Source organism: Cnephaeus nilssonii (genome assembly GCF_951640355.1).
Source record: "Cnephaeus nilssonii genome assembly, chromosome: 2".
NCBI classification, from domain to species: domain Eukaryota; kingdom Metazoa; phylum Chordata; class Mammalia; order Chiroptera; family Vespertilionidae; genus Cnephaeus; species Cnephaeus nilssonii.
Genome location: NC_137073.1, coordinates 17,233,913 through 17,374,498, shown reverse-complemented (window position 1 = coordinate 17,374,498; position 140,586 = coordinate 17,233,913). Strand labels below are relative to the sequence as shown.

Below are 140,586 nucleotides of genomic sequence, written 5' to 3'. Positions count from 1 at the left end.
TGAGGCAAGAGCAAGCTGGTCCCCACACTGCAGAGAGCAAAGAGGCAAGAAGTCTGAAGCAGACTCAGGTTTGCTTTATTAAAGAACTGATTTTTTTTTTTAAAGGAACAGCAGTGAGTCCTTGATATTTTTCAGTTGCCTTGTCTTTCAGCAGCTTTCATTCTCCTAAGGAATTTTTTTTTTTTTTTTTTTTTTTTTTTTTTACATACATAACTTTCTTCCCATCTAATAGAACTGCTGCTTCCCTGGCCCTTGGCCTGCTGCCAGGGTTGGCACAACCCAGCGCTCTCCATTCTGGGGTCCAGAATCCTAGAGGGAGTCCCTGTTGGTGACCCGGGGTTTTTCGTTGCAGATGTGCTGTACTGCCCAGAAACTGTCCTCTCACTGGTCAGAGTCCTGCAGACACTCTCTGCTTGCCAGAAGGACCGGCAGGCTCCTGACGCCTACATTGCCTTCACCGTCCGCAACCCAGAGACATGCTGGCTGTTCACCACTGAGCTAGGTGAGCCCAGGACAGGCTGAGAGGCTGTCCAACCTGCAGGGGCCACTGTGCTGGCCCCACACAGGACTCCAGTGAGGCAGAAACCAGGGAAGTGAGAGAATGGGGTCCCAGCAACAAACCAGGAGCTGGGCTGGGGCAACAACTCCCGCCCTGAGGTCAGCAGAGGAGGCAGGGGGGAGAGCGGGCTCCGGGGGACAGAGACAGCGCACACCGTGATTCTGGAGGGCTGGGACCAGCAGCCCTGCCATGTGTTTGGGGCAGGTTTCATTGGCTGTAAAGTGGACAGGATGGCAGATGCCAGTGGTGTCAGGGTAAACAAAGTTCAGGCCACATTGCCATCAGGCACAGGCTCTAGAGTTGATTCCAACACCCTCCCTGGTGGAGCTGGGCTGGCACTGCCCTCGGGGCATCTGTACAATGGAAACATCCACCTGAGGTGGAGCAGGGCCTGACTCAGGAACGCCCAGGAAAACGGGAGCTGCTATTACTGGATTAAACGCGCAGTAAATGGAGGAACAAGGGGTGACTTTCAGAAGGGAGAGGAGTCTGCCATTTACAGCCCTGAATTGGCATTGCTGCGGACCAGGCACTGTCCCCAGAGCTGAAATGTGCCAGCCCCTCTAGCAGCTGGAGGGGTGTCATCCTCTGTCGCCCATGGAAACATGGGTGTAGGGAGGCTAAGTAACGGCCTAAGCTGCAAGGACTGGAGCCAGGCAGCCAGCTCCTGCTCTCCACCCCTAATCTCCCACCCCACACCCACTGCCCTACAATTCCCACCACCTACCAGGCCCAACCAGGCCTTCTAACTCTGAACCTGGCAACAGTGCAGGACCCATTTGCCCCAAAACCCGCCCCCAGCAAAGCCCCACCTGCAGCAGCCTCTGCTGACAGACACAGACAAAGACCACCCGAACACCCACCCACATGTGCCCATGTCCCATTGGCAGAGTACTGTGAGCCTCGAAAAGAATGAAGTCCTTTTGGAGATGGGACAAAGTATCTACAGTATATATTTTTTAATATTTTTTTAAATTTACAGTTGACATATTAGTTTTAGGTGTACAACCCCGTGATTAGATGTTTATATAACTTAAAAAGTGATGACTCCAATAAATCTAGTACCCATCTGATACCAGTTATTACAGTATAATTGACTATATCCTCTTTGCTGTATTTTACATCCCCATATCTACCAATGTGTAGTTCTCAATCCCTTCACCTTTTTCCCCCACCCCCCTCCCATCTGGTAACCATCAAAATCTACAATATATTTTAAGTGAAGAAAGCAAAGTGCCAAACAGCATAAATAGTATAAGCCAATTTTTATTTTTAAAAATAATCACCTTTATATTACTATTCACATGGGAAATCTGGAAAAATAGACACTAGTTAACAGTTGTTATACTTGGACAGCAGGATCATAGGTGCTTCTACACTTTTATGTCATTTTCTTTTTAAATATTCATTTTTCATTCACAATAAAGCTGACAAAATGAACCTCACCAATGGCTCTTCAGACATCTGTGCTCCTGAAGAGGACGGCTGCCCCTTCAGATGCGTGTCCAGCCTTTGTGACGAGGCACGCGATGACCAGTCAGGCAGAGCGGGTTCAGATCTTGGCTGCACCTAGTGATGAGGTGTAGGACAGGTGCAGAGCTACAGGGAGCCCAGACAGGCCATGACCTTCTGGGGATGGGTATGGCCGATGTACAGAGACAGCAAATCTGGCTGTCATGAAGTGTTTCAAAACACGATTCCTGGTCCTGCCCCGAGGCTGACTCTAGATGTCTGGATGGGGCTTGAAAATCTGTCTGTACATTCCCCCCCTCCCCACCCCCAGGCCTGTCCTGCAGCCCTGCACTGACAGGCGACATCCTGTCCGCAAACCCCACCATCCTGAGACACATATGCTCTGTTTCCAGGCAAGGCTGGGATCTCATGGGAAGCGGCGCCTCGTCACAACCAGAAGCTATTTCCCTATGAAGAGCACTCAGAGATGGAAATTCTGAAACTCATGCTGTAGGTTTACAAATGTTTGGGAAAATTAAATCACTTGGGAAAGAATTTTTATGTGGGAAAGCCGATAAAACTTTCATTGGACTTAAATGTTTGAAGAGTGTTAAATTCTGAATCAGGAACCACCAACTATGTTCTAATGAAATATAACTGTTCAAGTGTGGGGTGCCCCTTTCTGTCAGCAGTTCTGGTTGTAAGCAAATCCCCATAAATCAGAAATGAAAACTTTGGCTCAGAGATAAGCATTCCACTTGTGCAGGTAAAAACACATATATCGAGTACGTTTTCCTCCATTCTGGACACACATCCTACGGTGCACATGGCACATCTCTGCTCACAGTGTGGGGGCCGCAGTGCCCATGTCAAAGCGGGAATCAAAATATTAGGGACATAACAGCAGATGCTGAGAGGCAGACACCAGGAGACAAAAACAGGGACAAAGAGATGTGGAATAGACCACAGGCTATTAACAGAAAAGTAATAAACTAGAGGAAAGAAAAAAAGGAGAAAAAAGTGACTCAAGGCTGAAGTAGTTTCCTGGGCCACAGATTCCCAGTCATTAGAATAAGTTCATTCCAAGCCGAAGGCTGGCCCTTCCTCAGCTTGTCTGGGAAGCCTGTCTCTGGCTGTTGAGATGTGGCAACTACCACATCCCCTGCTACATGGTTAGCCTCACATGTAGAGCCGTGGAAGCTCCCTCCCGAAGTTTGAGGTGCGAGGGAGACACCTCTTCCCCCGACTTTAGGAAGATGTGGGGCTCATACTCCAGGGCTCTGTAAAGATTTCCTTATTACAAATCCTCTCCCCTTAACTGTCCCAATCATCCAAACCCTTTTACCCTTCATAACGAATGAAGATCAATGAAATGGTCTCTGACATTGGGAACTAGCACTTCACTGGGTAGACAACCTTCTCCATCTTATTGAAAATTTCATTGGTGGCCCTTAGGTTTGGGATTTCTCCTCCATTTCTGATGTGTTAATGTTGTTGACTGTGACAGCCCAATGCACACAACACTCTGAGCACAGGCCCACAGCCTGGCTGTCTGGAGGTATTTAAATCATTCTCAAAGAAAACAGGAAGCGAGGAGACTTCCAGCAGATTCTGTGTGGAGTGGACCTCCCAAAACTGGAGCAGCCAGCGTGAGAAAAACACATCACCCCCGTCATCGAGGTGCAACTGAGTATCTCCAGGGATGGGAAGCCATCTATGCCAGCGCCAATTAAATGAAAACTTTCTTGCTGCCCTCACCTCTCTGTCCTGAATTGAGACTGTTTGGCAACTTAGAAATGACATACGATTTTTTTATTGACCAAAGTGGTCATGAAACTGCCAAAATTCGCCTTCTGAATAAAGTTTAAAGGAAAGGGTGGGGGGGATAATTTCATCCTATGCGTGGCACCTGCTGCTATCCTTTCAACTGCCATCCTCTGGGAGGCGCTGCTCTACACAGTTTGTGCAGGGAACGGACAGCAGCTGGAAGAGGCCGGAGGAGGGACATGGAGCACGGTTCTGGTGGGAAGGCTATGAGAGCAGGGAGGGGTTTGCATGAACCTCAGGGTCTTCCTCTTTGTGACATCCAACACCAGGACATGCTCAGGGGGGTTCAGTCTTTGGCCCAAGGGGTCATGTGTCCACAAGCAAAGGGAGAACTGTCTGTTTCCAGCTCTCGTCCCAACGAAGCTGCTCGGACTCCCGAAGATTCTTCCGGAACTGGTTCAGTTTGCCATCAGGATCAGGAAACTTTGAGAAAAGCATCTAGAAGAAAAATGACAAAAACTTCCCTCATCACCGTTTCCCGCCACCCCCACCCCCGTTCCCAGCAGCCTGGACCTCTGCCTCACCTCAAACACAGCTGCACCCCAAACACAGCTGTCCGGCCAGTGATTCAGAAACCCTCCCTCCGTGGCCACACTACCACCACCAGTGGCTGGGAGCCTCCAGTGGCCTCCCTGCACCAGCCTGCCCAGTTTCCACACAGCGTGGGGAACTGGTCTCAAACATCTCTGAACCTGACCTCCCTGGCCTACCAGCCCCTCCCTCACTGGGCTTACTGGACCCCTCACCCCAGCCATGTTCCATTTCCTACTCGACAGCTCGGCCAAGCTGCAGTGCTCGCCATCCACACACGGACCGGCAGTAGCCCCCAGCCTCTGCCATGCTGTTCCTTCCTCCAAGAGCACCCGCCCCTCAGCCTCTGCCCAGCACCATCCAGCCCATGGCTGGGAACAAGACAATGTCTGTGTTCTTCCCAGTTTCACTAAGTCAAGTGTCTGCAAACTGTAGTCTGTGGGCTGAATTGGACCTTCCACTTGTCTTTGTAAATAAAGCTTTATTGAAACACAGTCACACCAGATTTTTCTAGCTGGGCCTTGCAAGAAAGTTTGCCACCCATGTCTCAACTATCAAAAATGATGATATATGACTTTTTGTAATAACAAATAAGTATCCTTTGAAGACTCCCGCCCATCTTGCAAGGCTGGTCTAGGAAGCTCCCTTCACTCCTCACTCTCCCTCCTGATATCCAGTCGCTCCCTAAGTGACACACAGTCCACCTGTGCATCATCTGCGTGGTATAAGCTCCATAAACCCAGCAGCAGGTGGGGTGTGCCTTAATTCCCCTGGGCCCACTGAGGCCCAACCTCTGGGACCGCTGCTGCCTCCTGCTGCCTTTCACCCAGACCCAGCACAGGCCCAAGGAGTGCAGGGGCATGGCCCAGTGCCAGCCTGAAGCCCTGCAAGCCCTGCATGGGGGCAGACACGCTACCTGCAGCTGAGCAGCCAGTTCCTCTGCGTCATCAAAGACCAGGCCATTTTCCTCATGTTTCACAAGCTCGTGTAAGCTGCAGAGAGAATCGAGGGAGGCCTGAGAGCTCCCTGGAGAAGACACCAGAACTCCACGGTGCCCACCCGGACCCCCACGCCACCACTCCCCACCCACAGGCTAAGCTAGGGGTCAGGAACCAGTCAGTCTGGTTCCAATGAATCTGGTCTTAGATTTGACATCTGAATAGAAAATAGACCTGGGAAGGAATATATCAAAAATCCAAACCAATGAACAGGGACCTGAGCCTTTTCTGCTCTATGCTCTTTGCAGTGAGAACACGCTCAGTGGGTTCTGCTTGTTTTTTAACCACACAGCAGAGTAACAAAGGTAAAAGGCAACCCCATTGGAGGTAGGCTCAGCACATTATGGGTGACTTTTCTGGGTAACCCCAGAGTGCAGCGCTCAGCTCACACAAGGGTCTAACATCCTGATTTCCGTCCAGAGGCTGGCTCCTGAGCCCATGGGAGAGCAGTTTCTAGAGCCTCTTCTCACACTGTCATCTTTACAGGAAGAGCGGAGACAGAATTACACTCATTTGACTAATTTGAATAAGAGTAAATGAGCTCAGACAAAAGGGAGGAGAAATAAAATCATGTAAATTGTGCAGGCGATTCCAGCCACCACTTTTTCCTTTGAGCACAAGATCCAAGTTGAGTACTGAGGACAGGTAGTTCTCCTTCAACATGAGCTCTAAGTGGAGCCAACTCCTGCAGTAGGACTCAGCCCATCCGAGGACTCCCACTCCCCAGGGCCACCCGGCTGAGCTGCACAGATCGGGAGGTGGAGCCTTTCTCGGGGGCAGCTCTGACCACACTGGTTCCCTCAGCTGCTGATCTGAGAACCTAACTCCCAGAAGATCCAGTTTCCGCTCCTACCACCGGAAGTTCACGGCACACACGGGCAGGCAGCATCCAAACATGTCCACCACCTTCATGGGCAGGTCCAGGCCGCTGGAGGACTTGTGCAGGCAGACGCCCAGGTCTGCTGACCCTGCAGGGGGAGGGGCCGTCAGAGCACTGACCATGCTCCCTTGGACCACACATGCTGCAAGGACTGTGGACCGACGCCTCTGTTGGGGAGTGGGAAGTTGGAAACACTCCCAACCCCACATAGAACTGGCTGGAGCCGGCCAAGCATCCTGGTGCAGGGTGGGGACACAGCAGTGTCCAATCCTGGCCACTCAGCCTTATCTGAACACTACCTGTCTATCACTAACATTTTAATTTAAACAGACTCCCTTTTCCTACTTAACCACCATTTATTTTAAAAGAACCCACAGCAATTATGCTGAATGGGTTCAGAGTGTCTGCTTGGGGTGATGAGGCTGTTTTGGAAACAGACAGTGATGATGATTGCACAACACTGTGAACATAATTCATGCCTCTGAGTTGTATGTACACGTAAAATGGGAAAATGGTTCAAATGGCAAACTTTGTTATATATTTATATATTTTTTTATCATAATAATTAGAAAAATTTTGAACCCACATGAGACTCAACAGAAAACCAGCTGTCACTGTGAAAATAAAGCCAAATAAACAAGCTCACATCACTAAGTACTGGCTGGAAATGCCTGCCTACATAGGCTCTCTGCCTGGACTGCTCATTGGCTGCTGGAAGATGAGCCTTGGAGACGCATCAGTACCAAGCCAACTCTGCCCTCCCCAGAGTAATGAAGACGGGAAGAGAAGGGGGGGGGGGGGCATTCTCGAAGGGAAAGTCAATACTGCCGAACCTTCATCTCTTCACTGCCCTCCGGCACTTGGGGAACAGTGGGCCCCAACCCAAGCCAGCTCAGCCCTCTTGCCTGGACGGAAGAGCAGGACTGAATTGAGGGCGTGGAGGCTAAGAGGACATAACCCTCTTACAATCCCTGGCAAACAGCACCTGAACCCACGGGCAGGGAGGAGCTGGCACACCAGGAAACAGCCTCCCTTCCTGGAGTTCAGTCAGCAGCTCCTCTGACAGGTTCCTGGCAAGCAGCATCTCTGTCCCAGGTGGCCCCTGGAGCAGGGCCCAAGGCAAGGCCCAACCCAGCCTGAGGCCGATGTGTGTATGACCCTTGAGCTGAGAATGTCTTTTAATTTTTAAAGGGTTGCAAAAACAAATGTGCAACAGAGGCCAGTAAAATATTTACAATCTTGTCATTTTCAGAAAAAGTCTGTCCCCCAGCCCTAAAGTATTCCCTCTTAAACCTCAGCCCCGCTCCTCTCCCCGCCTCCCTCAGGCCTCCTGCCAGGCGTCCTTACCTAGAAGCAGGGGGTAATCCTCAGCCTCCAGCCATGGGGTACAGACCTGGATGTGCTGGAGATGCTTCTGGCCAATGAGGTGGCTGTAATGCTCCTTCAGAGGCCCTTTGCCTTGCAGAGAAAATCGGAGTTACTGCACTGGCCCACCTCTGGCTCCACTCATGGCCCAGACCTGAGAAGCCCCTGCCAAGGTGTGAGCAGGAAGCCGACACTCCCCAGCTCCAATCAAATTCCCATCTGGCCCCTTCCAGAAACAACCCTCCAGGGGTGTGCACCCTGACCACTAAGCCACGGCAACCTATGCCCAGGAGACTGTGAGCGTGGCCAGGATAAACTCTGGCCTGGCGCCAGAGTGCCAATTAGACACCGATTCTCACATGGACTGCCCTGTGCCTCGCCAAGAGTCCCAGGTGGCATGGCATGTGCAGTGGGCTCCTGCAACCCTGGGAGCCCAGGGGCCAGGAGGAGGGAAGTGCACAAGGTGGGACACCTGGCCCAGGACCCTCCTCCTCTGACCACAGCTCTGCTTCTCTTCCCACTGGGCTACTTTGGAAGCAATTTTATGTCAGACAGTGGCCTCTTTAAAAAAATTAATAAAATAAAAAATTTAAAAAAAAACCTGAAAACCACTGCAGAAGTGAAAAGCTCAGATTCAAATCCAGGCTCCATGCCCTGCTGTGAGGCCCCTCTGAGCCTGCTCCCCCTGCTGTCAAATAGGTGTAGAAAAACCTACGTCAGAGAGCCGCCATGAGGATTAAGGAAACAAGGAGCATTACGTGCCTGACGTAGGAAAGGCACACCAGAAAGGCAGATGCCTTCCCCCCTCCTTGCCCCAAGCCAAATACAGGAACATGGAGGGTCCCAGGCAGTACCTGTTATCACACAGACCAAAGAAGGCAAGCTTTCTCCATTCAGGATCAGGTGTTCAAACTCTGTGTTTAAGAAAATACATAATGATGACCAGGATCATCTACTCAGGTGAGGGACGGGTGGGGGAGGGGAATGCGGAGGGACAATTCCAAACACAAGGTCACTCTCCCAGAGATGGCTCTTCAGTTCTGGGCCTGGTTACTCCATGACCCAAATGGGGACTCAGTGCCACCAGCTCCACCACCCAAGTGCCCAGGCTGCCCACCCTGCAGCCCTGGGGGGAGGGACACTCTGCAGAGGACACCACGCAAGGCTCAGTGAGCACCTCACAGCTCAACAGCCCCTGACAAGCCCAGCTCCTGATCACAGCCACACACCTACTTTCTAACGCTGCCAGCAAGATGGAGAAGTCTTCATCCTCTACAAGAAGAGAGAGACAGAATCACACTGGTTTCTAAATGTTTCCCCTGGCGCCCATCCCACCCAGCTCAATGCCCTCCCCTTTCTCATTAGGGCCTCAGAGCACCCCAAATATATGTGGGGGGGTACAGGCCTGGCAGAAAGGAGAATGCCAGCTCAGACAGGTGCTCGTACAAGACCCCAAGTGCACCGGGGGATCCTGAGACCTGTCCAGCTCGTGCTGCTGACCAACAGGGCCGGCCGCCCACGAAGACGTGTCACCATCCCGCTGTTAGCATCCCGCTCCGTGAAAGCCGACCTCTCCGTGGCTGGGTCCAAGGGATCTGAGCTGAAGGAGCAGAGACAGAGCCTGTAAGATGCCACAGAGCAGGCCCACAGGCCCCAGGATGGCCATCTCCTACCAGAGAAGGCCCAGAAGCTCCCGAAGGTCAGGGTATGGCCATGTCAGAGACACCGAGCCAACCCTACAACCCTAGGCCGGGGCACAGACATGTGCCTTGCTTTCTGTATCAATATTTACTTGTTGCTAGGTGCTGAGGTCACAACAGCAGACAAGACCAACTCAGCCCCAGCCTTCACCAGCTTCCTGTTCTTATCATTCCCTCAACTTAGGATGAAGATGCTGTGACCTCCCACCTGGCTCCCAGGTTACTGAAAGGAGTGAACAACTGGTGTGTGAACTGCTGCTCAAAGGGCCTTTCCTGAGCCCTGGGAGACACCCCACAGATCACACAGGTCCACAGACGCTGCCATGGGGTCAGAAACCTGCAGGCAGGAGGGTAAGATGCCCACAGCCTTGAGCAGGACGAATATTTCCTTAAATGGCCAGAGAATAAACACTTCAAGCTTTTATTTGATCTCTTTTGTAACAGGTCCCTTGTTGTAGTGTGAAAGCAGCCGTGGACAATGCATAAATGAATGAATGTGCTGCATTCCAATAAAACTTTATTTATGAACCGGCAGTGGGCCTGGAGCCATAGTTAGCCAACCCATGGATTTAGTGGATTCCCAAGTCTGCAGCAAAGAGACGGGGGAGAAGCCAGGACAGCAGTGAACACAAGAGAAGATGGAAGACAGGAGACCTACCTGGCCCTGAGTGCAGAGTAGGTGCGGCCCAGCTTCATAAAGAGCCGGTGTTGCAGGTCCAAGGGTGTCTCTTTAAAGAAAGATGCTGGCTTGTCGTAGACAGTCACAGCTCTGCAAAGAGATCAGTGGGAGGCTCTAGGAGTCAAGAGATCAGTGGGAGGTTCTAGGAGTCAACAAGCTATGAATTACTTGGGGCATCAGAAAGAGAAGTTCTAACAAAACTGCCTGGGCCAGTCCAGCTGGTGGGCTCAGCAATTGAGCATCAACCTATGAACCAGAGGTCACAGTTCGATTCCCAGCATATGCCTGGGTTGCAGGCTTGATCCCCAGTGGGGAACATGCAGGAGGCAGCCAATCAATGATTCTCTCTCATCACTGATGTTTCTATCTCTCCCTCTTTTTTCCTCTCTGAAATCAATCAACCGATATCCTATCTAATAAAGAGGGAATATGCTAACTGACCCTCATGCCATCACAAAGATGGTGGTGCCCACAGCCAATAAGGAGGGAATATGCTAATTGACTGTCCCGCCCTCAAAGATGGCAGCACCCACAGCCAATAAGGAGGGGATATGCTAATTGACTGACACGCCCTCAAAGATGGCGGCGCCCACAGCCACAAGATGGCAGCGCCCAGTACCCTCAGCCCCGCCAGGGCAACAGGACTGCCTCTGGAGTCCCCCAGTCCTCTCAGCCCCCCAGCCACCCAGAGCTGGCCTGAGGCACAGGCAAGCCTTGGATGGCAGCTGCCCAGCCGCCCAGGGCCACCCAAGGCTCAGGTAACCAGGGCCGGCCAAGGCTTGCGCTGCAGGCAGTGGCAGCAGTAGAGGTATGATGGGGGCGTCGCCTTCCCCTGATCGCCGGGTTGCCTCCTGCCCCTGAGGGCTCCCGGACTGTGAGAAGAGTTAGGCCGGGCTGAGGGAGCCCCCTCCAGTGCATGAATTTTCATGCTCCAGGCCTCTAGTGTGTGTGTGTGTGCATATGTATATGAATATGAATATATATATATATATATATTTGAAAACTGCCTGGACCATCTGGCTGGCTGGGAAAGAAACTCCAACCTCCTCCTCCCTCACTCTTCTTCCCTCAGCTTCCCAAGACAATAACCATCTCCCAGGCCCCTAGATATTTCCAGATGCCTTGCCAACATGACACAGCAGGCACTGCAGCTGGGACCAACTGAGCTGGGGCCCCTTGCCCCACCCCAAGTCCCTACTTGATGCCCCAGTTCTCTGCCAGGTCTTCCCGCATCTCACTGGTCACACACAGGTTCAGGTGGGAGAGGCGTCCGCAAAGCTTCTCATACCTGAAAAGACACAGTGATGCTCAGCCCGGAGCCCTGGCCAGGCCCCACGACCATAACCACCATGTGATTGGAAACCTTCCCATACAGAAGAGGCTGCAGAGCTGGGGTCTCCCAAATCGGGTCACTGGCAAGGTAACTTCCCAGAATTTGTACTGAGTTCCACCTGTGCTATTATTTCCTTCACATCTTTCTTTACATCATATCGCTTTTCAGCTTAAATACAATTACTTTCAAAGGAAACAATATATGCTGCCGAAGGGAAAACCCAGTCTCTCTTGCCATAAGAAGAAATACAATAAAGTCCCTGTTATTAAATTTTAGCTACCCTGCACTCTTCCCTACAAAAGCTGTGGGGCTGAGGATGCTCCCCATGTGTTACAGAGGAGTTTAGCAAATGATAGAGAGGCGTTAACAACAGATTTGCTCCAAGAGGAAGCTTGCAACTTGATGATAGGGCAGAACTGAAAGAGAACCGGAAAGGGGGAATGAGACTCAGGTGCTGTTAGTGTATCAGGGCTTGTTGCTAACACAGGATGTAGAGAGCTCTGTAATTGGACAGCCTGGACCTGAATTTTGGTCCACACACTTGTTAGCTGTGAGACAAGAGACATAATGGTTCTCAGCCTTGATTTCCCAGCCTGTAAAAGGGGGTCAGTGTAGTCTGAATGGGATAAAGGACTTGGACTGAGCCTGGCATGCAGCAAGTGCTCAATAATTACTGCTGCCGCCACTGCTGTTACCACCATCAAAGACTGACCCATCAGGGGAGGCTGCAAGTCCCCACTGAGGCAGGAGTTGTATACTGGGGCTCAGAACAGACCAACTCTTCCTGCCCCTGGTCAAACCTGCTACCACAGGCCCTTCTTCCCTCTCATCAGCCACAGCAAACTGTGGCCTGTGTCCCTGTCTTCCGGCAGCAGCCCGTTTTTATTTGGGAATCTGGTCTGGGCACACCTGGGATCCCAGCTCTCCCAGTGGAGCACTTGCGCCAAGCCTTAGGCAATGGGGTGCTACAGCTCCTGGCCTCAGTGGGAGGTCACAGGATGGCAGGTGCCAATCAGAGGCTCACTCTCTGCAGAGCCTGACAGGGTGCGGTTGACAGCAAGGGGAGCTCCCAGAACCTGAGAAATACCTTCCAGAGGGAGTGTGGAAAGAGAGATGAAAGGGGTCCTGATAACACCCTTTTTGAGTTCAAGTCAGCCATTTCTCTGGACTTTTCTGTTTTGTGAGCCATCAAATGCTGTCCTTTGCTTAGGCCTGTTTCCATCACTTTTAACCAGCATCCGCCCAATTCCCCAGCCTAGCCCTTACCCACAGAGTATACAGGGAAGCAGCTTCACTGAGTCTCCACCCAGGCCCTTCTTCCTACCACAGTTTAGGGAAGGTATCTGCACCATCCTTCCAGACCCTCACCACTTGGCCAGCAGAACGAGGAAGTGGCTGGGGCCATGTACCAGACCCATAATGGAGTAGCCATAGTTGTGCCAGTCGATGACGAGCTTGGTCCCACAGAGGCAGGCCACAAACCAGCAGACAGCTATGGCAGGCAAGCCGGGGGGGTTCTGGGAAAAAGAGAGACTTGGATGAAGAGGAGGAAAGCAGACCATCATTGACAATAAACTGAGTGCAACGTACATGATCGATAGCCAGAAGACCCTCTTCTTCACTAAAAAAAGGTATAAAAAGTCATAAAAGAAACAAACTGACCAACCTGAAAAGTCCAAGGTCATCGAATCAAGGAAGTACATTTAGTTAGGTGGAAATTGTGTGGGGGAAGAGGCATCCCCTTGGGTGAGGGATAAATTGGCCCAGCCTTACTCTAGGACTATCCAGTAGCACACCACAGCATTTTAAAGTGCATCAGTTTTGACCAAGCACTTCCACTCCTATGAATTTATCCCAAGAAAGAGATCAGACTCGTGCAAAAAACATATATTCATTGATACTCTTTTACCATAAAATAAAACTAAATAAATAATCAGGGTACATCAGCCAAGTAAATGAAGGTGCTTCTACCCAGCCGGTATGGCTCAGTGGTTGAGTGTTGACCTGTGCACCAGGAGGTCACCGGTTCGATTCCTGGTCTAGGCACATGTCTAGGTTGTGGGCTCAATCCCCAGCAGGGGGGCGTGTAGGAGGCAGCCGATTGATGTTGATGTTTCTCTCTCATTGGTGTTTCTATCCCTCTCCCTTCCTTTCTCTCTAAAATCAATTTTTAAATTTTTTTTTAAATAACAAAGGTTTCTATATGCTAAAAAGTGAAGGGAAGAGGTTAAGAGCATAACTCCAGAGCCAGACTGACTACCTAGTTCAAATTCTGCCTCTAGTCCTAGTCGGTCTGGTTCAGTGGATAGAGCATCAACCCACAGACTGAAGGGTCACAGGTTCGATTCCAGTCAAGGGCACATACCTCTGATGCAGGCTCAATCCCCAGCCCCAGGTCAGGGCCCATGTGGGAGGCAACCAATCGCTGTTTCTTTCTCTCTCTCTCTCTCCCCCCCTTCCACTCTCTCCAAAACTTAATAGAAAAAATACCCTTGGGTGAAGATTGACAAAACAAAAAATTCTGCCTCCAGCACTTTCTAGCTGTGTAACAATGGGCTACTTACTGAACTTCTCTGGATCTAGGTCTCCTCATCTCTAAAATGTAATATAAGAACCTATTTCTTAGAATTGTTGTCAGTGATTAAATGAGTTAACCTTTTGCACTCGTATGTCGAGTGTGACTCGACACGGTTAGCATCGGTAGCAGCTCGTATGTCGAGCCACACTCGACACGTACTTTCACCGCGGGGGGGAAGGAGGATTTTTGTCTATTTTTCCAGTAGCTTTTCTTGTTTTCATTAGCATGAAAGGACAAGTAAAATGTAAATGCCGTCTCAACTGATGCCACCACATAAGCTTCACCAATGGCATCTTCAAAGGCTATTTGTTTCTAAGACACATCAGTCATGTGAAAAAGGTTAGACCAGTACACTAACTTCCAGGGGTAGATTATTATCCACTAACTTAGAGCAACGTTTAGATGGAAAGCTCCATATAATCACACCTCACCCTAACAAAAAACACAAAGATTGTGTTGTTTGTTCTAACAGAAAAATCAAAGGAGGAAGAAGAGAGACGATTTATATTTGCGAAACATGTAAATGTAAACCAGGTCTTCATGTGGGTGAATGTTTCAAAAGATATCACACCATGAAAAATTATAGAGATTAAAATTACTCTTTGAATGTATCAATAATTTGAAATATAAAAAAATCCAAATAAATAAGTTTGTATGAAAAGAAACTCCAGTTTCTTATTCTACTGCCGCGCTTTGTAAAATCTGGGGTATTTAAAAAATTAAATCCCAAGTAGAATAAAGGAATCGAGAAAAAAGCAAGCGAGTGCAAAGGGTTAATACATGTAAAACACTTAGATGTGTAATAAGTACAATATAAGCCTTTTCTGTAATGACATCCTATATAATAAAAGGCTAATATGCAAATCGACCATCCTATATAAAATAAGGCTAATATGCAAATCGACCAAAAGGCAGAACTACCGGTCCCTATGACACTCACTGACCACCAGAGGGCAGGCACTCAATGCAGGAGCTGCACCCTGGTGGTCAGTGCATTCCCACAGGGGGAGCACCGCTCAGCCAGAAGCTGGGCTCATGGCTGGTGAGTGCAGCGGCAGTGACGGGAGCCTCTCCTGCCTCCGTGGCAGTGCTAAGGATGTCTGACTGATGGCTTAGGCCCACTCCCTTAAGCCATCAGTTGGACATCCCCCAAGGGCTCCCACACTGCAAGAGGTCACAGGCCAGGCTGAGGGACACCCCCAACCCAGTGCACGAATTTCATGCACCGGGCCTCTAATACAAAAATAAACTGGATGGGTACCATAAATACAATGGACACATACTCTAGTCTCCTATTCATATTCTTAAAATTTTATACACACAGACATGCAATTTATTTACCAACCTGTGCATTTTTAAAGGCTGGAAAGTAAGGAGAACTGTTAACAGTGATTCTCACAGAAAGAAGCAGGGCTGACATATACCTGGAGAAAGATGTAGGCTGCTGGCTCACTGCACATCAACTTCCACAGCAAGTGCACCGCCTGAAATACAACTTTGACTCCATACTGAAGAATGTGTGGCCCAACTGCAAGTCAGAAAATAGCTGTCACTACCACAGGAGTTCTTGGCAATTTAGACACCACCACCCCACCCGCGCCACACACACAGACACACACACACACACAGAGTCAGAGAAATCTGGAGTGGGCTGCACCCTACCTGCAAGTCTCTGAAGTTCTGTCAAAGGCACAATCCGAATTCTGTCACTCTGCAAGAGCTCATCGTGGGGTTTGGAGTCTGAAAAGAATGTTCCCTTTAATGAACCAGACAGGACAATCGAATTTAAAATCTATTTTGCCAGCTCAGGCAAAATAGCGGAGAGTATCTTGGAAAATAGGACTTTTCCAAACAATTCACTGTTCCTCAATTGCCAGAAGAGAGAATGAGGCCAATTCTTGTCCAGATTCCACTAGACTGCCCACAGAGGAAGGGCCCGAATCTTATTCACCTTAAGGCAACACAATACTTGGCACATAGTAGCCCCTCAAACTGATCTAGATTCCCTGGATGGTGGAATTATCCCATCACAGTGAGGCTCCTATGAAGTCCCACTCCAGCCCCTCACCCTCGGAGAGCAGACTCTAAACAGAGACCAAAGGCAACCAGTGCTCTTATTACTGCTTTGCACTGATATAGAATGAGCTGCCCTTTAAAGATGTCAACATGGAGGAGGATGGAGGAACAGACACGCGTGACGCTGCACATTGAGGGGAAAAGTGGACATGCTGTGCAAATGAAAAACATTTGTCTGCAGAGCTCTGCAAAGAGGAATGCTGAGGAGACAAGCTGCCTGTCTCCTCAGACGCAGCCTGACAAGAGTAGCCGCAGAGATGCGGTTACCAATACTGGCTCTGGGGTCACACGCACCTGGGTTCCAGTCCGTCTTTCCACTAACGAGGAGGATTAAGTGAGAACTGTGCAATGAGTTCATTTAGCTTAGCACTGTCCTGGCATATGGCAGGCGCTCGTTTACAGCTCGATTAGACTGTTCATGCAGACCCACCCAGCAGAGCCTGAGCAGAAACCTGGCAACAGCTGTCCAGGACAATAGTGGGCTCGTCCATCTCGGAGAGCTGCCCAAGGGAGGAGAGAGAAAAGGAGCATCCTCGCTCCGGCCCCTCTGAGGTGATCAAGCTGAGAGAGCTGCCTCCTTCCCAGATCCCCGGCACTCACTGCAGAACCCCAGGAGGGTCACGGAGAAACCACACTTGGCCAATGACAGCGCGTGGTACTGCATTCGGGGGCTGCGGCCCACGTCGCCCAGCACCACGACGACCGCGTGCCGGGCCGTGCGCCCCCGCCGCCAGCGCTTCCACGCGATCAGCAGCAGCGGCGGCAACAATAGGGACAGCGTTAGCACAGCCACGCAGGAGGCAGCCATCTTGGCCGAACGGCCGCAGTCACGTGACCGCGCTCCCTCCGGCGGGCGTGCTGTGCGCAGCCGTACCGCGAGCCCCCAAGGTGGGCGGAGAGAAGGCCCGGGAGGGCGTGGTTCCCTAAGAGGCGGCCCGCGGCGCCCACGAAGAGTCCCTGAGATCCAAGAATTAGTTGAATGAAGGTAAAGTTTTTACCATGTGGGGATCTAGGAACATTTTATTTCAAAAGTTGGAAGACAACAATTTGGATGAATCTCTAAACATAATATTGAGAAAAGAGGCCAGACGCCAAAGAGTAAATGCTAACCGGTTCCATTTATATAAAATGAGAATTAATCTTTTAGCTTTCAGTCAGACTCGCCGGAGATTCTTCTGAAAGTAACATCATGATGATTTCCCAAGGAGAACCCCAGGTTCCGTTGTAACTTGTGTTGGTTGGTGATGATGGGACTGGGAAAACTCCATTGGTGAAACTCATCTGGTGAGTTTGAGATGTAGCCACCTTGGGTGTTGAAGTCCATCCCCTCCTGTTTCACACCAACAGAGGGCCTATTAAGTTCCATGTGTGGGGTACTCGGGGCCAGGAGAAGTTCAGCGGACTGAGACAGCTATTACATCCAAGCCCAGGGTGCAATTATAATGTCTGATATAACTTCGAGAGTTACTTAAAAGAAGGTGCCTAACTGGCATAGAGATCTGGTACAAGTGTGTGTGAAAACATCCCCATCATGTTGTGTGGCTACAAAGTGGCTATTAAGCCTAGGAAAGTTAAGGCAAAATCAGTTGTCTTCCACCAAAAGAAGAACTTCTGTACTATGGTATTTCTGCTCAAAGTAACTACCACTTTGAAAAGCCCTTCCTCTGGCTTGCTAGAAAACTAATTGGAGAACCGAACTGGGAGTTTGCCGCCATGCCTGCTCTTGCCCCACCAGAGGTTGTCGGGGACCCAGCGCTGGCAGCACATTATGAGCATGACCCGGAGGTTGCCCAGACCACTGCTCTCCCGGAGGAGGAGGATGACCTGGGAGGAAGGGAAGCTGGAGCCCAATGTCAGGAGTCTAGTTTTATAGTCACCTGTCCTGTGATGTCAGAGTTTGCCCCTTTATTATGGAGCTAAGCGGAGCCTATGCTTGACCTTTAGGATGCTGAAGGAGATGAATGGGCTTCGGAATGAATGTGGCAGTTTAAAAATACTTTCATTTTTTGGACCTGCACATTTAGCTGTTGGAATGCAGTTGTTTCCTTACTGAGCTTCAAATATAAAAGTGCTGCAGTCACATCACAATATTCAGTGGCAAAGCCTTGTATATTACTGTCATTCCCATTCATTTTCGTTTAGAATCAGAATTAAATTGTATTTCAAGTATCTAAAAAAAAAAATAGTCTTTGCTGTCAGAAGTCAGGGGAATGACCTCTTTGGAGAGTCAGGAAGTGAGTGGGAAGGGGTCAATAAGAAGGTGGGGTGTGGGGCAATCATGTTCTGTTTCTTGGTCTGGGTGCTCCTAATGTAGTGTGTTCCACTTGGGAAAATTCATCCAACATCACACTTATTCGTTTTTCAGGATATGTGTTGTACTTGAATAAAACATTTAAAATATAAAGAGAAAAGGACAAAGAAGAAAGTAAAAGCCATAATGATTTTAAGTATCCATAGTATTGAGGGAAAATTTCCCCCCTGACCCTCCAAAGTCACCACCCAAAATAGTCACACCGAAGAGTTTAGTGTGTGTCCATGTGACAGCCTTTTGACTTTGAAAGGGGTCCCCTCGCTGAGGAACATCGAGAACATGTTGGTGAAGCCACCCCCAGTGCCCCTACCTTGGGAGCTGCCCCAGAACCTGCAGAGCACCCAGCACAGTCGCCACTCACCTTCAGACCTGCCTCACCCAGTTACGCATTCCATAAAGAAACCTCCTCCCGGGATGAGAGCCTGGGCAGGTTCGTGCCCCCTGGACAGTGCAGCACGCGCTGATGTGCTTCCCCGGTGACCCTAGCTCATGACTTAGCACATTTCTTATTTGGTTCTCACAATAGCCCTATGATTCCCCTTTTTACATATAAGGACACTGAAGGTCACACCATAATGAATATGTGGCAAAGGCAGGGCTTGAAACCTGATCTGAGAGGGGAAGGAAGGGCGAGTAAATGCGTACAGATGGGAGGGGTGGGCAGACTCCGTGGGCAGCCTCATTCCCTCATTTACCAGTGAAGCTCCTGCCTTTAGTTGCATGTGCCCTGCCCATTCTGTCCACCCTCTGTGGTGGAGTGGGGCTGGGATCTGGGGACCTCAGCCTCATGGGTTCTTTGATCTTGAGCAAGTTACTTTAGATCAATTAGCTTTCCTGACCTGTAAATTAAGGGAGGGAACTTCACATCTCAGAGAGCCCCTCTTACTCTGATGATCTAAGACGGGTGGGGAATGTCCGGCCCGGAGGCCGTATAAGGCCCTGGAAATCATTTGGTCTGGCCCTGCCAAGGCAACTGCAGATGCGACTTGAAGGTCAACAAATCTAGGAGCTTTTTTTTTTCATAACAACACAAATTTATATTAGGCGAGTGACATTATAAATATCCAAATGGCCGTTGGCAGAAAAAAGGTTCCCCAACCCTGATCTAAAAGGAGGAGGACCAAACTGAGAGTAAATGCCTCTCTATGGAAGATGAAACCCCAATTGGAAAAGAAGTTGAGAACATTTCTCTAGGGAGAGAGGAGTAGGGTGCCTCGCCAGCCAGCCCTGCTTACCCTCCTTGTCCCATTGATATTCACACATGAGATTCAGTCCTTCCAAAGGTCAGGAGGGTATTGTTTCCCCTTCCAGAGACCGGAGGTGAACCCTGGCAGGATTTCCTGATGCCAAGTTGTCGACTCAGGAACTGGCATGAAAGAAACACCTGATACTAGGTATGAGACTGTGGGTCACAGTAAGTCACTTACCCCCCTCAGAGCCAAATGTTTTAAAAGGGAATAAGAATAGTTCCCCGGGGGAGGAACCAAGATGGCGGCATGGTTAAACAACTAATCTGCTGCCTCGAACAACAATTTCAAAAATACAACTAAAAGACAAAACGTCTACCACCCAGAACCACGGGAAAGCTGGCTGAGTGGAAGATTTACAACTAAGGAGAGAAAGGAGCACAAACGCTGAAAAGCTGAGGTACGGAGGCGCGCGAATCAGGCTGGCGGCGGGCGACTGGGCGCGCGGTTTTTCTTCAACCCGCAGGGAGACAAGCTCCCGATCACTCTGAAACCCAGTTTCTGGGGACTCGCGGGGGACCCAGACACCTACGGGGAAAAGCTGGACTCTCGGCCATCGGGTCAGAAAGTGAGAGTGACTTTTTTGCAGAGGTGCGCCCAGCAATCATTGTTTTACTGCGCTGGAACGCGGGGCGCAGGGACTTGGAAACGTGGAAAGGCAGAGACGGCTGACGCCAGCCATTGCCGTTGGCCACGCCCCAGCCTAGGGACGCCCTGAGATCCCGCCCCGCCCTGAGGCCCGCCCCGCACATTCTACAAACCTGCCCAGGCTCCACACAGCGGCTTTTGCATATAAATGGCCTGTTCTGTGGCAGCTTAACCAAATAAACTGCAGCTCCAGTCAGACTGCTCCAAAACCGCCCAAGCAAAGGAGGAGAAAACTAGTTCTTGCTGTAGCTCCTGCTGGGGGGCACACAGTACACAAGGGTACACCAAGAGTGTCCACCTCAAGTAACTGAGAGGCTGACCCATTGAACCAATAGGACATCTAGTACACAAAGCTACCCTACCAATTCAGGGAAGCAGCGAAATGAGGAGGCAAGGAAACAGATCACAAACCAAAGAAATGGAGGAGAACAAGCGACTGGACATAGAGTTCAAAACCACGGTTATAAGGTTTTTCAAGAATTTCATGGAAAAGGCCGATAAATTCAATGAGACCCTCGAAGATATGAAAAAGGACCAACTAGAAATTAAACATACACTGACTGAGATAAAAAATATTATACAGAGACCCAACAGCAGACTAGAGGATCGCAAGAATCAACTCAAAGATTTGGAATACAAAGAGGCTAAGGACACTGCTCCAGAGAAGTATGAAGAGAAGAGAATTCAGAAAGTTGAAGATAGTGTAAGAAGCCTCTGGGACAACTTCAAGCGAACCAACATCAGAATTATGGGGGTGCCAGAAGAAGAGAGAGAGCAAGATGCTGAAAACCTATTTGAAGAAATAATGAATGAAAACTTCCCCCACCTGATGAAAGAAATAGACTTACAAGTCCAGGAAGCACACAGAACCCCAAACAAGAGGAATCCAAAGAGGACCACACCAAGACACATCATAATTAAAATGCCAAGGGCAAAAGACAAAGAGAGAATCTTACAAGCAGCAAGAGAAAAGCAGTTAGTTACCTACAAGGGAGCTCCCATACGATTATCAGCTAATTTCTCAACAGAAACCATGCAGGCCAGACGGGAGTGGCAAGAAATATTCAAAGTGATGAATAGCAGGAACCTACAACCAAGACTACTCTACCCAGCAAAGCTATCATTCAGAATTGAAGGGCAGATAAAGAGCTTCACAGATAAGAAAAAGCTAAAGGAGTTCATAACCACCAAACCAGTATTATATGAAATGCTGAAAGGTATTCTTTAAAAAGAGGAAAAAGAAGAAGAAAGATAAAAATTATGAACAACAAATACATATCTATCAACAAGTGAATCTAAAAGTCAAGTGAATTAAAAATCTGAGGAACAGAATAAACTGGTGAACTTAATAGAATCAGAGGCATAGAATGGGAATGGATTGATAATTCTCAGGGGGAAAGGGGTGTCTGTGTGGGGGGTATGGGAAGAGACTGGACAAAAATCATACACCTATGGATAAGGACAGTGGGGGGGAGGTAAGGGCAGAGGGGGGTGGGAACTGGGTGGTGGGAGATATGGGGGGAAAAAGGAGAAACAATTGTAATCTGAACAATAAAGATTCATTAAAAAAATAAATAAATAAATAAATAAAAATAAAAAAATAAATAAAATAAAATAAAATAAAAAAATAGTTCCCACTTCAAGGTCTCTGTAAGGACTAACAGAAGTGACGACAGCACCAAGCTTCACCTGGAACTTCCATTCTCAATGGCACACTCAAGAGGGCAAAAAACGGTTCTTGGGAAGCAAAGGAAAACTACTGTTTTATGTATAAAGCCTAGATGCATACAGTGCATAAACAAATATATAGTATTAAGATTTCACTGGAGTTCGCACAAAAATGTGTGCACGAAGAGCCCTCATACATTGCTGGCGGAAATGTAAAATGGTGCAGCCACTGGGGAAAATAGTTTGACAGTTCCTCACTAATTATACATAAAACATACCACATGACCCAGCAATTGCATCCTAGGTATCTACCCAAGAGAATTGAAGACAGGTTTCAAACAAAAATGTGTAAATGAGTGTTTATATCAGCATTATTCACAATAGCAGGATGGTGGAAACAACTCAAGTGTCCATCAACAATGAGTGGATGAAGTGTGACTCATCCACACGATGGAATACTATTCAACCAAAAAAAGGAATGAAGTATTGATTCATGCTGCGGCGTAGATGAACCTTGAAAACGTTATGCTGACAATATCTCAAGCTCTTTCTTTCTAATGTGGGCCCGGCATAATGGCTCCCTCAAAACAGGGTAGCGAGAAGAAGAGGCCACTCGGCCATCAATGAGGTAGTGACCAGAGAATACACCATCAACGTTCACAAGCGCATCCATGGAGTGGGTTTCAAGAAGCATGCCCCTCAGACACTCAGAGAGATCCGGAAATCTGCCATGAAGGAGATGGGAGCTCCAGAAGTGCACATTGACACCAGGCTCAACAAAGTGGTCTGGGCCAAAGGAACAAGGAATGTCCCATACCATATCCCGTGCGGTTGTCCATAGCACGTAATGAGGATGCAGATTGACCAAACAAGTTCTATACATTGGTTACCTACACACCTGTCACCACTTCCATAAAGCTGCAAACAGTTTATGTGGATGAAAACTAACTGCTGATTGTCAAATAAGGTTATAAAACTGCCGCCCAAAAAGAAAATGTTGTGCTACATGAAGGAAGTCAGACACAAAAAGTCACATATTGTATGATTGTTTTATAAAATGTCCAGAATAGGCCAACCTATAGAAATGGAAAGTAGATCAGTGGCCACCAGGGGGTGGAGGGCTGAGGGGGTGGAAGGAGTGGGAAGTGACTGCTAATGGGTATGGGGTTTCCTTTTGGGTGATGAAAATATTCAAGAATAAGACAGTAGTGGTGGGCAGGGGCACATGCCCAGTTGCAGGCTCCATCCCCAGTAGGGGGCGTGCAGCAGGCGACCAATCGATGATTCCCTCTCATCATTGATGTTTTTGTCTCTCCCTTCCTATCTGAAATTAAAAATGTAAAAAAAAATACAATAAAATAAAAAGACAGCAGTGGTGGTTGCACAGCTTTGTGAATAGACTTTAAAAGAGACTGCCTAGCCCTGACCTGTTTGGCTCAGTGGAGATAGCGTTGGCCTTCGGACTCAAGGGTCCCAGGTTCGATTCCGGTTAAGGGCATGTACCTTGATTGCGGGCACGTGCCCAGTAGGGAGTGTGCAGGAGGCAGCTGATTGATGTTTCTAGCTCTCTATCCCACTTTGTAAAAAATCAATAAAATATATATTTTTTAAAAAGAGAGACTGCCTGTATTTGATAGTATATGAATTATATCTCAATAAATCTGTTTATCTTTTTTTATTTCAGAGAGGAAGACAGAGAGAGAGACATAGAAACATCAATGATGAGAGAGAATCATCAATCGGCTGCCCCCTGTACACCCCTCTTACTGGGGATCGAGCCCACAACCTGGGCATGTGCCCTGACTGGGTATCATATCGTCGCTCAACCACTGAGCCACACCAGCAGGGCAAATCTGTTATCTATAATAATAAAAGCATAATATGCAAATCGACCAAACGGCCAAACAGCAGAACGACCGACCGTCTGGAGGACCTTCCGGACGAAGCCAGGGCTGCAAGGCTCTACTCTTGCATGAATTTCGTGCATCGGGCCTCTAGTTCTTAAATGTTCAGGGGGAAATGTCTAAAAAGGCCAGGAGTCAGAGATGTGGGGAAAGGCAAGAATGAAATTAAAAGGTTGAGAAACCCTGACCTGTGGGCAGGCTGTAGCCCACAGGAGCATCAGATGCACTTTTGTGTGCTGGTATTTTTATTATTTTTACAGATCTGTAGTCTCTTAGCTGAAGCCTTGAGGCCAGGTATGCTTCTGAAATCAGAATCTTTTTAGTTTGGGAAAGGTAATATGGCGTGCATACACGTGACAGTCAGGCAAGGTTTGGGAACAGCATGGAATTGAAATTTCCTCAGGGAAACACGTTCTTTCACATTGAGTGAGCTACCTGAGGGCTCTGCGTCCTCGCCTCCTCACCGTCCAGTACAGAAGCACATGGGGCTATTGGCTCTTGAAATGTGGCTAGCCGAGTTGACGTGTGCCCTGAGTATGAACACTCGCCCAGATTTCAAAGACTTCATACAAGAAAAATAATATTTTAAAAAGAAGGTAGCCCTGGCTGGTTTGCTCAGTAGTTAGAGCATTGTCCCACAGTCCCAAGGGTTGCAGTTTTGATTCCCAGTCAAGAGCATGTACCTGTGTTGTGGGTTTGCTCCCCACCCTCTGTTAGGGCACATGCAAGAGGCAACCAGTCGATGTGTCTCTCTCACATCAATGTTTTTTTCTCTCTCTCTCTTCCCCTCCTCTCTCCTTCCTACTCTCTCTAAAAATCAATAGAAAAAATATCCTCGGGTGAGGATTTTAACCCTTTGCACTCGCTTGCTTTTTTCTCGAGCTGCTACCAATGCTAACCATGTCGAGTCACACTCGACATCCGAGTGCAAAGGGTTAAAAAATCCCTGACCTGGAGTTCATCATCATCCACACAATTCTTTTTTTAAAAAAAATGTAAAATTTAATCATTTTTATATTGATTAAGTTGAAAAGGTAATATTTTGGAACTACTGGATTAAATAAAATAGGTTGTTAAAATTCATTTCACCTGCTTCTCAGCTTTTTTTTTTTTTTTTAATGTGGCTACTAGAAAATTTGTAAGTGACCATGTGGCTTGTCTTTGTGGCTTGTATTCTGTTGCTACCAGACAGGTGCCCTTCCAAGGAATCCTCAGTCAGTTTGGGGCAGATGTGCCCTCAGATGAGTTTATTCCAAATGTATTTTTAAAAACGACAGCTTTGCATTTCAGTGTTTGGGGATTTCTGCACTGTAATTGCAGTTGCCAGATCAAACATGTAGCTTGTGGGCCTGGAGTCTCCGGTGAGAATGAAAGGATGGGAGCTCCTCTCCCCAGCCTTTGGCCAGTTGGCTCCACACCCAGTCCTGGCCTCACTGGTGTCCCTCCAGAGCCCTCTGCCCAGGCTACCCCAGCTGCTGGGTCAGCCCTGCCCAGCCACTTGTCTGCAGCTCTGCAGGGGGAGAAGGGGGAGGAGGCAGGAAGAGGGCGTGGGGGCGGGCTGGCCTGGGCTGCAGCGCTCCACAAGCCTCAAGCAGAAGCCAGCCATGTCCAGCCTGGGACTCCTGCTCCTGCTCCTGCTCTTGCTTCTGGCACGGCCGCTGTCACCCTCCTCGTTGCCACCGCTGGACACCCCAGAGGGCAAGGCCACCATTGCCAGCCTCATCCTCTCGGCACTGGAGAGAGCCACCTCCTTCTTGGAGAAGAGGCTGCCTGAAATCAACCTGGACGGCGTGGTGGGGTTCCGGGTGCTGGAAGGTGGGTGTGCTCTCGTTCCCCTGGACTGGCCACCAGGAAAACCAGTTCTCAGCCTGTCACCTGCCTGCTCTGTGCCCCTGGCTTAATAACTAGGAAAGGGGGGACTTGCTTCTTTGGGGTGTCTGGGGGCCCTGCTGTTATCAGATATTTTAGAAGCAGGGAGGATTCGAAGGCCACAAGAGAAAAGATTATGGAAAGTATTATTTTCCTGGGAAGAAATGATCCACTTGACAGTCCCTCCTGATATGCCATGAACAAGGTAGGCAGAGGGAGTGTGCCTTCTGAAGGGGTATTTATGAGAGGGTGGCCATGGACAAAACCGTGGACCCCCCAGTAGGTCCCAGCCCCAGCACCCCCCACTTCCAGCCAAAGCCACCAGGAGGCTCTGAGAAAAGAGCCAAGTGTTTGTTCAGCTTTGAGAAACATAAGATCCCCAAGGAAGGAACTGGAAACAGGCCAAGGCAAACAGGGAGACACCCCCCACACACACACAATGAGTGGCGGTAAGTCCCTCCCCACAGGCCACTCTACGTGACAGAGAGCCAACTGGGTGTCAGCCTGGGGCTCTGGCTGGCCCCTCTCCCAGGTCAGTCCTCTGTGTAAGTAGTCAGTGCAGCTTTCTGCCCACCAGGTCCCAGCGGGAGGAGGGGCTCTGGGATAGACATCTCCTCTCTTTCTGGCCACCACCCTTCTCTCCCACTCCTGTGGGGCCATTGCTAGTCAGCCCAGAGGGCACCTTTGTGAGAAGGAGAAAAAAAGCAACCCCTTCCTCAAGTCACTTGACTGCCATCTGCTGGAAAACTGTCTTAACACAGACACGAACCCATGATGGGACCTGTGTTGTCCTCACGGGTGTACAACTGGCTCAACTGCACATGGTGGTTCTTCGCCCTGCAATCTGAATCCTCCCTCACCTTTCTCTCCTGTACAGCCACCCTGTCTCCCTAATTAACAGGGATAGCTAAACTTTATTAAGCCCTCACTTTACACTATGGACAATGCTAAGTCCTCTCATGCATTAGGTCAGTTAATCCTTATAACCCCCTCCTTCAAGAAGGAAGGACTATCATTATTCCCATTTTACAGATGAAGAAAGTGAAGTGGAGAGAAATTAAATGACTCTCTGGTCACCCAACAAAAAAGCATTCGAGTCAGGATTTGAAGCCAGGCCCACCTCCAGATCTCTCAGCCACCTACAACCTCTGGCTCCACCCCCGTGGCCCAGCTCAGCCCCACACAGGCCTAATTCCCAGTAAGCTCAGCAAAGTGTTTCCCCTCAGTAGCTGGAGGAGGCAGAGACTCAGTAAGCATTACCTCATAGGGTCTTTTCCCTGCCCACACGGCTTGTCAGATGGTGGAATGCGCGCTCTCTGTTCCCTCCCAGTGCAGCTGAAAGGTGTTCAGGAGGAGTGGGCCCAGGACCCCCGGCTGCGGCCGCAGAGCCTGCGAGTGGGGAAGCTGGCACGGGAGCTGGAGCCTCTCCTCCACAGATCCGTTTCCTACCTCAGGCTGAGTGACCCCCAGTACCTAAGAGGTAATGGCACGGGGTGGAGTCCATTTCTTCAGGAGCACAGCCTCTGGGGACATTACTGAGACACCCTGGTGCGGCACCTCTGGTACAAAGGGAGGGTTGAGGACAGCTCGTAACCACTGCGTCCTGTCGTCCTGTCGGCCCAGCGCGCCACAGGCTGGCCCTGGGGACTGTCTGTTCATCCTTGACTTCAGATCGAGACACCCTCTCCCACCCACATAGAGGGGGCGGAAAGTAGGGAACATGTCGCCTCTCGTTTGTTCAGCTTGTGCCCAGGCTTGGGGACCTTCATCCTAGACCAGAGGGGACGGGAGATCGGAATCTAAATGCTAATTCAGCCCTTTGCACAGCAAATATTAGCATCTCGCTGGCATCTGTCTTGTGCCCTATAAAGCTAAGAGTTCCTTCTCCTGGTCAGCGTGGAGTTGCCCTACGAAGGGCCACATCCCATGAGCCTGGCCTGACTGTTTGAGGGGCTATAAAACCAGCCCATCATGCTCCTCTGGCCCTGTCTCCCAGGCCCACAGCTCCTGCCAGGCCCTGCTGCCCGTGACCCCAGCCCAGCCCTGCCCAGCCCTGGCCTCCCACTGCGGTGGAGATCCTCCACCCTCTCCCAGGCCTCGTCCCTGAGACCCTGCCAGCTCATGTCACCCTAGAGAAGCCCCTTGGCTGGGTATTTCTGTGGCAAGAGCTTCACTTTCCCACCGAACTGAAGGAACCAACTAACCCTTTTTATCTGTCTCAAGCTTCCACAGATGCCGTGGATTTATCCAAAGCCAGTCCCAAGATTGTCCTAGTTATTTTTATGGTGTTTGTTTGTTTTTGTTGTTGCTTGTTTGTTTCTTAGAAAAAGAGCCTCCTGAGTGCTTCAAACGCAATGCCCAACCAGCGGTCAAGGCTTAGAGCCTGAGCAGACACCATGTGGTCAGGGCTGCCGGGCGGTTAAGCACCGCACGGCCCACTGCGCCTGGGGCCCTCCCTCCACCCCCTTCTCTCTGCCAGAGTTCCAGCCAACGGTCCAGCCCGGATTTTGGAAGCTCCCACACGTCTGGACACACACCAACACCTCCATGGTGTACCCCACGATCGAGATCCAGGACTCCTTTTCAGAGGAACACAGTGACCTGTGCCTGGTGCAGCTGCTGGGAACCGGGTGAGCCCCCTATACTTGCCCCCTTCCCGAAAACCCAAAAGTGCTCTCTCCCCCAGTCCTCCTGTCCCACTAGCTCTCCAAGTCCCCGGGGGTTTATACCAAACCAGGAGCAGCTTCCCCAGAGCCACCCTGACACCACCCTCTCCCACCCCCAGCACCTGTGAGTTGGCCACACTCCACCCACACTGCCAGCCTGGTCCAGCCACCACCACCGCTGCAGGCCCACCCTCACCTGCTGACTGGTCTCCCACACCAGAGGGATCTTGTCACAAACCTCACTTGAAGCTTCCTGTTGTTCTCAGGACAAAGCCGTACCTCCTACAACCCTTGCAGGTCCCCAGGCCCCTCTGGTCCACCCTGAGAGGCACCCTCCCATTAGAAGCCTGTCCCTTTGCCAAGAACATGCCTCTACGGGGCCTCCTCCCATCCCATCCTCCCCACCCCTGTGCCTAAGTAACTGCTCACAGTTGGGGACCAGCTCCAGAACCTTCCCTGACCCCACTGCGCGTGCTGGCCTGCCATGATGGGCTGCTTCTCCTAACACCACGGGAGCCACAGATGCAATATACATTTGTTTCATGGTTCTGTGTCCCCACCAGGCTGTAAGTCTGGAGAGCGGGACCCCAGCCTAGTTGAGCCCCCCGTTTCGTCCTGCTGAGCCTTGGCTTCAGAGCATATCCCCAGGGCAGCCCTAGACGCAGGCACCATTGGGCAGAGGGGCAGCAGGTGTTCAGGCCCCCATCCTCTCAGCGTCCTTCAAAGAGATGCTTGGGCCAGGCCACAACTGGGCTCACCGAGGGTCTGTGCTCAGCCAGCGAGGGACCCACCCCTTTTGCCCCGTCTCTTTTATGGGGCAGGCCTGGAGGGGGACTGGGCATGCTGGGCTCAGACCCCAAGCTGTCTGGGTTCAGAGTTCCCATGGAGCAATGGGAAGTTTCAGTCCCAGTGGCTCCTCCAACCCAACATTGTTCCAGGTCACCTCCCTCTGCTAGGGACACCGATAAGCCAATCAAAACACAGACACCTGTGTCTTATCCAGCAGCCCCTTGTGCCCAGCTGGGTGCCTGGAACCTACAGGGCTCTAGTAACTAGTGGGGCAATCGGGACCAGGGAAGGCTCCAGGCCTTCGGACTTCCTTTAGGACACCCTCACCAGCCTGGAACCGCCTCTCCCCCAGGACAGACAGCAGCCGGCCCTGCAGGCTCTCAGACTTCTGCAGGACCCTCATGACCAAGCCTGGATGCTCAGGCTACTGCCTGTCCCACCAGCTGCTCTTCTTCCTCGCGGCCAGAATGGTGAGTGCTGAGTAGGCTTGGCCATGCCCCAAGGGGGTGGAGGCTGATGAAAAGGGGCCCGTGGCTATGTGGTCTTGTATGCTACACACTGGGAAAATAAGCAGGTTTTTTGACTTGTGTTTCGGACAACCGGAAGGAGAAGTGAGAGTAGCCTGCCATCCACCAGCTATACAATCTAACCAACCTGGCTGCGGGCGGGGCAGGGGGGCTGTGGATTTGGGATTCTGTTGGACAGAGAGCTTTGCATGCTGAACTGGATCGTAGGGCATCAGAAAAATAAAAACAGTCAAAGAGAAGCAGCAGAAAGAACTCAGTGAATGCCAACAAATGGAAAAGGACTTAGACTGGAATTGATAGTTGCTTCCAGGAGCTGAAATCAAGACCAACTCAGCCCTGCCCCACCTCTCCAGCACCCAAGCTCTTCCAAGCCCAAGAGCTCAAACTCTGCTAAATAATAACAGCGATGATTTTAAAGCATCTATATTTCATTTATATAGAAAGGTAGAGCTCATTATCTCTATTTTTAAAATGTTATTAATTGTCCAGACATTTTATCTGAAAGGGGACTTGCTGGTTTTGTTTAACAGATTCTTTTATTATTATTTATTTGCAAACCGTCACGGACCAGTATTTTTGTAAATATAATAAAAAAACAGATTATGAGGAACATTATTTTGACTTAGATTCGACAGGTAGAAAGTTACCCTGACATTGCCACAGAGGTTTCTAAAGCCAACCTCATCTCCTGTCCCCTCTCAGTAACTGAGGTCCACCCTCTGAGTAGCCCTGAAGCCACCAGCCCCGTCTGGAATCAGAATGTCCTAACAGCAGCCAGTGGCTATAGGGTGCCCCCTAGTGCTGGGCATCCTGTCCGGCACTTTTTAGTATATATCGCCCTCCAAGCGTGAGCGTCCCGCCCCTGCAGCTCCCAGCAGCATTGCCCTTTCCCTGTGAAGACCCTTGAGGCTCTGAAAGGTTAACTTGGAGGACCAAGGTCACACAGCTCCTAAGGGGCAGAGGGCTCAAACCCAGATCTCTCTGAGCCCAGTGACTGAGCCTCCATCAGGCTGGGAGTGTGGGTGGGAAAGAAATTCTGGGAAAAGGGGAAAGACCTGACCCAAAGGTAGCTACTTCAGGACCATCTCAGAACTACAAGTCTTTTCCCCAAACAGATGGCACACCTGTCACCTGTACCACCAACCTCCTTTGTCCCCGCAGAAGGGATGCACGAGGGGGCTGTTCCGCCAGAGCCAGCACTACATGGACCTGTTCTGCGCCAACATGATGGACCTGAACCAGAGGGCCGAAGCCATCGGATACGCCTACCCCGTCCGGGACGTCTTCATGGAAAACAGTGGGCATTCCTCTCTGGGGACAGCGCAACAGGGTGTCCCTGATAACGGGCATACGCACACAGAGTAGGGCTGCCAGGGTTAGCAAATAGAAGTACAGGATGCCCAGGTAAATTTGAACTTCACAAAAACAATGAATAACTTTTAGTATAAATGTATCCCAAACATTGCATGAGCTGTACTTATACTTAAAATTTTTAATTTGTTGTTTACTGGAAACTCAAATTTAACTGGGCCTCCTGTGTTTTATCTGCCACTGTTTTGACTGCTTCCTGCCCCCAAAGGCTGACCCAGTGACCGAGCTCTGGATGGACGGACTGCCTGGCCAACAGTTAGTCAAAGCCTTAGCGATGAGGCCGAAAGAGGTTCCTGGGTGGCCGCTTCTTGGCTTCAGTGTCCAGATCCCTCTCCTGATCCTGACTCTAGACTCGCTTTGAACAAGGCCCTAAGTGGGAGGCAGGACCCAGGCCGGGAGACTCTGCTCCTAATGCAGAGCCTCAGGGCTGCCTCCTGCCGGCCACTGCGTTGAGCGCCCACCTCCTGGCACTGCCTGGCCCTGGTGGGAGGAGGGAGATGGCACTGCAGTGGCCTTGGGGAGTGGGAGGAGGTGGACCTGTGGGGGCAGGGCTGCAGAGGGTCCCCTGTGTTTGCTTCCAGTCATGCTCTGTGGAATCAGCGGCTTCTCCGACTTCTACAAGCTTCGGTGGCTGGAGGCCATTCTCAGCTGGCAGAAGCCGCAGGAAGGATGCTTTGGGAGGCCTGGTGAGCTGCCCTCCGGCCCTGGCTGGGAGCATGTTCTGTGCCAGGTGGGGAAAGGGACACAGTTGTGCAGTTGTGTTAAGGACACAAAGAGAGATCTACAACATCCACATGCGCGCACACACACACACACACACACACACACACACGAGTGGACATGGGCTCGGAACTTGGGAAGCCAAAACCGTGCAGGACAGGAGGCAGTCGTGTTGAAAGATGTTAGCCCCCTACACCTGCATTAACAAACGCATTCCTTCAACGAGTATTCCCTGAGCACCTACTGTGTGCCAGACACTGTGCTAGGCTCCAGATCAACTAGGGCAATGAGAAAATGAGGCAGATCCTACCTAAACAAACCAATAAGTGAAATAATTTGAGTTCTGAAAGGGCTGTGAATGAGAAACAAGCTGAGAAAGAAAAGAACATCATGGAAGGTTCTTTAGGCGGAGTGGTCAGGGGAGATGGCTGGGAGGGGTGACATAGAAGCAAAGGGTGGAGGATGCAATCCCTTTCCAGCTATGTGATACTGGTAAGCTGGTCCTCATTGGAGGAAGTTGCTTTACCTCTCTGAGCCTCAATTTCCCCGTCTGTAAATAAATGGGCATAATTCCTTTCTAAACTGTGAGGAGCAGGTATAATACATGTGAAACCCCCTGAGCTGTCTGGGTACAGAGGAGGCTCCCAATCAATGCTGGTGTCCTAAATGAAACTATTATGATGCTCAAAGAGGCACCGCTTTTGAAATAAGAGAGTCTGGTTTTGAAACAGAGGAGTTCAGGAAATGAAGATTCTCAGGCCCCAGACCTATAGATTCAGCAGGTGGAGCTGGGGCTGTGGAACCTGCATTTTAAAAATAATTTTTCCAATTTATTTTTCAATTGCAGTTGACATACAACATTGTATTAGTTTCATGAACCTGCATTTTTAAAAAAATATTTTTTATTGATTTCAGAGAGGAAGGGAGAGGGAGAGCGAGAGATCGAAACATCAGTGATGAGAGAGAATCATTGATAGGCTGCCTCCTGCACACCCCCGATGATGGGGATCAAGCCCACAACCCGGGCATGTGCCCTGACTGGGAATTGAACCGTGACCTCCAGGTTCATAGATGGACGCTCAACCACTGAACCTGCATTTTTAATGCGCTCCTCTGGCCATTCAGATGTGGGTGGTTGGGGACTACAATTGGAGAAATACCAGTAGATGACAAATTTAGGCCACACGGAATGGTCTGCAGACGGGTGCTCCAGGGAACTTTTGGAAGAGCCTCCAGATCCAAGAGGGGAGCTGAGTGGCTTGAGGTGTTGTAAGGGGAGGCTGTTCAGCAAGTAATGTTTTAAAATCCATCTTGAGAAGTTCATCTTTCGCTCTTCTCCCAGATACTGAAGATGAGGAATTCTCTAACGTCATCCAACACCAACAGCATTCTTCGAGAAGAGTAAAGAGGCGAGAAAAGCTATTTACAGGTACTAAAAGTACCCTAAGGACCTTCTTGGCATGAAACGGAGATGTCCAGAAAGGAGCACACAGATGGCCCTCGGTGGAAGGCAGGCCCAGCATCCCGAAGGGGCTGATCGAAGCGCACTTGTGTTCAGGTGGAGAAGGGTGAGGCTAGGCGTCCCTGACGCCCTCCCCTTGGAACATGGTGAGTCCAGAGATACTGTCTCAGTGAAAGGAGCAGAAAAGCGAAGTTTCCGTGTAATACTGAAAACCACAGAGTTAACCCCTCTCCATCCAAGTCTAACCGGGAGAACAGAATCCACATGTGAACTTCCCCAAGAGGGAATCAAATGTAGGGAACTTTCCGGCTGTTGGTGGGCAAGGCAGCCTGGGAAGTGTAGTGTGAAGAGGTCAGTGCCCTGGGATTTGGAGAAATGAAAGGTAGGGAGGGAACCTGGGAGCCAACACGCGAGTAACCAGCACAATCCCAGGGGCCCCATGTCCTGGCTTACACCAGTTTTTCTGGTGTCATTATGAATAGTGCCCCCTTTCCTCCCCAAAGCGTCCTGGTTGACGTGGTAAGTTATGTGGTTAGCTCACCCATTCAGGGAGACTGAGAATAGGATATAACTATATTGGAAAGGAAAGAAAGGCAAACTATAACCATGGAATAAAGGGGCGGGCGGAGAGAGGTAGAGAGGGAGGGAGAAAGAATAAAGTGAGGACTTGATTTCAATCTTTTTATCTTTTTGTATTTTTTCAAAATATATTTTTATTGATTTCAGAGAGGGAGAGAGAGAGAAGGAGAGACAGAAACATCAATGATGCGAGTGGATCATTGATAGGCTGCCTCCTGCACGCCCCACGCTGGGGATTGAGCCCACAATCCGGGCATGTACCCTGACGGGGAATTGAACCGTGACCTCCTGGTTCATAGGTTGACGCTCAACCACTGAGCCATGCTGGACGGGCTCAATCTTTTAGTTAATAAAAAATAAGTAACTGCAAGGCAAAACCAGGAAGGGAAGTGGATTAGCCAGCTCAGAGTAGATGTCCAGCGTACGCTGGGGGATGATTTCAGTAACTAAGCATCTCACCATCAACCCCACCACGGCCTGGTCACCTACCTGCAGGTAGGCAAGAGCGGGGAGTGGCATCACACATGCAATGGGTCCATTTTACAGCTGCCCCAGGGGTTGGGCAGGGCAAGGGACTCTCTCAGGAAACCCACTCCTCAGGTCCCTGCCCTGGCTAAGCCTTCCTGACAAGGGGGCAGGGGCTGCCTGTGGGAGTGGTAGGGAGCCTGCTGTGCATACCCTGGGAGCTGGCTGCTTCCTAAACACTGAGAGCTGGAGAAATTCAGAAGCCCCGGCCCTAACTTGTGCCCCTGATGGTTGACCAGCAGCCTAGAAAACTTCCCAGGCGGGAGCGACGTGCTCCTTCCTTCATGATGGACACCCGTGGAGGTCAGGAGCACAGGACCCGAAGGCAGGCTGTCTGGGTTTGAATCCGCTTCTGCCTTTATTCACTGTGGGGATCACTCTACCTCTCTGAGCCTCAATTTCCTCTGTAAAATGGGGACCAAACAGTGCGTCCTTCATAGGGCTGTTGGGGTTAATATCAGATCCTTGTGCAAAGCACTCCCCACGGAATTTGGTGTACGGTAGGCCACGGGTAAGTGTGGACTGCCAGGGTGAGTCATTAGGTTCCTTGAAATCTGCATTCTCCCTCCCTCCAAGGGGCCTGGCTGGGGTTCTTCTCTTCTCCAAGTTTGTGAGAGGAGAGTAAAGTCTTCGCTCCTCTCACCTTCCCAGAAACTAAAGGTGAGCGGCCCACTTTGAGTTCATTTGAGTTCAGAGAACTAAAGAATATCTAAGGAGTTCCTGCTTCAGGCAGGTATCACATGGGACCCGCAGGCCCGAGGCAGCAATGAGGGAGGCTGTCGGGGTCAAGAAATGAACTGTGGAATTGCCAGGGCTGGGAGCTCAGCTCTGCTACCTGCGCCTCAGTTTTCCCCGACTGTAAAATGGGGCAATGAGGTGCTAAATGTTTCAGAGGGCCTTAGAGCAGGGGAAACAGGAAGGAGCTGGACGAGGGTGCATGTGGCCTCAGGTCCGATCCCATGGGAGGGGCTCGAGCAGGAATGGCACAGCAGAGTCACACCCCAAGACAGGGGCCTGGCTTTTGGGTCCCTGTATTACTAAGTCATTGGGACGTATAACCTCCCAGATGGCTGAAGACATTTCTCTGGAGGAGGAAGCCATTAGCAGCCAACACGCTCACAGCAGCAGGTGGATGGGTGCCCAACCCCGCTGTGGGCCCCAGGCTGGCTGGGGAGTATCTGCAAAGCACTCCGATGGAACTGTGGCCCCACCCAGCACTCATGGGGGGGACTCTGTCTCTCTCCCCAGATGGCTGCTCCTCCCACAACACAGCCACGGCCGTGGCAGCCCTGGGTGGCTTTCTCTACGCCCTGGCACAATACCCCGCAGCAGACGGAGAGCCGCGGCAAGCCACACTGGCACCACCAACGGCCACTAACGCGGGTGGCTCCGTTCCTGCCGCCCCCAGATGAAGCCCACGTCTTTAGTCCTTCCTTCCTGAAGTCCTGGGCCACACCCTGAGGAGGCAGCTGAGAGCAAAGCACCCCAGCTTTGTCCCCTCAGGGCGCAGGACCAGGGGAGGGGGTCGGGATGGATCCAGGTGTGGCAGCAGGTGAATAAACTCAGAGTGCAGTTGAGTGCGGAGTTGAGCCTTTTTCTCAGCCTCTTGGACAACATCTAGGACCGTGTTCTGAATCTTCAACCCACTCAACACAAATGCTAGAGACCCGTTAACTTGAGTCTTAACGCATTTTTATCAGATGTCAATGGTTGCGTCTTCCCCCTGGGAGAAATAAGGGTCTTGAGAAATAAGTTAAGTCGTGGCCTAGAACTCGAGATAGGAGCACGAAAGGCAGCACATAAAATCTCTACATCCTGTGCAAAGACCTCTGCGACATCAGGTCACATCCTGTCACAGTCACGTGATTTTACCAAAGGCTGTGTGGCACAATGGGAACCGCGTGTTCTGTGCCCTGGCTGCCTGAGTGCAAGGCCCAGTGTCCCTGGGCAGGGTCATTTAGTGTCTCTGTGGCTCCGTGTCCTCACCAGTTGGGATAATTAGTGCACCTACCTCAGTTCTGGCCCCACTGCTGTGAGAGTTAGGTTTGCAGAGGGCTGAGAATGGTGCCTGTGACACAGTAAGTGCCAGGTAAGTATTACCTGCTACCACAACAATGGAGATGTCAGGTGACGTGGGGACTTGTCCCCAAGCCGTGGGAAGGAGCAGCTGACTGGTCAACATTTCTCTTATCCCAGCGTGTGGCTCTGCCCCCCACGCTCTGCCTCCCTGTGAGCAGAGCCACACGTCAGCTAATAATCAAGTGTTTGAGGAAAGACCTTCCAGAGCCTTATTATGGGGCCAGGCCCTGTCTGTGGTGCCAATTTCAGGCTGGCATCAGATGGGTAGAAAAACCAGCTAAAAACCTGGTCCTTGGGCTGGAAGGCTCTGAGTCCATCGTCTTGCTTTGCTTCACAGTGGGAAATCATAGCCCTGGCTGGTGTGGCTCAGGTGGATGAGTGTCCTCCCAGGCACCAGAACGTCACCGGTTCAATTCCCAGTCAGGGCACATGCCTGGGTTGCAGGCTCAATTGATGTTTCTCTCTCACATCGATCTTTCTCTCTATCTCTCTCCCTGCCACTCTCTCTAAAATATAAAAAATAGACAAACAAAGTTGATCACTGCTGATCATCCTTATGTGACCATTTAGTCATTTTTGAGGATCTGAATTAAAATACCCGGGGAGGGGGTGGAGTTCTTCTAAATCTTTCCTTTAGGAGTTAGTCTCCTCTGTCGACTCCTCTTTGCCGCGGTCCCTGGAAGCTTTCCTGAAATTGCTCGGAAGTTGTGCGTCAGGTCCTCACATTGCCTCGAAAACGAAAGTTCACCAAGTCAGGCACACAGCCAGATTGGGGAGAGGCGTGCCTCCCCTCCCCGTCCTTCCTGAAGTGGATGGATTAGTCCCAGGCCTGACACCCACTCTTTTTAGATGGCTTAGTTACCAAACGGGGGGGGGGGGGGGGGGGCGAGGGGAATGCCTTTAGGAGAAACCGGAGCCTACAAGTCACTCTCAAGAGGAGTGACACCTCAGGCAAAATGGGAAAACTCTCCTGAGTTAAGACTTCCTCTGTCGACTCACCTCAGTGTGAATCAGTTTGTGGGAACCAGATCTGAGAGAAGAAGAAAAGGAAAATCACAATTAGCGAGAGCCCAGGTGAGCTCAAGCATCCACTCTTCCCCGTTTTCTCTCTCGGCAATAGTGACTCTATGTCCCCCTCACACACCGCTGGTCAGGGGACTGAATCAGGCAACGTTTCACCGGCACCCTCTGCACTTCCCAGGACTTAACTTATTCCCTTTCTTCCATCTGGATTACCCGTTCTGCTCCCAGCCCCTAACTCAGTTACAATTTTATTTTACCTTTAAAATTCAACTGGAAGGTCACTTGTCATTTTATTCTGGCATTTATTTATGTATGTGCTGATTTGTGGAAGAAAGGGGCCACATGCTAATCTGACAAGCTCAGGGAAGGCCTGCATGGCGGTCTGCAAACTCAGAGACCTAAAGTAACCACAAAGGATGGTCTGAAATTAAACTTTAACTAAAAGCAGTTATGGTGGGTAGTTACATCCTAGGTCGGTATCCTCACTGACAAGGTCAACCTTTACCTTAACTGAGTCTATCTGTCTTTTTGCATCTATAATAACATACCCTTGAAGTGTCTGGGTAACTTGTAACGTCCCTTTTTCTGAACCCCTTGGGGCACAACCTAATATGCTGGGTGCCAGGACAGATACCACAAAGTCCTTCATTATCATGTTAATTGTTCCTGCACCCACCTAACTATGTGTCTATCATTTTATTTTTTATCCAATCCCAGGGGTTTCCCTGCTTTGCTTTCTCCCACCTCTCTAGTCTATCACCAATGGATTTCATGTAACCCACCTAGGTCCCTTCCTTTGATTGCAATGTATAAATACAGATGTAACACGCCATTCTCTGGAGCATTATCTCAATTCGTTGAGGTTCTGTTTCCCGGCATATGTCGACAGTTTGGCTCAAATAAACTCACAAAAATTCTTTACAGGTTTCAATGGTTTTTTTTACTTTAACAGATTCTATCATCAAATTGTAAACTAGGGCATGGACAATATCGTGCTCCTCTTCAGGAGCCCAGCTCCTACTGAACTGCCTGGAACACAGAAGTGTTCAATACATGCTGGTGGAATTAAATGGGCGGGGGGGGGGGGGGGAGGCAGACTCTTTGGATTATGTTCAGGTCTTAGCCAGTGGAAGAGACCTTGGGCTGTGAGCATTATTGAGTCTGATCTGGCCATCTGGCAGCCCCCCAACTCCATGCAGAATGCCGGGGCTCCTAATGTCACCTCCCCACAAGACATGGAGCACATACAACAGAACCTCCTGCCTCTCAAAACCTCGAAGCTGGTTCTAGGACATTGTAAAGGCCCTCGTAGCACTTTATAGAATGGATACAAAACACTACACAACATAAGAAAATGATCTTAGTTTATAATTCTTAAAAAGGTTTTATGAGGAGAAACCAAGATGGCGGCATAGGTAAACACTTGAAATTGCTGCCTCGCACAACCACTTCAAAACTACAACTAAAAGTCAAAACGGACATCATCCAGAACCACAGGAAGGCTGGCTGAGTGGAAATTCTACAACTAGAAGGAAAGAGAAAAGCACACTGAGACTCAGAGGAGCTGCGGAAGTAAAGTTCAGAGGTACGGAGGCGCATGTGTGTGTGGAAAGGGCTGGCAACTGAGTACGCGGCTGTCTTTTTCATTCGGGAGGGAGACACAAGCTCCTGACTACTCTGAACTCCAGTTCCAGGTGAGACTCTGGGGACCCAGACTCATACAGGGAGAAACTGGACTATCTGGCAGCGGGCGAAACTCGAGGGCAGCTTTCTCTCAGAGGTGCTTGCAGCGATTACCAAGGGACACTGAGACCCGGGGGCCTCTTAGGGCAGGGTTGACGGGAAGCCATTGCTGTTTGCTCCGCCCTGAGACCCCGCCCTACCCAAGCTGTGCGCAGAGGCTTTTGCATATGAATGGCCTGGTCCTTTGAAATCTAAAATTACCTAACAAACTGCAGCTGAGTCAGAGAGATCCAGAACATCCAAAAGAAGGCCCAACGCCCTACAGCAGCTTGCATTACTTCACAGCTGGGCCTCATCTGGGCACCTCCAAAACCCAAACAAAGAAGAAGAATCTGCAGATCTCTCCATAGCTCCTGCTGGGTGGCCTCAGGCAGAGGCTAAATTAGCACCTCCTTGGAGATCCAAGAGCCAGTGTACCCAGTGGTCAGAGTGGGACCATCCAGATTACAACTCCTCAGATCCAAAAGGGACACACTCAGGGGGCAGATTCAGTAAGCACCAAAGCCCCACTGAAGCAACTCTTGCCTCATAAGGGTGTCTCCAGCACGTAAGTTCTTCCATCGCAGACACAGCTGATCCTCACAGCCAATTGGCCTGGAGGTCAATTCCTCCCAGTGATACCAACAACAATCAAGGCTTAACTACAACAAGACTGTGCACACAGCCCACAAAGGGGCGCACCAAGAGTGGACACTCAGGTAACTGGGGAGGCTGAGCCACTGGGCCCTATAGGACACCTAGCACACAAAGCCACTCTATCAACTCAGGGAAGCAGCCAAAATGTGGAGACAAAGAAATAGATCACAAATGAAAGAAATGGAGGATATAGAGTTCAAAAACCACAGTTATAAGGTTTTTCAAGAAGTTTCTAGAAACCGCCGATAAATTTAGTGAGACCCTCGAGGATATGAAAAAGGACCAACTAGAAATTAAGCATACACTGACTGAAATAAAGAATAATATATAGAGATCCAACAGCAGACTAGAGGATCGCAAGAATCAAGTCAAAGATTTGAAATACAAAGAAGCAAAAAACACCCAACCGAAAAAGAAAAAAGAATCCAAAAATATGCAGATAGTATAAGGAGCCTCTGGGACAACTTCAAGCATACCAACATCTGAATTATGGGGTGCCAGAAGAAGAGAGAGTTACCTACAAGGGAGTACCCATACGATTGTCAGCTGATTTCTCAACAGAAACTATGCAGGCCAGACAGGAGTGGCAAGAAATATTTAAAGTGATGAATAGCAAGAACCTACAACCAATATTACTCTACTGAGCAAAGCTATCATTCAGAATTGAAGGTCAGATAAAAAGCTTCATAGATAAGATAAAGCTAAAGGAGTTCATCACCGCCAAACCAGTATTATATGAAATGCTGAAAGGTATTCTTTAAGAAGAGGAAGAAGAAGAAAAAGATAAAGAAAATTTATGAACAACAAATACTTATCTATCAACAAGTGAATCTAAAAATCAAGTGAATAAAAAATCCGATGAACAGAATAAACTGGTGAATATAATAGAATCAGGGGCATAGAAAGGAAGTGGACTGACAATCCTCGGGGGGAAAGGGGTGTGGGGGTGTGGGAAGAGACTGGACAAAAATCATACACCTATGGATGAGGACAGTGGAGGGGGTAAGGGCATGGGGTGGGGTGGGAACCGGGTGGAGGGGAGCTATGGGGATAAAAAAGAGGAACAACTGTAATAATCTGAATAAAGATTTATTAAAGAAAAAAAAGGTTTTATGAAAAGCAACCTTGGTTTTCCAGACTCCAAAACAAACATGCATCCCCACCGAGAAGGAAGCTGCTTCTAGGCAGGAGAGCAGAGGGCTACGAGCTCATGCTTCAGAACCAGCTGCCTCATCACAGCTGTGTGACCATGGGCCCGAGCCTGCCCCTCTGTGCCTCCATTTCCTTTTCTGTGTAAAGGACAACTTAATAATACCCACCTACTAGGATCCAGGAGGCATCCAATAAAATGGTGCAGGTTAAGCCCCCTGCACAGTGTCTGGGGTTAGATGAGCTCAAGTGGCTGTCAGCTGAGTTTTCTTATAAAACCAGCATTCACAGCACCTGTGGGTTTTCATCAGTCACCGATTAGACCTAGCAAATGATGTCATACCTATCCATTCATTTAATAAATACTGATGGAGAGCCTGCTGTGTGCCAAGCTGTGCTCTGGGCATGGGAAATGCAGCTGAGAACACAATGACCCTGTTCCCATCCATTTATTCAAGAAATATCGTGAAGTAGCCAAAACCGGTTTGGCTCAGTGGATAGAGCGTTGGTCTGCGGACTGAAAGGTCCCAGGTTCGATTCCAGTCAAGGGCATGTACCTTGGTTGTGGGCACATCCCCAGTGGGGGTTGTGCAGGAGGCAGCTGATCGATGTTTCTCTATCATCGATGTTTCTAACTCTCTATCCCTCTCTCTTCCTCTCTGTGAAAAATCAATAAAATATATTTTTTTTAAAAAAAAAGAAATATCGTGAAGCGCCTACTGTGTGCCAGGCACGTGCTAAGTGCTGGAGGAAAGCAGTGCTCTCTGCCCTCATGGATGTGACAGTCAAGGTGGGAGAGAGACATTAGAAAAGAGTTTCAATCAGGCAGGTGGAGCTTATAGTAGGGAAAGACTGGGTGCATGGCTTAAACATTTTATTCTGTCCCTCAATTCATAATCGAATACCAACGCATAAATGCTGTTCATGTTCTAGGTAAGTGGAGTAAACTCAGATACTTGCTATATTCTACGCTCAGTCAGAAAGCCTGCTACCTGCATGTAAAAGCTCCACAGCAACAGAGGAGGCCTCTTCAGGAAAGGTGTGCCCAGCCCTGAACTGGGATAGGAACTCAGAGGCTGGAGCCCGTGGGCTGAGGGGTCAGGGAGGAGTCCAAAACCCTCAATGCCACCCTGTCAGCCTCAGGATTAACACCCTCCCTTCGGTTAGCAATCACACCGCAGCCCCAGCTCCAGGCAACCACTAATCTGCTTTCTGCCTGCAAATTTGCTTTTTCCAAACATTTAATACAAATAAAACCACTCGAGAAAACTTTGTGGGGAAGGGGTGGTAAAAATGTCCTAAAAGTGCACCGAGGTGATGCTGAGAGATCTCTGTACCTTTCTTATCTTATGGTATGTAAATTATACCTCATTAAATTGTGTGTTGTTGTTTTTTTAAACTTCCAGTGGCTTTCTATTTTGTTTGGGCTAAAATCCAAACTTATTTGCCTCCAGCCCTGCGAGATCTGGCATTGGCCTGGCCCTCCCACCTCAACCCTCCTCTTGCTCTGCTCTCCTTGCTGCCTGATCCTCCTCCTCTTGCTCTGCCCCACCTCCAGGCTCTGCAGTGCCCTCTGCCTGCAAGGCTCTGGCCCTCATCTCACCACAACTGTCCCTCCTTTCCTGTCCTTTATGTCTCCATCTAAATGGGCTCACAGAGGCCTTCCCTGCCAGTGACACTGTTCTCTCTCCTTCCTTCTTCCCAGCTCTCACCATGCTTGCATTGTTAAGTGTCTATTTCACCATTAATATCTAAGATCCTGCCTGGCCAGGCATGGCTTAATGTTTGAGCGTGAACCAGGAGGTCACGGTTTGATTCCTGGTCAGGGCACATGCCTGGGTTGTGGGCTCTATCCCCAGGAGGGGCCATGCAGGAGGCAGCCGATCAATAATTCTCTCTCATTTTTGATATTTCTATCTCTCTCTCCCTCTCCCTCTCTGAAATCAATAAAAACATTTTTTTTTTAAATCTACAATTTAGGAGGGCAGGGCCAGTCTGTCTGTTTCATCAGCATCTAACACATAGGGGAGCTCAATGGGTTGAATCCTCAAATGATGGTGGAACTTGGATGAGGATGCTAAGAAGGGACCAAGGCATTCCAAATGAAGAACAGGTGTGCGCAAAGGAGAACGCCATGAGTCAATTAGAACTGCGGATTTGGGCTTGTTAAAAGATAAACAGAGGCATATTTAAAAATGTAAGAGTTTACTTAAGTGAAAATCGATTCAAATCAGTCAGCACCAACCTGGAAAACTCCTATGGAGAAAGGGGGGAAGCAACAAAAGGAAATTGACTGGCTATAGCTTAAAGCTTAGCTAACTGTTTATGATTGGCTGTTTATGATAGCACTTCCATTTCGTAACCCTGAGGCATTTGCAGGTTTAAGTTTTGGTTTGCTTACTTTGCGGACAGCCATGGCATTAGAACCCCATCCATCTAATGGCCTCCTCACTGAATCATTGTAACAGGCTGCTCAGTTCGAATGGAGAATTTCTGTGGCACTTATGCGCTTAGAACTTGGCAAAGGAGTAACAAACATCAAAGCAGGGAGAAGACAAAAGATCAGAACTCCCCGGAGACTGCCTGCCACTTGCCAGCTCCGAGTTGACATAGGGAAAAGAGGACTTCAGAGGCACGGAAGCTGGCGGCAGGCCTTGGCTTGTCTGCTGATGGTTTTTGGCAGCCTGGACATAAAGAACAGAAAGACCTAATCCTTCCACATCGATATATGTGCGTCAGGGGGGTAATTTAATCCCCAAGAGGAGCGGTCGCTTTGAATGTGGTTAACTGAGGTGAACTAACTTTGGTTCCGCCACGGGCCTCAGAGACGCCCTTGGGGCCCATTTGAGGTCACTGACTGTTAGTTCAGAAATTCAGGTGTCAGCAGGCCTCCAAAGCCTTGCGGGAGAATCTGTCGCGTCCCTCTGTCCTAGTTTCCCGTGGTTGCCAGCAAGCCTGGGCGTTCCTTGGCTTGTAGCTGCCTCACTCCAGCCTCTGCCTGTCTTCACATGGCTGTCTTCCCTCTGTGTATCGCTAGGTGTGTGTCTTTTCTTATAAGGACACAGGTCAGCCTGTTCTTAGGACCCACCCTACTCCAGTATCACCTTATCTTAACTTTATACATCTGCAAGGATCCTGTTTCCAAAGAAGGTCGCATTCTATGGTTTGGGGAAGGATGTGAATTTGGAGGGGACACTATCTAACCCAGTACACTGACCCTGAGTGGCTCTTAGGAGTAGTGGCTCAAACCGTGGCCTGAGTTCAAGCACTAATTGTACTGATCATGGACAGAAAGGGCCGGACCTGGCCCTGAGTACCCATGGCACCAAAGGCCAACCAGACTTCTGCTCTCTCCTAGGTGCACTGGCACCAACAGGTGCCACCTAACCCTGGACACTGCCCTGGGCCAGAGGCCTGAAAAGAAGTATCCTCTCCAAAGAATCCTGAAGTACATCCTACAAAATAACAGGCCAGTTTCGTGGGCTTCCAACTTGTGTAGGTGCACAGGGCCTGTGCACAGAGGAGTTCCACGCTAGCTTTCACGCTCTGCTCTCGACATGTTGAAAGTTTTAATATTTTAACAAGGATCCCTGAAAATTATGCAGCTGACCTGCCTGTCCTCTTCCAAAATGTCAAGCTCAGTTGGTTAGAGCATCATCCCAATACGCCAAGTTGAGGGTTCAATCCCTAGTCAGGGCACACACAAGAAGCAACCAATGAATGCATAAGTAAGTGGAACACAACAAATCGATGTTTCTCTCAGTCTCTCTTTCCTTTTCTCTCTCTCTCTAAAATCAATCCAAAAATTTCATACCTCTGACAGTGTTGCTCAGTGGTTGAACATCGACCCATTAACCAAGAGGTCCCCAGTACAATTCCCGGTCAGGGCACATGCTTGGGTTGCAGGCTCCATCCCCAGTAGGGGGCATGCAGGAGGCAGTCTACCGATGATTCACTCTCATCAATGTTTCTCTCTATCCCTCTCTCTTCCTCTCTCTCTAATAATCAGTATAATTTTTTATTTTTACAAAAACATCATTAAAGACAAAGAAAGGCTGAGGAACTGTTTCAGATTTCAGGAGACCAAAGAGACATGATAATTAAATGCAACTCCTAGATTGGATCCTGGGTGTGGGAAAAATAGCTACAAAGGACTGTTAAAAAATTTAGCTATGTAAATTTGAGGATCTAATTGGTTTTATTAAATGATTCTGAAATCAGGCAGCACCTCATCTAGCAATTAGAAATAAGATCCAAGGAGATGTACAAAATGAAAGGCTTTTATGGACAGAAGAGGGGAAAGTGTGGATTATTTCAGGCAAGATCACCTCCTTCAAGAGACAAAAGGGGTCTATCAGGCAGATGTCAATATAAGAATGTCCAAACCTGTAGAGAATTTTTATAGTAATGTATTTGAGCCAAACAGAGAATATGCCTGTAAGCAAGATCTCAACAGACTGAGGAAAATGCTTCAGAGAATAACAGTTTGCAGTTTCTTTTATGTTTTTGAGATTAAGGAGGGATCACAAGGAAGATTAAATGAAGGTTCGAGAAAGCAAGGCACGGATCAATCAAATTATAGGATACTTAAGATTTGTGCTCTCTTGAAGGGGGGGGCTGAAAGAAGGAATTTCAAACGTGTGTTAACCATGCACAGAAATAGTGGGCATGGCTTGCTTAAGGCAAAGATAAGCCTTTTCCTAGGGGCGTTATATGCCTAGGGCATGACTACCCACCATGACCTGCCCAGTTAAGAATTTGTGATCAGAACCACTTTTTGTCTACACACATTGCCTCTGTAGTGCTGACCAGGAAAATCCAGACTGACAGTTTAAGATTACCTTCCTGAGAGGGGCTGCAATTGCAATTTGGTGATGTGGGACTTAGCACAAGTGACTCTATTTTGGGCCTCTTGTGTCTTTTTAAATGGGACATTATAAGGACAGTTGGCAAAATTCAAATATGAACTGTGGATTAGTTCATAGAATTCTACCAATATGAAATGTCCTGATTTTATTGGTCTGTGGTTACTATGTAAGAAAGAAGACATAGAGGAGATACATGGTGATGGAAAGTAAATAAAGTTTTAAAATATATCCTTGTTGGAGAAGATACATAGTGATTTATTGAGGGGAAGGACCAAGATGTCTGCAACTTGGCTGTAAATGGTCCAGGAAGAAAAAAAAAAAGCATATGAATAAAGTACAAATACTGAAGCAAAAGAGTCAAACATTAACAATTGGTAAAGATAAGTAAAAGTTATAACAAAGTTCTTTCTATTGACCTTGCCGTTTCTGTAGGGTTGAAATTACACCAACATTAAAAGTTCCGCCACCACCCCAACGCCACGTCCCCTACGAAGCACAGCAAATTACCGGACGAGATGCCGCCACACCCCTATGAAGGAAGGTACCAATTCTGTCCGAGCTGACAGCAGCCTCCAGAGGTGGAGAGTAACGTGGGTTGAGCCCACGTGACCGGAGGCCCGCGTCCAACATGGCGGCCTCCATGGGTCGCTGGCTTCTCTTCCTTATGCTGCTCAGCTTCCTCTGGGACGCGTCCGGCGGCTTGGGTTGGGGGTGAGTACAGCTCCCGGAGATCGTGGGAGAGACGCGGTGAGCCAGGTTCGGGGGTACCCCCGCCCGGGCCACAACCCTCCAAGCTCACCCCCCGCCCCTACCCCGCAGGGCCTCCCTGGACGACGACTTGCTGCTGCCCTACTCCCGCGTGCGCGCGCGCTCCGCCCGGGACTGCGCGAGGGTGCGTGTCGGCAGCCGCGAGCACGAGAGCTGGCCGCCCTCCCCAGCGGCCCCTGGCTCCCGCCGCCCCTCGGTGCGCACCTTCGTTTCGCATTTCGCGGGCCGCGCGGTGCCTGGCCACCTGACGCGGGCCGCCGAGCCCCTGCGCACCTTCTCGGTGCTCGAGCCCGGTGGGCCCGGCGGCTGCCCGTCGAGGCGCCGCGCCACCGTGGAAGAGACGGCGCGGCCGGCCGGCTGCAGCGTCGCCCAGAACGGCGGCTTCTTCCGCATGGACACCGGCGAGTGCCTGGGGAACGTGGTGAGCGACGGGCGGCGGGTGAGCAGCGCCGGGGGCCTGCAGAACGCGCAGTTCGGGATCCGCCGCGACGGGACCCTGGTCACTGGGTGAGAAGGCGGGGAAACCCCGTGACTGTCGTGGGTAGAGGGCCTGAGGTTGGGGTTGTGTCCGTACTGCCAAGTTCAGCTCACCTAATCAAGTTGAGCCTCCGTTTCCTCGTCTGCAGAATGGGTGAGGAATACCCTCCTTGCAGGGTTTAGTTGTCATCCACTACCATTGAGCTTGTTTGTATAGGCAGTGTGCTGTGTACTGGGGATGTATGGAGCAGTGAAGAGTACACACAGTCTTTGCCTTCACGGACCTCTCCCATTACTAGGAAAATAAAAGCCAGGAAGATCATTAAGATGAATTCAGATTGTGTATGTGCAGTGAAGCAATGAACATTGTGAACCGATTGTAAATAGAGTGTTCATTTTAGGGAGGGAGATCAGGGAAGGCTTGTTTGAGAAGGTGACCTTTGAGTGGAGGCCTGAAGATTAATCACAAGTCTGCCAGGATCAGACCTGGAGGAAGAACATTGCAGTCAGAAGGAACAGCAAACGCTAAGGCTCAGAGGGGCATAGGGGCTTGGTGTGTATGCGGGACGGAAGGAAGGAGCAGAGTATCAGAGGATGGCAGGACTGACTTTGAGACTAGATTGGAGGGCCATAGTGGAAGCAAGGAGGTCAGTTGAGAGCTGTACAGGCATCGGGTGGTAGCTTGGCCAGGACCACGGCCTGGGAAATTGAAGGTTGTTTCTATTCATTGGCGTGTAGCCTGGGCTGTGTAGACTGTTTATAAGGCTGCTTTTGGGATTAGGACCAGGCAGATTCCTGAGGCAGGAGGAGAAATCAAGCAGTCAGGCTGTTGGGGAGGGGGGTGGGAAAGGAGCCCCAATACCCACAGCTGCCCCTGCTGGTAAGTGAACCTCACACCTTCCCTGTGTCCAGGTACCTGTCTGAAGAGGAGGTGCTGGACACTGAGAATCCATTTGTGCAGCTGCTGAGTGGGGTCGTGTGGCTGATTCGAAATGGAAGCATCTACATCAATGAGAGCCAGGCGACTGAGTGCGATGAGACACAGGAGACAGGTGGGGTGGGGGTGGCAACAGTGCTCCTGAGAACCAGAACCGGAGGGGTCGTGGGGGAAGTCTTTCCATCAGTACTATTCTAGGTACTGGGGGTCAGGGATTAAGACAGATAAGGTGCCTGCTCAGTATATGAGAGAAAATAGATACATCATTTGCTAAAAAGAAGTGGTAAATGCTAAGAGAAAAATAAAGTTGGGAGAATGGGGATAAATGGAGGAAAGGGACTACGGGCAAAAAATGGAGAAGTGCTGCTGAAATGTTCGTGGACCAGCAGCATCTGTGTCACCCAGGAGCTTGTTTTATTTTATTTTTTTAAATATATCTTTATTGACTTTAGAGAGGAAAGGAGAGGGATAGAGAGATAGAAATGTCATGATGAGAATCATTGATCGGCTGCCTCCTGCATGCCCCCTAACGGGGATTGAGCCTGCAACCCGAGCATGTGCACTGACTGGTGAATGGAACTGGGACCTCCTGGTTCATAGGTCAATGCTCAACCACAGAGCCACACTGGCCGGGCCCAGGAACTTGTTTTAAATGCAGAACTTCAGGCCTCCTTCAAACCTACAGGATCAGAATCCCTGGGGGTGAGGCCCAAGCTTGTGTTTTACCAAGCCCCCTGGGTGATTTTGATGGACACTCAAGTTTGAAAACCACTGGAGTGTGGAATGCTGGGGCAGGAAAGGGACCCCATGGCCATAATGTGGAAATGAGCTATTTTAGACTGAGCAGTCAGGGATGGCCTCACCGAGGTGGCATAGATCAGGAGGAGCAAGCTGTGGGAAGAGCTGAGCAGAAGCACAGTCCAGCAGAGGGAACAGAAAGTGGCTGCAGGGTGATGAGAGGGAAGCCCCAGTTGATGTGGTAGGAGAGCAGGCCAGGATGGTCATGCTGGGCCTTGGGACGGTGTTTGGATATTGCTCTAAGAACAATGGAAGCCATGAGAGCTTTTCAGCTGGAGGCTGACATGACTTGATGTACACTTAAAAGTCCTTTGGCTCCTATGTGAGACTGACTGGAATGGGGCAGGGGGAGGCAGGGAAACACTGGATGGCATGGACTGGCAGGAAGTGGCAGACAGAGCCCAGAGGCCTCCCGAAGGGCCAGTGGTCAGCCCAGCTGCTTCTCTTTCAGGTTCCTTCAGCAAATTTGTGAATGTGATATCGGCCAGGACGGCTGTGGGCCATGACCGGAAGGGGCAGCTGGTGCTCTTCCATGCAGACGGGCAGACGGGGCTGCGGGGGTGAGTGTCAGGAACCAGAGCCTCAGGGTCTGGGCTGAGTCCGCTTTGAGGAACTTGCACCCACCAATGGCTGACCTCTGACCAGATGTCACCTGGGGATGTTCACACCCATCTGTCCCCTGCCTTCCTGTGGTCTGTACCACTTCCAAGAACTCATCATCCTCCACACACTTCCTCTCAGTCTCCGCAGTTCACATCTCCCCCCTCCTGAGTCTCAGTTGGGGTGAAAGGAAATGATCACAAAGTTAGCAGGGAGAAGACCCCGATTCCAGTCCAAGCTCAGCTATCTGCTAGCTCTGTGGCCATAGATAAGTCACTCAACCCCTCTGGGCCACAGTTTCGTGCTCTGTAAAGAGAGTGTATTATTGTGCTATTGCTGTGTAAAAAATGAGCACCTGTTTGTTACATCATAGTTCTGTAGGTCAGGAGTCCAGAGGGCTCACTGGGCTCTGTGTTCAGGTCATCCCACAGACAAGAGTCAAGCTGTTGGCCAGGCAGGGCACTTATCTGGAGCTTCTGGGAAAGAACCCTCTTCCCAGCTGATTTAAGTTGTTGGCAGAATGCAGTTCCTTGCAGTTGTAGGACTGAGGTCTATGTGTCCTTGTCGGCTGCCAGCTGGGGCCTCGGCTGGTACACATTTCGCCTCGTGTGTACCCTCCCCATCTTCAAGCAAGCAGAGATGTGTCAAATCCCTCTTATCCCCTCATGTTTCCAATCTCCCACCACTGCTTTTTTTTTTTTTAATCCTCACCAATTGATTTTTAGAGAGAGAGGAAGGGGGAGAGAGAGAGAAAGAGAAACATGAATGTGAGAGAGAAACATTGATCTGTTGCCTCCTGCACACACCCAAACCAGGGAGCAAACCTGTAACCTAGGCATGTGCCCTGACTGGGAATCGAACCCACAACCTTTTGGCATATGGTTCAATGCTCCAACCAACCGAGCCTCCAGCCAGGGGTCTGCTTTTAAGGGCTCTTGTGATTCCATGGGGCCCACCCAGATAATCCAGGACAGGGTTCCCATTTGTTGACAGCTATGCCATGTAGTGTAACAATCTTGGGAGTGATCTCATTATAGTCGCAGCTTCTGGGATTAGGATGGGCGTCCTTGGGGGGCCATTTAGAAATTTGCCTGCCACATGGACATGAAACCATCCACCACAGGAAGTGAGAAGAATTGAGCCGAAATGGTGGTGGGCACTGTCAGCAGTGCTGCTCTTGTGTTGCAGCATTAACCTGTGGGAGATGGCGGAGTTCCTGCTAAAACAGGATGTGGTCAACGCCATCAACCTGGACGGAGGGGGCTCTGCTACCTTCGTGCTCAATGGGACCTTGGCCAGTTACCCGTCAGATCACTGGTAAACACACCAGAGTCCCCCTTCTTAAGGTCTACGTCCAGGCCTGTCCCTGTCTCATTCAACAAATACTGAGTACCAGCTATGTGCCAGGCCCTGGGGATTCAGCAGTGAGCAGGAGGAGCTGAGATCCCTGCCTCTCACTGCATACAGGAAGTACACATAGTGTACCAATACTACCTAAGCTAGTGAAAGGGGGTTGATTGGTCAGGAAAAACCTCTCTGAGTATAATGAAGCATGAGCTGAGATCTAAAGGAAGAGGAGGTGGGTAGATGGGAGGGGGATGGCGGGGGAGGCGGGGAGAAGAGCCTTCTGGGTAAGAGAACAGCATGTGCAAAGGCCCTGGGGTGAGAGGGACTGAGGGTTGGGAACCTATAAAAGTCTCGAGATGGGACAATGGAGAAAGGCAGCACTCGTAGGCTGCAGTAGGGGGTTGGAGGGGTTGGCTGGGGATGGTCAGTACCCCAGCCTCTTCAAACACTGTGTCCCCTTGCAGCCAGGATAACATGTGGCGCTGTCCCCGAAGTGTGTCCACTGTGGTGTGCGTGCACAAGCCCCGCTGCCAGCCGCCTGACTGCAATGGCCATGGGACGTGTGTGGAGGGGCACTGCCAGTGCATGGGGCACTTCTGGCGGGGCTCCGCCTGCGACGAGCTGGACTGTGGCCCCTCCAACTGCAGCCACCGTGGGCTCTGCACAGAGAGTGAGTGGAGGCTCTGGGGAGGCAGCTCTCACCCGGGCTCCCAGCTCTCCCTGCCCAGCTCTGCCTGGGCCCTCACCTGACCTTCTCGGTCTTGTCTTGGCAGCTGGCTGCCGCTGCGAAGCTGGATGGACAGGGTCCAACTGCAGTGAAGGTAAAAGCCACAGGACAGCCCCGCCCCAGCCCCCAGGCACATGGGGAGAGGGTGAGAGCGGCAACTGCCTTCATCCTCACCTCTCGGTCTGCAGTCACTTGCCTCTTGCTCTCACCTCACATGTAAATCACTGCATTGTTGTCCTGGAGCTGCTGCAACAAATTCTACAAACTGGGCAGCTTAAAACAATAGAAATACATTCTCACACTTCCAGAGGCCAGAACTCCAAAATCAAGGTGTCCTCAGAGGCATGCTCCCTCTGAAATGTCTAGTGAAGGATCCTACCTCTTCCAGCTCCTGGTGGCTTCCAGCATTCCTTGGCTTGTGGCCTCATCGCTCCAATCTCTGCCTCCATCTTCACATGGCCTCCTTGTGTATTCAGTCTCCCTCTCTTATTATCTTACCAAGTACCCCTGGTCACTGGATTTAGGGGCCACCCTAAATCTAAAATGATCTCAAGATCCTTAACTTAAGTGTATCTGCAGATACCCTATTTCCAAATAAGTTCCATTTACAAGTTCTAGGAATTAGGATGTATCTTTTAGGGGGACACAATTCAACCCACTACAACTATCTACAGCTTAAACCCTTCGGTGGTTTTCTCTCACACTTAGTGAAAAACCCGAACTGCTCAGTGTGACCTGCCAGGCCCTTGGTGCGCCAGCCCCTCCCGCTCACTGTGCCCTCTGCTCCTCTAAGACTCAGCCTAACGTCATGTCCCCAGGGACCTCCCACCACCACCCCCTCAGTGGTTTGCTGCTGCCAAGAGGTCACAGCCCTGCGGTGCTTGTCCTCACTTGTACTTTGACGTTTACTCTCTAGCTTGCTGGCCACCTGTCCTCCTACACTCAAAGCTCCATGAGGGCACAGTTTCAGGGAGAATATGTGAGCCTAAAGGCCACTCGGGGTGACTGAGGTCCATTTGCCACCTGTTGGCCCATCTGGGAGGGACAGGGCCAGCTTTTGCAAAGACCTCCCTTTCCCCATCCCAGCTTGCAGCAATGGCTCCTTCGGGGAGGACTGTGCCAAGAAGTGTCAGTGCCAGAATGGAGCTGCCTGTGACCCAGTTCAGGGGACCTGCACCTGTCCCCCTGGCTTCACTGGAGACAGCTGCGATCAGGGTAAGCTAGATGGGCCCCTGAGTCAGCCAGGAGGGAGCACCACCCTGGGAATGTGCGTGTAGCGGCTACACCTCTCCTTTCGCCGGGCTCTGTGCACACCTTGGGCCTATCCTGTCGGTTCAGAGAGAGGCCCTGCCACTGGCACCTCCACTTCCATCTTCCTGCCACCTCACTGCAGAGTGTCCCCTCGGCTGGCACGGGCCAGGCTGCCAGAGGCCTTGTGAGTGTGAGCACCAGTGTCCCTGCGACCCCCAGACCGGCAACTGCAACCTCACCCAGGCTCCCAACCTGAGCAGCATTCTCTCCCAAGGTACGGTCCCTCCTGATCCCTCCTCCCTCTCCCCCGTGCCCCGGGGGCAGGAAAGGGCGGGCCCAGACCCTCCCGGACCCTCAGCCTCACCCTGGTGTCTTACAGTGAAGCAGTGCCTCCAGCCATCCCAGGTCATCCTGCAGACAAGAGAATTCTCCCCCCTCACTGGGTAGGTGCTTTGCTGGGACCTGGGGCAGGGGTGGGAGGAGACCCCTCCCTCTACCTCCGAGGGGCTGGGCAAGGCCAGCAGGTGGCAGCTGGGCACTCAAGTGATAGTCCTCCAACGGGAGCACAGGGAGAGTCACAGCGGATGCTCAAAGGGATCTCGTGAGAGGGACCCTGGTCAGCACCCCAGTGGGAATGGAGGGGGCCAGGCATGGGCTTACTGTCCTTGGTCGTGACACGACTTGTTCTCAGCTCCTGGTCCAGAAGCACCAGGCCCCACGGAACTTGAATTATTCCTCAGGCACCTGTGTGTGCTCAGGCCTTGTGTTGAGGCTTTGCTTTCAAGCCTGACCTCAGGGAAGAGGGTGTATCCACCCCCAGAGTTTCTGCCTCAGTCGGTCTGGGGAGGAGCCCGAGCATCTGCATTCCAGGTGATGCCAATCCCGTGGTTCTCACCTCCCACGGCCCCAGCCTGGGTGCTGGCCTGACCCGCCCCACTCAGCCCCCTCTGGGTGTGGAAACAGGTGTGGGTACCAAGGAAGAGCTCCCCAGCCTCGTTCCAGCAGCAGCCCTGGGAGCTCATCAGTAATGCGGATGCTACGTCCCTTCCGGGATCCTGACCCAGCGTGTCTGGGTGTGGTGAGGCCTGGAGAAAACGAAAAATGTGCTTTCAAAGTGCGCCAGGGCAGGGACAGGAGCTCCAGCCCCTGGCCTGAAGCTCAGGCTCCTGAGGGGTGAGACTGAGGGCCCTTCCCCGCCCACACCTAGAACCCATTGGGGAGTCCTGGGGGCTGACGGGCATGGCTGCAGGTCCTGCACCCAGCCATCTACCAGTGTGCGCTTTCACCTTGAGAGCTGCAGCTGAGGATTCATAGGAAGAAAAAAAGAGCCTTATGGGATACCTTAATCAATAAAGTAATTAATAAAAAATAAAATAAAATTTAAAAAAAAAAGAAAAGAAAAAAAAGAGCGTTGAAATACTCTGCCCTGTGCCCGCCCTCCCTGCCCTGGAGGAAGGGGGTCTCCCTGCTCCGTCTGCTCTGAGGGCCTGAGCAGAGTCCGGCCTCTGGTCACCCGGCGTCCCATGGAGCACAGGATGCAGACTGGTGCCTCCCAGGCTGGATCAGGTCATTTGAGTTGGTCTTCACAGTTTTTTAACATTTTTAAAAGATTTATTAACATCTGAAACTCAGTAACATTCATGGAAAACCCCTTTGTTAATGGTTTCTTTTGATATGTCAGATGTGGCAGCCCCAGCTGCATCCCGCACAGCATCTCTCCGCACCGCTCCCTAAACACGTGTCTGGATGAGCCTCAGCCCCACCGGCCCATTTGCTCCTTGACCGTCCCTGTGTGGTCCCTGGAGGCCCGACCCTATGCCCCTGTTGTGGGTGGAAGAGCGAAGTAGGAGGGAGGAGCATCCCTCCAACACTCCCACAGCCCTGAGTCTGCCCCACAGGCCCCACTCAGGATTTCTCTCCTGTCCCCAGGACCGCCTGGCTGGCCCTCACCCTGGCCCTGGTTTTCCTTCTGCTGATCAGCATAGTGGCGAATGTGTCCTTGCTCCTTGGTTCAAGGGCAGAGCGGAGCCGGCACCTGGATGGGTCCTATGTCTACCACCCGCTGCAGGAGATGAACGGGGAGCTCTCGGCTGCCGAGAAGGAACAGCCGGGTGATTCCTGCAACCCCTTCAAGGACTGAAAGCCCCAGCTGCCCACCATGGCCTGTTTGGAGGCTCATTTCAACGCTGTGTGGCTTCTGCAAGGGATTGTCCAAGGCCGCTGACTCGGTGGCCTCAGCCCCAGGGCCAAGCCAAGCTTCTGATAGCAGGTATGCCTCAGCCCCTCACCTGGCCCTCGGCCCTCTCGCCTGGATGTCTGCCATGGCAGGAGCAGCCTGTGCAATACAGTGTTCCCGAGAGACTGCCTCCTTCCCCGCCTGCCTGTGTCTGCTGCCATGAGGCCCGTCCCCCAGGGCCTCCTCCAAAGAGCTTCCATCCTCCTGGGGCCGGCCACCAGTGAATGGAACTCCCCGAGACCAAGTGGGGGCTGCCAGCCAGCCCCCTTGCACTGGGGTGGATTAAAGAGACAACGGCCCTATCACGGGACCCTTTTCTATAGACCTCATCACCGCATTTGCCAACTAGAATTCAGTTTCCTATCACGGAAAACTCCTTAGAAGGGATGGGAGATGAAATCATGTTTACAGGCTTTCGATTTTGTCATCCTACCACCCAGAGGGTTTTTATACCTCTTGAATAAATTTATATAATTGAAGGAGCGCTTAGGCAGTGGCTGAATTCTGAATCATGGACTTCAGAGTGCTCCTGGGTCTTAATAGGCAGGGCTGCTTTACCGAGTCAGGAGCCCAGAGCAGGCAGCCCCCAGCACCTCCAGCTCTCTGATGTATCTGTTTTATTTCATGTGCACCTGAGGCACCTGGAGGCCTTATTAAAATGCAGATTCTGGCCCGGGGCTGAGTGTCTACGTCTAACAAGCTCCCAGGTGGTGCCGATTTGAACGGAAAAGGTTTAGTGCACATTGTATTTTAATAGAATTTAAGTTAATTACCAGTGTTTAAAAGTCAGAGAGAGGGGTAGTGGCCAGGCTGATGCCCTCACGAGGCAACAGCTGGCCAGAGCTGAGAATGTACAGCCCCATCTGGCCCTCCACTCATCGCAGCCCCAGCAGCCAGCTCCCCTCACCTGTGACCTCCAGCCTTGTGAGTTGTGGCCATGAAGGGTCTTCAGGAAGCCTGGCAGCCCCCCCCCCCCCCCCCCCGTCCCATGAATATATGCTTAGCAATTATTCTGGGAGGGGAGATGGAGGGGCCACAGCTTTCAGGAAGTCTTCAGGTAAACCTATGCACGCGATGGACTGCGTGTTTGTGTCGTCGTCCCCCAATTTCTACGTTGAAGCCCTAACCCCAGTGTGGTGGCATTAGGAGGTGGGGCCTTTGGTGTAGGTGGGCTTGTGGGGGTGGTGCCCTCCTGATGGTGAAATGGGAAAATTGAAGTGGAACTCATGGTGTTCCTCTGGGCAGGATGGTTCCCAGATTCTTGTCTGGTGGAATTGAAGAATGAAACCACGGACAAAAGGTGGTATAGTAAAAGGTGGAAATTTATTGAGAAACAACACAGACTTCCATGTGGGGAGGGGAAAAGAGTTCCACTAAGTCCCTTTTTTATTGTGGTTTCTAAAGGCTGCAGTTTTTTGTGCCTTGATATCTCCTCTGACTGGTCACTATCCCCTCTGATTAGGTCAGTGTTGCAACCTCAGAGCTCAAACCTCTTGTGAGGTACCTGAGGTTCCCTCCTCCTTCTCCCTTATTGTTTTCCTATTCCCTTTGGGCTTTCCTCTTCCCTCTCTGAATGAGGTGCTTCCTTCCCTTTATTGTGTAAATGTGTACCTTCTGCAGCTCCCAGCTCCCTTATTCTGTGGAAATGTACCTTCTACTATTCTCAGCTCTCTTATTCTATGGAAATGTACCCTTTGCAGCTCCCAGCTCCCTTATTCTCTGGAAATGTACCTTCTGCAGCTCCCAGCTCCCTTATTCTGTTGAAATGTACCTTCTGCAGCTATCAGCTCCCTTATTCTATGGAAATGTACCTTCTACTATTCTCAGCTCCCTTATTCTATGGAAATGTTCCCTTTGCAGCTCTGAGACCCTGTGCATTTTCCATGGACCCCTTAATTCCTAAAATTTTCTAAACCTGCTTATTTCACCCCTAAAAACTCCTTTTACTGGGAGTGGCACCCATGACAAGCGGAAGAGACCAGAGAGCACCCTCTCCACCTGCTCACACGAAGTAAGATGAAAGCATCTACAAGCCAGCCTGCCAGGAGCCAAATGTGCCAGCACCTCGTTCCTGGACTGCCAGCCTCCCGAACTGTGAGAAATAAGTGTCTGTGGTTTGTAAGCCCCCAGTCTGTGGTATTTATCACGGCAGCCCTAAGACATGGCGTAACTGTAGTAGTTATCTACTGCAGCCTAACCAGTCCAAAACTTGGTGGCTTAAAACAACAACCAGTTACTGCTTATCGTGAAAAATAATTATTTCTCACGATTCTGGGTCAACTGGGTGCTTCTGTTGATCTGGGCCAGAGACAGTGATTTCCCCAGAGCTCACCTGTGAGAGCGGGGGCTGGGCTGGGAGGCTGGAGCTGAGGGAGTCATATTCCAGGTGGTGTCTCGCCCTCCAGGAGGCTGGCCTAGGCTTGGGAATGTGGAGGGAGACAGGGATTGCAGAAGAGAAGCATGCGAGGCCTTTTGAAACCTTGGCTCAGAAGTGGTGTAGCCTCGTTTCCACCACATTCTATCAGATAAAGTCCCCAGGCCTGGATTTCCGGGGAAAGGAGATGGACTCCACCTCTTAATGAGAGGAGCTGCTAAGGCACGGGAAAGCAGCCCATCACTGCGATCGAGTCACTAGAAAGCGGGTCTGTTTCACTTTCGAAAGGAGGAATTCAGAATGGCTGGTGTGGCTCAGTGGTTGAGCGGTTGAGCATCCACCATGAACCCAGTTGATTCCTGGTCAGGGCACATGCCTGGGTTGCAGGCTCAATCCCCAGTAGGGGGAGTGCAGCCTATCAATGATTATCTCTTATCATTGATGTTTCTCTCTCCCGCTGCTTCTTTTCCTCTCTCTGAAATCAATAAAAAAATTTTAAAAAAAAAGAATAGAGAACTGTCATAGGCCAGTTCTCAGCCTCCGAGTCCCCGGAAGGATGTATGTGGGTCAGCGGGTCTGTCTGGCCCCTAAAGATGGGGATAGATAAGTGGGGAGCCACTGTGCCAGCCTGGGACGTTCCCTACAGGGTGCTGCGTTCCGGTCCTCTGGCCAGAGCCATTGACCTTTGGCATGTCAGTCAGGCACCCGGTGAACCCACAGCCCACAGCTCTCCAAGCCACTTGAGGTGCCACCTCCTCACAGCCCCTCACCTGGTCTGTGCCCCAGGTTGGAGGGAAGAAAGGGAAGGCAGCAGGGCATTCTCAGCATGACCGGGAACTTGGGGACAGCCACGTGTTCAAGGAACCAGGTGATGCTGCAAGTTTTAATTCCTCCTGGGAATGTAAGCAAAAATGCATTCCTCTAGGGAGCTTGTTTCAACACCTGGAAGGTTCATTTTGTATTTTGCTTTCTTTATCTACCTAGCAGCCCTGGGCTGCTTTGATGTTCAAGAGTAGGACACAGTGGCAAGAGCTCAAGCCTGTTCCCAGGCACCTTAGGATCATTTCGGCATATCCCTCAGGCACAGTTCCCAAGCCTGGCTGCCGTCACAATGTATCCCCAGGAATGTTCTAGGATTGCAGACTTCTGGAGCCCACCCCAGACCCACTGAGACAGAATGTCAGGAGCAGAGGGCTCCGGGAATCTACAGGGAGCACCCCCAAGGCTCTGAGGCAACGGGCTGTGCAAGGCCTTGTCCTCCAAGCGCCAGCCTCTGCAGGGGGCTTCTCTGTCCGTCCTTGGCTGAGTTGGAAATGACAGTTCTGTGCACAGGCTTGCTGGACTTCAGGCTCGAGGCAGAACCTGAAGAGGGCTTGTCGTGGCGTGCCAGAGGGGTCCCTGGTTCAGTACCTGGGACATTCCTTCCCTGTGGCCCCAAGGATTTTTTTTTTTTTTTAGTGTGTGATGGGGGTATCTATTATCTTTGCCCAACATTCAGCCCCTCTTTTAATATCTGCCCCATCTGAGGTTGGGTTCTCCCAGCAGCAGAACCTGAGACAAGGATGTGAGGGCAAGTAGAGTATTTGGGAGGTGACCCCAAGAATCCCTGGATGAGGGGAGAAGGGAAGGCAGCCTGTACGTGGTACGTTAATGAACAACTCCCTACCTTGGACAGCCAGGCTCATGGCTGGGGCCACTAGGGGAGGGGGAGCTGGTGTGTTTATGAGCCAATACTCATTTATCATGGGTTGAGGGCTGCTCCTGGGGGTTACTTGGCATTTCCTGCCTGCTCTACGAAGGCCACAAGCCTTTGTCAAGTTGCTTTGGGCCACTACCTCTTCCCCATTCTCCATCCTTGTGGTTTGGCTGGCACCTCCCCCCCGCCCCCCAAGTCCAGGTGGCATCAGCGAATGGTTCAGAGACAGGCCTATGTCCCAGTTGGCCAGTCAGAGCTCACCCTGGAACTTCTGCAGGGACCTGGGGGAAAAACTCCACTGGGATTATCCAGCTTCCAGGGTATGGGCCACGTGGAGGAGGAGAGCGAAGCCAACATGGAGAATCGAACCAAGAGAGAAGGGGGATATTTGAGCCCCTAGATCCAGCTATACCTGAAGCCAGTGTCATTCTTGGAGTTCCCAATTATGTGGACCAATAAATCCCCATTTTTGCCTGAGGCAGATTGTGTTAGATTTTGGGGTCTCTGGCAACCCAAAGAGTCTGACAGTCATAATGTGCCATTCCAGGAGAGGCGCGTTTTGGGCTGGGGCATTTGTAGAATTTACATGGGACATGGAGCAAGAGGCAGAAAAATGTCTGAGATTCCAATACCAACCTTTAGTGGTGCAGGGACACGTGTGACATAAACATACAAAGAGCTAAAGTCATGAAGCTTCAGGATTGTGAGCTGGGGATTAACATGGTCTAGTTAGGGCAGTGCAAGGCCCCTCCCCACCTCATGATGGTGATGGTCAGACTTGGAATGCTGGGAGTCCTGTGTGGGCAGTTACCAAGGTGACACATAGCTCAGCTGCTGGGATTCTCTTTATAAAACTTTAGCCTCAGGAAAGACTCCAGAAAAAAGCTTCAATTCCAGAACCAAAGGGTGGGCAGTGGAAACAGAATTCAAGTGCAATGCCACAGCTTTGAACACATTCTCAAAGGGGTCTGTGTCTCAGAAAAATCTGAGCTCCAGAAAACTCTTGAGTCAGAGGTTTCAAATGGTGCGTTCTGGGGACCCCCATTCCTCAGAAATGCCTTGTGTGTGAGGAGGCACTGAAGGGAGGGGAGGGAAAGGGGCTGGGAGAACTCTGAGAGCCACAGCTGCCTCTGCCGTCCCTGAGGGCCACCCAGCACCTTTCCTTCTGGCTCTTCCCAGCTCCTTCCAGGGCCTGCCCAATCTTCCACACCAGTGCCCCGAGACCCCTCCACAGAGGCCGCAGAGGTCTGGCCTCGGAGGAAAAATTGGTCCCAGAGGCCGTCTCTGGGCCACAGGGAGCCCTGGCATGCTCTGTTCTCTCCACACCCAAATCCCAGGGGACTTCTGGGAGGCGATCCTGTGGAGACAGGTTAGCGGGGACCAGCTCACCTGCTCCAGGGAGCTCTGTCTTTCTCAACACCGGCCACACCTCTGAGTCAGCTGGCAGTTCCTTTGAGAGTCCTCACACACAGTTCCAGCCAAACCCATGGACAGGCCACAGGGAATGAGGGAATGCACTGCACCAGGGCAGGCAGGGGCAGTCCTCCTCCCTCGGTTAGACGTGTTGGGCAGGGCTGGGTAACAAGCTGGTGGAGACAGGTGGCCCTCACGCTGTCACACAAAGGAACCCCACCTCCTCTGCTCCCCAAGTGACAGTCCTTGGCTTCCTGCTTTAAAGCAAGGAGCCTTTTCAGAATCCCATGGTGTGGCTGCCAGCACCCTGCTGATCCCAAGCGAGCTCCTGGGAAGGACAGGTGTTGCCCTGGAAGGGCCCATCCCCCTCCTGACATCAAGACTGAGGCTCTGCAGTAGTAATGTAAATCGTCATGTAAATATCTGTGTTTTCCGATGGTCTTAGGCTCTACAGCAGCGGTTCTCAACCTGTGGGTCATGACACACAGGTTGAGAACCGCTAGCAGGGTCGCCTAAGACCATCGGAAAACACAGATATTTACATTACGATTCATAACAGTAGCAAAATTACAGTTAGGAAGTAGCAACGAAAATAATTTTATGGTTGGGGGTCACCACAACATGAGGAACTGTATTTAAGGGTCGCGGCATTAGAAAGGTTGAGAACCACTGCTCTAGAGTCTTAGGAACAACAGCTGGGTGATTCTTGAGCAAGCCCAGGGAAACATCCAGGGTTTTAGGAAGTAGACAGCAGAGGTATGTCCAAATCTAAAACATTTAATGCTTCTGGTTGGAGCAAATATCAGGCCCACAAGAAACCCCAGGTTTTACTGGCTGAAACAGACTGTGGGGGAAAGAATTACAGTATTCTCATTGAGCATTCTTATTACAGGGGGAGAAATCCCAGGGAGTCCCACACGCCCCTTATGTCAACCTGTGGAGAGAACAGTCTCTAGCTGGTTGAGGGAGACACCATTCCAAAAGGTGCTGTTCTAGGTGAGTGGATTTGCCCCCAACACACAAGCAGTTTCTGAAAGGGAAAGATGAAGGGAAATAATAGCCCGACACCTACTTTTCTCCGGATGCACCCGGTGCTGAGCCTTCTGTCCGTGAAAAGCAGTGGCAGGCATCCTCAGGAAGGAGTCTGCCGTCTTTGGATGAGAAGCATTAAATAACCAGAATAACGGCTGACTTTTCTGTGAGCTGGGTGCTGGGCTGTGGACTTCACAACGACCCAATGAATGAGGTAGGCGCTGCTGTCCCCGTTCCACAGATGAAGGAACTGAGGCACAGAGAGGTTAAGTCACCTGCTGGAGGTTACACAGCTAGGTCTGAACCCCACCCTGTCTAAATTGTAAGACCCAGGCTCCTAAACCCAGGGCCTGGGCAGGTCTTGTTTGTTGCAAGGGAGTTGTTTCTGTCCTGGTCACAACAGGTTAATGAACTAGCTGGAGAAAAAAGCCAAGCCAAGGAGCTTCCAGCCCTGGGGGCCGGGGAAATTTAGAGGCCAAGAGCTTGGCAGCCCTTCTTGGGGATTTTTAATTCTAAGCCTCTCAAGGTAAAAAGATGGCGTATTGATGGATGATGTTCCAACGTGGGCCCCAGAGACCTTCAGCACAGAACCGTAGCTAACACCACTATGGCCATCTGTTGCTTCTCTGGCTCAGCTCCCTTTGTCCTTGGGTGACTGGTCCTCCCCCATGCCACTATTGCTTTTGTGAGACTGTCAATCACAGATTTCCCACCCCCTTGGCCAGTACATCCACAGGAGTGAGCATGCAACTCGTGCAGGGCCAATCTGAGCCCTCTGTGGCATTGAAATGATAAGTGTCCCTCCTGGCCTTAGAGACGGTGAGCCCTGTGGTTGTAGGCTAGGGCAGTGGTCGGCAAACTCATTAGTCAACAGAGCGGCAAACCGCGGCTCGCAAGCCGCATGTGGCTCGCAAGCCGCAGTTTGCTGACCACTGGGCTAGGGGATGCTGGCAGCCACTTCCCACCAGACAGAGGAGAGGACGAGGCTGGTTTGCAAAGAGATGCAGAGCCAAGAGGCCTGGGTGAAGCAGAGAGGGGGAGAGGGGGTAGCTCTGAAGGGGAGAACTGAGTAGATCTGAGGCCCCTCGCTCCTCCTATAAAAGCTGGACTGTGATGGCAGACGCTCGTCTCTGGAATCAGCAGATCCAGGTTCCAGTTATCAAAATCCATTTCTAACCCCACGCCAAGGAAAGGCCTCTCCCTCCTTCAGTGGGTGCTAGACTTACCCTATAAGTGTGCAGGGAGTGCTAGGGCAGCTTACCCCAAAATGCTTCCTGGATAACACGTAGACTTCAGGGGCAAGCTCGAAATTCATCTAAAGATAGTAAGACAGTTTGCAAATTGCTCTCAGCCATAAGTGCCTGGTCACATGGCAGCGATTCGCTTTGAGAATGTCTCCAGTCTCCTTCCCTGCCTCTCTCCCTCACACATGGGCACACACGCCTTGATGTAGGATGCAGTTTTGGATTTTGTTCCTATCCCTGAGAAGCAAACGGAAAACTACAGAGGTGGACGAGGCCCCTTCGTGTAGCACGAAGGATGTCTCCTCCCCTTGGCTCCAGGTTTGGGGTTGAGGTTGAGGCGGTGGCGGAAGTAAGCTTGCCCTTCTTGCCCCATCATGCCAAGTCTGCAGGGAGACGACCATCCCCGCGGTTATAAATCCACCCCTTGGGCAAGGCCCAGTGACCCTGGGTGTTGGCCAGAGACCACCCCCACTGTAAGCAAGGTTACCAGATAAAAGTAACGCTGGGCCTCTGGGCCCCAGACTGGAGCCCGGCTCCCTGCCAAGCCATGTCAGTGAGGCCTCTCCCAGGCAGGCAAGACAAGTGAGTGACGTGGGCTAGGGGTGGTGGGGATTGGTGTGGCCCAGCCAGGGTAACAGCTGTGTTTGTTGCCTTTATGTGTCAATAGTGGGCCTGTTTTGCCAACACTCCCAAATGCCTAAGGGAAGCCAGAAATTCTGATTTCTGGGTGAAATGCCCTAATTTTAAATCACTCTGTAGGCAAAAGCCAAAAACACTAAAGGCAGGCCAGATCAGACTGCAGACTGCCACTTGGTAACCTCTGACCTGTGTCTTTTTGGAGGCCCAGGAAAGGAAAAGAGAAATGGCCTCAGGCCCCAAGGATATACAAAACTCTCCCATGCGGGAACTCGGGGAGTTTGTCAGTATTGGAGCTGGTCCCAGGAGTCAGATCTGACCCAGGGCAGACACAACAGTCACAGCCTCCATCCCACAGGGGGTCCTGGTGCCAGGCTGAGAACCTGGATCCAACCATACGTGAAGTAAGCCCTCCTGGATGGGCCCGCTACATGTGCCCATGAGTGGTTACCCTCTTATGTGGGTCTCCATAACTTATAACCAAAAGAGTCCCAATTAAAGAGCTCCCAGGAGAGAAATCAACAGCCTGAAACTTAGCAGAAACCCTGCACCTTCCCATCCTCTTCGAGTTAGGGCTGGTCAGGGGGAGGGCCTCCAAGCCAAGCGCTAGGAAAATGGATTTCAAGTCCAGGGTGGGCTGCTCCCCACAGAAAGCAAAGCCTGTAACTCAAATAACTGCTCTCTGCACCTGTCTTGGGACATAGGGCATCGCAATGGAATCAGATGCTCTGATGAACATCCATCATTTCTGCCTGCCCAGTATTCTTTCCCCCTTCTTCTTGGGGGACCCAAATAGTCTTAGAGGCCCCTTGTGCTTTTTAGGCCAGGTGGTCGACTCCAGGGACAAACATGTGGTCCAGCTGGCCAATCACTGTACCCCCTCCCCACACGGTGATTAGTCCAGAGTGGACAATCAGTGTTCTCCATTTCCCTGGTAACTGTGATTGGTTCAGGGACCAGCATAGCCCCGGGCAGGCTGATTAGAGGAACTTTGGGAGAAGGAAGTTCTCTTCTGGAGCTGAGCTGGGAGGAAAGAGGGAGGGAGCCTCGTGGCCATGGGGAAGGCACCTAAGAAGGAGGCCATCCCAGGGCAAGCAGAGGCAGAAGTAAAGGGCGGGCTGAGCCTCATGACATCCCTGAGCCGCCAGAACAGGCAGACTTGAAGGTGGCCCCCCTCCCACTCCTTGGCTTGTTGTTACACAAAGCGCAAAGGAGATGGTTCTGACTTAGAGGCTCCCACCACACTCAGGCCACAGGCTGAATCATTGCTGTCAGCTCGACATCCCAACTTTGGCAGCGTCCAGACCCGGGCTGAAGACCACATGGTCCCAGGTCGCGCGGCAAGCTGGCTTCTGGTGGCAGACACTTGAGGCGAGTGGGCTGCCCCGCAGGGCTCAGTCCTGGCTATCTGGAGACCAGGGAGCTGCTGTGGGACTGGCTGGAGGAGGAGGAGGAGGTGGCGGCGCTGAGCTGGGAGAAGCGGCTGGTGCAGGATTCCAGGCTGGACATGGAGCCCCTGGGGAGGAAAGGCGCAGCATAAGTATTACCGCCTGGTGGAGACACAGCCCTGGAGCTCACAGCCGAGGAAAAGCTGGTGATGCTGCAAATGAGGCTCCAGGCCTCTTCCCACAGGTGCAGAGGGAGCGTGCAGAGGGAAAGCCAGTGAGGCCAAGATGAGCAATGAAGCTCCACCCGTGCCCCCAGCAGAGCACAACCTGCCACAAACCATTCAGGAGTTTCCCTGAACAGGGGACCTAGCATAGCCCAGAGGGCGTCCCACAGCCTGAGTACCCAGCCCATCTCCAGCCTCACCCCCCACCTCCTTTCATCTCCTCTGATACCCGCCTCCCCTGACTTGGGAAATTTGCAAGTCTGTGCCTCCTGCCAAAAGCCTTTCTCTCCTGCTCACTTTGTCTAGTTAACTCCCACTCCAAACTTCAGAGCAGAGTCGAACCGTCCAGAACTTTCTGTGATGGTGGACATCACAGCCACCATTGGCCGCGTGGGGATACTGGGCACTGAGGAACTGATTTTTAAAAAATATGTTTTTATTGCCTTGGCCGGTTTGGTTCAGTGGATAGAGCATCGACCTGCGGACTGAAGGATCCCGGGTTGCGGGCTCGATCCCTAGTAGGGGGCATGCAAGAGGCAGCCGATCAATGATTCTCTCTCATCATTGTTTCTATCTCTCTCTCCCTCTCCCTTCCTCTCTGAAATCAATAAAAAATGTGTATTAAAATATTAAAATTATTATATTAAAATAATAAATATATATGTTTCTACTGATTTTAGAGAGATTAAAAACATCATCAGCTGCCTCAGGCACGCCCCCTACTGGGGTTCGAACCTGCAGCCCTGGCATGTGCCCTGACTGGGAATTGAACCAGCGACCTCTTGGTGCATGGGTCAGTGCTCAATCACTGAGGCACACTGGCTGGGCCTGAGTTTTTAATTTCATTGCATTCTAATAGCCAAATAAAGTGCTACCTGTGGCTAGTAGCTATTTGGTTGGACAATGCAGTGTTAGGACCTGGCTACTCAAAGTGTGGTCCAGGGACCAGCAGCACCACCGTTTTCTGGAGCTTGTTCGAGCATACACTCTTGGGCTGCATTTTGACAAGACCCACAGGTGATCTGTGGGCACATCACCTGGATCTCATCTCCAATGTCACTTCCCGGACACCTCCCCCCCATCCTGCCCACGCTGTGCCAGGCCCCTTGCTCTGTGCTTGGGACCTCAAGCACCTCTTGGCTGTGTGACCTCGGATAAGGACCCCAGGTTGGAATACCTTCGTGGCACCCATCGCTCCTCATAATTACACACAGTTGTGATGATGTGGTCTCCTGCTCCATGACAGCAGACTCTATCTGTCCCCCACCCCTCAGGGCCCAACCTGGCACCTGCCCACTGAGGGTGGCCAGGAAATAGCCCTTGAACTGGTTCTCTCATGAGGCTAATGAAGGGCAGGGCATCCTGATTCCCCGTGTTGACCTGACAGGCTAGTGAGCAGTGTCCAGCCCACTTCTCCTTCCCCACCTACCCTCGTAGAGGCAGCAGCCCCCAAATGCCTGTGTCTACATTTCTGAGCCCCTTTGGCTCAGGAGGGGGGGCCTGGGGTGTGTGTGTGTGGCAGTGCCATGTGGATCTGGTTATGCACATGTGCCACAGCACCCTGTTGGTCCCACTGAGGGGCTCCAGAGCAGGGTGGCGGGAAAGGCGTGCCCTTGCCTTGCAGGTGGGCTAGAACTCCTGGAGAGAGCTCCCCGGGTGCCATCTAGTGGAGGGGGGATGTAAACAATGGCGCTCACCAGCACCTCCAATCCGAAAGAGTTCCCTCAGATCTCAGAGAGCTCCTGTGGTTCCCCAACCTCTATGGGTCTCTCTTCCTCTCTTTTGTTGCACAGAAGCTGTTCAATCAGCCCTCAGTTGTCTCTCGGGAGGATTTGTTCTAAATGTAGGTGATTTTCCAATGTGTTCATAGGAGGTGGCGAGTTCCGCCTCTAATGCATTATTTTTAGACAGAAACTTACAGGCACTTCATGAAGCAGAATGCAAAATCACATGCATTTTTAAAAGATAATGCAAGGCCTAAAGAAGCCACCTGCTCCACCTCCTCACCCTCTGCTTTTGTTCTGTTATTGAGCGCTTACTGAATGCGCAGGGAAAGGGCAGGCTTCCTCCACCATGTCATCTCATGACAACCCACAACGCTGGGGTTCCAGTTTGAGGCTGAGAGAGGTGAAGTGACTCCCCCAAGGTCACACAGCAACCAGGAAGTGCTAGAGGTCTTAACCATTATATTTCCCTGTCTCTTTGAGGCATCACTTGGTAAGAGTTGTCTGTGAGGCACTATTGTAGACTGTTCTAGAACAGTCCAAACCCTGTTTTATGAGATTCTAGATGTGAGGGGAGGTCCAAATAGCAGGACCTCAGGCTCTCCCCACTAGTCAATCTGGTATGTTGGGCTTCTCTCCAGGGTTTCGTTTGAGGGAAGGTTCCGCAGCTGAGGCAGTTTAGACATAGTGTCCAATTTCTCACACTAAGGTGCTGGACCACTGGGAATGTTTAACGGTACCAGTGCCCCACCCTGGAGAAGCTGAGAGGCCATCAGGGGAGGTGAATGCAATGCCCCGGGCCTGGCCTAGAGGGGAGTTGGGGGCCCTTCCAGCCCAGGAGCTGAATCCCAGCCCCTCCTACCTGAAGTCCTCAGACGCCAGCACCTCATAGTAGTAGAGGAGTTTGCACCTGGGGCCAGGGCTGTGCAGGGCCGTCAGGATGTCCTCCACCACATTGCCAGGGGGGGCATGCACTTGCCACTGGAGCAGATAGATGCCGGGCCACCGGGTCACGTGGGAGCCCTGAAACAGCAGCCGCGCCTGAGGCTCTGGTCCTCCTGGGGACAGAGCCCCCTTCTCAACCTGCCCACCAGCCGTCCTTCCTCTAAGCGCTTGCCAAGCCATCATGTCCCCCTGCACTGTCACCCCCAGGCCCCTGGCACCTGAGAATCTCCTCTGAATCTGGGGCAGGGGGCCCAGGACTGGGAGTGGGGCTGCAGGACAGCAGAGGTGTAGCCTGGTTAACTGCCTGGATTTTGTTGGGCTTTTGTTCTGTTGAGTGGGCTTTGCACACTGAGTTCTGGCGAGGGACTTGGGAGGGAGCCGCACAGGTGGTGAGAGCTCATTGAGAACCAAGAGAGATCAAGAAAGAGGGGCGTTCACTGTTATGAGAAGAGCAACTTCTTCAGGGAAGGGCATGGATGTTCGGTGGGAGCCTGGGGGTGGCTGGTGTGGTAGACTCCCCATGGAACCTTCAGGAAGTTCTGCATTGCTCGCAGGTGCTTGTGTGTATGTGTGTGTGCATGTATGTGTGAGTGCATGTGTGAGCATGGGTGAGTGCGTGTGTGTGTGTGTGTGTGTGTGTGTGTGTGAGTGAGTGCATGTATGTGTGTGTGGGTGAGTGTGTGTTTGGGGGCCTGTGATGTTTGACCTGCAAGCACTGGCCTCATGGAGGACGTGAGGTCCGCAGGGTGGCTCATGTTCGGTGCCAGGTCCGCGTTCTGTTCGCAAACCTCCAGCTTCTGTGCTGTGCTGGTTCTGGAACTTGACTATGAGTTAGCGATCACCAGGAGAGGACGAGGAGTGCAGATCGCAAACCCCAACCCACACATTCTGAGTCACCCTGCCGGGCTTGGAGCCTGGAGACCTATATCTTTGGCACGAGTCCCAGGGGATTCTGGGCTGGACTGAGGTCTGGGTCCTGGATCTGCCAGGACCTGTCTTTCTCCCCCACTGTCCCACAGGGTCCCTGAGGCCGAGGACCGGGTCCTGTTTGTCCACGGCTGTGCCCCCGAACCCTGACACACAGTGAACACTCAGTCCTGCGTGATGAATGAATAATGAACCCAGGAATTCGAACCTGAATGCTCTCCCCTTCCCGGCAGATGAGGGGGCCCTCCACAGGGCTGTAATCTGCACCCAGGGTCCCCGCTTTGTCCATCAGCTGCCCGCTGGCCCTGGCCCCAGGCTCCTGGGGGCCCGACTTGGGTGCCTGCTTAGTGTAGCACAGGCTGAACACCACATCCCCTCGTAGGATGTCAAAGTCCCAGGTGATGACTGATTCCCCCTCCAGAATCTCCACCGCGACCTGCATGGGGACAGGCGAGGTCTGAGAATGGATCCCCCTCTATCTGAAATGCCTGGGAGGTCCACCCTGCCTTGGGGGCTGAGCCACAGCCACTGACTGACAGGCAAGAGGGTTCAGGTGGTTAGAGCTTACTGGCAGGGCCACTCTGCAGGGCCCTGCACGTCCAGCCCTCCCCACAGGTGAGGCTGGGATAGACTGTGGCTGAAACAGGCTCTTACCTTCAATTCTTGCCCACATCCATCAAGCCCCCACCTCTCCTTACAGGTTTCTCCTAAGAGCTTGCCTTCAGCAAATCGCTAGCATGAGAACCTTCTTCTCTGGGAGACTCTGACCTCTAATGACACCCCAGCCCAGTGGGTCCTCCCGGGCCAGGGCCCCAGCACCTCATGGGGAGCCCCGCGGAGCACACAGGCCGGCTGGTAGGTCTCCCTCCACTCGTGCAGCTGTTCTGCATGCTCCTGGTCCTCTTCCATCAGATAGAGGGACTTGGGGACCAGCCCTCCTTCGGGGACATTACACTGGGGTACAAAGACAAAGGTGGTAGGTTAGGGCCCAGTCAGGCTCTGTGACCCCTGAAACCACACTAATAACAGGAATCTCTTGGTGAGCTGGGCACTGGGCTTCCTTGACCCCATTTAACCACCTGACCCACAACAAAGCAGTAGGAACTATTATTCTCCCCATTTCACAGAGGAGGAAAACAGAGGCTCGGAGAAGTAAGGCAGCGGAAAGTGGCTGAGCCGGGGCACAAGCCCCTATCAGGCTCCCAGCTGTGATCTGCTTCCCACTATGCTGGTCTTGCAGGCCCGTTCGCTTAATATCAGTCATGCAGACATATCAGGACAAGTGGAGAAAACAGGCAAGTTTGGCCAAATTCCTAGGAAATCTTCTCTTTATCCCCAAACCATGCAAATGTGCTGCTTGGTATTTCTGTTAGAGAAGGGAGAGGGGGCTGCCCTCCCGCAGCCAGATGAGATAAGGCAGCTAGCTGTGAGCAGGGTCACCATGCCTAGTACCTCACCCCTGTGGTTGTGAGTTGGGGATAAATTCCTTTGGGTACACTGGCTCCGGGGTCCAGGCCTCTGGGCCATTTGAGTCACATCCCCCTATAGCAAAAGGTCATTCTGACTGTGTCCTAGCAACCTAGACTTGGATGGGGAATGCAGGGTGGGTAAGCCTTTGCCTGGCCTGGTCTCTGGACTTCTGGAAACTCTCACTCACTGTGTTCCAAAGAAGCAAGGGAAGGCTGCCCTCCTTCAGGGAGGAGTTGCCTCTCTTTGGGGAAGCTTCTAGAACAAGCCCTGCCCCGGCCCTCCCAGGTCCTCGAAGTCACACACTGCCCCTCCTCCAGTCCCGGCCTGGGCAGCCTCACCAGGCACTCCCCGCCAAGGAAGTCGGGGATCACGTCTCTATCCAGGTAGTCGACAAGGCCTCCGGGGTAATTGCTGCCGCTGTAGATGAGGAACTTCTGCCTGGTGTTCTCATTGATGAAGGGGCTGATCTGAAATGGGGGAGATGGAGCAAGATGAAGAGTTGTTTTTTATTGAGATGTAAGTTGCGCACCACAGAATTAAGCACATTAAAGGGAACGATTCAGTGGCTTTTAGTTCATTCAGAATGCCATGCACCTGTCACCTCTATCTAATTCCAAGACGTTTTCATCCCCGCAAAAGGCCACACCACCCCCATTAGCAGTCACTCCCTGTCCCCTCTCCCCCAGCCCCTGGAAACCACCAGTCTGCTCCTGTCTCTACAGTTTTGCCTGTTCTGGACATTTTGTATAAATGGATACAGTATGAGGCCTTTTATGTCTGGCTTCTTTCATTTAAGCATGATGTTTTCGTGGCACATCCATGCATTATGAAAAGGAAGCAGTACCCGTGCTTCCTTTTTATGGCCGAACTCTATTCCACTGTATGGATGGCCATGTTTTGTTTATCCCATTTGGAATCTCAACTGCACTCTAAGCTGCATGTCAGTCAGGTTTTTCACGCCATCCTCAGTGCTGGTGTGGTATCTGGTTCAGTAAATAGGTGGGGAAGGAGGGAAGGAAGGAAGGAAGGAAGGAAGGAAGGAAGGAAGGAAGGAAGGAAGGAAGGAAGGAAGGAAGGAGGCATTTAGCATTGCAGGGCACAGGCCAATTCAGCAAGGAATGCTACAGGCAAAAGACCGATTGGGAACTGGGACCCCACCTGTGTGGTCACTCTGCTTTGGCCCCACCCTGGGAGGCAGTCCCCTGCTCCATCTGGTGTGGCCAATGGAAGGGGAAGCAGCAGGAAATGGGGGGGGGGGTTCTTCTTCTCCTACCCCTCCCCACCTCAGTGCCCCTGGAAGCCACAGCTCCTCTGGCAGCCCCCACCCTCACCCTGTTCCAGCTCTCAGGGGCTCTGATGACAAGGCTCTCCCCGCCCTTTGTCCCTGGGTGGTCAGGGCTTGCTGCAGTGGCTAGTCCCTAGGGGCGTCTCCATCTCACTCACACCACTGCAGGGAGCTCCGTCCTGTCACCCCACCCCTCCATTTGCGCCATCGGGTAAATCTGCCTTCCAGCCAGGACCCCAACTGACTGGCTCCCACCCCCACCCACGATACATCCTCTTAGGAAATCTCCAGCAGCAAAAGGAATGCAATTTTTACAAAGATCAGGACATTTGGGGATAAAAAGCTTTAGTAGCAGGTCCTGCCTGTCCCTCCCACAGCTCCTGCTCCCCAACCCAGCTTTGACTTCGTCCCAGAAGCCAGGGAAGTTTTTGCCCCAGAAGTCTGCTCATCCTCTCTGGCTGACAATCCTCCAGGGCTGCCTACTGCCCCAGTACAAGGTCCCATCGTGGCCACAACCTGGACCCAGCAGCACTGGTCCCTGAGCCTCTGTCTCCCCAGCCCCTCGGGGCAGCCGGCCTCTTTGCTCCTTTTGGCTCCAGCCTCCAGGACAGTTTTTTAGTTCTAAAGCGCATCTGTCCTCCAGGCCCTTGCCCATGCTGTGCAGGTCACCTGCATGCCCTTCCCTCTGCTCTGCCCTCCCGGACTCCTGCTCCTTCCTCAGGTCTCAGCACAAGTGGCCTTCTCAGCGGGACCTTCCTCAGTTCCCCAATCCAAATTATCCCCCTGCGTCAACCCCTACCTGGCTTAGTCTCCCCAAGAACCCTGACTGTCCTCAGGCCCATGTCACAGGGAACCATGAAGCATTATTTACTTGTGTGGGGTTATCTGATTTAACTCTCCCCACCCCATGATATTGAGGGGGAAACACAGTGGCTTGTGCACTCAGAATCCTCAGGGCCTGGAGACGTGCCTGGCACATAGTAGGTGCTTAGTAAAACATTGAGTCCGTTTAACTTTAAACTCTTGAATCTCTATCCTGATCAAACCTCTACTTACAGCAGTGCCTCTCAAGCTTTTGTGGGCACTGAACACACACACACACACACACACACACACACACACACACACACACACATACACACACCCTGGCACTGGGTAAGATGCTAACTCTGAGTCTGTAGGATTTGGAGGGGCCTCAGGACAGTGGTTTTCAACTGCAAGTGACAACCTGTCAGTGGCTGTGATTGGCGTGTGTGTGTGTGTGTGTGTGTGTGTGTGTGTGTGTACACGCATGCATGTGCAGGGCTGCCACATAAAGTGTATTTCTTACTATGGGTCGTGGGCAAAACGTTTTAATATCCCTGTAGCATAGGGTCCTCGGAACCTGCTCACAGGGGTCCCGGGAAGCCTGTCCAATTCTGAGTGTGACTCTGGTGTCCACGAAGCAGGACAAAGGTTACACAAAATGTGCTCCATCCGTACAGTGGAATATTTCAAACATAAAAAGAAAGGAAGTCCTGAGAAACGCTACACTGTGGATGAGCCTGAAATCATTATGCTGAGTGAGGAATCAGGCGCAAATAACCTCATACTGTTTGATTCCATTTATATGAAATATCTCGAATACGTAAACCCATAGAGACACAAAGTAGGTCCGTGGTTGTCAGGAGCCGGGGGAGGACGGGGGCAGTGACTGCTAACGGTTTCCTCTTGGGGAGATGAAAATGGTCTAGAATTAGGTAGCGGTGATGGTTGCACAACTCTGTGAACACACTAAAAATCACCGCATTGTGCACTTCACAGTGGTGAACTTTATGGTATCTGACTTAGAAGAAAAGACACCGGACAAGCAGGCAGGGCCGCTCACAGAGGGACCCCTCCCATCTCCGGCCCCTGCTCTTACCAGCGTCCAGAGCACAGGGAAGACGCGGGGGGCGCGCACGATGAGCAGCCGGCCCAGCGTCTCAGGGTAGTGGTCTTCGACCACCTCAATCATCCGCAGGAGGGCCTTCACCCCCGGCCGCCACAGGTGCCGCATGTTGAGCCCTTCCAGGTCCACCAGGCAGGTCCAGGAGCTGCAAGACACGAGCCCTCGCTCCACCTTGCCCTGCCACCTCTCAAGGTCCCCAGCACCCCCTGCAGGGAGCAGGGGCTGACAGGCAGGGATGGACGCACCCAGTGAGGCAGGGCTGGGAGCAGCAGGGGCGGGGCCCACAGGACACTCCTGGATCCTGCCACCACGGTGAGGCCACGTGGCAAAGAGGCTCAGAGTGTGGGCTCAGAGGCTTTCACCCTTGAAAGCTGTGTGACCTGGGCAACTTCCTCCTCATCAGGACAGTGGCTATGACAGTAACAGTCTCCAGCTCGAGCAGCTGTTGTTCGGACTAAATGAGACGTATATATAAAGGGCAGGCACATAGCACCCACTCAGTAAAAGCTAGTTATTACTACGGATTGTTGAAAAGATGCTGATAACAAAATAAAGCTCAAGTACTCCTGGGTTTGCCACCTGCTGTGTGGCCTTGACCAAGTTACCTAACCTCTCTGTGCCTCCATTTCATTAGTACTAATTCATTAGGGAAATGACCATTTTACCGCTGCACTAGTCCCTGGAAGCCTCTCCATCCCAGCTTCGTTCCCTTCACCCTGCCACCGTCACACCCTGCGACCCTGTCATCTGAGCCATCCCAGAGGAACTCTGCCTCTGGCCAGGACCCTGAGTGACCCATCCCCCACCCCACCCCAGGCGATGTCCCCTTAGGAAAGCACCAAATGGCAAAGGACGGTAATTTTCATAAAGGTCAGGATTTGGGATAAAAGCTTCAGTAGCAGGTCCCGCCTGCTCCTCCTTCCTGGGGCTGGGATAAGGATGCCAGGAATCAAGGTGCTGAGGAGAGTACCTGCTACACAGTAAGTTCTAGACACGTGTTTGCATCATCTCCCAACAGTTATTGTTTTTGACAATCCATAAAGAAGCCCTCAAACTGGTGATACTGGTCCCACTTTACAGAAGGGGAGAGGTTCAGTGCCTTCGGGGGCGACGGCGCTGTGAGTACTGGTGTGGGAAACTGGGCTCAGGCATGGAAGTTGGGGGAGCCAGAGGGGAACGGTGGGTTACAGGATGTGCCAGGACAGCTGCGAGTCTGCATGCCTGGGAGACAGACTCAAGGTGGCACTTGTGGGGGGTCCCCCAAAGGCAAAGGCCAGGAGGATGCATGGCATGAGCTCTGCCACTACCCGCTTAGCAACCTTGGGAGAGCATCCCTGCTCTGAGCCTCAGTTTCCCTCGATAAAAGACAGGACGGTGCGGTCCCTGCCTCACAGGGTCACTGTGAGGACCAAGCGAGGGCACTTCTGTGAAGGGCCATGCTGAGTGAGCCTGGGCTGTCTGTACTGCTCAGGGAATGTGTCCCTGGCGGGTTCTTGCCTGATGGGACGGCCAAACTGCCTGGTGTTCCCTTCACATCTCTTCTGTCCTTCCTCGTTGACGGAGAGAACCTGGAGGGTAGAGAAGGCGCTGGCGAACCTGCACTTGGCTGCTCACCGCAGGCAGCCCCGGGGGCTCCAGGGAATGGGGACCCCGACTCACGTGCTGCAGCAGCGCCTCCTCCCCCACGGCCTTCATCAGGCCCTTGGTGTCCATGTGGCCCAGGCGCAGGATGTACAGGGGGCGGCCGTCTGTGCAAAGAGGGGGGGACGCAGTGTAGGGAATGATGGGAATAGGGCAGGTCAAAGCCGTGATGAGACCTCACCCTGCTCAGAGAAGGAGGGCCAGGCTGTGGCTTCGTCGTTTACTAATAGCTTGCCTATTCCTACGAGGGGCTGATACCGATTATGGTGAAAGAAACAGAGCATGCGCTAAAAGCACGGGTTTACACCGTAAAGGAAACTGAATGAGGTGCATACAGGAACACTGTGTATGACCCTAGCTACTATTCTGAAAACCCCAAACTGTCCAAGAATTAAAAGATTAGTTTAGCCCTAACCAGTTTTGGCTCAGTGGATAGAGCGTCAGCCTGCCGACTCAAGGGTCCCAGGTTCGATTCCGGTCAAGGGCATGTACCTTGTTGTGGGCACATCCCCAGTAGGGGGTGTGCAGGAGGCAGCTGATGGATGTTTCTCTCTCATCAATGTTTCTAACTCTCTATCCTTCTCCCTTCCTCTCTGTAAAATATCAATAAAATATTAAAAAATAAATAAAATAAATAAAAGGTTAGTTTAAAAACTTTTAAAAAGAGGAGATGAGCCATGTAATGAAGGAGCATGGAGAGAGTAGATAAAAGTTGGCTGCTAGTTTTCTGTCAGCCCAAGCAAAAAGGAAAAATAAGGAATTAGAGACCAGAGCAGTCGATACTTGTTATTCTCGTTAGTTGTTCTATAATCACCTTGAACACTGAAGTCTCCAATACAGACCCACTGCTTCCAGGAAAAACACAGAGTTAGGTTCCTGCCAGCCTCTAGTCATAATATTTTTGCCAACTGATCAATACCTATAACCTTGTTTTCTGTGTTTCTATTTAAGGTCACCTTATTTAGTATACTTCGTTGATTCGGTAACATTGAGCTCACGGCCAGCAGCACTGTATGCAGGTCTGATCTAACTCACACATTCTCTCCGTAAGGCACGTGACAGCCATCGCGCCCTTGGAAACACGAGACAGCACTGCTGCACTATGCTTGGAGGCCATTGTAAACAGCAAAATCACAACCAAAAGCACAAAGATGAAAAAAAAGCGGCACTAAGTAGACTGCAAAAAGGATGCTGTGTCCAGCGTGAGCGCTGGAGCAGGAAGGCAGAAAGACGCCCAGTTCAACCTCAGCCGGGGACTGCGGGGCGGGCACTCTGCACGTGTCCGCGAAGGACCACGAAAGCGTCCTGAGTGTTGATTTGGGGGCGATAAATGCAATACGTGAATAATGAGGACCGGCTCACTGAAGGACAACATCTCAACCCGCTCTTCAGGAGAGCCGAGCATTTGCTCTATTCCACATACAGATGACCCGTAAACAACATGGGTTTGGCTCGATTTATATGCGGATTTTTTTTCAATAAATATACTGTCAGCCCTCCATATTCCTGGGTTTTACATCCAGGGATTCCACCAACAGCAGATCAATGCATTGTTCTACACCATTTTATATAAGGAACTTGAGCATCTGTGGATTTTGGTATCCTCAAGGGGTCCTGGAACCAATCCCCTGCATATACCAAAGGACGACTGTAGTTAAGTTTTGGGGAGTCAAAAATTATACATGGATTTTCAACTGCACAAGAGTGGGTCAATGCCTATAATCCCCGCAAAGTTCAAGGGACAACTGTATATGAATTTTTATATAAAGGACATTGAAAATCATGCTAGGCACGAGCTTCAATGGCAGTTTAATTTTAAAAATCCAAAGAAATTTATAGTAGGTTGATTAATATATCCCCAAAATTCACGACCACCCATAACTTCAGAATGGGGCCTTATTTGGAAGTAGGGTCTCAAGATGAGATCACACTGGATCATTGTTGGCCTTACATCCAACGACGGGGGGTCTTTATAAGAAGAAGAGAGGCCTGGCCAGTGTGGCTCAGCGATTTGAGTGTTGACCCAGGGACCAAGGGGTTGCTGGTTCGATTCCTGGTCAGGGCATATGCCCGGGTTGCGGGCTTGATCCCCAGTAAGGGGTGTGCAGGAGGCAGCCAATCGATGATGTTCCTCTCTCATCGATGTTTCTATCTCTCCCTCTCCCTTCCTCTCTCTCTCAAAATCAATAGAAACATATTTTGAAAAAGAAGAGAGGACACAGAGGATACACAGAGAGGAAGGCCATGTGAAGACAGACGCAGAGACTAGAGTGAGGCTGGGCCACCAGAGTTCTAAGAGATAAGGAAGGATTCTACCCTAGAGCCTGCAGAGGGTCACGGCCTGCTGACACCTTCATTTCAGACTTCTGCCTCCAGAACTGGGAGAGAATAAACTTCTGTTGTTTTAAGCCGCCCAGTTTGAGGTCATTTGCTATGGCAGCCCCAAGGCACTATTTGCCTCAAGCCCAGCTCTGCCACCTTCATGGCTGGGTGGTCATCTCCAGATGCCCAGAAGAGTCCAAAGGAAAAATAAGAAGCCTGGAAAGTGGTATTCACAGTGCATTCAGCAGTGACCAAGGATGCACTGATGTCACGTAGGTCAAGGAACGCACCTATGTCCTGGTAGTGCCAGCCCCCCGCATAGAACTCCTCCAGGAGGGCAGGCGGGTGCCAGGTCTGAAGGAGGAGGTCCACCTGGTGCTGCTTTCGCCAGCTCAAGGACTGGCACAGCATCTCCCGGGCCTTGTCCAGGTGGAAGTCACGAGCCCGCAGGAACCGAAGGATGTGCTGATCTTTGGGAATCTGCGAGAAGAAGGAGGAGCAACCCAGAGAATGGTATTCCCTATCCCAGTAGATAGGATTATGGGAAATGAATCTCCTGTCTCCTCTGAAAACATTTAGCTGGGGAAAGGACCATACACATCCACAAGCCAAGGGTTGCTAGCAGCTCCCAGAAGCCAGGAGAGACAGAGAACAGGTTCTCCCCTCAGAGCTTGCTGAAGGAACCCACCTGCTCTCACCTTGATCTCAGACGGGTGGCTGAGAACTGGGAGCGAATACATTTCTGTTGTTGTAAGCCACCCAAACGGGCATTTTGTTTCAGCAGTCCCAGAAAATAAACACACTCCTCTTAACAGTGTGTTATATGAACCGATAATACCTCCCCCATCCCTCCCCCCCTTTTTTTTTTTTTTTTGCCTTGTTCAAGCTGCATTCCTGCCACATATAACCCAAAGAGTCTAACTAACTAATAGCTGAGGGGACAAGTTAAGACCCCACCAGCTCTCCTTCCTTCCTTCCCTCTGGCAAATATTAACAATCAAGGGAAAGGCAACTGCCAACCAAAAGCACCCTTTAGGGGGTTCTCATTCTGAACCAGACTTGGCTCTAAGCACTTTACGTGGATTCCCTTTAACTCACTATGGGAGGGGAATACTAACATTATCCCAATTTTACATATGAGGTCGACAGGTTACATCACAGCCCAGTACTAACTCCCTTGTCTGCCTCCGGAAGTGGGGAGGAAGGGCCATCAACTTATGACTAAGCAGGAAGTTCCAACTCAACAGAGTTGAAGGTCAAGTCCATGCTCGGGACCCAAATGCATATTGGACCTTCTTGTGATGGGGCTTAGAATCTCAAGGCAAAATCCGCATGCAGTCAAAAATCAACCCTCGCAAGTCAGTAAGTCTCTTTTAAAAAGAATAGCGTGCTTGGTTTTGTGAACAGCAGTGGCTGTCAGTTGGAGGTGACTGTGCTCTACAGGGGACATTTGGTGATGTCTGGAGCCATTTTTGGTTGTGACAACGTGGGGAGAAGAGCTCATGGCATCTAATGGGTGGGGGTCAAGGATGCTGCTCAAAACCCTGCAGTGCACAGCACAGCCCCCACCATAAAGAATTGTCTGGCCTTGCCCTGGCCGGTTTGGCTCAGTGGATAGAGCGTCGGCCTGTGGACTGAAGGGTCCCGGGTTCGATTCCGGTCAAGGGCACAAACCTTGGTTGCAGGCTCCTCCCCAGCCAGGGCCCTGGTCGGGGGTATGCAGGAGGCAACCAATCAATGTGTTTCTCTCACATTGATATTGCTCTCTGTCTATCCTTCTCACTTCCACTCTCTCTAAAATATCAATGGAAAATATCCTTGGGTGATGATTAAAAAAAATAATAAAAAGGATTGTCCGGCCTTAAAGTGAGCAGTGCCTAGTCAGTGATAACGGGAGCATGTATTACAGACACCTGAAACCATATGTAATGAAAAGAAGGCAAAGTCTAAGTACCCAGCATTACCAATGACACAAACTGGTTTCCCTGGCCCTTCCTCCCCAGGGCCTAGGCTGCGCAGCTAATACCGAACTTGTGTCTGCTCCAGCAGGCCCCGCCCTGCACTTGCCTTGCCTTTGTGTGTCTCCTGCAGCCAGTGCCGGAGCTGAATCAGGCAGCTCTCCTGCATGGGCGTGAGATGGCCCAGGCACCTCTCAATGTAGTCGGCATCCAGCTTGTCCCCTGCCAGAGAAGAAGGGGGCTTCAGGACAAGAGGCAGATGCTGTGTCTCTTCCCCGCCTTGTCTGCCCATTCTGGAGCCCATGCCTGACTGGCCACCTTGGATCTGAAATGTAGTTCCAAGCCACACAGAAGCCCTTTCACCAGACGACAGCCACCCGGGCTCCAGGTCCTCTAGTCTTTCCAATCCATCTCCAGGTGGTTCTGAAAACTCATGCTGGGCCAAGCCTGGATCTCACAGTCGCAAGTGATATGTCCCCTTTGACCTTCGGAAATGGAAATAATCCCTATCTTCTAGAGCTGTCCCTCCCTCTGAATATTTTTTTCCATCACCCCCCCCCCCCCATCCCTTGCCCTTTGGCAAGCATCAGCTTGTTCTCTATATCTATGGGTCTGTTTCTATATTGTTTTTTTTCTCTCTCTCTCTTTTTTTTTAGATTCCACGTATAAGTGAAATCACATTTGTCTTTTTCTGTCTGACTTATTTCACTTGGTATAATACCCTCTAGTTCTATCCATGTTGTTGCCATTGGCAAGATTTCATTCTTTTTTATTGCTGAATAATATTCCATTGTATATATGTACCAATCTTCTTTATCTACTTGTCTATGAATAGACACTTAGGTTGCTTTCCTATCTTGGCTAGTCATGCTGCAATGAACATGGGGGTGCATATATCTTTTAGGGTTAGTGGGGGTTTTTTCCTTCAGATAAATACCCAGAAGTGGAATTGCTGGATCATATGGCTACTCTATTTTTAACTTTTTGAGGAACCTCCATACTGTTTTCCACAGTGGCTGCACCAATCTGCAATCCCACCAGCAGTGAACAAGGAAGGGTTTCCTTTTCTCCACATCCTCACTAACACTGTTTATTGACTTATTGATGATAACCATTCTGACAGGTGTGAGGTGATATCTCACTGTGGTTTTAATTTGCATTTCCCTCATGATTAGTGATGTTGAGCATCTTTTCATATGTCTATTGGCCATCTGTATGTCTTCTTTGGAGAATTTTCTATTCAGGTCCTCTGCCCATTTTGTAATTGGATTGTTTTTTTTTGTTGTTGTTGTTAAGTTGTATGAGTTCCTTATATATTTTGGATAGTAACCCCTTATCGATGTACCATTTGTGAATATGTCCTCCCCTTCAGTAGGTTGTTTTGCTGATGGTTTTGTTTTGTTGATGGTTTCCTTCGCTGTGCAAAAACTTTTCAGTCTGATGCAAGTCCCATTGGTTTATTTTTTTGTTGTTGCCCTTGCCCAAGGAAATATATCCAAAAACAGATTACTAAGAGTGATGTCAAAGAGTTTCTTGCCTATGTTTTCTTCTAGTTTTATGGTTTCAAGCCTTACATTCAATTTATTTATATATTTTTAGTTTACTTTTGTATATGGTATTAGAAAGTGGTCCAATTTCATTTGTTGCATATATCTGTACAGTTTTCCCAACACAACCTATTGAAAAGACTTTCTTTACCCCATTGTATATGTTGCCCTCCTCTGTTGTAGATTAATTGGCCATCTCAGCGAGGATTTACTCCTGGGCTCTCTATTCTATTCCATTGATCTGTATGTCTGTTTTTTATAAAAATATCATACTGTTCTGATTATTGTAGCTTTGTAGTATAGTTTGATATCAGGGAGCATGATACCTCCCACTTTGTTCTCTCTCAAAATTTATTTGACTATTTGTGGTCTTTTGTGGCTCAGTATACATTTTAGGATTAATTATTCTAATTCTGAGAAGAATGCCATTGAATATTTTAATAGGGATTGCATTGCATCTGTATATTGCTTTAGATAGTAAGGACATTTTAACAATATTAATCCTTCCAGTCCAGGAGCAAGGTGTATCCTTCACTTTTCTGTATCTTCTGCTTCTTTCTTCAGTGTCTTATAGTTTTCTGAGAGATAACAGGTCTTTCACCTCTTTGGTTAAATTAATTCCTAGGTATTTCACGCTTTTTGATGCAATTGTAAATGGGATTGTTTTCTTAATTTCTCCTTCTGACTGTTCATTATTGGAGTAACAATTATTAGCAATATGCATTGTCTCCATGAGTTCTCCCTACACCCCTGTGAGACAGGCGTCACTACTTTCCCACTTCAGAGAAGACAAAACTGAGCCTGAGAGAGGCTCAGTACACTCAAATGAGTGAATGCATGCAGAGTGCCCAGCACAACAGGCGGTTGATAAATGCCAGTTCCTTTCCCTCTCCACCAGGCCCTGCAAGGCTTTTCTTAAACTGACCCCAGAGTACAGTCCATAACTGCACAGATCATTTCCACTGTTCAGTCCCATCTCACACAATTGGGCTATTTGGGGTCGCGTGTGCTGGCATTTAGAGGCCTGGCTATAACCTGAGGTCCTGTGGTCCACTCTCAACTGTTGAGGTGGCAGGTGCCGGCATGGTGAGGCATCTCAGTGTGTTAGCCTCTCCGCAGTGGGTGAGACACTCTGCAGAGAGCAGCCCCGTGGGCATAGCTCTTGTTGTGTGCAGATGGCACAGTGTCTGCACACCCAGCAGCAGGACCCAGGGTTCCTTCCAAAACAAAGCCCAGGGCTGGGGGTCAGGCCATCTGCTCTAGGAGGCGTCTGGGTAACTAGAGGCAAGAGAAAAGCTGTGGGGGGTATTGTCCAGACCCACAGAGAGATCAGAGGCAGCGATGTTGGAGGCGAGTAGGGGGCTCTAAGTCGGGGGGGGGGGGGGCAAGGAAGGGTTGAGGGAGAAAACACAAGGGAGGCAGGAGATACCAGCATCCTTCCAGCCCCCAGGCAGCTGTGAAGGCCCCTTTCACCCGAACACAAAGGCTCAGTGATCCAGAGCAGGGTGGAAGGAGCACGCCGTGCCTTCCACCAGCAATCCTGAGTGCCAGCCCCGCTGTGGACAGGTCAGACGGAGAAGGAAGGAACGGGCTGTGTGAAACAGGAGGCACAGGGCACGGCCTGCACAATGTATGCACAGGAAGGGACAGAAATGCAGCATTGTAAAAAAAAGTTTTTTTAAATATTATTAAAATGTATGTATGCCCTGGGCAGTTTCTCGGTGGTTAGAGTGTCAGCCCATGCATCAAAGGGTTGTGGGTTTGATCCCCAGACCCAGTCAGGGTGCGTGCAGGAGGCAACCAGTCGATGTGTCTCTCTCACAATGTTTCCCTCTCTCTCTCTCTCACCCCCCCGCCCCCAGTTCCACTCTCTAAAAATCAATGGAAAAAGTGTCCTCAGGTGAGGATTGACCAAAATATATATACATACACTGAGTGGCCAGATTATTATGATCTCTGAACGCATAATAATCTGGTCACTCATATATATACATGAGGCCTGGTGCATGAATTCGTGCATGGTAGGGTCTGGCCAGCCTGGCCAGGGGGAAGGGACATAGGCAGTTAGCTGGCCTGCCTGCTGGTCAAACTCCTGGTCGGGACAATTTGCATATTAGCCTTTTATTATATAGGATATACACTGAGTGGCCAAATTATTATGCGTTCAGAGATCATAATAATCTGGCCACTCAGTGTACACACACACACACACACACACACACACACACACCACAATGGCAGCCAGCTAGTGCACACAGTTGGTGCAGAATAAACATTTGTTAAACAGGTGAATTTTGTTCTTTCTAAACACAACCCCAATGTGTGTTTGGTTACACAGTGTTTCCCCAAGTCAGGCCAGCCCTACACTTCCATGTGCCCAGGAGACACTGAAATGTTGACAGCACAGGTACACATGGTTAAAACTGGATTCGGGGGGATGTGCAGTTTTGTATCCTAGGTTTTCTTCCTTTAACATCATATTGGGAACATTTCCCATGTCAATCCAAGTCTGAAATATGAAAAAGGCTAATTGCCTTAATATGCAAAGAACTCTCACAAAGTAGTAATAAATTAACAGACAAATAGGAAAATGGACAAAGAACAAGAACAAGGATTCACAACAAAGTTAAATAGAGTCACTAAACGTGAAAAAATAATACTTGGCCTCACTCATAGGAAAGAGGTGATCACTAATCGACCAGTGGTCACTTTTTGCCTTTAAGTTTAAAATCTCTATATATAAAAACCTAAGTGACAGAACGCCCGATGCAGGGGGCCTGGCCAGCCAACCTCCTGCAGTCCCTCCCCCTGGCTGGCCATCCCCCTGGTCCCCGATCAACTCTGATCACCAGCCAGGCCAAAGGACCCCACCCATGCACGAAGTCATGCACAGGCCTCTAGTGTTTAATAATTGTCCTGCGGGGACACAGGCCACAGTGAAGCCAGGAGTAAACACAGCTACACACTTGTGGTGGAACATTGCCTAATACAACCTCTTTGCAGGCCTAATTGGTAAATCAACCAAAATTTTAGTTGCACATAACCTCGACATATCAATTCAACCTTTTGAATTATATGCTGTGTAGATACTCATGCAAATATTTTTTAAAACATTTTTGTATTTTTAAAAAACAGAAACAACCTAAATATCCATCAGTAGGGTACTAGCCAAATAAACTAAAAATAATCAATAAATGTTTATTAATAATTAAGTTGTGGTGTAACCACACCATGAAAGACTGCAAAGTGCTAAGACACCTGCACTGATATGGAAAGTTGTTCAAGAAACATGCTAAGTGAAAAACACAAAGTATCAAATAGAATGTATACTATGCTCTCCTCTGTTCAGCATAGGTTATACATGAATGTATGTATGTACATACATATTATGCAATGTATAGATGCCTAGATAGTTTCACAAACACATAACTATTGTTGCCTCCAAGGAGAGCAAAGGAGTCCTACTTCCTACTTGGATTTTTTCCCACCGTGATTATGCATTACTCATATAATCTAAAATAGTGACCAAACCAGAGAAAAGGGGAGCCCGAAGGCACCAGATCAAGTCAACTCCTGATTGAGAAATAAGCCAGTTCTGGCTTTTGGGCTGGAAGAGAGAGGGGGCAAAGCAGCCGTGAGCGGGAGGAGGCTGTCATTCCAGGAGCCAGGCCCATCCCCGAGGGGACCCATGGCAATTCTCCCCCCACAGAATGAGCAGACGTCCTAGAACTGCGGGCCTCAGCCACAGTCACCTACCTTCCGTACCAGCCACCTCTTCAGCGGGGCCCTGGGTGCTTCTGGGCCCATTGACCTCCAGCGAGCCGGGATCTCCCAGCACAGCCTGGGAGCGGGCGTCCTCCTCTCGGACTGAGGCAGGCGTCCACCGGGGAATGTGAGAGATGCCCTGGGAGATGAGCTCGTTCAGGTAATGTTCAATCACCTCCTTCCCCTGGGAGCCGGAGAGAACCAAGACACGTCAGCACCGGGGCAGGACCGCGGGGTAACCAACGTCAGCCTGGGAGTCACCCCCACCTGGCTCTGGCCCCAGCCCTGACACGTGGCTACTAAGCAGTTGGAATGTGGCCAAGCCAAATGGAAATGTTTTGTGAATGTTAAATGCACACCGGATTTGCGAGATTTGGTACCAAAGAATGTAAAATAGCTCCCAAGTAAGTTTTATATTGATAACCCATTGGACAAAATATATTATTAGAATGGATTTCATCTGTTTCATTACACTAAAGGCCTCTACTCAGTGAAGTGTCTCAGATCTTTAAACCAAGCGGGGACAATTTAAACCAGGAAAAAGCATCGTACAATGTCCCTTCTGTGTCCGCAGAGTTTACACACAAGCCTGGGAGCCATCAGGACAGTGATTATGGTGACCCCATTAAGGCTTGCTGTCCATCATCTCCTGTAATATGGCCATTGTTAGAATACCCATTCTACAGCTGAGGAAGGTTAAGGCTCTTGCGTGATGTCACAGGAGTTGTCAAGTAGCAGAGCGGGCTTTGAACCAGGACTGGCAGCCCCCAAGGTCTGTGCACTTTTCTCCCTGTGACGGGCGGAGCCTCCCTCTTACCCTCTTGATGTTGGCTGTGTACTGCTTCATGGCAATCTTCTCCAAGGCACTTTCAAAACCGAAGAAGGACCGGATGTCGAGCGAGGCAGATTGCTCAAAGCAAGTCCACTCTTCATTCTCAGGGTGGACCTGAAAGCAGGCAGGGGCGATGACACAGTCTCAGGGTGGGGGACACCAGGGCTCTCTTGGTGACCTGCGCCAGCGAGAGCGTTCAGTGGACAGCACTGTCACAGCTTGCAACAGCCGAGGGGGCCAGCAGTACCAAGAGCCCCCGCCCAGAACACAAGGTCTAAAGTGTTAGCGAACAGGCCCTGCCCAGGTACCTCGATTGGTTAGGCATCATCCAGATACACCAAGGTTGTGGGTTCAATCTCCAGTCAGGGCACATACAAGAGTCAACCAATGAATGCGTAAATAAGTGGAACAACAAATTGATGTTTTTTTCTCTCTTCTCCCTTCCTCTCTCTCTAAAAATCAATAAAAAATCTTAAAATAAACAAACAAACAAAAACACCTGTAAAATGCCATGGTTGCCACAGAAATGCCGTTTGGGATCTAGCACAGCTACATTATCTCATTGCCCCTCCAGCACCGCTGAGGCAGGCTCTGCCGAGGTCCCCTCTTACAGACAAGGAAGGGGGCTCAGGACAGGGGAAGCGTCTTGCCCAATATCACTCAGCAAGAAAGTGGCAGCGCTGCCTTTCAGATGCCCCCAGAGGCCTCACTCCAGCCCTGAGGCCGGCAGGACCCCGCAGCCCTCATTCTGACCTCCCTCTAAGTCACACCTGCTGTTCCCGCCCCCAGGACTCACTTCCCCGCCTTCTCACCCTTCAGCTCCCAGCTTCAATGGCACCTCCTCGGGGAAGCCTCAGGGACACAGTTACCAAGACAGTGGCCCTCTTACTTTCCGTAATTCTATCTGGTGGATCCCTTCTGAGCATGTGTGACAGTTGATAGTCTATACTGATTTGTTTGTTTGTTGTTTTTTTTTCCTGGCCTGTGTCTCCCACTGGAATGGAAATTCCACCAGGGCAGTGGTCAGGCCCATTTGTCCACGGTGCCCAGCACTTTTCAGGGTGCCTGACACATAGGTGCTCAATCAGTATGCACTGGAGAATAATAAGTATCCTTAACTATATTAAAAGGTAGCACATATGCAGGACTTAGTATATGCCAGGCACTGCTCTAAGGGGTTTGAATATTTTACTTCCTTTAATCCTCACCACAACCTATGTGGCAGGCACCATCATGAACCCCGTTTTACAGGTAGAGAAATAAGGCACAGTTTCATGAGGCAGGAAAGGAACGAGAGAAGAATGGAGGGCGGAGAAAAGTTGCCAGGTTTAGCCAATTAAAAGCAGGATGCCCAGTCACATTTGCATTTAAGATAAACAACAAATACTATTTTACTAAGTATGTCTCAAACAAAATTTTAAACTACCTAAACTAAAAAATAAAAATAAAAAAGGTATCGGCTGTGTATCTGAACTGCAGATGTAGGGAGCGGCCTGCATCTTATCGGACAAGGCCGGGGGGGGGGGGGGGGGGGGCGGGAGGAGGCTGCAGCAGCCGGCGGGCGGCGGCCGGGGTCGCCCTGCGCGCTCACCGTGTAGCTGCAGTTCTCACGGACCACCACGCGGCTGGCGAAGGTCTCGTTGTGCGCGTCGATGCGGAGCGTCCTCTCCTTCCAGTTCAAGACGTTCCTCTGCACGAAGACCACGTGCTCCACACCCGCGATCTGCAAGGGGCGGGGCACCGGGTGCGCAGGGGGTGAGGGGTGGGGGCACGAACCCGAGGGCTGCCCTGTCACCCCGGAACCCGCACTCCCCTTCCCCCCACGTCCCACGCCTGCCCACCGCCTGGGCCGGGGTCCCCGCCTTCCTCTCCCCAGCCCTCCATTCCCGGACCCCTGCTCCCCGCCCAGCCCCAGCCCAGCCTCCTGGCCCTGGTCCCTCCAGATCCAGCGATCCAGCCGGCCCTCCGACCCAGACCCACCGCGTAACCCCTCTTTCCGGCACCAACACTCACACAGGCCCCGCCGCGGGGCCCCGCCCCTGGCTCCCAGCTGTCACCCACCACCCCGTCCGACCTCCTCCTCTGCCCATCGGGCGCCCACCTTCCGCAGCAGCCGCGGGGCCTCCACGCGCAGCCGGCAGTTCCGCTCCACCACGTGCACCGCGCCATCGGCGCTGCGGGACTCGAACACGACCTCGCTGCCCAGGAAGACAGGGATCTGCGGGCAGGTGGGGAAGCGCTTCTCGTAGGCCTGGGGGTAGAGGGCAGTGAGTGCGAGGGGGTGGCCGAGGTCCGCGGGGCACAGCCCCCTCCTGCCCCGGCTGGAATGTCTCTCATTGCTCAGTGAACAGACGGCTGTGGAGAGTGAGAACATTCCTGGCCCCTGGGAAGCGCGTGGCCACTGCTGTTTTACCAACAAGACCATCGTTTGTCCACACAGCGGCCTGGCAGATCACGCTTTGGATTTACATTTGAGCTTTTGCCCTTAGAAGAAAGAGTGGACTCGCCTGGGACACTTTAAAAGAAAGCATCTTTCAGAGGGAAAAATGAACAAATTTCAACACTCTTCATGGTAAAAGCTCAACAAGCGAGGGAGAGGGGGACCCCCTCAACCCGGTCAAGTGCATCTACAGAAACCGCGGCGGACCACACACTCAATGGTGACAGACTGAACCCTTCCACCTCGGGGCAGGAACAAGGCAAGGATGCCTGCTCCAGCTGCTTCTATTCTACCTCCTGGAGGTCGAACCAGAGCAGGTAGGCAACTAAAAGAAAGAAAAGGCCTCCCGATTGGAAGGGGAGAGAGTCTGTGCCCAGTTTGGGAAGTTCCAGAGTCCGAGCCCGTCAGAGCCACTGGGGGGCGTGTGGGCATTCCTGGCTGGCGGCGTTCAAGCAGCGTCTGCTCCAAGCGCCTGTCACAGCCTACATGCCCTGGAATCAGAATCAAAGCGAGCTCCAAATATAGTGCCGGCATCTGAGGACACACACTTCCACCCCCATCCCTCCCAGCGGAAAGGCGGCACCCACCCAGCTCAGATTGGCAGAGACAGGAGGAGGGGGAATGGACGCGTGCCTGGTGCCCTTGGTGTTATCCCAGCCCCACAAGGCCAGCCCAGCCGTCCTCCGCCAGGGTCAGGAGGATGGGGCTGCCTCCTGCCATCGGTCAAATCTGGTTGCTTTGTACAAACACACCAGCCACCAGCGTTAGAATAGGAACGCTGGTCCCAGGGGAAAGTGCACCATGGGGCTCCCAGACAGGGGTCTGGACTCTGAGGCCTTGCAAGGGAGGACCCTGAATGCTCTTTCAAAGGAAGGCATTTCCCCACTGAGGGAGCCTCATGGCAAAGTGGATGAGAGTTGGGTGGAGTTCTGCCTCCTCCCAGCAGAGAGGCCAGTCCCTCGCTCTCTCTAAAGCTGTTTTATCATCTGGAAAAGGTGTACCAAGCTTGTCTCCCAGAAGACGAAACCAGGTTGATTAGCTCATGCAGCCTGGCACATCACAGGCACCCAGCATTTTCCTTCTCCAGACAACAGGACTCAGATGGCGGCACAGTACAGGTTTGCCGGAACAGAACACAGCTCCTCCCCAGCCCTTTCAGGGGGCTCTGCCCGCACAGATGCAGGAGGGAGCCAGGGCAGCCAGCCCCGCCCCTCCTCTGTAATGGGCAGACAGATGCTGGCATGTTTTGAAAGCATAAGGAGGAAAAGGCGTATATGTTTCAGAATTGGTCAGGCTCAGCTGAGTCTCTTCTACTTTCTCACTGGGTGGCCCTGGGCAAGTCTGAGACTCTGTTTTCTCGTCTGCAATGTGAGGACGTTACCAGACTGTGTCTCAGAGTAGCTGGCACTCATCAAGCCTTGACTCTGCTCTTCCAGCTGTGTGTATGGAAGATTAAATGGAAGATTTAATGGAAGAATACACACAGCTGGAAGAGCAGAGTCAAGGCTTGATGAGTGCCAGCTACTCTGAGACACAATCTGGTAAACGGGGGCCCAGAGAGGCTAAGTAACCTACCCAAGGTCACACAGTGCAAAATGGTGAACCTGGATTTGAATCCCAGGCTGGCTCAGCTTTCACTCCCTCAGGAACCCCTTGCTCAGCAGCAGGGCTTGTTGTCCCAGGAAACCTGGAAACAGAGCCAGGCTTTGTCCCCTGGGGCATATACTCCTTTCCCTCCTTATACTTCAAAACATGCCAGCATCCGTCTACCCGTTATAGGGTGAGGCCTCGCCGGCTGCTCTGGCTCCCTCCTGCATTTGTGCCTGCAGAGCCCTCCGAACGGGCTGGGAAGGAGCTGTGTTCTGTTCTCTCAAACCTGTACTGTGGTCACGATTTCTTTCTCCACCCTCAGTCCTTCAACGCTTGCCAGGCAGTGGCCACACTGCCCCCTGAGCTTCTCCGCTTCCACTGATTGCTCATCAGTCTCTCTCCCGTTCCCGAGATGAAAGGACATCCTTAGAACAGGCCTGGATGTCCAGAACAAATCCCACACTCCGTACCGTGGCCTGCCAGGCCACGTGAAGATACAGGCATGGATCGGGGTGATTCCTCTACACCAGCTGACCTCCCGCCCCAGCCTCCTTCGCTCTGCCCTAGCCACGCCAGCCTCGCTGTTTCTAGAACACACGGTTATGGGTTGAATTGTGCCCCCACCTCGAACAAAGCTCATGTGTGGAAGTCCTAACCCCCAGGACCTCTGAATGTGGCCTTATTTGGAAGCAGGGTTGTTGCAGATGTAATTGGTTAAGATGAGGTCATACTGGAGTAGGGTGGGCGCTAATCCCATGTGACTGGTGTCCTTATAAAAGGGGAATGTGGACACAGACACACACACAGGGACGCCACGTGAAGATGAAGGCACCGATCGGAGCGATTCCTCTACAAGCCAGAAATACCAGGGATTACCAGCAACATGAGAAGCCCGGAGAGAGGCCTGGAACAGCCTGTCCTTCACAGCCCTCTGAAGGAACCCACTGTGTGACACCCTGATCCTAGACCTCTAGCCTCCAGACTGTGAGATAACAAATGTCTGCTGTTTAAGCCCCCAATTTGTGGTATTTCGCTGTGTCAGCCGCAGGAAACAGCTTGTTCCTGCCCAGGGCCTTTGCACTAGCTGTTTCCCCTGCTTGGAACACTGGGCAATTCACTTGACAGTGAACGGGGAGGGGGACGAGTCACTGGGGCTCCCAGGTGGTAGGAGACTAGGATAGGGAGTGAGGAGATGCCAGGCTTCGGGGACTTGTCTGTCTCTGCTGGTCCCTCTTCCTGGGACACCCCCTCCCCACCCCCCCGCAAGGCTGCCTCCTTCCCTGTTCATTTATTTACTGGATAGCACTTATGGTACCTTTCAACCACACATACTACTCACTTGCATATACATGCCAAAGGCCTGGGCTGCGTGCTTTTCAGCACACGGACCTCACACCCGCATCATCTCAGTTCTTGACACACACTAGGGGCTCAAAGAAATGCCAACGAGCAAAGAAAGAAAGAACATAAACTTCTTACCGAAGTCCCCGATCGCCTGAGAACTATGTCGGTGGGGAGTGATAGGCCACAGCTCAGCGCACGCAGCCAGCTGAGGGCACTAAGCGTCACTGGCTAACTTCCTGTCATAACAAGCCTCTTGTTAGAAGGGCCCCATCTGGAGCCCCCAGATAACAGTGGGGAGGCATGGGGGCTGATCAGCAGTGGACAGGCGCTTGGACACAGCTCACCCTGCCTGTGCAAGGGAAGGCGTGCCTTCTTCAAGTAAACAGCGGCTGCTCCAACGACAGAGCCGCCGCCGTAGGCCGTGGGGGCTCCCAGAGCTCAGGCTCCGTCTGGAAGGCCGGGGCCCCGAAATAAGGAGTCCATCCTCGGGCCAGTGCTCCGGTATCAGAGGGCTGTCAGCTGGGGTGTGAGGTCTAGTGTCTGACACTGTTGTTACCGACATTTACAAAACGCTAACTGCATCATTTCATCCTCACAATGCCCTGATGGGATGGGAGCCATTGTTTCCCCATTTTACAGCTGAGCAAGTTGAGGCTTGGGAGGTCATTACACTGTCGCTAGAAGTGGCAGGATTGGAGCCAGGCCCGGCTGACCCAGCCCCCAGCCCTGAACCACCCTGTCCTGCCTCTAGGACCGTGGTCGGCAAACTGCGGCTCGCGAGCCACATGCGGCTCTTTGGCCCCTTGAGTGTGGCTCTTCCACAAAATACCACGGCCTGGGCGAGTCTATTTTGAAGAAGTGGCGTTAGAAGAAGTTTTAAGTTTAAAAAATTTGGCTCTCAAAAGAAATTTCAATCGTTGTACTGTTGATATTTGGCTCTGTTGACTAATGAGTTTGCCGACCACTGCTCTAGGACATCACAAGTATGGGTGATTTGGAGATGCTGAGTCCCACTGACCTAAACCCACAAATAGGGGCCCTTTGCCTTGGCCACATCACAGGGTCGAAGAGTTCACAGGCCCCCAACCTGTGTTGGAAACCAGCTCACTCGGCGAGTGATATCCTTGCCTAAGAGCCTCAGATGCTGACTGCTGTTCCCACAAATCAAGCCTGAGCTTCCCCCTGATGGACACACACATGGGTTAGGCCCCCATGGGACACAAGGCAGCAGAGGATTGAGTTACAGCCCTTCTGCCAGGCGGTTGGGAAGGGACACCCGAGCCTGCCAGCTGAGAAAGGAAGCTGATCCAAGGCCGAGAACCCACTCCTGGGGCCTCAGCTGGGGCAGGCAGAGGCTGATGAAAACTTCCATTGAATGTCTCCCATATGCCCCCCGCTCCACATGGACACACTTAGCATGTGGAGAGGGGGGGCTGGAGTTAGACAGCCCTGGACTCCTAGCTGAGCTGGATGACCTTGAGCACTGCATGTCCTTTCTCCCCTGCAGGCCCATCTGTAAAGTGGACCCTCCCACGAGCGCTCACGGTACTTGTTTCCTTCCTCTGAGTCACAGCTGCTGAAGCGAGAAGTCATCAGACCCCGGCAGTGGGCTTGCTCACCTCTGAATTCCTCGTGCTTTTGTTTGTTTGTTTGTTTTGTTTTGTTTTTTTGTTAATCCTCACCCGAGGATATTTTTCCATTGATTTTTAGGGAGAGTGGAAAAGAGAGGGAAAGACAGAGAGAAACATCTATGTGAGAGAAACACATCCATTGGTTGCCTCCTGCAGGCGCCCCAACCAGGGCCTTGGCTGGGGAGGAGCCTGCAACCAAGGAACGTGCCCTTGACCAGAATCGAACCCAGGACCCTTTGGTCTGCAGGCCAATGCTCTATCCACTGAGCCAAACCAGCTAGGACAATCCCTGGTGCTTTGAAAAACACCTCGCTCATAGTTGACACTAATAGATATTTACATGATGAATGAGTGAATGAGTCGGTAAGGCCATGGACTCTGGGGCTTGGGTTCAAATCTCTGCTCAGCCTCTGACCGGCTCTGTGACCACACAAACAAATCATCAAGCTCTCAGTTCCTCAGTTCCTTCATTTGTTAAAAGGAGAGTAAGAAAAGCGTCTACCTTGCTGAGTTGTCCAGGCAAATAAAGGAGTCTGTTTTGGTAAGGTGCTGAGAACAGAGTCTGGCACATGGCTCATTCTACATAAGCATTTGTTAAGTAAATTTAAATTTTTAAAAAGAGCGAGATTCTATAAAGTACAGGAAAGCTATTTCTGCTAATCGCTTGACAGCTGCTCCCTCCTCCTCCCTCCTTCCTTCCTGCTCTTCCTCATGCAAATTCAAATGAAGCTGGAACCAATAACCCAAACCTTTCATGGAAAATGTGGAAGAATATCCAAATTCTACCCAATACACCACCTTCCTCTCGTGCTACAGGCTGGATTCCGGGCACTGACCACCCTGTGGCCACCTCGAGAGCCTTCCTTGTCCACCCGCCAGCTTTCCCTGCAAGGCTGGGAGGCCCCAGGATAGGGAGGTATCAATCCTTTGGTGCTCCCAACTCTTCTTTCTTTACTGAGATGTAATTCTCATACCATAAAATGCACCCCGTTAAAGTGTACAATACAGTGGGTTTTAGTACATTCACAAAGTTATGCAGCAATCACTACTATCTAATTCCAGAACATTTGATCACCCTAAAAAAGAAACTCCATACCCATGGGCAGTCACTCCCCAATCCTCTCACCCCAACCCTCAGCAACCACTAATCTACTTTCTATCTGTGTAAATTTACTTTCTCTAGACATTTCAATAATTGGAGTCATACAATATGTGGTCTTCTGTGGCAGGCTTCTTTCACTGAGCATTATGTTTTTGAGGTTCATCCATGCAGTAGCAGGTATGAGTGCTTCATTCTCTTTCACGGCTGAGTAATCTGCCATTGTCTGGATGCCCAGCTTTGGCCAAGTTGCTTAATCAGGGCTTGGTGAATGAGCCATCAGACACCCACCCGATGGCAGCAGTGTGATTCCAGCTGATGAAGGGAAGTAGGCCTTCATCAGAACCACGGCAACACTATTCTGGAAGCCTTCTGAAATCACTGCCATATGCGTCTATAGTATACCAACAGCTTACCCAGATGGCCCTGTAGCTGACCAACCTGCTGCTGTCCTGGTCAAAGCCAACCCAGGACACAGAAAGGACCCAGACAGAGGGTCAGAAGGACCCTGTAGCCAGGGCATCCGGACACGGTGAGGGGGAACGTCTGGGCGTGGTGGAGCAGCTGAGACAAAGCACAGGGCTCAGACACCACCTCTGACACTTGCCAGCTGGATGACCGCAACTTAAACCCTCTGAGACTCAGTTTCCTCAGAAAAAGGGTAATGAGGATGATGATACTTCATAAGGGTTGCTCTAAAGATGAAAGGGAGATAATCTGTGTAAGGCATTTGGTACAGAGTAGATATCTTAGGGCTATCAATCAACAGGGACTTAAATAGGTATTTGTACACCTATGTTCATAGCAGCATTATCCACAATAGCCCAAAAGTAGAAACAAAACAAATGTCCATTGATGGATGAATGGATAAACAAAAGGTGGCCTATTTATACAGTGGAATATTATGCAGCCATCAAAAGGAATGCAGTTCTGTTCCATGCTGCAACATGGATGAACCTCAAACATGATGCTAGGTGAAAGAGCCCAGACACAAAAGGATAAATATTGTATAATTAGAGGCCTGGTGCATAAAATTCGTGCAAGGTGGGGAGGGGTGTCCCCCGGCCTGTAGCCTCTCGCAATCCAGGACCCCTCGGGGATGTTCGACTGCCGGTGTAGGCCTGATCCCACATCCCTCTAGCAATCCAGGACTGCTGGCTCCTAACCACTCACCTGCCTGCCTGCCTGACCGCCCCTAACCACTCTGCCTGCCTGCCTCATCTCCCCTAACCACTCACCTGCCTGCCTCATCCCCCCTAACTGCTCGCCTGACTGCCTAATGCCCCTAAATTCCTCTGCCTGCCTGCCTGATTGGCACTAACCACCTCTGCCTCGGCCCCCGCCAAGGCTTTGTCCGGAAGGACTTCCGGAAGGTCGTTCGGCTGTCCAGTCTAATTAGCATATTACGCTTTTATTATCACAGATTCCACTTATATAAGGTACCTAGAGTAGTCAGGTTTACAGAAACAGAGAGCAGAATGGTGGTCACCAGGGGTTAGTGGGGAGGAACAGGAGTTAGTGTTTAATGGGTACAGAATTTCATTATGGGAAGATGAAAAATTTGTGGAGATGGATAGTGGTGATGGTTGCACAACACTGTGAATGTATTTAATGCCACTGAACTTTAAAATGGTTAAAATAAAAAATGTTGGGTTATGTATATTTTACCACAATTTTTAAAAAAAGAAAAAAGAGCAAATCATCTCCTAGGTGGTTTACAGCCCTACTAGAAGCATTGCTCATGATGTGGGTTAGGACATCATGTCTGTGTTTATTTGTTTAGAGTCAACACCTCTGTCTCTATGTCTGTTTTCTACACCACCGGATTCCCCTGGGACACTGGAGACACCCAGCCAATATTTATGGATGGATGCCAGGACAGAAGGAAGGAAAGATGGAAGGAAGGAAGGAAGGAAGGAAGGAAGGAAGGAAGGAAGGAAGGAAGGAAGGAAGGAAGGAAGGAAGGAAGGAAGGAGGGAGGGAGGGAGGGAGGGAGGGAGGGAGGGAGGGAGGGAGGGAGGGAGGGAGGGAGGAAAGAAGAGAGGGAGAGAGGGAGAGAGGGAGGGAGGGAGGGAGGGGCAGTTGCTGGGGGCGGCGAGCAGGAAGCTGGAACACTCGCCACATGTATACCTAGGAGAGGAGATGGAGCAGTACAGGTCCCACCTGTCAGCATGAGTGGGCTTCTGTCTAACCCGCGGGTGCACTGCTGCCCAGAGGGTAACCTGTGCCTTGTGTTCACTGTGCGCCCGGGAGAGCTAAGTTCTGGAAGGTGTTTCACGCACAGGTGGATAATGGCTGATAGCTCCCCTCTGGTCAGGACAGCAGTGCATCTCAGCGATTGGCCAGTGAATTTCCTGAACAAGGTGCAGGTGAACAGTGTTGCCTGTTTTTCGCAGGTTCCCGGTCCCAGGTCTGCAGCATGGGGCACAGTTAGCACCGCCTAGTAATTAATTATTCGTTTGTGCTTCTGTTCACTTCCTCCCTTTGCCTGGCTGGGACCGCACCTCCTCGTGAGGTCATGCCATCAGAATGCCTGGCCTCTCGGGCTCTGGGGGAGTACACAGCCTGGCTGCCCAGCCCAGCAACTCACACAATCCCGCTGTGGCTCTCACCCAGGGCGGGGGGGGGGGGGGGGGTGGGGGGGGGGGCGGGGCAGGGAGCCCTCCTCCTCTGAACACTCTCCCTGCGCACAGGCTTCCAAGATCAGCTGGTACCCCGGAAGGTTCCTGGAGGGGTGAGGCAGCAGCAAGGCAAGCCCAGGGAGTCTTGACATTTAGCTGTATGTCAGGATCGTGATGGCAGGGAAACGCTATTTTAGAACTTCCCAAGTGTCTCCGGAATGCGCCCAACCTCCATCACCTCAGGTTCCCCACACTCTGGGATAGAAACCCCCACTGATCCACTTTGGGGCCAGGGGATCCTCCTAAGGCCCAAGTCTGACCACGTCACTCCCCTGCTTCAAACCTTCCAAACTCTCAAAGTCCTTGAGAGATCAAATGACCCACCAGTCGCTTTCTGACTCTTACTGGGGCCCAACTTCTCCAGGTCCATTTCTTCAGAGACAAGTTCTGCCCCGTGTGTCTCCTCCCCTCAGCTAGGCTCTGCCTGGCTGCCTTCAAGACCCTCGGCTAGTTCTTCCCTCATTACAAAGCATCCTTCATGCCACTTTCCAGGTCTCTCTCTCTCTCTTCTCTCTCTCTCTCTCTCTCTCTCTCTCTCTCTCTCTCTCTCTCTCTCTCACACACACACACACACACACACCACAGTGCCAGCTCTATGTGGACAAAAAGAATCATGTCAAAAAAACTAGGTCAAGACAGAACTGGAAGACACATGGTCTCCGCCTTCCTGAAGCTTACTTTAATGAAAAAGACCCATTTAAAAGAGTAAACAAGCAGATTCCATATAAAATTAACAGAATGATGATGCATTCAAAAAAGTACTAGGAACCAACTCTTTCATAGCCCCCGCACCTAGCCCAGTGCTTGGCACACAGTGGAAACTCAGTGTTTGTGGGATGCATACACACACGTGTGCAGGAACTAACGCATGAGGACCTAGTTTATTTATTTCAGGGCCCCCTGAAATCAGAAGACCACCTTTCTGGGCAGTGGATCGCCTCTGTTCTTGCAGCCCAAATCAGAGCGCCCCAGAGCCCTGAAAGCAATCCAGGGTGGAAAATACTGCTTCTCTTAATCTGTTAGCAACGGATCAGATGACAGGCCCCAGGGAACTAATTTAAACTCATTTAAATAAGGCCCCTGCTGCTTTATTAAGACTACAGTCCATAACAACAATTTCAACTGTGCCTCCCCTTGGCCTGGACAGCAAGTTTTACCTTCAGAGGCTGCTCCTTATTAATAACCCGTTTGCTAAATTACACGCTGCTTATCAATACAAAAAGCCAGGTCTTTAAATATTTTAGCACTTCATTGCTGGCGACAGCCCTCGCCTCCCAACCCTCCCCACCGCGTGGAGAGCGTATTGCTTAGGAAATTCTACTCCTACTCCGTGCCATCTTCCTTCTTTAGGTTTGCAGAATCTGAGATGACTTGAAACCACAGGGGTTTTGAGTCCCACAGGGACCTCGGGGCAGGAAAAGAAAGGCGGCCAGGTCATTCCTGAAGCCGCAGAGGTTGCTGGTGCACAGATGTCTACTGAACATCAAGCCAGAATCCAGCATGTCTGGCTGTGAGCTCAGGCTCTGGGGTCAGATGGTGCCATTCACTAAGCATTATGGGCTGAATTGTGCCCCTTCTCCTCTCCCCCCAAAAAAGAAGTCCCCTCCAAGTACCTCAGAATGTGACCTTATTTGGAATAGAGTCTTTAACAGAGGTCATCGAGTTAAATGAGGTCATTCCTTATAGATCTGATATGACTTCTAAAGGGGAAATTTGGACACAGAGGTGCGCACACACACAGGGAATACGCCACGTGAGGATGGGAGTTGTGCTGCCACAGCCAAGAAACTACCAGAAGCTGGAAGAGAGGCCTTCCTGGCACCTTCAGAGGGAGCATGGCCCGGCTGGCACCTCGAGCTTAGACTTCTGGCCTCTAGGACTGTGAGACACTAACTTCTTGTTGTTCTGCGCTGTCCAGTCATAGCACTTAGCTACACAGCTCTAGCAAAGGAGGACACTGACTAAGGGACAGTCTCCTTAACCGCTCTAAGCCTCGCCTCCTCTTCTGCGGCTGCCAAGGCTGCCGTATAATACCTGCCTCTCAGCTGCTTAAAGGGCTGGGGGCACAGCGGGCTCAGTAACCGCTCTCAGGCTGTGTAGGCATCAGCTGCCCACCCAGAGGCCAGGGTCTACGGGGGGTTGGCTGTGCTACCCTTTGCAGGGTCCTGATGGGGTGCAGGCATTCTGGACACAGTCTTGATGGTAACTGCTCCATCACAGAGTGATCCAGAGAGTAAGAGAGAGAAACGTCGATGTGATGTCGAAACATAACTTCAGAGCCTCAGCTTTGAGAAATGGCAGAGCTCATGGTTGGGAATATAAATTCAACTGGTCTCTTGGATGTGGTAAAAACAGCTGAGTTCATCCAAAACTTTCCTGGCATCTGGCCCAAACTGAAGGCAAGTGTTTAAATCCCTTGTGTTTCCTTTGTGGCGTTGGGTAATTCATTCATCCTTTCTGTGCCTCAGTTTCCTCATCTGTAGCATGGGCTACCCACCAAACTACCTATCTAATGAGGTGGTTATGAGAAGTACATGAATTAATATTTGAATGGGCTCAGAACAGTGCCTGGGACCTAGGAAGCACTGTGTACGTGTCTGTTAAATAAAATTTAAAATTGAATCTTCCCAAACTCACCAAATAACCACCACCATTCACACCAGGTATTTCTTTAGGAGAAATATGTTCACACAAAAACTTGTACATAAATGTTCATAGCCATGTTATTCATGGTAGCCCCAAATTGGGAACAATCTAAAGTCCGTCAACTGATGAATGGATAAACAAATGTGTCCATCCATACAATGGAATATTATTCAGCCAAAAAAAGGAATAAAGTTCTCAATCACACTGCAATGCAGATGAACCTTGAAAACAGTGTGCCAGTCACAAAAGACCACATATTTTATGATTCCATTTCTATGAATTGTCCAAAAAGGCAAATTTATAGAGACAGAAAGTGGATTAGTGGTTATCTAGGGCTGGGCAGAATGGGGGAGATTATGGGATGAAGACTAAAGAGTACAGGTTTCTGCCCACCTGGTGTGGCTCAGTGGACTGAGCATTGTCCCAGGCACCAAGAGGTCACCAGTTCAATTCCCAGTCAGGGCACTTGTCCCGGTTGCAGGCTTAATCCCCAGTGGGAGGCATGCAAGATGCAGCCAATCTCTCTTCAATGTTTCTATCTCTCCCTCTCCCTTCCTTTCTCTAAAATAAATGAAAACATTTTTAAAAAAATGAGTACAGGGGTGGTTTTCTTTTGTGGGGTTGAGGGGATGATGAAAATATTCTAAAATTGACAGTGGTGCCCTAGCCGATTTGGCTCAGTGGATAGAGCATCAGCCTGCGGACTGAAGGATCCCAGGTTCGATTCCAGTCAAGGGCACACGCCTGGGTTGCAGGCTTGATCCCAATAGGGGGTGTACAAGAGGCAGCCAATCAATGATTCCCTCTCATCATTGATGTTTCTCTCTCTCTCTCTCCCTGTCCCTTCCCCTCTGAAATCAATAAAAATATGTTTTAAAAAAATTGACAGTGGTGATGGTTGTACAACTCTATGAATACTAAAAACCACTAACTTTTACCAGTACCCTTTAAATGAGTGAATGGTATGATATGTGAGTTATAGCTTAATAAAGCTGTTGAAACATTAAATAATAATAATAAATCTGCCCTGCCAGTGTGGCTCAGTGGTTGAGTGTCAACCTATGAACCAGGAGGTCACAGTTTGATTCCTGGTCAGGGTCAATCCCCAGGGGGAGAAGGTATGCTGGAGACAGCTGATCAATGATTCTCACATTGCTGTTTCTCTCTCCCCCTCCCCTCTCCCTTCCTCTCTGAAATGAGTAAAAATAATATATTTTTAAAAGTAATAAATCTAAATAATATTTTACAAACATTAACAATGTACTAGGCCCTATCGAGGCACCCACATTTCTTTCTCTTTTTTAAAAATTGATTTTAGAGAGAAAGAGGAAGGAGAGTAAGAGAGAGAAACATCGATGTGATATCGAAACATTGATTGGCTACCTCCTACAGGCCCCCTACTGAGGATCGAATGTGCCCCAACCTTTTGGTGCACTGGATGATGTTCAAGCAACTGAGCCACACCGGCCACAGCCCACATTTCTTCATTGGATCATCACTTCAACTCTCTGAAGAGCTAGGCCTTTAGTATCTCTATTTTCCAGGTGAGAAACTGGAGCAAGGACCCAGCTGGCGGAGAGACATTTGGGTAGAGAGCCCAGAAACCCAAAACCCATCCACGACAGGCTGTGGGCTGACCAGAGTGGCCTTCAGGACTTAAGTGACCACAATCCACAGTCCAAGACAAGGCCTTTGTGTTCTATGCACAGGGATCTCCACAAAGACCCACAGGCACACACTTCCTGGTTCCCACATTCAAAGGGAGCAAGGACCCTCTCCAACCTTGGATAAGGCAGCTGCCTTCATTCTCTTAATTACTTTCCTTTGCTTACCAATATAACCCAAGCTCATTGTTTTGTTTTGTTTTCTTTTTAAATATATTTTTATTGATTTCAGAGAGGACGAGAGAGAGAAACATCACTCATGAGAGAGAATCATTGATTGGCTGCCTCCCGCACACCCCACACTGGGGATCAAGCCGTGCCTGCAACCCAGGCTCTTGCTCTTAGCCAGAATTGAACCCAGGACCCTTCAGTCTGCAGGCTGATGCTCTATCCGCTGAGCCAAACTGGCCAGGGCCAAGTTCATTGTTTTGAACCAAACAATACAGAGGACTATCAAGAAAGAATAAAGGAAAAGGAGGAGGAGGAGGAGGAGGAGGAGGAGGAGGAGGAGGAGGAGGAGGAGGAAGTGGAAGTGGAGGAGGAGGAGGAGGAGGAGGAGGAGGAGGAGGAGGAGGAGGAGAAAGCAAAATTCCCCTTGGAATCCCACCCATCAGAAACAGAATTGAGTTAAATTTTTGAAATAAATAAAAAATATTTTAAAAAATTTTAAGCTAGGTCTTGACAGGGTGCCTCAGTGCTATTTTTAAAATCCTCACCTAAGACATGCTAGTTGATTTTAGAGAGAGGGGAAAGGAAAAAGAAAGAGAGAGAGAGAAACATCAATCAGTTGCCTTCCCCAACCAGAGATCAAACCCTCAACCTGGGTTGCTCCAACCCACTGAGCCACACCGGCCAGGGCTGTCTCAATGCTATGTTATAACCAGGCCCAATTTTAGTTTTTTTGTGTCATCACTTGGAGACTTTGGAAGAAGTGAGGGAGGCTTTGATTCTCAAGTCAGTTTTGTTAAACGGAGAAACGAAAAGGCCAGCTGGTCTGGTCACTCGGATGTGGTAAAAACAGCTGAGTTCATCCAAAACTTCCCTGGCATCTGACCCAAACTGAGGGCAAGTGTTTAGCTGAGAAACAAAGACGGACATTAAGTGCAGAAAACCCCTTTTGTGCCCACACAGCGGACAAGTTATGTTGAGTTATGCAGCTATTTTGGGGACAATGATGTTTTGTAAACAGTTGGCAAAGTGGCTTTGTCAGGGATGTTACAGCGGTTTGGAGCCTTTTCACTGACAAAAACTATATGTAAGATAAGGTGACATGGTATTAGAAAAATATGCATAACTTAAATTAGAGCAGATATAGATAACAAATACCTGAAAACCTTTGTTTCCTGCTGCACCCACAAGCGTCTACACATCAACACCTAGAGACTGTTGACCGCTAGGGAGTTAACGAAAACCTGTCTTCATTTATGGACCACAAAGCCTGCAAAATAGGCTTAACAGAGTCCAGAAAAGGTGACATGGGTACATTACGTGTCTTGTTAATACGGCCTTAAGTGCTACAGACATGTTTTATTTTAAAATGCCATGATTGTAAATATTTTTGAGAATCCTAAACATGCTAAGTTAAATTTACAATTATTAAGCCAATGCAATAAAAAAGTATTCGTTTCCTGTGCTATTGTTATTTATCTCTGCTCTGCGGCAAAGGACCTCGGGCCCCTGCATTGTCCCAGAACGGGGGGGGGGGGGGGGGGGCAGTGTCTCTTTCTATTGAGTAAATGAATGAATGAACACATGAGTCCTAGAGTCTTAGAATATGTGAGCTGCCTGGCGCCTTAGAGGACAATTGTTTTTATTTAGCCATCATTTATTGTCTGCTTAGTATGGACCAGGCCCTGCACTGGGTCATACACACACGTTAATCATCTTTAATCCTCATGACAATCTTATGAGGTGCATATAACCACCCCCGTTTCACAGATGAAGAGATCAAGGCTCAGAAAAGTGCAGTGACTTCCTGAAGACACAGCCAGCGCACTGCAGAGCCGCAGTAGGGACCAGGGCTTCGGATGGCATGTCCCCAAATCTCTCCATCACCTGCTGGTTCCCATCCCTCTTACAAATGGATAAAAGTCACACAGCCATGGGCAACAAAAATAACTCTAACAAAAACAATAATAGCATTTGATCTGCGCCAGATCCTGCATGAAAAGCTTTACATATATTGACTCATTTGCTCCTCAGCAGGATGCCCAGATTTTGAAACTATGCAATTCTCATTTTAGTGATGGGGAGTGGAGGCTCAGAGAGGCTAAGTAACTTACCCAAGGTCACCAGCTAGTCAGTACGCCCCCTGCTTCTTTCCTGACGTGGAACCATCTACACGTAACAGCACAACACGTATGGAAGATGTTTTTTTATCCTTTATGTGACTCTGAATACATATGTAGGTAGGATCTTAGAATAAGATCAGGCAGGACACATAGAATAAGATCAGGGTGTGCGAATGGAAGGAGGACCCCGGGGAGTGTTGTGGTTAAATTATGGCTCCGGAGTCCTCCCTGTGTAGCTCTGATTCCCAGCTCTACCTCTTCCTAGCCACAGAACTTGGGGCCATCCTGTCACCTGTCCAAGCTTCCGTTTAGTGGAGATAAAATGAGAATAATGTGAGCTATTGGGAATTAAATGTATGTTTTTACGCATATTCTTTTCTTAATGTTTTTTATTAATTTTAGAGAGAGGAAGGGGGGGGAGAGAGAGAGAGAGAGAGAGAGAGAGAGAGAGAGAGAGATATGACAGAGAGAACCATCTATCGGCTACCTCCTACACACTCCCTACTGGGGATAGAGTCTGCAACCAGGGCAGGTGCCCTGACTGGGAATCAAACTGGTGACCTACTGGTACATGGGTTGACACCCAACCACTAAGCCACACCGGCTGATCTTTACATATATTCTTTGTACTTACTGTACATACTGTACACCCTCAGTGAATGGCTGCCACCATCATCATCCTCATTAGTGTGCTTATTATTACTACTATTATTATCATTACACAAAATGACAGCAGTGACTTAGCTGATTTCCTTGTTTTATGTCAGAGAATCTTGAGACAAGAGGACATGTAAGCTTCAACAAGGAAGAGAAGGAAAGACCTCGTGCTTTGTCAGTGGCAAGGATTCCAGAAATTGTAGTGAAAGGTAGGGTGGCCAGGCTGAGGGGTCGCTGATTAGAAGCTGGACCCCCAGGTTAACCAAGTAGTTCAATAATTCCTTCTGATCCAGGGACTGAGGAGTTCCCTTTCCTTCCCGTCATAGCTGACCTCCTGTATCCCTCCAACCATCACACAGGACCCAGAGAATCAGGGGTCACTCACCGCCATGACCAGTTCGAACGGGTACTTGTAGATACGGACAGGAGACTGGTACTTCTGCACCATGTTCTCAGGCAAGCACCAGCAGAAGCCACTCAGGTAGGAGGGAGCACAGAGCCTGGGAGACAGGTGACTGCTGAGGCGGCAGCTTCCTCCACATGAAGCAAGAACCTACCCGCTGCTCCCCCATGCAAGGGGTAGGGCCACCCCCTCTAGCCCCACCCCAAAATCTCCCAGCCCTCAAAGCAAAGGAGGCAATGTAATCCCCAAGGTATTCTCAGCCAGGCCCAACACTCACCCTCCAACAGCAATCAGTACCCCCAAACTTTCTTTGGTCCCTACCCCTTCACATGGAGGCCCCCAGAAGCACCCTCACTGCCTCTCACATGGAAACACACACATTCGCCATTCTTACACTCACTCCCACAGTTCACCGCACGTACCCCATAGCTCGTCACAGACATCCTCCAAGCATCACTGTATCTTCCCTCCCATTTCCTCCAAGATACCTTGACACACACAGTCTTTACCAAATTCCACACACACTGTCTCTGTCTCACACACATACACACACATGCAGGACTCTCCTCCCACGTGGGACCACCCTTGCATATGCACGTAACTTTCACACGCACTCAGTTCCCTGGAGCATGCACCTACCCAACCCTACCCACACACACAATTCCTCTTGTGCACACAGACGTCCACACACACACACTGGTGCGCACATGCAGGAGACAAACACAAGCATGCACACACTCATGCACGCAAGGGCCGGCTCACCCTCGCTGTCAGAGTCTGTGGGGACACAGCCTGGGGCGGCGAGGAACTCAGCCCGCTAGGGACCCGGCAGCCGCCTGGCTCCGAGCGCAGTGCCTGGGGCGAGGCCGGACCACAGTCGCCGAGCCTGGAGAGTCCAGCCCTACGCACCCTGGGGCCTAGGTGGCCAGGGAAGGGCCTGCGGGTCGCGAGTGAGACCTGCCTAGCGGGAGCGCTCCAGGACCCGGGACAGCAGAGATCCTGGCCCGGCCCCGCCTCTGGAGTGGCCCCGCCCATTGATAGCCCTGCCCACGTCCCCTCCCAGATCCACCCGAATCCCTGATTGGTCCAGCCTCGGCCTGGCCCCGCCCCCGCCTTAGCCCCTCCTTTCATTTATTTTTCTTGTTGACCCCGCCCCTCAATCCGGCTCTTCCTCCAGATTGGCCACACCTCGCTTGGGCCCCGCCCCCAACCGGTTTCTCCCTTAAACACGCAACCTCGGGAATGGCCCAACCCCAGGAAAAGCCCGCCCCAAGGCTCCACCCCCAGTCTAGCTTTGCCGCGACGGACCCTTGCCCCGCCCAATGCCTCCCCTCCTAGTACAGTTTACACTTGGCCTCTTCTGTAACTCGATCAACCTGCTGCTTGGACTCTGAGCCCCACTCCTCCCACTGGTCTCCCCTAGTGCCCTCATGGTCCTGCTCCCAAGTCCCACCCATGCATCATTCATTCACTCTACAAACATTTACAGAGCACCTGCTAAGTGTCAGGCACTTCTAGGCACTGGAGAGTCATCAGTGAACAAAATAGACAAAATCCTTGCCATCGGAGAGTTTACATTCCGGGATTGGGGGTGGGGATGGGGGAGACAAATGTTAAATAAATAAGGCAAATACATAGTATGTGAGATGGTGAAAAATGCCAAAGTGAAAAATATAAGCAAGGAAGGGGTTCAAGAAGCAAGTGGAATGAGGGTACAATTTAAAACAAGGTGGACTGGGGTCTCCGTGGGAGGGTGACGGTTGTCCATCATCCTCACCCAAACCCTTACAGCCATCCCAGGACCCCCAGGGACCCAGCTTCTCTTCCATAAGCCCCTCATTCCTCCCCCATCTGTTTGGCCTAAAGGAGCCAAGAAGCTGGCTGAGCACAGCATTGCCATCGTGTATTTATTAGACATTTACTGAGCACCTACTATGTGCCAACACTGGGTGACTTTACCCATTCACAAGGGGGAGTCCGACAGATGCACATGCCCTTGTGTGGCCCACAGCTCTGGGCAGGGAGTGAGTGTGTAGGGAGACAAACACTCAGTTTATTAAACATATCTTTTCACCCTGTCATACTCTGTCCCTGCTTTGTTCCTAGCTTGTATCACATTCTATAATCATTTTATGTATTCATTCACTTTATTTACTTGTGGATTATTGACTGTCTCTTCTAGGAGGCTGAGAGCTTGGCAAGGCTGGGACCACGTCTGTCTTGTTATCTGCCCCCAGGTACATAGGATCTTTTTAAAATTACAGTTGACATTCAATATTACTTTATATTAGTTTCAGGTGTACAGCACAGAGGTTAGACAATTATGTAATTTAAGAAGTGATTCCCCCAATAATTCTAGTACCCACCTGACAATGCATAGTTCATCGGTTGGCAAACTCATTAGTCAACAGAGCCAAATATCAACAGTACAACGATTGAAATTTCTTTTGTTTTTTTTTAATTACTTTATTGATTAAGGTATCACATATTTGTCATCACCCCCCCATTCCTTTCCCAAACCCCCCCACACGCATGCCCCCCTCCCCCTGTTTGAAATTTCTTTTGAGAGCAACATTTTTTAAACTTAAACTTCTTCTAATGCCACTTCTTCAAAATAGACTCGCCCAGGCCGTGGTATTTTGTGGAAGAGCCACACTCAAGGGGCCAAAGAGCCGCATGTGGCTCGCGAGCCACAGTTTGCCGACCACTGGCATAGTTATTACAATATTACTATGTTCCCTAAGCTGTACTTTACATCCCCGTGACTATTTTGTAACTACTAATTTGTACTTCTTATTCCTTTCACCTTTTTCACCCAACCCCCTGAGTCCCTCCCCATCTGGCAACCCTCAGTTTGTTCTCTGTATCTATAAGTCTGTGTCTGTTTTGTTCATTTATTTTTTTCTTTAGATTCCATACATAAGTGAAATCATATGGTATTTATCTTTCTCTGTCTGACTCAGGCACTCAGGATCTTACTGGTGACCTGTGGGCCAGTTAGGTTTTCTTGATTAGGGCTATAAAGGATTGAAATGGAGCGCAAAGTTCCCATGCCTGCCACAAGATGGCAGCAAACGACAGTTCATGGCTCCTGGGTCTCCACAGGTTGGGGAATTGCCGAAGATGTGTCCAGGGATGTTTATGCTTTTCCTGAGTGTCAGTGCATGTAAGTAGTGAGCATTAACACAAAGCTAGAATGATGGCACGAAAGGCCTTAAATTGCACAAAGTAACCACAGAACGGATGTTTGCACCAGGAAGGATGGGGCGGCAGTAGTCTGTCCCAAACTTTCCAGCTCCCTTCAGCAGGGTGCATGTTAATATAGATTCCCGAGGATCTGCTGGATGCAGGGGATCCCAGGATGCTCGGAGTAAAAGCCGACCCTGGGAAGAAGGTGGTGCGCTCCTAAGTGAGGGCGGTCTGCTCATAAGAGCTCCTCCCAGATGTGGGCGTGTTTCCACTCCCATTCATTCTCTTTCGCCCTGGCTGAATCTTCCCGGACGCCCCAACCCACACGTGTCTCCTTTGCCGCAGAAGGTGACAGCTTGGGGGAGCAGCAGCGGAGTGGGCCACGCAGAGACAAAAGGAGCCGAGGAGAGGCCCTGAGACTGCGGAAGAGGCGCTAGGTTTCCTGGCTCCTTCAGCCCAACCGGTGAGGGCATGACCCTGGGTGGGGGGAGGGGTGCGACAGTGGGTGGGTATAGAGAGCTCAAGGTGGAAAACGGGGCCCTAACTTCTTCCTGCAGCCCAAGGGAAGTAACTTAAGCCCACCACCCGCCTTGGGTTACCGGTTAGGACCACTGTTCTACTAATTACCCTGCCATTCATGGAGCACTCACTGGCACTTGCTGGACCAGCATTATTCTAAGGCTGGAATGATGGGATGCTAGGGCAGTAATGATGAAAACGTTTTGGAACTCCACAGAGGTGCTGGTTGCACAGCATTGTGAGTGCACTAAATGCCACCAAATTGTACACATCGAAATGGTTAATTTTACATTATATGACTATCACCTAATTTAAAAAAACTTTTCCAGGTCACAACTATTTTAATCTTCATTTTATTTTATAATATATTTTATTGATCTTTTACAGAGAGGAAGGGAGAGGGATAGAGAATTAGAAGCATCCGTCAGCTGCCTCCTACACACCCCCTACTGGGGATGTGCCCACAACCAAGGTCCATGCCCTTGACCGGAATCGAACCTGGGACCCTTCAGTCCGAAGGCCAATGCTCTATCCACTGAGCCAAACCAGTTAGGGTTAATCTTCATTTTAAAGACAAGGAAAATAATAAGCACAGAGAGGTTGAGTAACTTCCTCCAAGTCACACAGCTAGTAAGGAACTCAAACTCAGGACTCTGGTTCTCCAAAGCCTTCTTCCCTCGGGGCTGGAGCTGAAGTACCAAAGATGTGATTCCCAGCCTGAGCTGAAAAGATAGCCAGGCATCATGGGCCCTGGACTGAGGAGGTGCCAGAAGGATGGGGTGATTTGAATTCTGGGGCATGAAGTCAGTCCCAGGGACAGGACCTCCAAGCTCTTCCTACATGCTCTTTACTACTTGTCCTGTGGGAATGACCAAGCCAAAGACGCCTCGTAGTGAGTTGTGTTTTGAAAACTCCAGAAACACCCCATGTCTTTGCATATCTGTGATGCATTTATTTGACTAAAACACTGGGCCCAGTCCTAACACAGAGGCTCCTGGAAGGTGTCCTGAAGGGAAATGTTCTCAGTTGATATCAAGAGCAGGTGGCATGAAGAGGGGGTGGAGTGAGAGGGTCCAGAGTCCAGACCCTTGTGGGACACAAGTGGTCCTAGATCTGGTTCCTGTAATATGTAAGGGCCCTGGGATAGTGCTGGAGCTAAAGAAAATTGGGTATTTTTTTTTATTGTGGTAAAATACACATAACATAAAATTTACCATCTAACCATTTTTTAAGTATACAATTAAGTGTCTTTTAATACATTCACAAGGTTGCGCAACCAGCACCACTATCTACTTCCAGAACATTTTCATCACCCCAAAAGGAAACTCGGTCCCTTTGCACAGTCACACCTTCCTCCCAGCAGCCCCTGCACACACACGCCCCCCCCCCCCCACCTCCGCCCCCAATCTGCTTTCTGCACCAATCTCATTTGTCAGGCTGCCTCTTCGTTCCTTCACCCGCCCTCCCCTCCCTGTTCCTCCTCCTTCTCTCCTCCACCCCCCCTCCCCCCAACTCAGAAAAGAGCTCAGAGGCCTCTTGGATTTGGGAACCTGGAGGGTCTTAGGAGTCAATGGCAGGCAGCTGTGTACAGGTATGCAGGTTGTAGCCTGTAGAACTCAATGCAGAGGTCCTCGTCATTAGGTGGCTTAGTTTGAGCAAGAGACAGAGTCTGGGGGAGCCTGACCAAGGGGGCTGCACAGCCAGGCCCCACCCACTTTGACCCCCAACCCACCTCCAAGTCAAGTCACTTCCACAAATGCTGCTTCGCTGCTCTGGACTCCACCTGGAGCTGCATGTGCGGTCAGGGTCCAAAGGTGAGCAAAAGTCTCTCTTAGCCCCAGGGTCTCTCATCGAGGAGGGAGCGGGGCAGGAACAAGAGTAAGGTGGTGCAGGGGAGTCCCGTGGTGCTGAGGAAGGGGCTGGGTTGCAGGGTGCTGGAATCAGGTGACCTGGGTGTGCATTCTGGCCCTGCCACGTCCGGTGTCTCTGCAGTAAAGGTGGCCATAGTGTTTCTTTAAAATTTGGGTAACATGGAAATTATTCAGACTTTAAAAGGAAGGAAATTCTGACAGATGCTACAACACAGATGAAACTTGAAGACATGCTAAGTGAAAGAAGCCAGACACAAAAGGGCAATTATTATATGGTAATTCTGTCATTTATATGAGGTCCCTAGAGTTGTCGAATTCATAGAGACAGAAAGTAGAATGGTGGTTGCCAGGAGCAGGAAGAAGGGGGAATGGGGAGTTAATATTTAATGGGTGTGGAGTTTCAGTTTTGCAAGATAAGATGGATGATGGTGATGGTTGCATAACAACATGAAATACTAAATGCCACTAAACTGTGCGCTTAAAATGGTGAGTTTTATGTTATGTACTAGTTTACTTTTCCACGATAATATAAAAAAAATAGGGGTAAATAGTGCCAGCTTGGAAGGGGGGACCATCTCCCATGGGACTTTGCTGAGGAGCTGGCATTTGAGATGGTGCAGTGTAGGAAAGTGATAACTCTGCTTTATTGAAACATAATTCTCACACCATACAATTTATTCATTTATAGGCTACAAGTCCATGGTTTCAGTATAATCACAGAATGCCACAGTCATTCCCTGGCAATGGCCTCCGCCTCCACCCTGAATTTGCATCACGCCGATCTCTGCCTCAGTCAGTGGTCAGTGATTGCACAGCCTCGTTCTCTTTTCCACGTGTCTGTGTGTCTCAGATCTCCCTCTGCCTCTCTCTCTCTCTCTCTCTCTCTCTCTCTCTCTCTCGTCATGCCAACAGCTGGTTTTTATTTTTAAGAAAATGTTATTAATTTAAAAAGAGTTCTAAGAAATTCAAGAAGATTCCCAGCAGTGATTATTCCTGAGAACTATGAGATTTGAAACATCCTGTATAATAAAAGGCTAATATGCAAATGACCAAATGGTGGAATGACCGGTCACGATGATGCACACTGACCACCAGGGGGCAGACACTTAACCCAGGACCTGCCCCCTGGTGGTCAGTGTGCTCCCACAGGGGGAGTGCCGCTCAGCCAGAAGCTGGGCTCACGGCTGGCGATACCAGCGGCAGTGGTGGGAGCCTCTTCCGCCTCCACGGCAATGCTAAGGATGTCCGACTGACGGCTTAGGCCCACTAAGCCGTCAGTCGGACATCCCCCCATGGCTCCCGGACTGCGAGAGGGCACAGGCCAGGCTGAGGGGACCCCCCCACACACACACAAGTTCACGAATTTTGTGCACTGGGCCTCTAGTAATTATAAAAACCAAAAGGATTCATTTCTACTTTTTCCTTTTTAAAAAATAAAATCCAGATATCTGTCACATCAAGAAAGCTCAGCATGGTACCTGGGCACAGCCTCAGTCAGCTTCGGAATCGCTGCACCTGCTCATGGGCACAGAGCTGCACCCTGAGGATAGTCAGGCATCTTCAACTGGCTTCTTAGGGTTTTCCTCCAGGTCTGTCTTGATTGCTCCAGATTCAGACAATTTCCACTCCAATTCATCTATTGTCAGGTTCATGTCACCAAACACTAGAGGTCCCATAAACTGAGCCTTGATAGCGCCTTCAACGTAAACAAATATTGTGGGCAGATTCCTATCAGGATAATTGGGTATGCAGATTGTGGAAATGGCCTTGATAAACCTGACGTCAGGAAACTTCCTGGCCAGTCCACTGAAGTGCCGGTTTCTCAGGGAAGAGAGGGGAATCCCTTGTTTGTGAAGGTGCAGGGTCACCCACAAGCCCTCTCCAGCTTTGGTAACTTCCTGAACATAATCCTTTCCTGAGGTCTCCAAAACTTCTCCAGGTTTATTCCTCAGTTGGGTGGCTTTCCACTCAGCCAGTCTCTGCTGCCTATACATGTCACTAGCTTGTTCCTCTTCCTCATTCAGTTCGTCTTCATTATCCCCCAATTCTTCCGGAGTCATATCTTCTTACGTTTTCACAACTGACCGCTGAAGGACTCCCTGCTCCTCCTCTCCTGCCTCCTTTCCCAGTTCGTTCAATCTGTCCTTCGAGGGTAAGATGCCCTTTTCGCGTGAGATGTCATTCCTCTCACTGTCTGCATTGGGGTCCTGCATCTTGTCTCAAATATCTCAAGCCAGGCCGGCCGCAGCACCCGGGTTTCTCCCTTCTCTTCTGCTCTATCTTTCTCTTATAAGGATGACTGTCATTGGATGCAGGGCCCACCCTCAATCCAGGAGGATCGAATCTTGAGATCCTTAACTTAAGGACCCTTAAAGACCCTTTTTCCAAATAAGGGCACATTCCCAGGTCCCAGGGGGTTAGGACTTGCACTTATCTTTTGGGGGCCACCATCAGCCCACTGCAGGGCCCAGCTTGCCACTGCACCATGGGTTGATTAACCTCCTAACCTCTCATCCCCCCCCACACCAATTACCCCACTCCCACCTCTTCCTCATGCCCTGATCCTGTGCCCTGGGGTTACTTCAAAAGCAAAGCCTTTGTACCCAAGCTCATTAGGGGGAACTGGGCCAGGGCAGCTGTAGACTCTGAGTCCCCCTGGTTGGGAGGGGGATGTGTCACTGTTGCCTTTTAGCAGATTAGATATGACAACAACCTGCCATCCTAGGTCAAGTCCTCTGGAAGCTGCTTGGAGTGGGGAGCAGAGATGGGAACCAGCAGAGGAGGGGCAGGGCTGGATGTAATCAGTCAGAGGTCTGGGAGTGAAGGAGGTTAGACACGGTGCTGGAGCTGGGCATTCTAACAGTAAGAAGTCAGCTCACATCACGACGATCAAGCTGGAGTCAGACCAAGGGCTAGGCAGGTGAAGGGGAGGCCACAGGCACCCAAAGCTATGTTCAGCCCCATCAATAGAGCAGACCCCAAGGGACACCCCCGGTCCGTCCCTGAGGCCCCAGCTGTCCATCCAGCCCCCCAGGCTGACTCTACCTGGGGCAGAGGCCAGGGTCCCAGGATGTCCACTTCTTCATGCCTGGACCCAAGCTGACTCTCTGGATCCTCCCAGTGAAACAGCAACCAGTCACATGTGGCCATTTAAATTAATTAAATGAATGTGAATGTGTCATATATTTACATAAATAATAGCAAATATAACATAAACAGTAACATTAAAAATTGAGTTGCGCCAGCCACACTTCGACTGCTCGGTAGCCACAGGTAGCTAATGCCTCCCAGGTACATGTGGAATGTTCCCGTCAGAGCAGGAAGTCCCAGGGGACAGGGCTGCTCAGGAGTCGCCCAGACCAGCAGAGGATGGGTGCTTCCTGGGGAACAGGATGGACTGGGCCAGGCGGGGGTGGAAGAGGGACCCCAGGCCAGGAGGAGGGGGTGTTTGTTCAGAGCTGGCTTGTGTTGACTCATCAGCCCTGGAGGTCTGGGCCCGGGCGAGGGATTAAGCCTGAGCCGGTGACCTGAGCGTGGCCTGGGAAGGCAGCGCGTGGAGGCTTGGCTGGCTGGGTCCTGAGCAGGAATGTTTCATCTCAGCAGATAGAGTGGACAAAGGGCCAGGCAGACCCAGACCGAGGCAGGCAGGCGGGAGGGCAGAGTCATCGAGATATGGAGGCAGCTCTATTTTAAATCACAACGGGCAAAAATACAGCACCCAATGGTGGCCACTTCCTTTTTCACTTACTATACCCAGGCTTCCTTCCTTGAGTCGCCTATACACCCATCGCATTCCTGACCCCTGTCTGCCCTCCCAGACTATGACAGGTTCATTCTGTATCAGCCACTCCCCCATTGATGGACACGTAGGTTATTTCATTTCTTAAAAATGTGGTTGTCTGCTTGCATTTTTCTCCCTTTCCCTTCCCAGACTGGGCTGTGTCTTGTCAGCTGCTGTGTCCCCAGGGCTAGGCATATAGTAGGTGCTTCATAAACGGATAAGTAAATGTACAGAAGGCACTGTGAGGACAAGAGAGGAAATCCTGCCCCAATTCCCCAGGAAATGTCAGTGATGTGCAGGGGGGAGGATGGTGAGGGAACTGGGGTCCCTCCTTCCTAACCAGGGCTCCAACCGCCCTCAGCCTGTAGCCTGGGGGCTTTCCTCACAGTGGCCCTGGGACCTTGCTCCATGACTTTGTCTGCCTGGGGGTGCTCTGTAATTGGGGACCTGGTGACAGGTGTCATCTTTCACCCACAAGTGACCTCAAACTTAGACTGTCCCCCTCCCGCTCCCCCAGCCCTGGTCCTCTGCAGCCAGCTCTCCGAGGGCAGGAACCTGTGCCTGCTGTGCTTGACCGGTATCCTGAGTGCCTAGCACAGGTTTGTCACGTAGCAGGTGCTCAATCAATTTTTAACGAAGGAACCCTTTCTCTTCTACCTTAGTTCTGACTCAGGATCTACTAATTCTTGGTTTGTTCTCCTCCGGGGACCTTCCCTGTAACCACCCCTATGCACTGACCCTCTCACTCATTTATTTAGCAATGGCACTGAGTACGGACTCTGTGCCAAGCACCCTGCTGAATGGCGGTGAAGGTGGGGACAAGGGCGCTGGCTCAGACTGTAGGGTTTAAATTCCGAGTGTCCTCGTGGCCAGCTTGAGCAAGCAGGTAATGTCTTGGAGTGTCAGTTTCCATGTCTGAAAAATGGGAGAGGAAGAGGGCCAGTTCATCATCTCCACTGTGGTGATGGCTTCACTGTTGGGTGTTTATGTCAAAACTCATCCGTCGGTACACTTCAAACACGTGCACTTTGTTGTATGTCCATCATACCTCAATACAGCTGGAAAATGTAATACCAACCCCCCAAGACAAGCACTTAGCACAGGGCCTGGCACACGGTAAATGTTCAATAAAAGTGGGTGAAGTCATGATTGCGTGTCTGACTTCACTGAATCCTTTTAAGACCCCATGGAGCAGGCTCCAGTGTCCCCATTTTGCAGATGGAGAAACCGAGGTTCAGAGAGGTAAAGACATTTCCCCAGGGTGGCACAGCTAGGAAATAGAGGAGCTGGGGCTTGACATCTAAGCTCCTTGGTTCTTCTTCATGTGACAGAAGGAGAAACTGAGTTTCAGAGAGGTTAAGCCACCTGCCTAAGGTCGCACAATTGGCTGCATGGCAGAGCCAGGATTCAAACCCAGGTTGGCTTAAAGTTCAAACCCGATTTTATTCTGTTTTGCCCCTTGGGGCCTGGTCTGTCCATCACTCAGGCCCCCAGCCTCACAAAGGAATGGAATCCTAACCTCCTGACCTGGGATCCCCAGGGGCTGTCACATCCAGGACACTGGCCCCAGAAATGCAGCCCTACCGGTCTGGCAGACGTGAGCCCTGGCAGGGCCCGGTGAGGCAAGCGGGTGGGAGGAAGTAGGCTGGGGAGGAAGTACGCTTAGGCGTTGAGGGGAGGATGGGAGTTTTGGGGTTGGGCAGCCTGTCCTGCGGGGATCCCAGGCCTGGCAGAGCCAGTCTGGCCCCACCCAGCTCCATCCACTCTCTGCCCTGACTGCGTGACCTCTTTGCTGGGCGGCCCTCCCAGCCTGGCCTGAGAGGCCCAGGGACGGGCTGGAAATGAGGTGTCCGGAGATGTGGGACAGATTGTCCTGGAAAGCGGTCCAGGGTGCACGCTGAGGCCTAGACCTGTGAATGGCCGGGTGGGGTAGTGTGGCTGGGTCTGAGTGGGCGCTGCCCTGTGGGTGAGGCTGAGTTGGAGAGGCCCCCTGCTGAGATGAGAGCGAATCAGGGGCTGGGTTCCTCGGGAAGGGCCAGGGTGGCCCCGAGCATCCGAGGCTCAAAGCAGTTGCTATTTAACCACGGGTGGGGAGTTGTTTCCATATTCTGATAACAGACGCAGCTGACAGGTGCACATCTGCATCCAGGGAGGGCTGGCAGGGAGTCATGGAGCAGCGGCTCCCTGTGGGGGCAGCAGGGTGTGGCTGCCTGGCAGGGGCCCCCACCGAGCATGGGCCATTCTTGGGGAATGACTCAGGGGCAGGCAGAGGGTGACTCATCATGGACCCTCTCCTCCCCGGTTGCCAGGGCCCAGCCTCCCCTCTGGCCCAGCGCGGGCTGTGGGGAGCTCAGCAGGCCCTCAGGACCGAGTGTGAGTCAGCCCATCTTGGCTGAAGGGCCAGCATGATTTTCCATCCCTTGCATTGTTCTGCTAGAAAAGTAAATATGTGTTACAAAACACGAGTGAAGCTGGGCCAGCTCCCTCCTGTCCCTTTGGTAGGTGGGGGAAGAGAGAGCAAGAGAGGGGCCTCAGTGCCAGGCGCACTGGCTCGCCCCCATTTTAGAGATAGGGAAACCAGGGTTCAGAGAGGTTAAGCCACCTACCCAAGGCCACACAGTTTGATGAGTGGGAGCCAGGATTCAAACCCAGGTTGGCTTCAAGCTACAGCCCGTGGGCTCTTCTCAGCGGGTGCAGACCAGGCCTGAGCTTGTGCCGCCTCTTTTCCTGTTCACAGCTGTGCCTCTCAGGGCGGCCCAGAAACCGCCTGCCTTAGCATGGGGGTGGGCGTGGGTGTTTGTTGATATGCAGATCCCTGGGCTCTACCTAAACCCACCCCACCATAATCTCAGAGGGGGCCCTAGAATCTGCATTTGTAAATGCTCCTGGGGGTAGGGGTGGGGGGCCTGAACAGTTGGAGATGGGAGAATGACTATCCGCTGGAGGCTGGGCGGGCCTCGCCCTGGGAGGAGAAGGCTCATAGGGTAAGAACAGGCTGCTGGGTCCTACACACGCCCCTCTCTCTGGGGCTGGGGGAATGCTGCCCTTCTTGTTTCAAACTGGTTCATAGAAACACCCCAAGCCAGCGAGTGAATGAACAAGCAGCTCTCCAGCTGCTGGGGAAACAGCGACAGCAAACAATGAGAGTTTCCTGACCTTTCAGGAAAGTGGTGGCCGCCTGGGCGCCACAGCCTGGCCCAGCTACAGAGAGGGGACGGGGTTAAGGGGCCTAGGGTGGCCTGGTTGCCAGGGAACCCAATGGCCCTGCAGGTGCCACCCCTGTGGGGTTAACCATCAAACACATGCCAGGAAAGCAAACACCCTCCCTGAACCCCCATCCCACATGGCAGAGGGATGAGTCACTTGGCATAAGAGGAGAACCAAACAAATCCCATCTGCCCAGAGGAGGATGCACAGGGCCAGAACGCAGCTCCCGCCCCTGCCCGAGACCAGTGGTGTGCACACGTGTATACACATGTGCATGCACACACAGCCACGCCAGCTCTCGGAGCCCAGCTTGTGGAGGATGAGGGAGGAGGGACAGTGAGGCACAACACAAATTCCTCCCTAAACCTGCTAACTCCCCTGAAGCTCCTGGGTGGGGGCCCAGCTGAGTCAGCAGGGGCCTGGGAGGGTAGAGGGGGTGGGGGTCCAAGACTCCAGCAGGCTGACCTGGGAACCAGCCCACCGGGCACAGACCGCTCAGGACCTCAGTACCTTTCCCTGGAGCATAAGCGCTTCCTCCCAGCTGGCTGGTCTGCTGCACCCCAGGGTGTGGGGGTGGTCCTTGGGGCCAATCAATCAGCTGAGGCATGTCAGGCACACACCCTGTTGCTTGTCACAGAATCACCCTCAATAAATGAGAAGTGGCATTAACACCGTCAATGTCATGGCTGTTACTCAGCAGCTGAGCTGCAAGCCTGCTCACCTGGAGGTTCCTAGTCTGGTTCCCTCCCCTAAGTGGACCTAGGGGTGTGGGAAAGGAGATTTGGAAGTTGGGAGAAGTCCAGGGTTTGGAGACAGTTTAGAGTTCTTGCTTATACCCCTCAGTCCCATAAGCATTGAGCCTCCAGCTACAGATGTGCACTTCTCCCCCCCCCCACCCCGCCCCCTGCCGCCCCATTGGTTGAGCCCTCACTAACTGCCAGGGGGCAAGCGCTTAATACCGGAGCTCACCCTTTTCGGGGGATGCTACAGTTGTGCCCATTTCACAGATGAGGGAAACAGAGGCTCAGAGAGGGAAAAGGACTTTTTCACGTTCACACAGCTGAAAGGGGCAGAGCGAGGACTCCAACCCAGGTCTCCCCAGGCTGCTCCCCCTCCTCCCCATCTCTGGACCCTAACACAGCTCTTCTTCCCAGACTCCTCACGGTGGGCTTTGAACTTGTTTGTATCTTCATGGCTGTTAGACTCTCAGCAACTGAACGGTAGAGTGGCTGCCTTCCTTAGCATGGTTCTCTTCCCCCAAATTTCACATCTTCCGTAACCCTTATCCACCAGTATCCCCCAGTCCTCCTCCAGCAAGGAAGGAGGTTAGAACCATAGAGTGTGGTGGGGCAAGAAGCTGGGGGACAGGGAAGGGGTAGAAGGAAGGTCCTGGAAGAGGGAATGACAGACTTTGGTCATTTTTAAACGAGTTTTTAATCGTAACTGGAAAAAGACATTGAAGAAGCAATTCAAGTACATACAAAAAATATATTTTTTTAAAGTCCAAATACTAGATTTCTTGTCCCTCCTGAGGGGACTCATGGCTAAGTTTCTTGTGGATCCTTCCGGAAGTTTTCTGTGCACGTACACATGCATGTTCATTCTCTCCCTCACCCTCTCCCTTGCACTTGGCACCTGACCCTACGTGCGTCTCAGCAGTGCTCCGCATCCCTTCCCATTCTTCTCGGGGCGGGGCCTTTCCTGGTGTGGATTCACCCTGGGTTATTTAAACACCCCCTCCCAGTGGCCATCTGATGACTTCCTTCCGAGCAACAGTGCCGCCCTGAACACCCCTGAGGCCCGCTCAGCCCCCACAAAAGAGCCCCTGAAAGGATTTCCAGGCAGAGTTGTGAAGTGGGCAAAAGCAAGGGGACTAACAAGATCCCCTCATGAGCCCCTGTCTATGGCCCACTTGGGGTGTGGGGAAGGGGTCCTAGGTGACAGCTCTGTGCTGAGCTGAGGCTTCTGCAGGTCCCAGGTGGGCCCCCCCACATATATATATATATATATATATATATATATATATATATATATATAATGTGTTCATTCTTTTCCTTTTAAAAAATGTTTTATTTCGGAGAGGAAGGGAAAGGGAGAGATAGAAACATCAATGATGAGAGAGAATCATTGATCGGCTGCCTTCTGCACACCCCACACTGTGGATTGAGCTTGCAACCCAGGCATGTGCCCTGACCAGGAATCAAACCGTGACCTCCTTGTTCATAGGTTGACGCTCAACCACTGAGCCACGCCAGCGGGTCCCGCTTATATTCTGTAGCTTTGACTCCTCCCTGACACCTGCTCCACACCATCACACCATCGGTTGCTGGAGGCAAGTTCCTTGGTGCCCTCCGGGCCCTGTCCTATCCTCACACCCTGGAAGGAATTCACTGCAGGACCAAGGGAATTGCTCAAGCCCTTAGCTGCCCAGTGAGGAACTCCCTGCCTGAAGCAGGGGGAGGGGTTTGAGAGAGGAGCCAGGCAGAGCCAAGTTCACAGGGGCAATGACAGGGTTAGATTTGGCAAGATCTGTTAAAGGCTCCCCACCTGAGAAGATTGGGGGTGGGGGTGAGGGGAGGCTGCAGGCAAGATCCCTGGCTCCTGGCTTCTCACAGAGGGACTTGCCAAAGTTCAGATTCCTGGGCCCCTCCCCACGCTCCCCTGTCAGGAGCTCAGAGCCCTGGAATCTGCATTTTTACAAACTGCCCTCCGGATCCTGATGCACACCTTCAGAGCCATGGCATCTTGCAGGGCCCTTTATCCTTTTTAGGTTCCCAGACCTTTCTGAAAAGTTAATTTAAGGGTCATCAATTAAAAAAATATATATATTAGTATGTATCTTCTCCCCTCCCCCAAGAGAAAGGCCTTTGCTGTTTTTTGGTTTTTCCCTTTTCTCATCAATGCAGCAGCACCAGGCAGCCAGGCTGGAGAGTGTTAGTCTGTTGAATGAGTGAATTAATGAACCTATTGAGAGTGAAAGACTCTCCCCAGGAAAATGCACATATGGACACACATTTTAAAATCAAGTGTAGGGGGGCTCACAGACCCCCTTAAGCCCACCCACAGATGCCCCCTTAAGAATAAGGTTTCTGCCCTAACCGGTTTGGCTCAGTGAATAGAGCATCGGCCTGGGGACTGAAAGGTCCCAGGTTCGATTCCAGTCAAGGGCATGTGCCTTGGTTGCGGGCACATCCCCAGTGCGGGGGGTGCAGGAGGCAGCTGGTCGATGTTTCTCTCTCATCGATGTTTCTAACTCTCTGTCCCTCTCCCTTCCTCTCTGTAAAAAATCAATAAAATATATTTGAAAAAAAAAAAAGAATAAGGTTTCTGCCCCTGGCTGGGTAATTCAGTTGGTTATGAGTGTCATCTCCAACACTAAGGTTTTGGGTTCGATCCCAGGTCAGGGCACATACAACAATCAATCAATGAATGTGTAAATAAGTGGAACAACAAAAATTGATGTTTCTCTCTCTCTCTCTCTCCCTCTCTAAAATCTATATATATAAAAGCCTAAGTGACCAAATGACCAAACGACCGGTTGCTATGACACGCACTGACCACCAGGGGGGCAGACAACCAACGCAGGAGCTGCCCCCTGGTGGTCAGTGTGCTTCCACAGCAGGAGCGCCGCTCAGGGAGCTTATGAGCAGTGGCAGCAGGCTGAGCGGGCCAGGATGATTGAAGTAGCACAGACTCCTCCCCAGCTTCCTGCCACTTTGCGCACTACTACATCCCTCCAGGGATGTCAGACTACTGGTTTTGTGGGGATTGGGCTGAAACCGGCAGTCCGACATCCCCCAAAGGGTCCTGGATTTCGAGAGGCGCAGGCCAGGCTGAGGGATCCCACATGCACCGTGCTTCTAGTCAAGAAATAACATAAAATAAAAAGAATAAGATATTCTAGAGTCTCTGTAACACTAAAAGCTCAGTCCTTTGGTGACAGAAACAAGAGAAGGCCCAAAGGACACTGAGTTTTCAAAAGCTGCTGGGTCTGGGGCAGGGTAAGCCCTTGGGAATCCACTTTCCCATCAACCTCCTTATCTATATATATAAAAGCCTAAGTGACCGATCAACATGACGCGCACTGACCACCAGTGGGTAGACGCTCAACGCAGGAGCTGCCCCCTGGTGGTCAGTGCGCTCCCACAGCCAACCTCCCGTGGCCCCTCCCTCCACCCAACTGGCCAGCCGGATGACCCCGATCAGGGCGGCCAACCTCCTGCAGCCCCTCTCCCCCCTCACCCCCCCCCCCCGCCAGACAACCTCCCGCGGCCCTCCCCACCCCGGCCAGCTGGCCAACCTCCTGCGGCCCCTCCCCCTGGCCAGCTGGCCCCATGGCCCTGATTGGCTGACCAACCTCCCGCCACCCCAATAGTCCCAATCGCTATCCAGGTGGAGGGACCCTACTTGTGCACGAATTTGTGCACCGGGCTTCTAGTTTTATCAATAAAAAAACAGGTGGGGAGCCTGGCCGGCGTGGCTCAGTGCTTGAGCGTTGACCTATGATCCAGGAGGTCATGGTTTGATTCTGGTCCGGGCGTATGCCTGGGTCGTGGGCTTGATCCCCAGTGTGGGGCATGAGGTAGGCCCTGAACCCTCCCAGCTGTCGGGCTCCTTTGGGTTCACTGCTGGACTGGGTTCACTATCTGTCCAGCTGCAGGCTTCAGTGCACAGTGTAACCGGGCACATGCTGGCAGCATTGTGTAATGTGGCTATTCTGAACCAGAAACCAGCAGCGTTTATGACCAGCTATGAAGTAGTCTGTCCTGCCAGGGTCTGGAGTTATCAAGTTTCAAAGGATTTTTTGTTCGCCAGAGATGGCACAGTGATAATGATGGCAGAGCTTCTGCGCACTCAGGCCAGGCACTGTGCTAAGTGCTTTGTGTGAATTATCTACACGAATCTCTTCAAAACCCGTTGGGATGGGGTGGTTATCACTGTTCGACATATGAGGAAACTGAGGCTGGGAGCGCTAGGAAGCCTCGCCGAGGAGTCAGCTGACCATTTGTGGCTGCAGGCTCTGAACGCCAGCGGCGCACTCCTGATCCCCTTTTCTCAATTTCCACCGACACTGCTACCACCTGCGCGTAACTCACTAGCTATCCAGGGCCCAGGGCCCAGACTGGTCTTCGCCACACCTGTCTGGAGGACCCACCTAGGTGTTAGCCAACAAGAGAGGCAGCAGAGAGCCAGGTGAAGGCCCTCAGCCAGGGGCAGGCCAGGCCCGGGAGTGAGGGTGGGGCTGAGGATGTTTAGGAAAGTGGTCCGAGCGCCCCCGCCCGCCTGCTCAGCGTGGGGTGTGTGTGTGTGTGTCCGGAAAAGACCCCCGTGTCCCCACCCCCAGCCCAGGCCGGGAGCCCCACTCCCACCCGCCCGGCCCAGGGCGCGCGCCCGATGCGTCGGGAAGTCCCGCCCGTCCGATGGCCCCTCCTTCGGGAAGGTAAGCACCACCTTCCCGGGAGCGGCCGGGAGAGCCCTGGGTCTGCGGGCGCCCCGCCCCTCGCGAGTAGTGACCCGGCGCCCCAGTAGCGCCTCACTCGGGCTCCCGCGCTGTCGCCCGTTCACCTGCGCCCGCTGCCGCCCCTCGGTGCGCGCTGGGTCCCCCCGCCGCCCAGTACCCAGGCCCGCGCCGCCACCCGCTGCCCGCCCGCCCGCGCACCCCAGCGCCACCATGCATTCGCTCTTCAAGAAGAGAAACAAAGGCAAATACAGCCCCAAGGTGCAGACCCGGAGGTGAGGAGGCGTCCGCACATCGCTCCCACACGCCCTCGCGAAACCGCGCGCTGCGGGGCGGGGGGCTGAGGTCTGCAGGGAGCCCAGGAAGCGCGGTCCGGGGAGGCCCGGAGGGCGGGGACTGAGCCCGGAGTGCGCGACACTCTGGAGCGTGCGGCCCGCGGGCCACCTTAGAGCTGGGAATTCCGGCGGCGCTAGGGATGGGCTGGGCGTCCTCGGGAAAACACTGTATCTGGCACAGAGAGTTCTCGGAGCCCAGAGAACACTGACTTAGCGCCTGGAGGGCGGGAGCTGAGCTGGAGATGTAGGCGACCTCCGTCTCCCAGGGTCGCCCTGGCGCCGGGAAGCACCGCCCGGGTGGGGAGTGGTGTGTCCTGAGACGCTACACCCAAGGCCGGGTGGAGGGGACCTAGGAAACACGTCTAGGGGCGCACGGGGGCGGGTAAATTGAGCTAGGGTGTGGGAGGGGGCGTTCCCCTCCCTTGGAGAGCGCGCAGGTGCTCCTGGCGTTGGGAAGCCTGGAGGTGGGGGTGCCACCCTGCGCTCGGTGGGTGTGGGGTCGATTGGGTTGGGGGGCACAGGCTGAAACACCTCCTGTTCCCGCTCCCCGGCGGCAGCCGAGCTGGGGTCTGCGCTGCGGCTGGGCGGTGTCCGGACCTCCTTCTGGCCGCGCCCTCCCCCCACAGCCCCGAAACTGGCGGCGTCTCTGAGCCCGGGGTTCCCAGGGCGGGTTGGGAAGGGAATGACATGTCTTGATGTGTTTGCGTTGAGACGGCAGCCCACGTCCGTTTTGATAAGCCTAATGTATTCACTTAATAACCGGTTTAAGGGAGCCTCGTGGAGATGCTGAGATTGAGGGAGGGGGCGGGACTTCGGTCTGCCTAGTCCCAGCTGAAGGGAAAATGGGGGTGGGGCTCCCATTTAGGAGAGAGCACTTGACTAAATTTCTCCCTACAAGGGGCTCCAGGCAGGTGGGGCACTCAGAATTGCACAGCCCACCTGCCTGGGTATCCTCCCCAAGGTGCGCTCACCGTGAGCCCGGCACCCCTCCTTGACCCTGAGCTGCTCCTAACTCCCTCCCAGGCCCCAGATGAAGGCAAGAAAACGCTGGCCAGGGCCCCCACCCTGCCCCTGTGGTCCAGCCCAGGCAGACCTGTTTGACAAGTGCTGTGGGGCCCGGGTGCTGGCGCAGGGCGTGTGGGCACAGCCCTTTCAGAAACTGCACTGCCCAGTGATCCCACCCGCCCCCACCTCTCCGTTGGGCTGTTTCAAGCTCAGAGGCATTTCCTTCCCTCCCCTCCAAGGCTCCCCCCAACCTGGCCCCCTTGGTCTTTCACAATCCCAGAGATGGGGCAGGGCCCTGCACACTGTTCCTCTGTGCCTGAGTCCAGCTGGCTCTCCAACTCAGCTGGGGTCCTGTCCAGTCCCTGAGCTGTTCTCTCGAACATTGCACAATTGCATGCTCTGTGCCAGCCACAGAGGACTGTGCTGTTCTCCCTCCATCAAGACTCAGGCCCCTCCAGTCCTTTATCCCAGGAGATGGGCCAGGCCTCGCCCTGCATCCAGTCCCCCAAGGCCTGGCGTGGACCTAACAAAAGGTTATAATAAATCCAGACAAACTGAGAGGGCCATGGCTTTTCCGGCAGACGTAGGAAGAAAGGATTCCCATCCTTTATAGCTGTGGGGACTTGGAGGGCCTGGGGTGGCAAGGACACTGGGTGCTGCCCCTCTCCAGACTCCTAGCCCAAGGCAGCCACCCTCTGCCCTTGGCTGACTGACCTGATTATCTGAGATCTCAGCTTTGAGGTGTCTTTCTCCAGAAAGCCTTCTTGGTTCTCTCCCCAGGAGGGAGCGAAAGACTTCCTTTGAGCTCCCAGGGCCTTGCACAGTCACAGCCCTGAGGAGGGGCCAGGTGCTTCTCCAAGCGGTCTCACCAGCCCCGTGCGCCCCTCTGCTCTTTCCCCTCCATGGGGTCAAGTTCATGGACTGGATTATGGGGAGTGGGACAGCCTCTTGCCTCATTCTCTCAACAAGAATCTTGTGAGCATTCACCAGTGCTTAAGCCTGTACTTGTAGCTCTAAGATGTGGTCATAGGTCATGGGGCACAGGTCCCCAAGTTATTCTCTCACCCTGAGTTTCTGGGGGTCTTCTCCATTGCCAGTGAGATTCAGCATGGTATGGTGGGTGGGAGCTTTGGCCCTGGGCAGAATGTCTCGCTTCTGATTGTGGCTTTGCCACTCCTGCTGTGGGCAAGTGAGGGAACCTCTCTGAGCCTCAGATTTCTCGTCTGCAAAGCAGGAATGGTGCTAATATCTCCCACATGGGGTTCCTGCGAGCAGCAAACGTGACAACAAAGAGAATGCCTCAGAGGTGTCCAGACAGTGGGTCAGCATCGCCGCCCCAGCTGAGGGGACCCAGGAGCCGGGAGTTGGGACCTTCACACCCAGGCAGTTACGGCTTTGAGCTGCACAAGTGCGAACTAGCGAACAGAGCGCCTCCACGGAGAAAACGGCGCCTCCCTGTGTGTCAGCCTTTCAGCAGCTGAAACCGGGGAGGGCTGGGGCAGGGTGTGAACAGCTGTGCTGCTCCCGTCACCCTGGTTCCTAATGACAGGTGTGGGAGCTGATGTTCACACCTGAGCTAATGACAGGGTCAGGGCTGACGGTGCAGGTCACCAAGGACTGGGAGGGTTAGGAGGGGATCTGCTCTCATCTTCCTGCTCTGTGGCTGAGTTCAGCCCTGAGCAGCCCTTACTTCCTGGCTGTACAATCTGGGGCGAGCTGCTTGGCCTCTCTGTGCCCCTGTGTTCTCACCTACACAACGGGCACAAGCAGAGTGCCCCCTGGTGATATGGCTAGCATGAGGCTCAAATGAAATAATTTAGGAAAGAGTTAAGAATGATAGGAGGCCTCGGTCCATGGGAGCTATAATGAGCATAATCATTGAACAAATGCACTTACTGTGTGCCTGAACTGGTCAGGATATGCCCTGCACAACTCCAGGGATGCCATTCCTGGGGTGGGGCGTGGGGGGATGTGAAGGAAACATTCACAGTCTCCCTGCACTTGATTGATGGAGCTATGCTAATTACAACTGTGGTTACAGGACTGGGTTTCAGTGGGAGGGGAGGGGGCAAGCAAGGGCTGTTGTCCCCAGCAGGACATAGAACTGGGCAGACGTTTTAGCCTAGTGGCTCTAGTGCTCCCTAACTGGTCTGAAGTGAGCACTGTTAGAGTAGAGACCTCAGAGATCACGGAGGGCTTCCTGGAGAAGGTGTCTAACCTTTCGTGGGGAGAAGTGGAGGGGTGAAGATCCAGCTCTAAAGTTAGACTGAATTCTGCCTGTTTGATTTTGGCAAAGAAATTTGACCTTGCTGAGCCTCCATTTTCCCATCTGTAAAATGGGACTAATCTTGCTCTTCCACCCAGACCTGGGTCCCAGCAAGCACGCTGCAGCCTGGCCTGGTCTCCTGACATCACAGGTTGCTGCGAGAATGGCTCAGTCCTAATGGGGGGAACCTGTGTGGGAGGCAGGGCCCAAGGCTTTGTAGGCTGCTGAAAGGGACATGTAACCTCCCAGAAGCCGGCTGAGGTATCCTGAGCCTCTTGGTGGTTAAGAGCACAGACTCTGATGGCCAGGTGTGAGTCCAAGCCCCTGCTGAGCTGTGTGAGCGTGGGCAGGGCACTTAACATCTCTGGGTCTCAGTTTTCTCATCTGTGAAATGGGAGTGACGATAGCAACCCTTTAGCTGGTGAAGTCAAATGTGCGTGATAAGCCCAGCCCCAGGCCTGGCTCAGTGAATGCTCAGTAAACCATAGCAGCCAATGTTAGTAATCACACACGGCTGTTAAGGTAAGGATCGGGCTAAGCCACAGTTGACCAGGCAGCTGGTCTCCTTCCAACTGTGGAGGCTGCAGCCTGGGTGGGGTATGGGGTCAGCTGACTCCCACACATTCACGCGGACCCTCACACCCCCCTTAAGCAGACACATGGAGAGACACACATGCACACACTTATTAGGGACAGCTGGAAAGCCTGAATAATTCGACAGGGCGGCTTTCCCTGTCAGTAAAGCCTGCCTCCAGCTGTATGGGTGATTGGATTGCAGTGATCTGACCAGCCATCTCTCTAGCACCTACTGTGTGTCTGGCATGGCCATGGATGTTATAGCATCCCATCCTAACACTGTGCCTGCTATTAGTGATGGTATCCTATTTCACAGAGGGTAATACTGAGGCCAAGAGTAAAGGCATTCACTTGGGTTCACAGCTCACAATAGCTGATGCTGGGGACTAGGGGCCCCTGGGTAAGGAAACTAGGTCTCTCCACCAGGACCTGGGGCTGGTGGCAGCTGACCAGGCACTGCCCTGGGCCAGTCATTTGGCTTTTGTTTTCGCTGACTCCGCCCAGCCATCTTTTCCTTCTCTGGTCTCTCTGGCTTTGCCCTCACTTGCCCAGTCCTTCTCTTGGCAGAGGGAATGAGACCTGATAAATTAGATTAAGAACAGAACCAGCTGAACCTATAAGGATGGCTGCTACTGCTGGCATTTCAGGCGTTGTCGGGAGTTTGTGAGCTTTGCATCCTGCATCTCATTGGGGAGAGGGCGTTTTGGGGGAGAGGCTTAGCTCAATTCATATCACCGCGGCCACTCCCTGAGGAGGGGGAGGGGCATCAGGAGGGTCCTGAGGGGTTTGAGGAGGGGCATCAGGAGGGTCCTGAGGGGCCTTGAGAGCATTTCCGAGGTTCCTTGTCAAGGGAGGAGGATCCAGGATTCCCATCTTGCCACTGGCACCTGCACCCTCCCACCCTGCCTGCCCCGGCCTGTCCCAGAGATAGAGCTGGAAGAGGGAAATCGCCTCTGGGCTTTGTTCTCTCTGCTTTTGGTTGGTGTGCTGTGTGACAGCCTCCTGGGCCTGGGGAGGGAGGCCCCTGGCTGCTCTCGGTCTCTAGGCCGGCTGGAGCTGCCTGCAGCCTGAGCCCTGACCTTTCCCCCACTTCTCCCTGCCTCCAGAGGTAGCAGCCCAGGCTGGGCCACCAGCCCCTCTTGCCTGGGCACTGTAGTAGGCTTTTCACACTTCCTGCTTCCATCCCAGCACCCTGTCCCTTCTCTCCCGGCACCCAGGGAGCTCTTTGTAAGACACAAGTCTGATCCTGTCCCCGTGTAGCTCTAACCCCTGCCCCAGGCTTCCCTTTGCTCTCAGGCCCTGGGAGCTGCCCTGCACAACATGAATGCGGACCATTCACCCTCACCTTCCCACACTGCGTCCAGCCACTGGGCCTTTGCCTTCGCTGTTCCCCTGTCTGGAATGCTCTTCCCACCCATCTTCACTTCCTTGCTTGTCTTCCTCTTCCATGGTTCTTCGCTGTTCCTCGGGAAAGCCCTGCCCAACCTCTCTGCTGGGCCAGACTCACCTTCTCTATTGTCTCACCATCTCCTGTGTGAATCTCATCTCAGCAGCCATTGGACTCTGTGGTAGCCAAATGGGGATGAATGTGTGTCTCCCCAGAGACTGGCTGGTGCAGTCCATGTGTTGAGTGAATGAACGAGGGTGAGCTAAGATCCTCTCCCCCCTAAAATATCTCACAGGAACAAACACACTGGTTCGTGTACACACACACGCACACACACACACACACACATACACACACACACACACACACACACACACACACACACCAAGAGGATGGGGCTGGGTTTTATCTGTAAACAGAAATTTGAGGGCCAGAGCAGAGTGCCCACTGACCCCTGACCCCATCCAGTCACCTCTGTGAGTTTAGCAAACAGATGGCAGCAACAATACAGGGTGGGAAGTTAAGACAGTGGAGGCAAAGGGGCCCTGAGCCAGCCGGGAGGAGGGGGCATCTCAGAAGAGAAAGCACTGAGGACAAGACTGCTAGGTACATCCACCTGCCTAAACCTGCAGTGATAGCGTGTTGCAAAGCTAAAGCAAGGTGTGGAGGGCGCAAAGAGTAAGTTGTGTACATTTTTAAAAAATATATATTTTTATTGATTCCAGAGAGGAAGCAAGAGAGATAAAAACATCAATGATGAGAGAGAATCATTGATCGGCTGCCTCCTGCATGCCCCCCACCCCCACTGGGGATCAAGCCCGCAACCCAGGCACGTGCCCTTGACCAGAACTGAACCCGGGACCCTTCAGTCTGCAGGCTGAACTAGCCAAACTGAGCCAAACTAGCCAGGGCTGTTGTGTACATTTTAAAAATCATACATGCAACACAATTCCATACAATGTTTCAAGATGCAGACATAGGTATGTATTGAAAATGTAAAACAGGCTTAGGAAGAAAGCAGCAGCTCCAAAATGAACGCCACCCTCAAGGAGGGGCCCAAGGGGTCATGAACAATAAACAACATTTTATTTCCTTTTAAACAAAATCTGAAGCCAATCTGGAACATCAGCTGAATTGTGGTAGGATCCTCTTCAGGACTTCCTGCATGTTCGAGTTAGGTCATGGGTTTTCAAGTTTTTTCAAGTGAGGGGTGGGACGGTCAAGGAGAGCGGGCAGAGGACACGGCGTGGCCGAGAGCCAGGAGGGGAGCCCAGCGTCCTGCAGCTCAGCGTCCAGTCAATAGGAAGAGGAAGGATCTGGGGGAGGAGAGGGAAGGGACCCCAGGATGGTAAGGTGCCCAGGCATGGGGAGCAAGAATGGAGGTCAAGCAGGGAGGTTCTGGATGGGGGCTCCGGGGACGGGGAGGTGAATTTGGAAAGGTGTGAACATACAAGAGTCTCTGAGGTGGAGTCCTAGCTTGGGACAACTGTCCTAACTTATAATTGTTGTCTTTCTTAGACAATACTACCTCATCTCTCTTTTCCAGGCGAGGCTCAGAGTCCCAGTATTCTGCCCAAGGACTCTCAGCTGCGCTGACCTGGGCATTCTGAGCTGGGAGCAGGCAAGCCAGCTGGCAGGGGCCACAGCTGGCCGCTGGTCCATCCTTTCCTGGACGGAGGGATTTTGTCAGGTCTTGTGAGATAACGCACACAGTGCAGTGGCTGGCAGCTCCACCCGCTGCCTGCTGACCCTGAAGGCTGCAGAGCTGCAGGAAACAGTCGTGTGCAGAATTCTTTGTTGTCCCAGATGCCTGGGCTCATATTTCACACTCGTATCTTTTAAGGTTTCTCCATCCAGGGTAGGGGGACTTTGGTTCCAGTTCAAGGTTGAGGAAGGATTCTGAGTCTGTGCCTCCAGGAGCAGAGAGGGCTCCAGTCCTGTTGCTCCGGAAGAAGAGCCTGACTCTTCCCAACTATGAGATGGGCAACTAACTCCCTGTGTTCCTGAAGGGGAAGCTGAGGCCGATGGGCAGGGATGGGGAGCAAGGTGGGCAGAGTAGGAAACACCTGGGTTTGGGAGCCAAGAACCCACCTTCCAGGTCCAGCTGTGTCACTTGTCAGCTGTGCCACGGCCATATTCCTGCCCGTCTCTGGGCTTCGTTCTTCTTTTATTTATTTTTTTAATCCTCATCTGAAGATATGTGTTTTTTTTAAAAATATGTATATATTTATTGATTTCAGAGAGGAAGAGATAGATAGAAACATCAATGATGAGAGAGAATCATTGATTGGCTGCCTTCTGCACGCCCCTACTGGGGATCGAGCCCACAACCTGGGCATGTGCCCTTGACGGGGAATCGAACCCGGGACCCTTCAGTCCAAAGGCCAGCACTCTATCCATTGAGCCAAACCGGCCAGGGCTGAAGATATGTTTTTATTGATTTTAGAGAGAGGAAAGGAGAGAGAGAAACATCAATAAGTTGCCTCCTATACACACCCCAACAGGGGCTCAAACCCACGAGCTAGGTATGTGCCCTGACTGGGAATCAAACCCGCAACCTTTTGGTGTACAGAATGGCGCCCATACCAGCTGAGCCACTGGCCAGGGCTGGGCTTTGTTCTTCATCACTGGAGTACACGCTTCATGAAGGCAGGGACTTTGGATGCTGTGTGGTTGCTCCCAAACACCCCGGAATAGTGCCTAGCTCATGGTAGGTGCTCAGTAAACAGAGGTGAGAGGCCTGTTTTGAATTTGGGAATTGGTGGCATGTGGGATTGTGGAGAGGACTGGCGATGATGTGTGTAAAGCATCAAGCACATAGTAGATGCTTAATAAAGGGAGACCTGTACTCCTTATCCAGTGGTCTTAAATCAGGAATGCTGTCCTAACACATCCAGGGGTGCCGAGATCAGCTTGAGCTCTGTTTAAACCTTGCAAAAATCTTCAAGACATGCCCTGGTGTTACAAAAAGCAGCTTGAATTTCTGTGTGTGTCCAAAATATATGCCTGACTCAGCCAGAGGTGGTGAGGCCTTCCCTATGCAGAAACAGACTGGGCCATGAAGCAGCCATAGTTACTACACCAACAACCCTCTCAACCTTACTTCCCCAGGACTAATAGCTGGGTGTGGAGAAATTTACTGCCTAATTACCTTAGAAGTTTCTGGTAAGGAGAGTATCAGTCAATTGACCAATCAATCTGGTGTTTATTGGCTACTTCCTGTGTCCTGCTTTCTCACAAGACTTCCTTCCTGTAGAGATCAGGGATTCTTCCTCAGTCTGCTCCCTCTAGTCCTGTAACACATTGCTGTGGGTTGTTTTCTCATTCCCACCCTGGTTGCACATTAGAATCATGTGAGGAGCTATAAAAAGCAATGGTCAGGCCCTGTTGAAGACCAATTGAGTCAGAATCTCTAGGGTCACACCCAGACTTCAGTCTTTGAAAAAAAAAATTGAGCCCTAACTGGTTTGGCTCAGTGGATAAAGTGTCGGCCTGCGGACTGAAGAGTCCCAGGTTTGATCCCGGTCAAGGGCATGTACCTTGGTTGTGGGCACATCCCCAGTAGGAGGTGTGCAGGAGGCAGCTGATCGATGTTTCTCTCTCATCGATGTTTCTAACTCTCTATCCCTCTCCCTTCCTCTCTGTAAAAAATCAATAAAATATATTTTTTAAAAAGTTGATTTCAGAGAGGAAGGAAGAGGTAGAGGGAGGTAGAAGCATCAATAATGAGAAAAAATGATTGATCTGCTGCCTCCTGCACACCCCACACTGGGGATCGAGCTCAAAACCCAGACATATGTCCTGACTGGGAATTGAACTGTGACATGTGGTTCATAGGTCAATGCTCAGCCACTGAGCCACACCAGCCGGGCAAGATTTCAGTCTTTTGATTTGCAGCCAGAGGTGTGAACCACATATTTACATTCGTTGCCTTGCTCCATCTTGTATTAGAGTTATGTACACCTTGCTTTCTCCTTTCAGTAGCAGTTTCCCAGTCTGTCTCACTCTATTCTTGTATTCTCAATCATCCCCTATCATTTTGTTTCAGGTATATGTCTTATAAAATGGCCTAGAGCTGGCTTTTGTTTTATTTCTATACTAGAGGCCCGGTGCACGAAATTCAGGCACAGAGGGGGCGTGTCCCTCAGCCCAGCCTGCATGCTCTCCAATCTGGGACCCCTCCAGGGATGTCCGACTGTCCATTTAGGCCTGGGATCGGGCCTAAACAGGCAGTCGGACATCCCTCTCACAATCCAGGACTGCTGGCTCCCAACCACTCATTTGCCTGCCAGCCTGATCACCCCCTAACCACTCCCCTGCCAGCCTGATCAACGCCTAACTGCTCCTCTGCTGGCCCGATTGCCCCTAACTGCCCTCCCCTGCCAGCCTGGTCACTCCTAACTGCCCTCTCCTGCTGGCCCAGTCACCCCTAACTTCCCTCCCTTGCCAGCCTGGTCACCCCTAACTACCCTCCCCTGCCAACCTGATTGCCCCTAACTGCCCTCCCCTGCCAGCCTGGTCACCCCTAACTGCCCTCCCCTGCTGGCCTGGTCACCTACAACTGCCCTCCCCTGCAGGCCTGGTCCCTCCCCCCCACAATTGCCTTCCCCTGCAGGCCTGGTTGCCCCTAACTGCCCTCCCCTGCAGTCCTGGTTGCCCCTAACTGCCCTTTCCTACTGGCCCGGTCACCCTAACTGCCCTCCCCTGCAGGCCTGGTTGCCCCCAACTGTCCTCCCCTGCAGGCCCGGTCACCCCTAACTGCCCTCCCCTGCAGGCCTGGTTGCCCCTAACTGCCCTCCCTTTCAGGCCTGGTCCTTCTCAACTGCCCTCCCCTGCTGGCCTGATCGCCCACAACTGCCCTCCCCTGCTAGCCATCCTGTGGCGGCCATCTTGTGTCCACATGGGGGTGGCCATCTTTGACCACATGGGGGCGGCCATCTTGTGTGTTGGAGTGACGGTTAATTTGCACATTACCTCTTTATTAGATAGGATTACACTTTGATTGGTTGAATGGCTGACCAGCCAACCAGACACTTAGCATATTAGGCTTTTATTATATAAGATTCTCATCTGAGAGTCTTTATCTTTTAACTGGCAAGTTTAACTCATTTACATTTATTGTAATGACCAATGTGTTTGGAACTACTCTTGCCATATTGATTTGTATTTCTTCTTATTATGTTTTCTCTGTGTTCTTTTCCTGCATTTTAGTGGATTGAGTTATATTTTCACAATTAAAATTAGGATATAAGGCCTGAATGGGCAGAACAAATGAAAATACCCTGACCCAGGGGATCTGAATCTTTGTAATTATAGTTATTGAGGTGCTTTCTTAATCCTACCTAGGAGCTATAAACCTTTGGACAATAAGGACTTCCTCATTTTTTAGAGAGCCCGTCTGTAGCCCTTAATTCCAGGCCTTGTCTATGCATGGGACTCAATAAATAGGTGTTAAATTGAGCATTTTATAGCATGTCTTCAACAACTCCTGTCTGCAGGGGCTTGGTAATGCAGATGGGCCTGTCGCAGGGCCTGTCCCAGGGCCTGTAAGAAGGGCAGAGGTATGAGAGAGAGTTGGCAGGTGAGGGTGAAAATTTATTCAGCAATAATTGAGTATTTAAAAATATTGTCTATGTAGAACACCAGCTGGGGTGGCAGCAGCCACCAGCTTAGAAACGAACTCTGTGGCCGCAGGCAAGTCGCCCCTCCTCCCTGGGCTCAGAGTCTTCATCTGCAGTGGGAGCAATAATAGTACTGATGGGTTGTTATGAGGATCAAAGCGTGAACCTGTGTCAAGCACCAGGTAGGGTGTGGCCCGGGGAGGTGTTCCTTTCGTGCTGTCTGCCCCCCTCCCCCGCCAAAAGGCCTGCTTGGAGAGCCCCCCATGGTGTCTTCTTAGGAAAGTGACTCATCTCCTATGGTTATCCAAACACTGCTATTAATTGTACTGATGAAGATGTCAACAAGATGGGAATCACTGTGTCTCCCCTGGGGGGCGAACACCTTGCTGCATCGTCCTATCTCCTGTCTCCCCGATGTCTCCCTCTTTGTTTGTGGATCTGTATCGATGTTCCCGTGTTCTGAGTAGGTGAATCTGGAGCTTGTAAAAATTCTGGCACCATTACTTCCCAGCTGTGTGACCTTGGGCAAGTTTCTTAACCCCTCCAAGCCTCAGTTATCTTCATCTGGAAAATGGGGAGACAAGAGTTGTTGACTGCTATAAAATGTCTGCTCAATTCAACACCTATTTATTGAGCCCCAAGGCTTTGAATTAAGGGCTACAGAAGGGCCCCCCAAAGATGAATAAGTCCTATCGTCCAGAAGTTATAGGCAGGATTAAGAAAGCGCCTCAGTGACTATAAGGATGCCTACCTCCTAGGGCTGTAATTTCAATGGGTAGTGCATGAAAGGGCTGAGCAGGCCATAGGCACCCAGTAGGTGCTCTTATTGTTTAGTTATTCGTATTCACCAGTCATTTCCTGAGTGCCTACTGCACGGGCCTTTGTGTCAGGGACGGGACAATGTCCAGGAGTGACAAGCCTTCACTCTCTCAGCCAGGTAGTGTTTAAAGAAGGTGGAGACTGGGGCCACCCAGCACCCTAGGTGAGCTTCCCACCAGTTCTGGGGGTTTCTAGGGAGGCACTCAGGCCTTGGCTGGCCCTGGGGGCAGGCAGGACCCACCCAGAAGAGGGTGACAGCAGCAGGAGGCCGGGACCCTTCTATGGCTCTGGGAGGAGCAAGGTTGGTTCCCGGGAGAGGTGTGCACCCCTTTACATTCCAGACATTCCATGGCGGGTGCCTCCTGCTCCTGCCTGCTCCTGCGCACACCCACTGAGGCACAATTAACCTGGAAAGGGAGGAGCTGGAGACGTGTTCACGGGCTGGAACATGGGGCCTGACTCAGGCCTGGAAGTCGAGGTGGCTTTGGCCAGGGAGGGAGAGCTGTCCCCACGAGACATGCCCCTTCCCCTCCGGTTGTCATCTCTACACACAGAAAGCGGAGCTGTGACCGATGGTGTACAGAACATACTGGGCAGGAAGGAACAGCTGGAGGGGTCACAGGGTGTGACCTGTTCCCTGGAGTGGCGGTTCAGGAAAGGGGCCATTCTCCCAGCTGGAGGAGGGATGGCTGGGCAGCAAGCCAGGTGCCCTGGATCTGCCCATGGCCTGTGGGTAAGGATGCTGCCACTCTGGGGGCCTGGAAAAGGGTGTTGGGCAGCGTTCTGCATGCCCAGGCCTACCACACCCAGGCACCATGCTCTGTTGGGCAAAGTAGGAGCCTTGGATTGTTTTGAAGCAGGCAGCCAGGGATCCATAGGCAAGACCTGGCTCTGGGCAGGTGTCTGGCCAGCCTGTGTGGGTCTGGTGGGAGAGTGGCAGGGAGCAAAGGGAAAGGCTATTTATTATGCATCTCTAGGTACCAGGCACTGAGCGAGGCAGATAGATGCTCCGAGCATCCGTCAGCCTCTTTAAGGCAAAACAGATAGCTGGCTATGGGCTTAGAGCAAAGTGGTCCAGACGCCTCAGAATTATCCGAGCCGTGCCCTCCTGTACAGTAACCACTAGCCACGTGAGATGTGCTTAGAACACAGGAGATGTGCTGCGTGTGGAAACTACCTGCCAGGCTTCGAAGACGTAGTGTGAAAAGAGGAGTCTAAAATCTCTCATTAATAGTGTCCTATTGGCTACCTGTCAATATAATATTTAGAATGAAATACCTTTAAAAAAGGTAAGTGTACCTGTTTCTTTTGTCTTTTTTCATGTGGCTGCTGGAAAGCTAAACTACAAATGTGGCACATTCAGTTCTTTTGGACAGTGGTGGCCTTGAACTCAAAGTGACATAGTACCCCCCCCCCCCCCCAATATGTTTCCCACCTATTGAATGTGTCTTCCTGTTTGCTACTTGGCCAGCTGATGCCATAATCCCATTGTATGGATGAGGAAATGAAGGCCAATGAAATAACACGCATTGTTACTCCAAACACGGGCAGAAGTTCATTTGACTGTTGCTGGGACAAGCTCTGTACTGGACACTGTGGACATGGCAGTGAACAAAATAGACAAAAGCCCCAGCAACTAGCCTTTGTGATGTACCAGCCACGTCCTCGGTGCTTTACAAGGATCATCTCCTTGAATTATCTCAACCCTCTGGGGTGGGATCGATTCTTATTCCCAGTTCACAGATGAGAAAACTGAGGCACAGAGAGGCTAAGGAACCTGCTCGAGCCCACACCCAGGTTGGAGTGACACCAGTCTGCATTCTTTCTCCATGCCAGCTGACTCAGCCCTCCTCCCTGCAGGCAGGATAGAGAGAACGGGCCAGCTGGTTCAGCGAGAGCTGAAGGCAGCCATCAAGGGGGGCTCTGCTGTGGATTGGAGGGTTGGCCATGCATGGTGTCCTCGGAGGGCCTGGTCTCTCCTGGGGGCAGGCGACTGGGAAGCAGGTACTTCTGGGAGCCATAGGGTCCAGGGAGGAGGTGGAAAGACCAAGTGGGACCACTGGGCTTGTGGTCAGGAGACTGAGTCTCAGCCGGGTGGTCCTGGAGGTGACCCATGAACAGAGACCCACAGAGGGCGTGGCAAGTGCAAAGGCCTCAAAGCAGGAAAGAGCCCCACACACTTGGGAAGGGAGGCCAGGCGCAGGGATGAGGGCTGGGGGCGAGAGCGGCTGGTTCTCGGGGCCTAGGGGGCCTGGGCAGGAGGGTAAGCTCTATTCTGAGAGCACTGGGGAGCACTGGCTAGTCTGAAGCCGGACAGGGGTGTGTGCTTGGTTGCATTGTTGAAAGGTCTCTCTGACAAATGTGCTGAAGTTGGCTCCGGGAGGCAAGAGTCGGGGTGCAGGGAGGTGGTTGGGGTGGCCGTTTCACCGGTCCAGCTGAGCGGCGGCGGCCTTGATCAGGTGGAAACCATGGGGCAGAGGGAGGACAGAAGCACTGAGAGCTGTTACCAGGTGGAGCCAGTGGAGGAAGAGATGGGGATCAGGGCGGTTGTTGGGGTTCTGCTTGAACAACTGGGTAGACGGGCCTTCCCCACCCTCCCTTCTGTGGTTCCCTCCTGCAGACGGGAGTGTTCCCAGAGCAGCAGAAACCCCATCATGGAGACACCCTGCACCCCTCTCATCTCCGAACCTGTAGAGGCGATCCTTGGCCCAAACTCAAGATGGGTCAGCCGGGCCAGCCCGGCATCTGCATCCTCCCAGCAGCCTCATTACCCGCATGCGTGCAGCAGCCTCTCCCTGCAGAGCTTGGAGGAGGCATTTCCAAATATTGAGGTTCCTTGTGAATTCTCCACGCCCGGTGAGGCAGCATCCATGAGACAGAACCAGAGCGTGTCTGGGCTTGCATGCACATCAGTGTGAATGGCGGGGGTAGCCTGGGGTCCTTAGCTCCTCACTGCCAGTGGGCTCTGACGTTGGCCTTGGCTGCTGGCTTTTATCAGCTCCTGAAAAGGAGCCCAAATCCCTGGACTGTGACCTCTGGTGGCAGCAGAGAGCCTGGGCTCCCCCCCAAGGTAGCACTTTATTCTCTCAATTAACCCCCACCCCAGCTCTGTGGTGTGCATACCGCCATGACCCCCATTGACAAATAGGGAAACTGAGGTTCAGAGCGGCTAAGTAATTTACAGCTTAAAAGGACTGAGCCAGGATGTAAATCCAGGATATCGGCCTTAACCCCCAGGTTGTAACTACCTAGAGCTGTACTGCAGGAAAGGGTGAGGGCATCGCACGGAACCAAGGCAAGAGGTGACTATCGGGTCCCTCGAGACACCTGGGTTCTCTTTCCTTGCCCATGTGAAGCATCCACGGTGACCTCGGGTGCCACCTCTGTCCCCATATTCTTTTTTTTTTTTTAAATATATTTTTATTGGTTTCAGAGAGGAAGGGAGAGGGAGAGAGAGATAGAAACATCAATGATGAGAGAAAATCATTGATCGGCTGCCTCCTGCACGCCCCCCACTGGGGATGGAGCCTATAACACAGGCATGTGCCCCTGACCGGAATCGAATCCGGGACTCTTCAGTCCGCAGGCCGACACTCTATCCACTGAGCCACACCAGCCAGGGCCCCATATACGTGATGGCTCAATGACCAGACCATGGGCCATCCTGGGCCACAGCGGATGTCACATGGTCCTGGATTCTAATCCCAGCTCTCCACTTTGACTTCTTCGGCCGTGAGTGGCTACCTGTAAAGCAGGTCGGACTGTGGTTATTGAATTTCTAACTCCCAGGGACAGAGCCGGGGTACCTGATGCCTGTGAGACTCTCAGGCCCTCTCCCCACAGCCCCAGCGCTCTGACTACATCCTGGGACACAAAGAGGTGCCTGTTCTGGGCTGATGCCTGTGGGCTCAGGCCCAAAAACCTGTTTGTGCCTGAGTGTGTCCTCAAACCCAGCCCTGGCCAGCCTGCACCCCGTTTCTCCCTTCTTGTGCCTGAAGTCTCATAGGCAGACCAGGCCTAATAAACAGGGCTGCCTGTCACACCTGGGACAGGACCTGGGCCTGCACTCGCCCCACACTCCGGCTTCCCCAGCCTGAGAGAAGAGAACCGGGGCTGATTCTCCGGAGAAACGGCCCCAACTGCCCTGTGAGGCCCTCACCTGCCTTGTGAACCCACCTGCAGCCCTGACCACAGCCTGGGCTGGGCTGAGGGGCCATTTCTGGCGACAACTGAGTTCTGGGTCCCATCAGAGGTGGGCATCCCACGTGCCTCATCACCCAGAAGCATCTGCTCCTATGGCGGTTTGCTGGGAAATCCAGAAATCTAGAAGGAGCCTTTTTAAAAACACAAAAAACTAAAACTAAAATATAAACTTTTTTCTAACGCCCCCAGTTCCCCCTAATGTCCATTTTCTGCCCCAGGATCCATGTCCCGTTTAGTTGTCATGTCTCTTTGGTTGCCTCCTGTCTGACAGCTCCCCAGTCTTGTCTTTTGTGACCTGGACATTTCCGAGATGTGTTTTGTAGATCTGTCCTCAGTTTGGGTTTGTCTGCTGGCTACTGGCAATGAGATGGAGGCTGTGTGTGACTGTGCAGTGAGATGGAGGCTGTGTGTGACTGTGCAGTGAGATGGAGGCTGTGTGTGACTGTGCGATGAGATGGAGGCTGTGTGTGACTGTGCGATGAGATGGAGGCTGTGTGTGACTGTGCAGTGAGATGGAGGCTGTGTGTGACTGTGCGATGAGATGGAGGCTGTGTGTGACTGTGCAGTGAGATGGAGGCTGTGTGTGACTGTGCAGTGAGATGGAGGCTGTGTGTGACTGTGCAGTGAGATGGAGGCTGTGTGTGATGGTGGCGATGAGATGGAGGCTGTGTGTGACTGTGCAATGAGATGGAGGCTGTGTGTGACTGTGCAGTGAGATGGAGGCTGTGTGTGACGGTGGCAGTGAGATGGAGGCTGTGTGTGATTGTGGCAATGAGCTGGAGGCTGTGTGTGATTGTGGCAGTGAGATGGAGGCTGTGTGTGACTGTGCAGTGAGATGGAGGCTGTGTGTGACGGTGGCAGTGAAATGGAGGCTGTGTGTGACTGTGCAGTGAGATGGAGGCTGTGTGTGATTGTGGCAATGAGATGGAGGCTGTGTGTGACTGTGCGATGAGATGGAGGCTGTGTGTGACTGTGCAGTGAGATGGAGGCTGTGTGTGATTGTGGCAATGAGATGGAGGCTGTGTGTGACTGTGCGATGAGATGGAGGCTGTGTGTGACTGTGCAGTGAGATGGAGGCTGTGTGTGACTGTGCAGTGAGATGGAGGCTGTGTGTGACTGTGCGATGAGATGGAGGCTGTGTGTGACTGTGCAGTGAGATGGAGGCTGTGTGTGACTGTGCAATGAGATGGAGGCTGTGTGTGACTGTGCAGTGAGATGGAGGCTGTGTGTGATTGTGGCAATGAGATGGAGGCTGTGTGTGACTGTGCGATGAGATGGAGGCTGTGTGTGACTGTGCAGTGAGATGGAGGCTGTGTGTGACTGTGCGATGAGATGGAGGCTGTGTGTGACGGTGGCAGTGAGATGGAGGCTGTGTGTGACTGTGCGATGAGATGGAGGCTGTGTGTGACTGTGCGATGAGATGGAGGCTGTGTGTGACTGTGCGATGAGATGGAGGCTGTGTGTGACTGTGCGATGAGATGGAGGCTGTGTGTGACTGTGCAGTGAGATGGAGGCTGTGTGTGACTGTGCGATGAGATGGAGGCTGTGTGTGACGGTGGCAGTGAGATGGAGGCTGTGTGTGACTGTGCGATGAGATGGAGGCTGTGTGTGACTGTGCGATGAGATGGAGGCTGTGTGTGACTGTGCGATGAGATGGAGGCTGTGTGTGACTGTGCGATGAGATGGAGGCTGTGTGTGACTGTGCGATGAGATGGAGGCTGTGTGTGACTGTGCAGTGAGATGGAGGCTGTGTGTGACTGTGCAGGGAGATGGAGGCTGTGTGTGACTGTGCGATGAGATGGAGGCTGTGTGTGAGTGTGCGATGAGATGGAGGCTGTGTGTGACTGTGCGATGAGATGGAGGCTGTGTGTGACTGTGCGATGAGATGGAGGCTGTGTGTGACTGTGCAGGGAGATGGAGGCTGTGTGTGACTGTGCAGTGAGATGGAGGCTGTGTGTGACTGTGCAGTGAGATGGAGGCTGTGTGTGACTGTGCAGTGAGATGGAGGCTGTGTGTGACTGTGCGATGAGATGGAGGCTGTGTGTGACTGTGCGATGAGATGGAGGCTGTGTGTGATTGTGGCAATGAGATGGAGGCTGTGTGTGACTGTGCAATGAAATGGAGGCTGTGTGTTATTGGGAAGGATTCCGCAGATGTGATCCTGTGTCCCCCTCAGTGCCAGGTGTCAGGAGTCCCACCCTGGTGATACACCGTCTCCCTGGCAATGTTAACCTTGCTGTCTTCACTGTGAAGTTGCTGTTTTCCAGAAAGAAGCACGTGGGATCCCCAGGAGAGAAACAGGCTCCCTGGGGAAGAACTCCGTGCACAGTTCAGGGAGCAATGTAAGGGCTTCATTCTGTTGCAGATGCAACCCTGCGGGGAACGAAAGCGCAACAAATATGTGTTGCACGCACAAATGTCATTGTCACCTTTGGGGAACCCCTGCAATGTGCCAGGCGATTTGCAGGCCTTCATTTGGCACCTGTGTACCGGCCACTGTTTAGGTGCTGGTGAAACAGTAGTGACACCCCACTTGTGAGTTTGAATCCCAAATCTGCTTTGGCACCCCTAGACGCTGCTCTTAACCTCCAGCTCAATCCTCGAACCCCAAAGTGATCTTTGAAACCCAATTCTCATGTGTCCAGAA

The 140,586-nt window shown here is 51.5% G+C and overlaps 6 protein-coding genes and 3 pseudogenes across 10 annotated transcripts in view; 6 read left to right on the top strand and 3 right to left on the bottom strand.

The window, feature by feature from the left end:
- Positions 1-2,552, top strand: part of EEF2KMT (eukaryotic elongation factor 2 lysine methyltransferase) — a 12,624-nt gene extending 10,072 nt beyond the window's left edge. The window contains exons 7-8 of the mRNA XM_079800195.1: positions 353-502; positions 2,425-2,552. Of these exons, the coding sequence (XP_079656321.1) occupies positions 353-502; positions 2,425-2,525 (251 nt within the window). The 3' untranslated portion in view covers positions 2,526-2,552. The remainder of the gene's footprint in view (positions 1-352; positions 503-2,424) is intronic.
- On the bottom strand, positions 1,810-16,795 carry ALG1 (ALG1 chitobiosyldiphosphodolichol beta-mannosyltransferase). The gene is given in 14 exon segments (XM_079800183.1): positions 1,810-4,148; positions 4,151-4,276; positions 5,286-5,361; positions 6,221-6,335; positions 7,595-7,705; positions 8,467-8,526; positions 8,846-8,884; positions 9,091-9,212; positions 9,971-10,081; positions 11,190-11,279; positions 12,693-12,841; positions 15,327-15,430; positions 15,565-15,642; positions 16,579-16,795. Coding segments are annotated over 14 exon segments (1,413 nt in total). The 5' UTR covers positions 16,787-16,795; the 3' UTR covers positions 1,810-4,124.
- Positions 16,796-17,170: 375 nt separating this feature from the next.
- On the top strand, positions 17,171-17,898 carry LOC307110375 (GTP-binding nuclear protein Ran-like; annotated as a pseudogene). The gene has a single exon. The product of its transcript is annotated as a GTP-binding nuclear protein Ran-like (transcript).
- A 4,527-nt stretch (positions 17,899-22,425) lies between these two features.
- Positions 22,426-22,800, top strand: LOC307113926 (large ribosomal subunit protein eL31-like; annotated as a pseudogene). The gene has a single exon. The product of its transcript is annotated as a large ribosomal subunit protein eL31-like (transcript).
- A 2,560-nt stretch (positions 22,801-25,360) lies between these two features.
- LOC307115337 (UPF0764 protein C16orf89 homolog) lies at positions 25,361-35,676 on the top strand (the record flags this gene model as incomplete). Its single annotated transcript, XM_079798558.1, has 8 exons — positions 25,361-25,571; positions 26,956-27,105; positions 28,105-28,255; positions 29,433-29,550; positions 30,769-30,904; positions 31,560-31,664; positions 33,041-33,127; positions 35,513-35,676. The coding sequence occupies 8 exons, from the start codon at positions 25,361-25,363 to the stop codon at positions 35,674-35,676; spliced, it is 1,122 nt and encodes a 373-aa protein (XP_079654684.1).
- Positions 35,677-46,359: 10,683 nt separating this feature from the next.
- On the top strand, positions 46,360-55,382 carry NAGPA (N-acetylglucosamine-1-phosphodiester alpha-N-acetylglucosaminidase). Its single transcript, XM_079788199.1, has 11 exons — positions 46,360-46,473; positions 46,582-47,037; positions 47,920-48,059; positions 49,194-49,302; positions 50,531-50,659; positions 51,154-51,359; positions 51,463-51,510; positions 52,503-52,631; positions 52,810-52,941; positions 53,047-53,110; positions 54,597-55,382. The coding sequence occupies exons 1-11, from the start codon at positions 46,391-46,393 to the stop codon at positions 54,805-54,807; spliced, it is 1,707 nt and encodes a 568-aa protein (XP_079644325.1). The 5' UTR covers positions 46,360-46,390; the 3' UTR covers positions 54,808-55,382.
- Positions 55,383-62,371: 6,989 nt separating this feature from the next.
- On the bottom strand, positions 62,372-104,554 carry SEC14L5 (SEC14 like lipid binding 5). Its single transcript, XM_079783224.1, has 16 exons — positions 104,465-104,554; positions 103,685-103,799; positions 87,358-87,507; positions 86,848-86,979; positions 85,242-85,370; positions 84,416-84,608; positions 79,222-79,334; positions 77,445-77,634; positions 74,851-74,939; positions 74,689-74,759; positions 73,165-73,336; positions 70,315-70,443; positions 69,326-69,460; positions 68,715-68,942; positions 67,497-67,657; positions 62,372-64,814 (listed from the first exon to the last, which is right to left on the bottom strand). Exons 2-16 carry the CDS (start codon positions 103,745-103,747, stop codon positions 64,703-64,705), a joined length of 2,067 nt encoding a protein of 688 aa, XP_079639350.1. The 5' UTR covers positions 103,748-103,799; positions 104,465-104,554; the 3' UTR covers positions 62,372-64,702.
- Positions 104,555-110,771: 6,217 nt separating this feature from the next.
- Positions 110,772-111,494, bottom strand: LOC307116270 (phosducin-like protein 3; annotated as a pseudogene). The gene has a single exon. The product of its transcript is annotated as a phosducin-like protein 3 (transcript).
- A 10,202-nt stretch (positions 111,495-121,696) lies between these two features.
- The window catches only part of PPL (periplakin), a 51,093-nt gene continuing 32,203 nt past the window's right edge, over positions 121,697-140,586 (top strand). The window contains exon 1 of one of the 2 annotated variants that reach the window (XM_079798796.1): positions 121,697-122,002. In XM_079798796.1, coding sequence (XP_079654922.1) covers positions 121,941-122,002 — 62 coding nt within the window. In that variant the 5' untranslated portion in view covers positions 121,697-121,940. The remainder of the gene's footprint in view (positions 122,003-140,586) is intronic. The other variant, XM_079798795.1, reaches the window with a different exon arrangement.

What these genes read in the sequence shown, in the direction of transcription:
- NAGPA (XM_079788199.1), top strand. Translation starts at nt 46,391, where the DNA reads ATGGCGGCCTCCATGGGTCGCTGGCTTCTCTTCCTTATGCTGCTCAGC. An exon ending in GAGCAGCATTCTCTCCCAAG is followed by an intron (nt 52,942 to 53,046) that starts GTACGGTCCCTC and finishes GGTGTCTTACAG; the next exon opens with TGAAGCAGTGCCTCCAGCCA. An exon ending in GAATTCTCCCCCCTCACTGG is followed by an intron (nt 53,111 to 54,596) that starts GTAGGTGCTTTG and finishes TCCTGTCCCCAG; the next exon opens with GACCGCCTGGCTGGCCCTCA.
- SEC14L5 (XM_079783224.1), bottom strand. Translation starts at nt 103,747, where the DNA reads ATGGTGCAGAAGTACCAGTCTCCTGTCCGTATCTACAAGTACCCGTTC. An exon ending in CTGGCACTACCAGGACATAG is followed by an intron (nt 74,940 to 77,444) that starts GTGCGTTCCTTG and finishes CTCTTTGCACAG; the next exon opens with ACGGCCGCCCCCTGTACATC. An exon ending in AGGAGGCGCTGCTGCAGCAC is followed by an intron (nt 74,760 to 74,850) that starts GTGAGTCGGGGT and finishes TCTACCCTCCAG; the next exon opens with GTTCTCTCCGTCAACGAGGA.